This window comes from Chiloscyllium plagiosum, unplaced genomic scaffold (genome assembly GCF_037043375.1).
Source record: "Chiloscyllium plagiosum isolate Xiang-an unplaced genomic scaffold, Cpla_swu_hap1 HiC_scaffold_1, whole genome shotgun sequence".
Taxonomy (NCBI): Eukaryota; Metazoa; Chordata; class Chondrichthyes; order Orectolobiformes; family Hemiscylliidae; genus Chiloscyllium; species Chiloscyllium plagiosum.
In genome coordinates, this window is record NW_028270139.1 from 160,977,933 (window position 1) to 161,122,111 (window position 144,179).

At 43.5% G+C, this 144,179-nt stretch overlaps 1 protein-coding gene across 1 annotated transcript; it reads left to right on the top strand.

Annotated features, from left to right (window-relative positions):
* Positions 1-31,965: 31,965 nt before the first annotated feature.
* m1ap (meiosis 1 associated protein) lies at positions 31,966-117,024 on the top strand. Its single transcript, XM_087983010.1, has 10 exons — positions 31,966-32,087; positions 52,532-52,823; positions 53,631-53,816; positions 69,214-69,403; positions 72,010-72,171; positions 85,402-85,558; positions 86,342-86,483; positions 109,542-109,748; positions 113,759-113,923; positions 116,998-117,024. The coding sequence occupies exons 1-10, from the start codon at positions 31,966-31,968 to the stop codon at positions 117,022-117,024; spliced, it is 1,650 nt and encodes a 549-aa protein (XP_087839136.1).
* The last annotated feature ends 27,155 nt before the right edge of the window (positions 117,025-144,179 follow it).

The following is a 144,179-nucleotide window of genomic DNA, read 5'->3' on the forward strand; positions in this document are numbered from 1 at the left end:
GGCAGAAGGAGTGGGGTGGGATGAAAGGGCAGAAGGAGTGGGGTGGGATGGGGTGGGGGGAAAGGGCAGAAGGAGTGGGGTGGGATGGGGTGGGGGGAAAGGGCAGAAGGAGTGGGGTGGGATGGGGTGGGGGGAAAGGGCAGAAGGAGTGGGGTGGGATGGGGTTGGGGGAAAGGGCAGAAGGAGTGGGGTGGCTTGAGGTGGGGGGGAAGGGCAGAAGGAGTGGGGTGGGATGGGGTGGGGGAAAGGGCCGAAGGAGTGAGGTGGGATGGGGTGGGGGAAAAGGGCTAAAGGAGCGGGGTGGGATGGGGGGAAATGGCAGAAGGAGTGGGGTGGGGTGGGGGGAAAGGGCAGAAGGAGTGGGGTGGGATGGGATGGGGTGGGGTGGGGTGGCGTGGGGGGAAAGGGCAGAAGGAGTGGAGTGGGATGGGGTGGGGTGGGGGGAAATGGCAGAAGGAGTGGGGTGGGGTGGGATGGGGTGGGGGGAAAGGGCAGAAGGAGTGGGGTGGGATGGGGTGGGGGGAAAGGGCAGAAGGAGTGGGGTGGGATGGGGTGGGGGGAAAGGGCAGAAGCAGTGTGGTGGGATGGGGTGGGGGGAAAGGGCTGAAGGAGTGGTGTGGGATGGGGTGCGGGGAAAGGGCTGAAGGAGTGGGGTGGGATGGGGTGGGGGGAAAGGGCTGAAGGAGTGGGGTGGGATGGGGTGGGGGGAAATGGCAGAAGGAGTGGGGTGGGGTGGGATGGGGTGGGGGGAAAGGGCAGAAGGAGTGGGGTGGGATGGGGTGGGGGGAAAGGGCAGAAGGAGTGGGGTGGGATGGGGTGGGGGGAAAGGGCAGAAGCAGTGTGGTGGGATGGGGTGGGGGTAAAGGGCTGAAGGAGTGGTGTGGGATGGGGTGGGGGGAAAGGGCTGAAGGAGTGGGGTGGGATGGGGTGGGGGGAAAGGGCTGAAGGAGTGGGGTGGGATGGGGTGGGGGGAAACGGCAGAAGGTGTGGGGTGGCATGGGGTGGGGGGAAACGGCAGAAGGAGTGGGGTGGGATGGGGTGGGGGGAAACGGCAGAAGGAGTGGGGTGGGATGGGGTGGGGGGAAACGGCAGAAGGAGTGGGGTGGGATGGGGTGGGGGGAAAGGGCAGAAGGAGTGGGGTGGGATGGGGTGGGGGGAAAGGGCAGAAGGAGTGGGGTGGGATGGGGTGGTGGGAAAGGGCAGATGGAGTGGGGTGGGATGGGGTGGGGGAAAGGGCAGAAGGAGTGGGGTGGGGGGAAAGGGGAGAAGGAGTGGGGTGGGATGGGGTGGGGGGAAAGGGCAGAAGGAGTGGGGTGGGATGGGGTGGGGGGAAAGGGCAGAAGGAGTGGGGTGGGGTGGGGTGGGGGGGAAAGGGCTGAAGGAGTGGGGTGGGATGGGGTGGGGGGAAAGGGCAGAAGGAGTGGGGTGGGGTGGGGTGAAAGGGCAGAAGTAGTGGGGTGGGGGGAAAGGGCAGAAGGAGTGGGGTGGGATGGGGTGGGGGAAAGGGCAGAAGGAGTGGCGTGGGATGGGGTGGGGGGAAAGGGGAGGAGTGGGGTGTGGGGAAAGGGCAGAAGTAGTGGGGTGGGATGGGATGGGATGGGGTGGGGTGGGGTGGGGGGAAAGGGCAGAAGGAGTGGGGTGGGGTGGGGGGAAATGGCAGAAGGAGTGGGGTGGGGTGGGATGGGGTGGGGGGAAAGGGCAGAAGGAGTGGGGTGGGATGGGATGGGGTGGGATGGGATGGGATGGGGTGGGGTTGGGTGGGGTGGGGTGGGGGGAAAGGGCAGAAGGAGTGGGGTGGGGTGGGGTGGGGTGGGGGGAAATGGCAGAACGAGTGGGGTGGGGTGGGATGGGGTGGGGGGAAAGGGCCGAAGGCGTGGGGTGGGATGGGATGGGATGGGATGGGGTGGGATGGGGTGCGATGGGATGGGATGGGATGGGGTGGGGTGGCGTGGGGGGAAAGGGCAGAAGGAGTGTAGTGGGGTGGGGTGGGGTGGGGGGAAATGGCAGAAGGAGTGGGGTGGGGTGGGATGGGGTGGGGGGAAAGGGCAGAAGGAGTGGGGTGGGATGGGGTGGGGGGAAAGGGCAGAAGGAGTGGGGTGGGGTGGGGTGGGGGGAAAGGGCTGAAGGAGTGGGGTGGCATGGGGTTGGGGGGAAACGGCAGAAGGAGTGGGGTGGGATGGGGTGGGGGGAAAGGGCAGAAGGAGTGGGGTGGGGTGGGGGGAAAGGGCAGAAGGAGTGGGGTGGGATGTGGTGGGGGAAAGGGCAGAAGGAGTGGGGTGGGATGGGGTGGGGGAAAGGGCAGAAGGAGTGGGGTGGGATGGGGTGGGGGGAAGGGGAGAAGAAGTGGGGTGGGATGGGATGGGATGGGATGGGGTGGGATGGGGTGGGGTGGGGTGGGGGGAAAGGGCAGAAGGAGTGGGGTGGGGTGGGGTGGGGGGAAATGGCAGAAGGAGTGGGGTGGGGTGGGATGGGGTGGGGGGAAAGGGCAGAAGGAGTGGGGTGGGATGGGATGGGGTGGGATGGGATGGGATGGGGTGGGGTTGGGTGGGGGGAAAGGGCAGAAGGAGTGGGGTGGGGTGGGGGGAAATGGCAGAAGGAGTGGGGTGGGGTGGGATGGGGTGGGGGGAAAGGGCAGAAGGAGTGGGGTGGGATGGGATGGGATGGGGTCGGATGGGGTGGGATGGGATGGGATGGGGTGGCGTGGGGGGAAAGGGCAGAAGGAGTGGAGTGGGGTGGGGTGGGGGGAAAGGGCAGAAGGAGTGGGGTGGGATGGGGTGGGGGGAAAGGGCAGAAGGAGTGGGGTGGGATGGGGTGGGGGGAAAGGGCAGAAGCAGTGGGGTGGGATGGGGTGGGGGGAAAGGGCTGAAGGAGTGGGGTGGGATGGGGTGGGGGGAAAGGGCTGAAGGAGTGGGGTGGGGTCGGGTGGGGGGAAAGGGCAGATGGAGTGGGGTGGGGGGAAAGGGCAGAAGGAGTGGGGTGGGATGGGGTGGGGGGAAAGGGCAGAAGGAGTGGGGTGGGATGGGGTGGGGGGAAAGGGCAGAAGGAGTGGGGTGGGATGGGGTGGGGGCAAAGGGCAGAAGGAGTGGGGTGGGCGGAAAGGGCAGAAGGAGTGGGGTGGGATGGGGTGGGAGGAAAAGACAGAAGGAGTGGGGTGGGATGGGGTGGGGGGAAAGGGCAGAAGGAGTGGGGTGGGATGGGGTGGGGGGAAAGGGCAGAAGGAGTGGGGTGGGATGGGGTGGGGGGAAAGGGCAGAAGGAGTGGGGTGGGATGGGGTGGGAGGAAACGGCAGAAGGAGTGGGGTGGGATGGGGTGGGGGGAAAGGGCAGAAGGAGTGGGGTGGGATGGGGTGGGGGGAAAGGGCAGAAGGAGTGGGGTGGGATGGGGTGGGGGGAAAGGGCAGAAGGAGTGGGGTGGGATGGGGTTGGGGGAAAGGGCAGAAGGAGTGGGGTGGCATGGGTTGGGGGGAAAGGGCAGAAGGAGTGGGGTGGGGTGGGGTGGGATGGTGGGAAAGGGCAGAAGGAGTGGGGTGTGATGGGGTTGGGGGAAAGGGCAGAAGGAGTGGGGTGGCTTGGGGTGGGGGGGAAGGGCAGAAGGAGTGGGGTGGGATGGGGTGGGGGAAAGGGCAGAAGGAGTGGGGTGGGGTGGGGTGGGTTGGTGGGAAGGGCAGAAGGAGTGGGGTGGGATGGGGTTGGGGGAAAGGGCAGAAGGAGTGGGGTGGCTTGGGGTGGGGGGGAAGGGCAGAAGGAGTGGGGTGGGGTGGGGTGGGGGAAAGGGCAGACGGAGTGAGGTGGGACGGGGTGGGGGAAAAGGGCTAAAGGAGCGGGGTGGGATGTGGTGGGGGGAATGGGCTGAAGGAGCGGGGTGGGATGGGGTGGGGGGAAAGGGCTGAAGGAGCGGGGTGGGATGGGGTGGGGGGAAAGGGCTGAAGGAGCGGGGTGGGATGGGGTGGGGGGAAAGGGCTGAAGGAGTGGGGTGGGATGGGGTGGGGGGAAGGGCTGAAGGAGTGGGGTGGGATGGGGTGGAGGGAAAGGGCTGAAGGAGTGGGGTGGGATGGGGTGGAGGGAAAGGGCTGAAGGAGTGGGGTGGGATGGGGTGGGGGGAAAGGGCTGAAGGAGTGGGGTGGCATGGGGTGGGGGGAAACGGCAGAAGGAGTGGGGTGGGGTGGGGGGAAACGGCAGAAGGAGTGGGGTGGGGGGAAAGGGCAGAAGGAGTGGGGTGGGATGGGGTGGGGGGAAAGGGCAGAAGGAGTTGGGTGGGATGGGTTTGGGGGAAAGGGCAGAAGGAGTGGGGTGGCTTGGGGTGGGGGGGAAGGGCAGAAGGAGTGGGGTGGAGTGGGGTGGGGGGAAAGGGCAGAAGGAGTGGGGTGGAGTGGGGTGGGGGGAAAGGGCAGAAGGAGTGAGGTGGGATGGGGTGGGGGGAAAGGGCAGAAGGAGTGGGGTGGGAGGAAAGGGCAGAAGGAGTGGGGTGGGATGGGGTGGGGGGAAAGGGCAGAAGGAGTGGGGTGGGGTGGGATGGGGTGGGGGGAAAGGGCAGAAGGAGTGGGGTGGGATGGGGTGGGGGGAAAGGGCAGAAGGAGTGGGGTGGGGGGAAAGGGCAGAAGGAGTGTGGTGGGATGGGGTGGGGGGAAAGGGCAGAAGGAGTGGGGTGGGATGGGGTGGGGGGAAAGGGCAGAAGGAGTGGGGTGGGATGGGGTGGGGGGAAAGGGCAGAAGGAGTGGGGTGGGATGGGGTGGGGGGAAAGGGCAGAAGGAGTGGGGTGGGATGGGGTTGGGGTAAAGGGCAGAAGGAGTGGGGTGGGATGGGGTTGGGGGAAAGGGCAGAAAGAGTGGGGTGGCTTGGGGTGGGGGGGAAGGCCAGAAGGAGTGGGGTGGGATGGGGTGGGGGAAAGGGCAGAAGGAGTGAGGTGGGATGGGGTGGGGGGAAAGGGCTAAAGGAGCGGGGTGGGATGGGGTGGGGGGGGATGGGTTGGGGGAATGGGCTGAAGGAGTGGGGTGGGATGGGGTGGGGGGAAAGGGCTGAAGGAGCGGGGTGGGATGGGGTGGGGGGAAAGGGCTGAAGGAGCGGGGTGGGATGGGGTGGGGGGAAAGGGCAGAAGGAGTGGGGTGGGATGGGGTGGGGGGAAAGGGCAGAAGGAGTGGGGTGGGGTGGGGGGAAAGGGCAGAAGGAGTGGGGTGGGGGGAAAGGGCAGAAGGAGTGGGGTGGGGGGAAAGGGCAGAAGGAGTGGGGTGGGGGGAAAGGGCAGAAGGAGTGGGGTGGGATGGGGTGGGGGGAAAGGGCAGAAGGAGTGGGGTGGGATTGGGTGTGGGGAAAGGGCAGAAGGAGTGGGGTGGGATGGGGTGGTGGGAAAGGGCAGAAGGAGTGGGGTGGGGTGGGGTGGGGTGGGGTGGGGTGGGGGGAAAGGGCAGAAGGAGTGGGGTGGGATGGGGTGGGGGGAAAGGGCAGAAGGAGTGGGGTGGGATGGGGTGGGGGGAAAGGGCAGAAGGAGCGGGGTGGGATGGGGTGGGGGGAAAGGGCTGAAGGAGCGGGGTGGGGTGGGGTGCGGGGAAAGGGCAGAAGGAGTGGGGTGGTATGGGTTGGGGGGAAAGGGCAGAAGAAGTGGGGTGGGATGGGGTGGGGGGAAAGGGCAGAAGGAGTGGGGTGGGGGGAAAGGGCAGAAGGAGTGGGGTGGGGGGAAAGGGCAGAAGGAGTGGGGTGGGATGGGGTGGGGGGAAAGGGCAGAAGGAGTGGGGTGGGATGGGGTGGGGGGAAAGGGCAGAAGGAGTGGGGTGGGGGGAAAGGGCAGAAGGAGTGGGGTGGGGGGAAAGGGCAGAAGGAGTGGGGTGGGATGGGGTGGGGGGAAAGGGCAGAAGGAGTGGGGTGGGATGGGGTGGGGGGAAAGGGCAGAAGGAGTGGGGTGGGGGGAAAGGGCAGAAGGAGTGGGGTGGGATGGTGAGAGGAGGGACGGCAGAACGAGTGGGGTGGGATGGGGACGGGAGGGAAAGAGCCAAAGGGAGGGGTTGGGTGTGTGGGAGGAGAGGGAAAGGGGAGGAAGGAATGGGTTGGGGAGGGAAAAGGCAGGCGTGGTTTGGGGTGGGGGAGGGGAGTTTGGACTTCCTGAATAACGGTCAATGACGGCGCGTGCGCTGCCCTCCAACTGTCGCTGCCCGCGTGGCCCCGGCCGCAGACGTACTCCCGCCAAATCCAAAGAAAGAGGCGGGAAGTAGATTTGTCGTCTGTTGTCGGCTCCGGGGTCAAAAGAAATGAAAATAGACGATTCGTTGTTCTCAGCACAGCTGGGAGGTTAGGGTTCTGAAATCGATATTTGTTTTGATTTTAGAAGCCGATTGTATTAATTTCAGAGATATTCCCTACTGTTCAGGAAAATCCTTTTAAATTATTGCAGTGCTGACCCTGCCTTTATATCCGTATGTTTGTGGTGGACGGTGGAGTCTAAAAGGGTTTTGTTTCTGTCTCCAAAAGTGACATTTCTAAAAAAATAAATTGATAAGGCGCCAAATTGAAAATTCCAAGATATCTTTTCATGTCGTTGGATACGAAGTTATTTATTATTTGGCGTGAGTATTCGTGGTATGCGTGATGTAGCAAAGTTCTTATTCTTTATCGTGTAATTTTATATTTACAAGATACTCTTGCAAAATGAGTTATAATTCATGTGCTGTTTCTTAATATAGAGATTTCATTGTGCAAAACACTTACCTCAGCCTGATGGTAAGTGGTACCGAGCCCTACAAGTCATTAGATACATGCTTTTGGCCCCGTTGCTGGTGAGTTTGTTGGTGTTTAGAACAGCTAATAGTTCTGGAAAGGAGAAAATTCAGATGTTTCATTTTCTAATTGTTGTTTAGTGATCACAAGTACGTGAAAGTCTATAAGTATAAACAGTGTGCATTTGCTGGATGAACCCTTCATTGTTACTCAGGTTGCTGGTACAATGATGTCCTACCATCTGTGTATGCCAAAATTTGCTCATTTGTGCAGTACTGCAAACCTTTTTTTCTTGATTGTAAATCCAATGTTTGCTAATACACAGTTTTGAACAAAAATAAAGAGTGATTGTGTCTTGAACTAAAACTGTGGCTACACATGTATCACACATTCCATGACCAGTCTCTCATGTTTGGCACTTGTGAAAATCACTGCATATTTTCCAGGAACACATCTCCCACGAACAGTGGATGTTCATACTCTCAAATGGGTGACCTCTATGGGATTATTGGCTTTATGAACAGAGGAATAAAGTACACAAGCAAAAATATTTGGCAAAATCTTTTGCAAATTACTGGTTTAGCCTTGAGTGGAGTATTGTGGCCATTCTTGGGCACCATGCTTTAAGAGGAGAGATCCGAAGGGAAAAAAATGATCCAAATGATGGTTAAAATGTGAGAGGGCAGTCAGGGCAGGTGCCAACACAATACTTAAGAAGCAGCTGCATAAGTACTTAAAGGCCAGGACATAGCTTGTTAAATCTGAGATAGTTCCACCAATTTTGACACGAGTCCCCAGTATTAGTAAGGAGGCGTTTGCAGGAATAATAGGGCTGAATGTGCCATTAATTTTTCCAATCCGTTAGTCAACATCAGCTAGCTTCCCAGTTTGATTCCTTCACTGATACTTTTTAGTGGTTGATACAAATTAAGGACTTGTGTGGCACAGTCTGACATATGGATTCACACTCATGGAATGATGTTCCAGATAACACTGTCATACCTGGTTATGTTCTGTCCCACTGGCAAAACATCACCAGCAAAGTGGTATACAGTTGGGAGGGGCCTACCCAAAGGAGTCCTCAATATTGACTCCATTTAACAGGTTTTGAGAAGGTTTGTAGCTCAGATTGAGATTCTGGATGTAAGTTTGCTCACTGAGCTGGAAGGTTCATTTTCAGACGTTTTGTCACCAGACTAGGTAACATCTTCAGTGAGCCTCTGAATGAAGCACTGGTGGTGTAGCCCGCTTTCTATTTATATGTTTGGGATTCCTTGGGTTGGTGATATCATTTACTATGGTAGCATTTCCTGTGGTAATGTCATTTCCTGTTCTTTTTTGGGATGGTAAATGGGATCTAAGACAATGTGTTTATTGATAGAATTTCAGTTGGAATGCCATGCGTCTAGGAATTCTCGTGCATGTCTCTATTTGTGATTGTTCAAATAGAGACACAACACGAGAATTCCTAGAAGCATGGCATTCCAACCAAAGCTTTTTCAACAAACACATTGTCTTGGATCCCATTTACCACCTCCTGAGGAAAAGAACAGGAAATGACATCACCATAGGAAATGATATCACCACAAGAAATGACACCACCAACCTAAGGAAACCAAACATATATAGAAAGCAGGCTACAGCACCAGTGCTTAATTCGGAGGCTCACTGAAGATATTATCTAATATAGCAACAAAATGTCTGGAAATGAACCTCCCAGCTCAGCGAGCAAACCTACATCCATTGACTCCAGTTTCATGGCTTTAGCTGAAAAATAGGAAAGGAAACTTGCTGTTCACCATGCACCATCCCCCTTGGTTGATGAATCATTAATCCTCAATGTGGAATGCTACTGTACGAAGCACTGAAGCTGGCAAGGATGCAGATGTGGGGGCCTACTAATGATTGAGCTGGTTGGGTCTTAAAGAGCACAGCTGTTAAAATGGGTCTGCGACAGTTGGTAAGAGAATGAATAAGAGGGAAAAATTCACAAATCCACATGCCAGAGATGGATCTGTTGGTGACTAATCATTGAGAACAACCACCACTTAGTCCTGTTGGAAATAAAGTCCTGCTTTCACATTGAAAATGTTCGCCTTTGTGTTGTGTGACACTATCACCATGCTAAATTGGATAGACATCAAACAAATCTGGCAGCTCAAGCTTGGGCATTCATCAGGTGCTGTGGGCTAGCAGCAGCTGAATTGTACTCCAACACAATCTTCAAACTCATGGCTGACGTATCACCCATTCTACTATCAAGATCAGCTCTCACTCAATAGGTTATGGACCCTGACAACATTCTGACAATGACACTGAAGACTTGCGCTCCAAATTTTGTGTCCCTGCCTAGCTATTCCAGTATAGCTACAATACTCACATTTTCCTGACTGCAGAAATTTTATCCAGGTATGTCCTATACACAAAAAGCATGCTAAATCCAACCTGGTCAATTACAACCCCCTCAGTCCACTCTCAATCATCAGGCACAATCTCAGAATAAGATCTTCCCTTGGAGAGTAGTGAACCTGTGAAGTTCTTAACCACAGAGGTTTGTTGCAGCGAAGTCATTAATAGGGAATCAAGGGTTATAGGGAAAAGACAGGAAAGTGGAGTTGAGAGTATGGAGGAATTGTTTATGAAGATAGATTGAGTAGATTATCAGGAGAGATTAAGTAGACTGAGCCTGTACACAAAATATAGAAGAATGAGAGATAACTTTGTTGAAACACATACAATTCTTAGAGGACATGATATGGTAGATGTGGAGATGTTATTTTCCCTTTTGTTTGAGAGAAAAGGGTCACGTTTGAGAGAAATGAGGAATTTCTTCTCACAGGGTTGTGAATCTGGAGTTCTTTACCTCTGTGGGTTGTTGAGGCTAAGTTATAGTTTGAGTTGGATAGTTTTAATGAGTAAAGAATCAAGGGTTATGGAAAAAAAGCAGGGATACGGAGTTGAAGATTATCAGATCAGCCATGATCTCATTGAAAGGTGAAGCAGGCTGGATGGGCTGTGTTGTGCTCTTATGAATAAGTGCTGTAGACACATGGGAATTCTATCACCTTAAAGTCCTCCTCCAAATCATTCTGACTTGGAAATATCTTACCATTCCTTAAGTGTCATTGGCTGAAAATCCTGGAACTCCCTCCCTCATGCCAATGTTGGTCTCTGCAATAAATGAACTGCAGCTGCTCAGAAAGCAGATCACCACTAACTTCACAAGCGCAACTAAGAATGAGCAATAAATGCTGGCCTAGCTGACAACACTCACATTCCAAGAATGAATTTTTAAAAGATTTCTTAGGTAGCAGAGCATATGAATTAGCACAAGACAACAACTAGGTTATCAGCCACATTATTTCTGAAAATCGCCGAAACACTCTTACACACATAACAATCCGTCATGTAAATTGAATCGTATATTTCCTCATACAAAATCTTTGTATTCTCTAAAGTCACAGAGAGATCCCAGAGCACTGGAGAATAACCAAAGTGGTTCCTTTGTTTAAGAAGAACAACGGGGACAGTGCAGGAAATTACAGGCTGGTGAGCCTTACATCAGTGTTAGGAAAATTATTGCACAAGATTATTAGGGATAGGATTTCCTCACATTTCAAAAAATATGATCTTATTAGCGATAAGCGCCATGGCTTTGTGAAGAGAAGGTCAGGTCTCAAAAACTTGATTGAGTTTTTGAAGAAATAATGAAGATAATTGACATGGGCAGGGTGGTAGATTTTGTCTTTGTGGACTTTAGCAAGGCCTTTGACAAGATCCTTCTTGGTAAACTGATACAGAAGATGAGGTCACATAAAATCTGTGGTAGCTGGTAAGATGAATACAGAACCAGCTTAGTCAGAACATACTGAGAATGTTTTTTTGAGTAAAGATCTGTGACCAGTGATATTCTGCACAGATCAGTGCTGGGATTGTTTGTAATATATACAAAATAATTTAGAGGAGAATGTAGGTGGTTTAATCAATAAGTTTGTGGACAACACAAAGATTGGGGGAGCTTTGTACAGTGAGGACTGCTAGAGGATACGGCAGGAAATAGGCTGGATCCTTGTCAGAGAAATAGCAGATGGAGTTTTTATTAACTTTGGACAAATGTGAGGGGATGCATTTTGGAAGATCTAATGAAGGAGGGAAGGATATAGTCAATGGCAGAATCCTTGCAGTCAAGATAACGGGGGAGTAGGATGCTCCAACGGGAGCTCTTTTTCGCTTCTTCCATTTCCTTCCCTTTTTTTTTCCTTTTCTTTCTCTCTTTTTTTCCCCCGTTTAGCCTTTAGACGGCTCTCAGCCTGGTTTCCTGGCGACTCATGGTGGGTCCTGGCCTGGTCTATAGGCAGTTCATGGTGGGTCTCAGCTGATATGGACCCCCTCAAAGTTTTTAAGAAGGAAGTATAGACCCTAACTTTTTCTTATTTTAAAGGCAGATGTGAAGTAGGTGTTCCAGGTGTGATGCAAATGGTTAAACCACCTGGCTTTAAGCAAAATAGAACTTATTTAAGAACTGCAGTTGAAATATGAACAAAAGAACGCAGAATTTAGAATAACTAATTAAAAACTTAACTGACCCGATACAGTAACTATTGCTAATTAACTGTTCCAATACAGTACAATCCCATAAATACACCCCTTCGCAAAAAGGTAAATTCAAACACAAATTCGTACAGGCAAGAGGGAATAACATCCAGAGAGAGATTTCAGGGAAAGTCAGAGGAATTCCTGACTGAAGTTTGCAAATCTCCTGGATTCACACATCTTGTGACTGCTCTAGCTAAACCAAATTAGAAAAAAAATCTGAACTGGGAGAACTGGCCACTCTCCTTCCATTGTTAAACTAGACTCTTTGGCATCTCTGCCTTTACAATGTCTCTTCAAGAAATCCAAGGACAAAATAACCTTTTACATGTGACAGCATCATCACACACCTTCCCCCATTAAAAGAACCATTGATATACCAGGATGGCTTCATTTTAAACATGTTAGTCTGACACATTATCTCTAAGCATGCAAACATTCACTATTATATTCTTTTTCAGTCCATTAACTCCTGCCACCGAATCCTTCTGTCTTTCTTCTTCCAAGGCTCGACAATGCGTCAGCAATTGCATTTCTCATTCTGCCATGTGTATAATTTTCAAATTAAATGGCTCCAGGAATAAGCTCTATCTAAACAGTCTGGAATTTTTGTTCTTACATTTCCAAAAAATTTTTTTTTATATAGATATTTTTATTAGAAATTTAACATTTTTACAAGTTTACAAAAATAAACAAAACTCTCAAGTACAAACATTGATATACGATTAAATCTTAAATATACAATAGCCAAAATTTAACAAAAGAAAAAATACCGAGAAAGAAAAAAAACAAAACTCAACTAACTACTAATCTAACCTACAACTAACCAGAGTGTATATTTAAGTCTCTTACATTATTCAAATAAGAGAGAGAGAAAAAAAAACCAACAGATAACATAGAAATTGAGTAGTGAGATACATGCTTGGAATGTGTTAACATCAAATGTAACAAAACCCGTATTCGTGCGGGATTCCTCTCCTAAGGGGCCCCAGACCAACCAGGTTCGTAATCTCAATTAAATAAAAGCCCTTGTTAGGATAGCCGAAATATCTGTATTTATGTAATTCAAGAAGGGCTGCCATATTTTATAAAATAATTCGGTCTTTCGGTGCATCATATTTGTAAGGAAGTCAAGGGGAATACATTCCAATTTGAAAGTCCAGGGAGGCCCTCAGCCACCCAGTTTACCAAAATATTTTTCCTTGCACAGAAAGAGAGAATAGAAAATAGTCTCTTCCCGTACATGTCCAGGGAGGGAAAGTTCGAAAAGCCCAAAAGGAGAGATACAGGGTCCACTTTAATTTCCATTCCTAGTATTTCTGTCAGGGTACTTGCTACTTTAGTCCAATATCTACGGATCTTATGACAGGTCCATAGGCAATGTACAAGAGTGCCCACCTCTATTTTACATTTGGGACACATTGGAGATGCTCCTGCCTTAAATTTTGCCAATCGATCTGGTGCTATATGGGCCCTGTGAAATATCTTCAGCTGGATAGCCTGAGTTCTGTTACAGATGGTAACAGAATGTCATTCCATGTTTCTATAGAGATTTCTAGTCCCAAATCCTGATCCCATGTTTTAAGCAGATTGTCCATATCTCCCGATACTTCATCATTTGTCTAATGACAGAAAGATTAGATTAGATTACTTACAGGGTGGAAACAGGCCCTTCGGCCCAACAAGTCCACACTGACCCGCCGAAGCGCAACCCACCCATACCCCTACCCCTACATTTACCCCTTTAACCTAACACTATGGGCAATTTAGCGTGGCCAATTCACCTGACCCTGCACATCTTTGGACTGTGGGAGGAAACCGGAGCACCTGGAGGAAACCCACGCAGACACGGGGAGAACGTGCAAACTCCACACAGTCAGTCGCCTGAGTCGGGAATTGAACCCGGGTCTCTGGCGCTGTGAGGCAGCAGTGCTAACCACTGTGCCACTGTGCCCACAAATGTAGTAAATGATAAATAGTACTGACGGAAGATACCCCCATTGGTCGTAGCACTCTACATTCTCTATCTGATTTATAAAGACTATCTAATAACGTAGTCTTCTTCTGTATATAGTCTCGAATTTGGAAGTATCGAAAGAGGTCTCCATTAGGTAATCCGAATTTCTGACGCAGCTGTTCAAAAGACATCAAGACCCCATCTTTAAATAGGTCCCCAAGACATGAGATACCCCTGGATCTCCAGAGTTTAAAAGTGGCATCTGTTAACCCCGGTTGGAATCCCCATGCTCCCACTATCGGCGCATAGGGGGATGTTTTATGTGAGTTGCCCTCATTTTGCCGCATTATATTCCAAGCTTTAATTGTGTTTCGTATTTACAGTGATCCGTAATGATTTTCCTCTTGTCTGAAAATAAAAGGTTAATAAGTGGATATTTTACTTGAGAAGCCTCGATGTCCAGCCAGATTGATTGTGGATCAGACAAGACCCAATCAGCTATGTAACTTAATAAGGAACTTAACTGATATTTCCTAAAATCTGGGAAGTCCAATCCTCCCCTTGCCTGTGGAAGCTGTAGCTTCTTCAGCTTAATGAGGGGCCGTCTATGATTCCAGATAAAGGAACCAAACCAGCCATATAATTCACATAGCGCCAGTTTCGGCAGCATCACCGGAAGCATTCTCATAGGGTATAGGAGACGGCGCAGGACATTCATTTTAATTAGTGCTATTCTACCCAGCCAGGAAATTGGAAGGTCTCCCCATCGCTGGAGGTCCTGCCTTACCCTTTCCAGTAAATGCACAAAATTAGCCTTGTACAACTGACCAAATACTGGGGTAATAAAAATGCCTAAATATAAGAAACCCTCCAGGGACCAACGAAACTGAAAAAGGGATCCGTCCACTAAGTGAGGTATCATAGCAAGGCCACCCATTGGCATAGCCTCTGATTTTGAAAAATTAATTTTATAGCCTGAGAATGCGCTAAATGTATTAATAACTTGGATTAAGCAAGGTACGGACATCAGAGGATTACTGAGGAATAGAAGAACATCATCTGCATAAAGGGTAATTTTATGTTTACCTGTACCAATCCTCAGGGCCGTTATATTAGGATCCGCCCGTATAGCTTCTGCTAGTGGTTCAATTATTAGTGTAAATAACAATGGCGAGAGCGGACATCCCTAACGGAAGCCCCTACCCACACTGAAGCTATCTGAACCTAATGCGTTAGTAACCACAACTGCTTTGGGATCACTATACAATGTTGAGACCCATTTAGTAAACACCTTTCCAACGCCAAACCTTTCCAATGTGTAAAACAAATATGACCATTCAACCCTATCAAATGCCTTTTCCGCATCTAATGAAACTACTACTCCTGGTATCTTTCCCTGATGGCAGGCTTGAATCATATTCAAAACCCTTCTAATATTATTGGATGATCTACGGCCCTTAATAAATCCCGTCTGATCCTCCTTTATGATATGTGGCAGTACCCTTTCTAGTCTCAATGCTAACGTTTTAGAAAGGATTTTAAAATCTACATTTAGCAAGGATATTGTACAATGTATGACGTACAATCTTCTGGATCCTTTCTTTTTTTAAGGATAAGAGAGATATTTGCCTCTTTCAGCGAAGGCGGGAGACAACCCTGACTATATGCATAGTTATACATGTCCATAAGTGGACCAGCCAATATTTCTGTAAATTCTTTATAGAATTCAGCTTGAAAACCATCTGGGCCAGGTGCCTTACCGCTCTGAAGTTGCCTGATTGCGTCAAGTATTTCTTGGACTGTTAAGGGAGCATTTAAGATCGATACCTGTTCCGGAGTTAGACCCGGAAAGGTCAAATTTTTAAAAAATGATTGCATCCTCCTAGTCCTGTCTTCACAATCCTGCGATTTATATAAATCAGAATAAAATTTTCTAAAGATTGCATTAATCTTTTTATGATCATGAGTCAAAATACCGTACTTTCCTTGATAGACGTAATAATTTGAGGGGCCTTTTTTTTCTTTGCAAGAAATGCTAAATATCTACCCGGTTTGTCGCCAAATTCATATAACCTTTGTTTTGCAAATAATATTTCCCTCTTAGCCGTTTGGGTAAGCGTAGTGTTTAGAGCTGTCCTTAGGGCCGTAATCCTTTGCGATTTAATAATAGAAGGTCTATCAGCGTATGCTGTTTCAGCTGCTTTTAAGCGAGCTTCAAGCAGACGCTGTTGTTCTCCCTTTAATTTTTTCTGGGTTGTTGAGTAGGAGATGATCAAACCTCGCGCGTAAGCTTTGATGGTCTCCCACATCATTGATGGGTTGCTAGCCGTACCTAAATTAATTTCTAAAAAAGTTTTAAATTCTTGAGAGAAGTACTTTACAAATTTACTATCTTTCAATAGGAAGGGGTCCATACGCCAATGCCGAGGGGATGTCCTGTTGTTCCTTGCCTTGGTTTCCATATATACAGCAGCGTGGTCGGAAATTGCTATACTACCTATTTTACAGGATGATATGGAATTTAAAAAAATCGAGGGGGCAAAAAACATATCAATTCTGGTATGACATTTATGTGAATTGGAGTAAAAAGAAAAATCTCTGCCCTGTGGATGAAGACATCTCCATACATCTACTAATCCTAATTCTTTATTCAGATCCACCAATTGTCTAGATCTGGGAGATACTCCTGCAGTACTCTTGGGAATCCTATCTATTTCCGGATCCATAATACAATTAAAGTCTCCCCCTATAATTGTATGACGGGCACCAAAAGCCATTAATTTTGAAAAGGCTTCCGTTATAAATTTAAAGGGGTGTGCCGGGGGGCAGTACAAATTTAAAATCCCATATTCCTCTCCATTTATAAGGGCTTTAATCAAAATATATCGTCCAGATTCGTCTTTTATCTGATTTAGGATTTTGAAAGGGAAATTCTTCCGAACAAGAATAACAACTCCCCTACTTTTTGATCTAAAAGAAGAAAAAAAGGCCTGATCAAATTCACCCTGTTGTAATTTCAAGTGTTCTTTATCCAACAGGTGTGTCTCCTGTAGGAGAGCTATATCAACTCTTTCCTTCTTAAGATTTTATAATATTTTCTTCCTTTTGACTGGCGAATTACTCCCCATGACATTCCAGGTGCACCACTTAACCGACTGATCAACCATAATCGTCTGGACAAATCCGAGACACCTCAGGAGTGGAAACCCTATCCAGAACATCTCGAGCATAGAGCATACAAAATTCACAAAAATAAAGGCTCTCTAATACACTCACAACAGTATAATAAAAAACTATTTCTAAATAATAAAAAAAATATAAAACGTATTTAAATGAAGATTTTCCCCCTTGTTCCCAGGGGGTGTCACTTCCTTTCCACAGGTCCATTGTATCCTCTCCTAACCAATGCCCCACCCTTGACCCAGGCGCTCTTCAATAGAATGAGGAGAATTCAGATATAATACAAAGCTCGAGTTAACAGTGAGCACCCTACCCCCACCCCCCACCCCCACCCACACCAACACCTGGATATATTTGGTAGTGTTAATACCATGTATAAACATATATAACTATAAAATTACAACCTCAACAAATAATAATTAAATATAATAATACAAAATAACAAGGGAAAACAACCCCGCTACTAGAGACAGAGGTAAAATAGAATAAGGTAACCACCTCCCCCCACCAACATTAACCAAACCCCCGGCTTATATATATATATATATATATATATAAAATAAAAAAAAAACAACCCCAAGGGGGGGAGAAAATCGTTAAATAGAGAACAAATAAATAAATCCCTCTCCCCACCCCCCAAGATAATATTAAACAGTAAGGTAAGAAAAAGGGGGGGATATAAACCGGAGTGGGGGAAAGGCAAACCAACATCCATTATCTCTTACAATTTATCTAAGAGAGTCCAAAAATTCTTTAGCCTTTTCTGGCGATCCGAAGTTATACATAGATCCTTCATGGTTAAAGCGTAGCGTCGCTGGGTAGCGTAAGGAGTACTGAATATTTAAGTCCCTTAAACGCTTCTTTGCCTCATCGAATGCCTTCCTCTTTTGGACCAGAGCCGGGGAAAAGTCCTGGAATAACATGATCTTGGATCCTTTATAGATCATAGCTTGGGAATCTTTTCCAAGATTTCTAGAAGCTTCTGGGAGTATCTGCCTCTCCCTATAGCTCTGCAGCCGAAACAGGACCGTGCGGGGACGCTGGTTCGAGCCGGGCCCGCGTATTGCGACCCGGTAGGCCCATTCTACCCTTACCTGGCCTGATCCAGCTTCCAGATTTAAAAGCTGTGGCAGCCACTGCTCGAGGAACGCTGTAAGCTGGCCTTCCTCTTCCCGTTCGGGAAGGCCCAGCAAACGAATATTTTTTCGACGACCTTGATTATCGAGGTCATCAATGTGATTCTCTAAGGTCCGGACTCGTTGTTCGAGAGTCCAGACCTGATCCACGGCCAATTGCGCTGTAGTTTCGGAGGTCGCGGCCTTTAGCTCCGCCCCTCCGACTCGGCGCTCGATTTCTTTAATGTCTCGGTCGTGCCTTTGCAGCGCGGCCGAGAGTGAGTCCCATCGACTTCGGGATTCTTCGATGAAAGCGTCGATCTTCGCATCGAGTTTAGAGATGATTTCCACGAGGCTCGCCACTGTAGGTAAGTCCCCTGGGGCGGCTGCGGACGCCTCTGCTGCAGCTGGAGAGGGTGGGGGAGGGGTTCCTGCTTGCTGAGAGCTGCGGGCTCCCTTCTCTTTGGTCATTTTTACTAAAGATTAGATTGTTTAAATTTAATACTAAGCAACTAATTAAATTAAACAGCTATTTTGAGTGATTTGATGAGTGTGGTGGGGGTGGGTGACCCACTTTACCCAAGTCTTGGGAGGAGCACTGTAGACTCAGACTTGCTGTGTCGCCGCCATCTTGGATCCCCCTCCAAAAATTTTAGTGGATTATGATCAGTATATGCAATTGTATTAGTCACATCACTGGCAGTATAAATGTTGTAACACCAAAACCAAACTCAAGGTCTCCTTTGCAATGTGGAATATTTCTGTTGATGAATACTCAGTTTCAGGGAGAAATATCCAATAGGTGTTTCTACCTATTCATCATCTTCTTGTAAGAGTACAGCGCTGCCAACCCACTTTGATAGCCACCATGAATGGCTTTGCATAATTAGGTGTGTCTAATACTGGGACAGTGGTTAACACAGCTTACAGGCTGTGAAATGCCTTCTAACATTCCTCCGTCCACTGAAATCTTTTGCACATCTTTAATTTTGCACATCTTCAATAAGTCAGTGGGTGGAGCAACCACACTGGCAAAATTTGGCACAAATTTCTGAAAAAACTCAATCAATTCCAAGAATCGTAGTACAGGTTGTTCTGCTATAATATGCGTTTGGTCAGCTCGAATTTTCTATAACACGATTGATGAATTGTGGACGTTGTTTGGATAAGGTGAACTTTCTACTGAATAGGTATAACGATTCTCTGTTAGCGATCTTCTACAGCGTGATTTTCTATAGCGGTTTTCCATGGCGCAGTTTTCTATAGCGTGAGGTTGCAGAGAAACACAACTGTCACGTGATAGCAGAACGACCTGTACTGCTGTCTTTGTTGATGGTATGGGAAACTCCCCAATAGTCTTTGTGTTCACATTCCGTGGGGCCGATAACATGGCCCGGGAACATGACTTGGTCTTGGTAAATTCACACTTAGCCAGGTTTATCACCTCCTGAAGTCAATCAAATAATTCCAATAAATGCTGCAAGCGTTCCTTCCATGTGAGGCTAAAAATCACCCAGTTGTTGATGTCTCCCACACAATTGGGTAATCTAGAAATGACTTTATTGGTTAGTCTTTGAAATGTGGCTCGCGTATTTTTCATACCAAATGGTATGACTTTATATTGGTATAGTCCATTCGGAGTTATGGAAGGTGAAATTGCTTTGCTGTTTTGCATAAAGATACCTGCCAGTATCCTCTGAATAAATCCAACTTAGAAATATAAGTTGCATGTCCCACCTTCTCAATGCAGTCTTCCAAAGGTGGAATCGGATGTGAATCAGACTCTGTAACTGCATTGACTTTATAGACGTACTCCTCTACAATTGGCACAAGAGCCATTACTACATGAAGCACTGTTTAAACCAACCAAATTCTACATCCAGAGTACAAGACTCTAATACCTACCACTCGCCACCTTTCAGTTTAACAATCCTAAGCTCATATTGGAAAAATAGATTGTCCTGACAAGAGCCCCCTGTCTGTTGTGGACCAGGCCAGACCCCCTCAAAATATTTTAAGAAAGTAGCCCAGATCCTAACATTTTCTTATTTTAAAGGCAGTTGTGAAGTGGGTGTTCTAGGTATGATGTAACTGGTCAAACCACTTGGTTTTAAGCAAAACAATTTATTTAAACACTACAGTTGAAGCATGAATAAAAGAAAGCAGAATTTAGAATAACTTAACTGGTGGAAAACTTAGTGGACCAGATACAGTAACTATTACTAATTAACTGTTCCAATACAGTAACATTCCATAAACACACCCCTTCGCAAAAAGGTACATTCAAACACGGATTTTTACAGGCAGGAAGGAACAACTGAGAGAGATTTCAGAGAAAGTCAGAAGTATTCTTTACTGAAGCTTGTAACTCTCCTGGACTCTCACATCTTGTGACTGCTACAGCTAAAACAAATGAGAGAAAACCTGAACTGGGAGAACTGGCCAACAACCCACCCCCTCCCCAGTGTTAAACTAGACTCTTTATCACCTCAGCTTTTATATCCGTTTTCTGCCTTTATATCATCTTTTCAAAAAACCCAAGGATAAAATAACCTTTAAAAAGTGACAGCATCGTTACACAGCCAGGTCTTGGCGGTTCGTGGTGAGTCTCAGCTAGGTCTCTTGGTGGCTTATGGTGGTATCTTGCCTTGGTGTGCAATTGGATCCTGCCCAGGCATGTTCCTGAGGCCCTGGGGGAGATGAGAGATGCAGCAGTTTCAGCAGCAGTAACAGTATCTGCAGAATCGGTGTCAAGACAGACAGCAGAGCGGGATAGGCGGAGGACTCATTAAAGACTGTTGAACTTTTAACTTATTCCTTTAATTTTCTGGTTTAAACTACGAAAGACTTTAATGTAAACTATTACCTATTTATTTATTTTTCTACTATTCTGTGAAATAATGCTTAACGTTTTAATCCCTGCTTCTTTTACTATCTTGTACCTAAGCCTTTTTTGTACCTAGGTACTTTGGTACTTAGGATGCTGCCATGTGTGGTGACATTACACACTTTTCACTGTACTCCTGTACTCTGTACTTGAGTACACGGGATAATAAAATCTAAAATATAAATCTAATCTTTGTAGTAACAACATACAGAGGGGTGCAGGTGTTTGGGTCAACAGTTCCCTGAAAATGACAACACAAGTGCATAAGGTGGTCAAGAAGGCTCATGATTTGGAGATGCTGATGTTGGACTGGGGTGTACAAAGTTAAAAATCACACAACACCAGGTTATAGTCCAACAGGGTTTGCTTCCAATTAAACTGGTTGGACTATAAACTGGTGTTGTGTGATTTTTAAGAAGGCTGATGGCATACTTGTCTTAATCAGTTGGACATACCGTATAGAATTTGGCAAGTTATGTTGTACCTCTATACAACATTAATTATGCCACATTTGAAATATAGTGTGCAGTTCTGTCACCACATTACAAGAAGGATGTGTAGACTGTGGAGAATATACAAAAATGGTTTACCAGATGTTGCCTAGTTTGGAGGGTATAAGCTATGACGAGAGATTGGACAAGCTTGTTTCGTTTTAACTTGAACAATGAAGGATGTGGGGCAAAGTTTACAAAAGGAGAAAGGTATTAGAAGTTGACAAAATTATGAGAGACATGGTTAAAATGGATAGTCAGAGTCTTTTCCCCAGAGTGGAAATATCAATTAAGGTAAAAGGGGGTAAATTTAAAGGAGATCTGACAGGCAAGATTTTTACACAGAGTTTTTGATAAATACCTGGAATGCGAGGTGGTGGAGTTTGATACAATAGTAATGTTTGAGAGTCATCTTGACGATAAATGAATAGGCAGGGAATAGCAGGATAAAGACCATGTAGCGGCAAAAGATTTTTTAGTTTAGAAACGCATCATGTGTCAGCATTGTCTTGGTGGACCTAAGTTCCTATTCCTCTACTATATTTTCTTTATTCTTTTGTGTTTCTTTAAGCACATCTTTCAAATTGGTGTGATTGCAGCTAATGAGTTTCCATCATATATTCACATAGCTAGAATATTTTAACCAGGCCAATACAATAATTTTTTACTGCAGCCTCAAATCAAAGTCTCACAATTTACTGTTAACCATTGTATCCCTCCATTCCCTGACTGTTCTTGTATCTATCTAAATGTCTCTTAAACTTTGCTATTATATCTGCTCTGACTACTTCTCCTGGCAAGGGGACTGTTTCCATTGTTTTTGTAAGCCTCCTGATTTTTCCCTTTTCCCATATTTGTAATATCATAATAGAATGCAAGAATTTAATATAGACACATAGAACGTTAATTACCACATAGAACGTTAATGTTGCACATTTTGAAGGACTGATGTATCCAGACTAAAACAAAATGAAACTGAAGCCACTGTTTGCTAAACTGTAGCTGGTAATTTTCACTTTTAAAGTGAGTTAGACTGATTTTATTTGGTTTACTATAAATAATTAAAAATGGAATATATGAGACTTGTTTGATCTATACAGTACAGTGATGCAGTGCCAAAATCAGCTTCATCCCAACTTCTCTCAGTTTTCCTCTCCAAAGGCAATGAATCAGAACTGGATATAGGTTGATACCCAATATTTCACTGAAGTTACAAATACCTACTTGCTAGCACAGACCATTAGTGTTGCTGAAAAAGGATACATTTTGCTGAAGTTTTTCATCTTGCCCTTATCAGGATATTTTGCAAGAATATAAATTCAAGGGGAAAACTAAAATTTGTACTTCATGAAAGGAAAGTACTGATCGGTTGGCAAGTGGACTCTGATTGTTGGAAGTCGTCATGATTTGGAGATGCCGGTGTTGGACTGAGGTGTACAAAGTTAAAAATCACACAACATCAGGTTATAGTCCAACAGGTTTAATTGGAAGCACACTAGTTTTCGGAGCACCGCTCCTTCACCTGATGACCTGATGTTGTGTGATTTTTAACTGATTGTTGGAGGCATTGCCATAATGAAAGCACACATTAGAGATTTAAGACTCAAGCTTTGTTTAATTTTAAACCTGGCAGGCTGACTTTGATTGGTCAGGGTATTGCCTGAGAAATGAACCAGCAAATGGCTGTCACATACTTTGCTGTTTGACACAGGCAAAGTGCATGTACATTTTCTTTCTGTCAGCAAAGAGCATGGCCTAGTGTGTTAATATACATATCTTTGCATGCATGTAAGTGGGCCACATTCAAGGTCAGAATTTCAATCTTAAATTGGTTGTCATAGATATGGTGGGCCAAAGTATTTCTATGCTGTATTTTTCGAAGTTAACCAAGCAGATATAAAATGGATTAAGTACTGCTTGAAAGCACTATTGATAACCCTTCCATCACTTTACTGATGATTGACAATAGGTTAATGAGGGAGTAGTTAGTGAGATTAAATTATTAAATTTGTTCTGCTTTTTGTGTACAGGATATACCTGGCCAATTTTCCACATTGTCAGAGGAGGAATTACTAACCTCAGAGGATGATGAAACTATGAAATTCACTGCCTTAGATTGTGTTGGATGCCAGGACACTGAATAACTTTAAGGAAGAGATAGATAGATTTTAAATTAGAAATGGGAAAAAGGTTATGGGGAACAGGCAGGAGCTGAGACCAAGATAATCATCCATGATCGTATTAAATGGTTGACCAAATTCATGGGGTTGAATTGTTTACTCCTGCTGCATGTTCTTATGTTCTTGAAATAGAATGTTAAAGGGATATTGACAGATCCTTTAACACTGAAAATGTGTTGCTGGAAAAGCGCAGCAGGTCAGGCAGCATCCAAGGAACAGGAGAATCGACGTTTCGGGCATAAGCCCTTCTTCAGGAATGAGGAAAGTGTGTCCAGCAGGCTAAGATAAAAGGTAGGGAGGAGGGACTTGGGGGAGGGGCTTTGGAAATGCGATAGGTGGAGGGAGGTCAAGGTGAGGGTGATAGGCCGGAGTGGGGTGGGGGCGGAGAGATCAGGAAGATGATTGCAGGTTAGGAAGGTGGTGCTGAGTTCGAGGGATTTGACTGAGACAAGGTCGGGGGAGGGGAAATGAGGAAACTGGAGAAATCTGAGTTCATCCCTTGTGGTTGGAGGGTTCCCAGGCAGAAGATGAGGCGCTCTTCCTCCAACCGTCGTGTTGCCATGGTCTGGCGATGGAGGAGTCCAAGGACCTGCATGTCCTTGGTGGAGTGGGAGGGGGAGTTAAAGTGTTGGGCTACGGGCTGGTTGGGTTGGTTGGTCCGGGTGTCCCAGAGGTGTTCTCTGAAACGTTCCGCAAGTAGGCGGCCTGTCTCCCCAATATAGAGGAGGCTACATCGGGTGCAGCGGATGCAAAAAGACAACTCCCTCCGTGACTTCCTCGTCAGGTCCACACCCCCCACCAACCCAACCTCCACTCCTGGCACCTTCCCCTGCAACCGCAAGAAATGCAAAACTTGCGCCCACACCTCCCCCCTTACTTCCCTCCAAGGCCCCAAGGGATACTTCCATATCCGCCACAAATTCACCTGCATCTCCACAAACATCATCTATTGCATCCGCTGCACCCGATGTGGCCTCCTCTATATTGGGGAGACAGGCCGCCTACTTGCGGAACGTTTCAGAGAACACCTCTATGACACCCGGACCAACCAACCCAACCACCCCGTAGCCCAACACTTTAACTCCCCCTCCCACTCCACCAAGGACATGCAGGTCCTTGGACTCCTCCATCGCCAGGCCATGGCAACACGACGGTTGGAGGAAGAGCGCCTCATCTTCTGCCTGGGAACCCTCTAACCACAAGGGATGAACTCAGATTTCTCCAGTTTCCTCATTTCCCCTCCCCCCACCTTGTCTCAGTCAAATCCCTCAAACTCAGCACCGCCTTCCTAACCTGCAGTCATCTTCCTGATCTCTCCGCCCCCACCCCACTCCGGCCTATCACCCTCACCTTGACCTCCCTCCACCTATCGCATTTCCAAAGCCCTTCCCCCAAGTCCCTCCTCCCTACCTTTTATCTTAGCCTGCTGGACACACTTTCCTCATTCCTAAAGAAGGGCTTATGCCGGAAACATTGATTCTCCTGTTCCTTGGATGATGCCTGACCTGCTTCGCTTTTCCAGCAACACATTTTCGGCTCTGATCTCCAGCATCTGCAGCCCTCACTTTCTCTCAAAGGTCCTTTAACACTCTAAGCAAATGAGATATGAGTTAGTTAGTTTTGAGAAGACTGGTAGCTCAGGTTGAGGTTCTGGATGTAGGTTTGCTCGCTGAGCTGGAAAGTTCATTTTCAGATGTTTCGTCACCATACTAGATAACACTTTCAGTGAGCCTCCGAACGAAGCACTGCTGATGATTCCTGCTTGTATTTACATGTTTGGGTTTCTTTGGGTTGGTGATGTCATTTCCGGTGGTGATGTCATTTCCTGTTCTTTTTCACAGGAGGTGGGAAATCGGGTCCAAGTCAATGTGTTTGTTGATAGAGTTCAGGTTACCACCGGAATCATCAGCAGTGCTTCATCCAGAGGCTCACTGAAGATGTTATCTAGTATGGTGACGAAATGTCTGAAAGTGAACTTTCCAGCTCAGCGAGCAAACCTACGTCCTGAGATATGAGGATTTGAGTGATGCCATTTGGCTAAAAAAAAAGCCGCAATAAATTTCCAGAGATAAATGAATGAAGTGGTAGCCAGTGTTTCTAACTGTGTGATTTATGTTGATGATGTGCTGATGTAGAGTGGCTTTGGAAACACTACTTGAAACAACAGTAGCTCTCTTTGGAAAATTATAGTAGCTGGTTTGGTGATAAATCTTGGTAATAGTAAGTTTGCAAAAGTATGCATCATTTACCACATAGTAGTGCAAGGACATGTTCTGCCAAGAACAGCAAAGGTACAGCAGTAATTGAGTTCTCTGCCCCTAAAACTAAATGGAAAACCATGAAGCTTTTGAAAATGCATTATAGAGAAGCCAGTGGGATACTCCACGGTGGAAGAAGAAACCCTGGGATTACCCAGTTATGGGTAGTGCTTTTGCCTCTAAAACAGCAAGCTTGTTCTCCTTAGTGTTCTAGCCAGCTTTTATCCCTCAATGAACATCACACTGCTTATAGGACCTTGCTGTGTGCAAATTGACTCCAACTTTTTCCACATTGCAATAATGATCAACATTTCAAACAAATACTAAATTGATTGGACAGCGCTTTAGGATGTGCTGACATCGTGAAAGGTGCCTTTTCACTGCAAGTCCTATTTTTGTAATGGACAGTATATGCATGAAATTGACAACAGTTAAATCATGTATACTGCAAAGGAGAAAAGACAGTTCAATGTTTTATTTGGATGAAGTTTATTTGAATTTTACTGGATCCGATACAGAGTCTGTACTCTACATGTGAATCACCCAGTCTTTTCCCTTTCCAGAAGTACCTGGACTGGCTGTGCATTTTTGCTGTATTTTCTGGCTTTTGATTTCCAGTATAAACAAACTGTGAATAATTCGTAATTTATAATTGGGAAGGAGACCAGAAAAGGGAACAATAGTCCAGTTAGCTTAGCATCTGTTATTTGGAAAATGTTTGTGTATTTATTAAGGATGTAATAGTAGAGCATTTAGAAATGCTAAGTATGATCAAGCACAGTCAGCATGTCTTCACAAAGGGAAAATTACACTTAACAAATTTATTAATATTTTATGAAGAGTTAATAAGCAGGATAGACATAAAGGAAGCAGTAGGCATAATTTATCTGCATTTCCAACAGGTGTTTGTTCAAGTACAATACTTAAGACTATTTAATAAGATAATGTTTGAGGTAGTATATTAATATGGATAGAGGACTTTGGGCTAATTTATAAGAAGGCAGAAGGTTGGAATAATAGGAGCAGTTTTTTGAGGAAGTAACAAAGAGGATTGATGAGGGAAGAGCAGTAGCTGTGATCTATATGGACTTCAGTAAAGCGTTCGACAAGGTTCCCCATGGGAGACTGATTAGCAAGGTTAGATCTCACGGAATACAGGGAGGACTAGCCATTTGGATACAGAACTGGCTCAAAGGTAGAAGACAGAGGGTGGTGGTGGAGGGTTGTTTTTCACACTGGATGCCTGTAGACTGCCACAAGGATCGGTGCTGGGCCCTCTACTTTTTGTTATTTACATAAATGATTTGGATGCGAGCATAAGAGGTATAGTTAGTAAGTTTACAGGTGACACCAAAATTGGAGGTGTAGTGGACAGCGAAGAGGGTTACCTCAGATTACAACAGGATCTTGACCAGATGGGCCAATGGGCTGAGAAGTGGCAGATAAAGTTTAATTCAGATAAATGCGGGATGCTGCATTTTGGTAAAGCAAATCTTAGCACAACTTATACACTTAATGGTAAGGTCCTAGGGAGTGTTGCTGAACAAAGAGACCTTGGAGTACAGGTTCATAACTCCTTGAAAGTGGAGTCGCAGGTAGATAGGATAGTGAAGATGGCGTTTGGTATGCTTTCCTTTATTGGGGTCAGAGTATTGAGTACAGGAGTTGGGAGGTCATGTTGCGGCTGTACAGGACATTGGTTAGGCCACTGTTGGAATATTGCGTGCAATTCTGGTCTCCTTCCTGTCAGAAAGTTGTTGTGAAACTTGAAAGGGTTCAGAAAAGATTTCCAAGGATGTTGCCAGGGTTGGAGGATTTGAGCTACAGGGAGAGGCTGAATAGGCTGGGGCTATTTTCCCTGGAATGTCGGAGGGTGAGAGGTGACCTTATAGAGGTTTACAAAATTATGAGGGGCATGGATAGGGTAATTAGACAAAGTCTTTTCCCTGGGGTCAGGGAGTCCAGAACTAGAGGGCGTAGGTTTAGGGTGAGAGGGGAAAGATATAAAAGAGACCTAAGGGGCAACCTTTTCACACAGAGTATGAAAATGTATGGAATGAGCTGCCAGAGGAGGTGGTGGAGGCTGGTACAACTGCAGCATTTAAGATGCATTTGGATCGATATTTGAATAGGACGGGTTTGGAGGGATATGGGCCGGGTGCTGGCAGGTGGGACTAGATTGTGTTGGGATATCTTTTCGGCGTGGACTGGTTGGACCGAAGGGTCTGTTTCCTTGCTGTACATCTCTATGACTCCATGTAATTAGTGAAGTGCTGCAGGAATCAGAGCTGGGGCTACAATTACTGATAATATGCCTTCATGGTTTAGATGAGGAACGTGATGTACTACTGCCAAGTAGTAGTGAGGATGACACAGATGTCTGCAGGAGAATATAAACAACATAAGCGAATGGACAAATATTTGAATGTTGGAAAATGTGAGGTTATGTACTTTAGCAGGAAGAATAGAGGAGTTGAATATTCTTTAAATGGAGAAAGATTGAAGTAAGCTACAGCACTGGGAGACTTTGGAGTCCTTTTGCATATATCACTGGAATCTAGCATGCATTTCAGTAGGTAATGGAGTAGATAAATGAACATTGAACTTTTACATGGAGTAGAGTATGAAAAATAGGAAAGTCAAAGTACTATTTCAATCATACCTGGAACTCTGAACACATTTGCTTCTCTTTTCCAAGGAAAAAAATATCGGCATTGAATGCAGCCCAGAAAAAGTTTGCTTGCTTGATCCTGGGTATGAAAGGACTGTCTTGTAAGATGTTGGGCCTATCCTCAGTGGAGTTTAAAAGAATGAAAAGAGACCTTATTGAAACATACCAGATTCTTAGGGGACTTTATGGGTTTGTGTTTGAATTTGATTGAGTTTGATTTATTGTTGTCACATATACCAAGATATGGTGTAGAGTATTGTTTTGCAGATTGTACCATACAAAGTGCAACAGGGTAGCAGAACAGTGTGCAGAGTACAGTGTTACAGCTGCAGAGAAGATGCAGAGGAAGAGAGCTCAACATTAATATTGTAGAAGTATGTTCAAAAGTCTCATAACAGCAGGTCAGATGAGGAAAGTTTGCTTCCCCTTGGGGGACAATCTCAGACTAGAAGACAGGTATTCAACAAGGTTCCTCATAGTGGACTGGTTAACAAGGTTAGATCTCGTGAAATACAGGGAGAACTAGCTATTTGGATACAGAACTGGCTCAAAGTTAGAAGACAGAGGCTGGTGGTTGCCTTTCAGACTGGAGGCCTGTGACCAGCGATATGCCACCAAAGATCAATGCTGGGTCAACTGCTTTTTGTCATTTATGTAAATGATTTGGATATGAACATAGGAAGTATAGTTAGTTTGCAGATGACACCAAAACTGAAGGTGCAGTGGACGGTGACAAAGGTTACCTCAGAGTACAACAGGATCTTAATCAGATGGGTCAATAGGCTAAGGAGTAGCAAATGGAGTTTAATTTAGATAAGTGTGAGGTGCTGCATTTTGGAAAGGCAAATCAGAGCAGGACTTATACACTTAATGGTAAGGTCCTAGGGAGTGTTGCTGAACAAAGAGACTTTGTAGTGCAAATTCATAGTTCTTTGAAAGTAGAATCACCGATAGATAGGATAGTGAAGAAAGCTTTTGGTATGCTTTCCTTTATTGGTCAGAGCAATGAGTATAGGATTTGGGAGTTCATGTTGCAGCTGGACAGGTCACATTTTGAGTATTGTGTGCAATTATGGTCTTCCGCTTATAGGAAGAGTTAAAAATCACACAACACCAGTCTATCATCCAACAGGTTTATTTGGAAGTACTAGCTCTCAGAGCGATGCTCCTTCATCAGGTGGCTAGTGGGGCAGGATCATAAGACACAATTTACAGCAGAAGATCGAAGTGTCATGCAACTGATACAATATGTTGAACAAACCTAGTTATGCTGTTAAGTCTTCCATCCTTTAGAATGGGTTGCAGGTTTCAATTCATTCATATGTAAATCCCAGAACTCTTTTAAGTCACATTCCCGAGATAACTTAAGGTTTACAAAGATAGGTGACATCTCAGCTCAGACAATGCATTAAAGGTATGAGGTTAGAGCCTGGATGTACTCCAACCTTGTATCAGACTGGTTCTGTTTCCAAAGTAGGAATTTATAAAATGTCACATGGATTGAATGTCTGCATAGGGGAAATAGACAAGGTCGTTTCCCTGGGGTGGGGGAGTCGAGAGCTAAAGGGCATAGGTTTAGGATGAGATAGGTTTAAGATTAAAAGGGAGCAGAGGGGTAACTTTTTCACACAAAGGGATGTGCGTGTATGGAATGAGCTGCCAGAGAAAGTGATGGAGGCTGAAACAATTACAACATTTACAAGAGTTAAGAGGGATATGGGCCAATTGCTGGCAAATGGGACTAAATTAATTTAGGATAAAGGTCAGCATGGACGAGTTAGACCGAAGGGTCTATGAATTTATGAACCAATCTCCCTTCCATTTGACACTATCTACACTTCCCGCTGCCTCAGGAAAGCAGCCAAAATAATCAAAGACCCCTCCCATCCTGCTTATACTCTCTTCCACCCTCTTCCATAAGGCAGAAGATATAAAAGCTTGCAAACACATATCAACAGACTTTAAAACTGCTTCTTCACTGCTGTTATCAGACTTATGAATCTACCCCTCATATGTTAGAGAGTTGATCTTCTTCTGCAACTGTTACACTATATTCTGCATTCTGTTCTATCACCCTGATGTACTTATGTAAGATATCATTTTTCTGGTTAGCATGCAGTACAATACTGATCGCTGTATCTCGGTACATGTGACAATGATAAATCAAAACCACTCCACTATTGACAATCAATGGCTTACAGCAATTTTCTTATTGATTATTGAGTTTGTTAAGGAGCAGAACGTCTAGAGCTGATAATTTGTTGAATTAGCCAATCCCAAAGCTGTCCTGTAGAATGGAGGGGGAGGGAGTACAATCGTTTTAAAGTGAAGTTTTTGTTCCTTCCTTTCCTGATGTAAGAGAATTCCTGGTCTTCTTCCAAGATGGTAGTAATTCATGTCCATGGATCCTCTTGCTTGTAACTGTCTCTCCCCACTTATCCCTGTTGGTAGATATTATTTTGAGTGCTGGCCATCTATGCTATATCAAATTCTTACCTAAATCTTCTTTGCCAGTGACCATAGGTAGCTACTCATGATGCTAGCATAACCAATGTTCACTTTTCCACCTCCATTTAAAGGTTAGTTTTAAACTTCTTGTTTTTTAATAATCCTTCATTAATAATAGGGGAAGCATGACACCAACATGAGCATCTGAAGGAATATCTCTGGAACATACGCATCAAACAATGCCATCACCCTGCAGCTGACCAATTCAACTCCCCCTCCCATTCTCCCAAGGACATGCAAGTCCTGGACCTCCTCCACCACTAAATCTAAGCCACCCACCAACTGAAGAAACAATGCCTCATCTTCCAACCACACGGCATCAACATTGATTTAGCTAGTTTTCAAATCTCCCCTCCCCCAACCTCATCCCAGATTCAACCCTCCAACTCGGCACTGCCCTCTTGACCTGTCCTATCTGTCCATCTTCCTTCCCACCTATCTGGTCACCAACGTCCTGTACAACTGCAACATAACTTGCCAACTTCTATACTCAGTGTTCTGACTGATACAGGCCAGTGTGCCAAAAGCCTTCTTCACTGCTCTGTTTACCTGTGACCCCACTTTCAGAGGATGTTGCACCTGAACTCCAAGGTCCCTCCGTTCCACTGCACTCCTTAAGGCTCTACCATTCACCATGAAACTTGATTTGACTTTCCAAAACGCAAGACCTCACACTTATCTATATGGAACGCTATTGCCGTTTTTCAGCCCAATTCCCCAGCTGATCAAGGTCCTGCTCCAATTTCTGATAACCTTCCTGTCCATGATGCCACCTATTTTAGTGTCATCTGCAAACTTACTGATCACGCCTTGTATATTCTCATTCCAATCATTGATATAGATAGCAAACAATAATGAGCCCAGCAGTGATCCCTGAGACACTCTATTAATCACAGGTGTCCATTCCGACAAGTATCCTTCCACTATTATCCTGTGTTTTCTATCATTAAGTCAATTGTGTATTCAATACCTACCGCTTCTTTTTTCTTTTCTCATTTTTTTATTTTCCTTTTCCTCTTTTTTCAATTTTTAATGCTTTTTTATTTATCTTTTGGAGAGATTAGATTACTACAGTATGGAAACAGGCCCTTTGACCCAACAAGTCCACACCAACCCTCTGAAGAGCAACCCACTCAGACCCATTCCCCTACCCTATATTTACCCCTGGCTAATGCACTGAACACTATGGGCAATTTAGCATGGCCAGTTCATCTGACCTAGACATCTTTGGATTTTGGGAGGAAACCTGGAGGAAACCCGCACAGACACGGGGAGAACATGCAAATTCCACACAGACAGTCGCCTGAGGCGGAAATTGAACCCAGGTCCCTGGCACTGTGAGGCAGCAGTGCTAACCACTGAGCCACCATGCCGCCCATAGCCGAGAGCAGAGAGAGTTTAGTCAGCAGCAGCAACAAAACATGACTTTGGCTGGGACACAGCACAAGTCCAAAGTGTGGTCAGCGGTGAAGCAGCTAGCGACCAAACCGGCAATTAGCTGCATAGCGACCGGCGAGCCTGAGTGGAACTTCACCCAGCACAGGTGAAAGCGTACCCAGCACTGGGGACAGCACGCCCTCATGGGGAAAGATCAGCATGGAGCATTTGAAGGCCTGTTGCTTTAGAAAAGCCAGTAATGCTTAACTTCTCACTTTATTTTTTTACTTTTCTACTTTATACTAAAAAGAACTGTAGTGATGATGGACTTCTTAACTTCTTTATATTTCAATTTTTGGACCTAAGATTTTGTACCTAAGTATCTTTATGACTAAGATTGAACTTGGAATGGTGACATTGTACATTTCTCGCTCCTGTACTTAAGTCATAGAGCACGGAACAGCATGGAAACAGACTCTTTGGTCCAATCTGTCCATGCTGACTAGATATCCCAACTCAACCTATTCCCATCTGCCAGAACTCAGCACGTATCACTCCAAACCCTTCCTATTCATATACCCATCCAAATGTCTTTTAGATGTTGCAATTGTACTAGCCTCCACCACTTCTTCTGGCAGCTCATTCCATACACGCACCACCCTCTGCGTGGAAAACGTTGCCCCATAGGTCTCTTTTCTATCTTTCCCCTCTCACTCTAAACCTATGCCGTCTAGTACATGTGACAAAATCTAAATCTAAATCCCTTACCATAGAAGTCTTTCTAATCAGTAACTCTACTCCACCCCATCTGCCATTTTCTCTATTCCTCCTCTAAACCTTATAACCTGGCATGTTTAGTTCCCAGTCCTGGCCATCCTGCAGCAGTAATGGCTACAATATCATAGTTTCTAATTTCAATCTGTGCCTGCAACTCATTTCATTTGTTGTTTACCTTTGTTCCTTTATTTAAAGAACCCTAATTTTGGCTTTACAAGCTATTCCATCCATTAGCATCTTTTTAAGATTTCTCCTTCCTGGCTTACTCAATACACTGTTTATAGTCCTGCCTTGTTAGTTAATCTGGCACTGCTTCTTCAACCTTTTAAACACTACCTTCTCCTCACATCTTGACCTGCTGCTCCGGTTCCCACAAGACCCATCATAGTGCTCTTTAGGAGCACTAGCAAACCTCATTCCCAGTTCAGGTGCAGCCCATCCTTTTTTGTACAGGTCCCACTTACTCCGCTAGAAATTCCAATTATCCAAATATTCCTCCTTATTATACTTGCTCATTAGCCACAAATTCAGTTGTACTATCTTCCTTTTCCTGACCTCACTAGCATGTGGCATGGGGAATAATTCTGAGATTACAACCAAGGAGATCCTGCTTTTTAATTTTCTGCCTAACTCCTGAAGTTCCTTTTGCAGGACCTCATCTCCCTTCCTTGTGTCTGTTCAGAGATATCCTTGACCCTGGCACAAGGGAGGTACTATCCTGTAATCTTACTTGTGGCCACAGGAATGCCTATCTTTGCTCTTGACTATAGAGTCTCTTCATTTGCGTGAAATGCACCCAACGCTAACTTCTTGTAAACTGCGTTAGGGAACTGGAGCTGGAGCTGGATGAACTTCGGATCATTCAGGAGGCTGAGGGGGTAATTGAGAGGAGTTACAGGGAGGTAGTCATACCTCAGGTACAGAAAGAAGGTAGATGGGTGACAGTCAGAGACGGAAAGGGAACAGGCAGACAGTACAGGGAATCTCCTGTAGCTGTTTCCCTCAACAACAAGTGTACTGTTTTAGATTCTGTTTGGGGGACGACTTACCAGGGTAAGCCAAAGGGTACAGGTCTCTGGCACAGAGTCTGTCCATGTTGCTCAGAAGGGAAGAGGGAGAGGAGTAGATCATTAGTCACTGGGGACTTCATAGTTGGGGGACAGATAGGAGATTTTGTGGGAACAAGAGAGACTTGCGGTTGGTGTGTTACCTCCAAGGTGTCAGGGTCCATGATGTCTCAGATCTTCTTATTGGAATCCTTAAGGGGGAGGGAGAGCAGCCTCAAAGTCGTGGTCCACATAGGCACCAATGACATAGGTAGGAAAAGGGATGGAGATATAAGGCAGAAATTCAAGGTGCTAGGGTGGAAACTTAGAGCTTGAACAAACAGAGTTGTTATATCTCTGGTTTGTTACCCGTGCCACACACTAGCGAGGCAAGGAATGGTGAGAGAGAGCAGTTGAACATATGGCTACAGGGATGGTGCAGAAGGGAGGGATTCAGATACCTGGACAATTGAGGCTCATTCTGGGACAGGTGGGGCAAACGAGATGGTCTATACCTCTACTAGAGAGGTACCAATATCCAGGGGTTTGGGGGGGGAGGTTGGCTAATGCTCTTCGGGAGAATTTAAACTAATTCAGCAGGGGGATGGGAACCTGAATTGTAGCTCCAGTGTATAAGAGATTGAGTGTAGTGAAGTCATGAATAAGGTTTCAAGGTTGCAGGAGTGTACAGGCAGGCAAGAAAGTGGTTTGAAGTGTGTCTACTTCAACGGAATAAGTTGGATGAACTTGCAGCTTGGGTTGGAACATGGGACTTCAATGTTGTGGCCATTTCAGAGACATGGATAGAATAGGACTGGAATGTTTCAGTCAGGGGTTTAGATGTTTCAGTACGAACAGGGAAGGTGGTTAAAGGGGAGGTATGGCATTGCTAGTAAAGGACAGTGTTACGGTGGCAGAAAGGACATTTGGTGAGGACTCGTCTATTGAGGTAGTATGGGCTGAGGTTAGAAACAGGAAAGGAGAGGTCACCCTGCTGGGAGTTTTCTATAGGCCTCTGAAAAGTTCCAGAGATTAGAAGAAAGGATTGCAAAGATGATTCTAGATAGGAGTGAAAGTAACAGGGTAGTTGTTATGGGGTCTTTAACTTTCCTAATATTGAGTGGAAAGACCCTGAGATGGGTCATATTTGTCCAATGTATGCAGGAGGGTTTCCTGACACGTTATGTAGATACGTCAACAAGAGGCAACGCCACATTGGGTTTGGTACTGCGTAATGAACTGGGCCAGGTGATAGGTTTAGAGGTAGGTGAGCACTTTCGTGATAGTGACCACAATTTGGTTAAGTTTACTTGAGCGGTGGAAAGGGACAGGTATATACCGCAGGGCAAGAGTTTTATCTGGGGGGAAGGCAATTATGATCAGATTAGGCAAGATTTAGGATGCAGAGGATGAAAAAGGAAATTGCAGGGGGTGGGCACAATTGAAATGTGGAGCTTGTTCAAGGAGCAGTTACTTTGTGTCCTTGATAAGTATGTACCTGTCAGGCAGGGAGGAAGTGGTCAAGTGAGGGAACTGTGGTTTACTAAAGAAGTTTAATCTCTTGTCAAGAGGAAGAAAGAGGCTTATGTAAAGATGAGATGTGAAGGCTTAGTTAGAGCGCTTGAGAGTTACAAGTTAGCCAGGAAAGATCTAAAGATAGAGCTAAGAAGAGCCAGGAGGGAACATAATTTTTTGGCAGGTAGGATCAAGGAAAACCCTAAAGTTTTCTCCAGCTATGACAGGAATAAAAGAATGGCTAGAGTAAGATTAGGTCCTGTCAAGGACTCTGCGTGCAGATTGCGAAGAAATAGGAGAGACGCTAAATGAATATTTTTTGTCAGTATTTACACAGGAAAAAGACAATGTTGTCGAGGAGAATACTGAGATACAGGCTATTAGACTAGATGGGATTGAGGCTCATAAGGAGAGGTATTAGCAATTCTGGGAGGTGTGAAAATAGATGCATCCCCTGGGCTAAATGGAATTTACCCTAGGAATCTCTGGGAAGATCAGGAGGAGATTGCAGAGCCTTTGGCTTTGATCTTTATATTATCATTGTCTCCAGGAATAGTGCCAGAAAACTGGAAAATAGCAAATGTCCCTTGTTCAAGAAAGGGAGTAGAGACAACCCTGGTAATTATAGACCAGTGAGCCTTACTTTGGTTGTGGGTCAAGTGTTGGAAAGGATCATAAAAGTAGGGTTTATAATCATCTAGAGAGGAATACTTTGATTAGGGATAGTCAAGGGTAGGTCGTGCCTCAAAACCTTATTGAGGTCCTTGAGAAGGTGACTGAACAGGTGGACGAGGGTAAAGCGGTTGATGTGGTGTATTTGGATTTCAGTAAACCATTTGATAAGGTTCTGCATGGGAGGCTATTCGAGAAAATTCTGAGGCATGGGATTGAGGGAGATTTAGCGGTTTGGGTCAGAAATTGGCCAGCTGAAAGAAGACAGAGGGTGATGGTTGATGGGAAATGTTCATCCTGGAGTTTATGTACTGGTGGTGTACCACAAGGATCTGTTTTGGGGCCACTGCTGTTTGTCATTTTTAAAAATGACCTGGATGAGGGCGTAGAAGGATGAGTTAGTAAATTTGCAGATGACACTAAAGTTGGTGGAGTTGTAGAGAGTGTGGAAGGATGTTGCACGTTACAGAAGAAAAGATAAGCTGCAGAGCTGGGCTGTGAGGTGGCAAATGGAGTTTAATGCGGAAAAACGTGAGGTGATTCACTTTGGAAAGAGTAACAGGAATATAGATTACTGGGCTAATAGTAAGATTCTTGGTAGTGTGGATGAGCAGAGAGACCTTGGTGCCCATGTGCATGGATCCCTGAATGTTGCCACCAAGGTTGATAGGGTTGTTAAGAAAGCATACGGTTTGTTAGCTTTATTTGATAGAGGAATTGAATTTTGGAGCCATGAGGTCATGTTGCAGCTGTACAAAACTCTGGTGCAGCCATATTTGGAGTATTGTGTACAGTTCTGGTCGCCGCATTATCAGAAGGATGTGGAAACATTGGAAAGAGTGCAGAAGACCTTACCAGGATGTTGCCTGATATGGAGAGAAGGCCTTACGCGGAAAGGCTGAGGGACTTGAGGCTGTTTTTATTAGGGAGAAGAAAGTTAAGAGGTGACTTAATAGAGACATACAAGATGATCAGAGGATTAGATAGATTGGACAGTGAGAGCCTTGTTCCTCAGATGGTGATGGTTAGCACGAGGGGACATAGCTTTAAACTGAGGGGTGATAGATATAGGACAGATGTCAGAGGTAGGTTCTTTACTCAGAGTAATAAGGGGTAGAATGCCCTGCCTGCATCGGTAGTAAACTCGCCAACTTTAAGGGCATTTAAATGACCATTGGATAAATATATGGATGATAATGAAATAGTGTAGGTTATATGGGTTTCAGATCAGTTTCACAGGTCATCGCAACATCGAGGGCCGAAGGGTCTGGACTATGCTGTATTGTTCTATGTTCTACTATTGCTCACTTGCACTTTGACCCTCCCCATTGTACAATAGTTCTGGCCATGACTGTCACCGTCCCATGACAGATCACCCCTTGAACCGCATCGAAAAATGGCATACTTGTTTGAGAGGGAAATAGCCACAGGGGTCTCCTGCTCTGCATGGCTGCCCCTCCTCATTGTCACCCATCTATCTGTCTCAACTTTAGGTGTGGTTACGTTCCTGAAACTCCTATCTATGGCACTTCTGCCACCTGCACACTCCTGCAAGACTGCAGCTCCCATGTGCCCTAAACAAGCAATTGTCTGTCTGTTTACTTGTAGTAAATGTTATGGAGATATGGAATCCCATGTCCAGTAGTTTCAGGATCAGCTGAATATGCATAGACCTGCACTCCGATCACTCTAGGCATTGGTACTCAGCAGCATTGGTGACAGTGACAGGCTACCTTGATCTCTCTAGATGGTCAAAGTTCACAAGGAGGTAGGGTGACACAGCTGGAGGAAGAACCATACCAAGGCCCCTCAAAAATCTCCTTTTAGACTCCAGAGGTGGCACAGCTTTGCATCTTCAATTTGCCTGTGACTGTCTCACCTGTGGGAGTTCAAGCAAAGAAGAGTACATTTGCGTCTTGCAAGGTTAGATTTAGCATGTCTGGCTTTTACAGACGCAAAAACCTTAATGGTCACGTGACCAAACCTCCACTGCCAATGGGCACCAACGTGAGGCTCCTTCTTCATGTGGACACACTGGTTACAAAGACCCAACAACGTCTCTTCTTCCTTAGGCAGCTGAGGAAATTTGGGATGATGGCGAATACCCTTACCCACTTGGATAGATGCACCATCGAGAGCATTCTGTCTGGGTGTATCAGTACCTGGTATGGCAACTGTTCCATTCAAGATCGGAGACGGTTACAGAGAGTGGTGAACTCAGCCCAGACAATCACAAAGGCCAGCCTCCCATCCATAGAATCCATCTACCAGCCGCACTGTCTGGTAGACCACCAGCATTCTCAAAGATCCATCCCACTCTGGCAAATGTTTTTCTACAACCTCTACCATCGGGGAAAAGGTACAGAAACCTGAATACACGCACCAGCCAGTTTCGTAACAGTTTCTACCCTACTGTTATTAGATTACTGAATGGACTCACAAACTCTTAACATTCGCCTGTACCTGTGTGTTTGTTTTTGCCGCTGTTTACTATTATTTACTATCTATGCTACTTAACTTTGTGATCTGCCTGTATTTCTCGTAAGATAAAGCTCTTCACTGTGTCTTGGTACACGTGCCAGTAAATTCAATTCAATTCAATTCTAGCTGTAGAACTTGGGACTTCATGCAGAGGGAAAGAGAAAAGAAAACCTTTTAAGGGCATATTGGTGACATCGCATTGTAAGTAAAGTCTGAATCTTTTAAATATGTTCAGAGTGCCACCAAATCTGTTTATTTGTGTCACTGTTCAGCATTATCATAGCTGTCGCAGTGTGAGGTCAGACGTCACTTCACATGCATGATGTTCTATGACACAAAGTCTTCCTTGAGAAGTTGCAACGCTATATGTCAGCAATCTCAATGTTGCATCTCAAGGGTCTACAGCAACTAGGCATTATTTGTCCAGGTGCAGCTGGACTATTTGTTTAGGCATGGCACCACTGGCCTCAGTGCCATAGGTACAAACAGACAAACAAGAAACAAGCCTGCTTTGCCATTCTATAAGTTTGTGACCATTCTGATTTTCACCTCAACTTTACATTTCTGCATACCCCGATACTCTTTCATCTCCTTGATTAGAATTAAAATGAGCTTTTATTGTCACATTATACTCGATGAATATAATGAAAAGTCAGTTACAATTTTGTAGAAAATAGAGAAATAAAATGTCCAGCATTGCAGAAATAAAAGTTCAGAACCACGGTCTTCCCACCCAGACCATGCTGGCACCTAATCTCCAGCTCATACCGGGCTTCACCTTGAGAATCATGAGATTGGGAGATCGCTTCAGGCCACCATGCCTGGCCAGGAGGATGCCACGCTGGGAGGCAGCTACACCAGACCAATAGGTCACCATGTCAGGGTGCCACTGCGTCAGGCTGGATTAAGAATCTAAAAATGTGTTGCGGAAAAGCGCAGCAGGTCAGGCAACATCAAAGGAACAGGAGAATCGACGTTTCGGGCTTATGCCCGAAATGTCAATTCTCCTGTTCCTTTGATGCTGCCTGACCTGCTGCGCTTTTCCAGCAACACATTTTTAAGCTCTGATCTCCAGCATCTGCAGTCCTCACTTTCTCCTGGATTAAGAATCTGTCAATCTCTGCCTTAAAAATGCTTAAAGATTCCGCACCTCCTGCTTTAGAATAAGAGAATTCCAAAGAGAAAATATTTTCCTCTTCTCTGTTTGAAATGGGCAATCTGAAGGGTCAGTTTAACCCTTTATTTCCTCTTGGACCGGACAAGATTCAGATCCTTTGTTTAAGTATTTATTCATGCATTCATGGGATATATACATATCAAAAAATGGTGAACAGCTCAAGTTTTTATCACAAGAACAATTGTTTTATACCAACTTTACAGGTAACAAATTTCTGATCAACTATTTCTCACCATAATAATTTCCAATAAAATGTTTACACCTCACTCATGCATATCTCTGTCCAGCAATGTTTATGTAGAAGATATTCCAAGTTAGCACATATGACCACATTATCCAACGATAACCAAAATTGCGATGGAGTAGCAGTGCAGCATTTGCTCTGTTTGCTTATACATTTTCCTTCTTTCTTTGCATTTTTAATGCTTCCCATTATTATAGTTATTACCAAGCTTATCTTACCATTTAACGGCTTCTGCAGAAAGCATCTCTTCCTGGCCCAGCGATGAGATTGCTTCCAGTGGCCAGGTGTGTCAGTTTCCCAATGTGGTGGTCTTATCCTGGCGTGGAGGTCTTCTTCGGTGTCGGCTTCCATGTTTTCTGGCGCCCCATCAAGTGGTCTCATCCATGAGCGATGGTCTTGGCCTGGCATGGTGGTCTTCTTCGGCAGAAACTTCCCGCTCAGTATTACAGTCTCACCCAGGAACGACAGACTTGTCAACAAATCGTAGTGTTGTTCTGGCTGAGTGCTCTGGGTATTCCTTTTATCCTTAATCGTTTTACCTAAGCCCAAGAGCCATTAACTGAACTGTGATGAACTTTGTCTTAATTTTACTTTTTTATTGTTATGCATGACTTCAGTCATTAGTATCGACATTGTGATAGGGTGACTTATAAACTTTTCACTGTATTTTTCATATAAAAGTACACGTGACAATAAATTTCTGTTCTATTCAGTCCAATCATGTTCAAACTAACACAGTGTTAAAGGTTTAGATGGAGAGGAATTTCTTAAGTATGTACAAGACAATTTTCTGATTCAATATGTGGATGTACCTACTAGAGAAGGTGCAAAACCTGACCTACTCTTGGGAAATAAGGCAGGGCAGGTGACTGAGGTGTCAGTGGGGGAGCACTTTGGGGCCAGCGACCATAATTCTATTCATTTTAAAATAGTGATGGAAAAGGATAGACCAGATCTAAAAGTTGAAGTTCTAAATTGGAGAAAGGCCAATTTTGACGGTATTAGGCAAGAACTTTCGAAAGCTGATTGGAGGCAGATGTTCGCAGGTAAAGGGACGGCTGGAAAATGGGAAGCCTTCAGAAATGAGATAACAAGAATCCAGAGAAAATATATTCCTGTTAGGGTGAAAGGAAAGGCTGGTAGGTATAGGAATGCTGGATGACTAAAGAAATTGAGGGTTTGGTTAAGAAAAAGAAGGAAGCATATGTCAGGTACAGACAGGATAGATCGAGTGAATCCTTAGAAGAGTATAAAGGCAGTAGGAGTATACTTAAGAGGGAAATCAGGAGGGCAAAACGGGGACATGAGATAGCATTGGCAAATAGAGTTAAGGAGAATCCAAAGAGTTTTTTACAAAGACATTAAGGACAAAAGGGTAACTGGGGAGAGAATAGGGCCCCTCAAAGATCAGCAAGGCGGCCTTTGTGTGGAGCCACAGAAAATGCGGGAGATACTAAATGAATATTTTGCATCAGTATTTACTGTGGAAAAGGATATGGAAGATATAGACTGTAGGGAAATAGATGGTGACATCCTCCAAAATGTCCAGATTACAGAGGAGGAAGTGCTGGATGTCTTGAAATGGTTATGGTGGATAAATCCCCAGGACCTGATCAGGTGTACCTGAGAACCCTGTGGGAAGCTAGAGAAGTGATTGCTGGGCCTCTTGCTGAGATATTTGTATCATCAATAGTCACAGGTGAGGTGCCGGAAGACTGGAGGTTGCCAAACGTGGTGCCACTATTTAAGAAGGGTGGTAAAGACAAGCCAGGGAACTATAGACCGGTGAGCCTGACCTCAGTAATGGGCAAATTGTTGGAGGGAATCTTGAGGGACAGGATGTACATGTATTTGGAAAGGCAAGGACTGATTAGAGATAGTCAACATAGCTTTGTGCGTGGGAAATCATGTCTCACAAACTTGATTGAGTTTTTTGAAGAAGTAACAAAGAAGATTGATGAGGGCAGAGCAGTAGATGTGATCTATATGGAGTTCAGTAAGGCATTCGACAAGGTTCCCCATGGGAGACTGATTAGCAAGGTTTGATCTCATGGAATACAGGGAGAACTAGCCATTTGGATACAGAACTGGCTCAAGGGTAGAAGACAGAGGGTGGTGGTGGAGGGTTGTTTTTCAGACTGGAGGCCTGTGACCAGTGGAGTGCCACAAGGATCGGTGCTGGGCCCTCTACTTTTTGTTATTTACATAAATGATTTGGATGCGAGCGTAAGAGATACAGTTAGTAAGTTTGCAGATGACACCAAAATTGGAGGTGTAGTGGACAGCGAAGAGGGTTACCTCAGATTACAACAGGATCTTGACCAGATGGGCCAATGGGCTGAGAAGTGGCAGATGGAGTTTAATTCAGATAAATGCGAGGTGCTGCATTTTGGGAAAGCAAATCTTAACAGGACTTATACACTTAATGGTAAGGTTCTAGGGAGTGTTGCTGAACAAAGAGACCTTGGAGTGCAGGTTCATAGCTCCTTGAAAGTGGAGTCACAGGTAGATAGGATAGTGAAGAAGGCATTTGGTATGCTTTCCTTTATTGGTCAGAGTATTGAGTACAGGAGTTGGGAGGTCATGTTGCGGCTGTACAGGACATTGGTTTGGCAATTGTTGGAATATTGCATGCAGTTCTGGTCTCCTTCCTATCGGAAAGATGTTGTGAAACTTGAAAGGGTTCAGAAAAGATTTACAAGGATGTTGCCAGGGTTAGAGGATTTGAGCTACAGGGAGAGGCTGAACAGGCTGGGGCTGTTTTCCCTGGAATGTCGGAGGCTGAGGGGTGACCTTATAGAGGTTTAAAAAATTATGAGGTGCATGGATAGGATAAATAGACAAAGTCTTTTCCCTGGGGTCAGGAAGTCCAGCACTAGACTGCATAGGTTGAGGGTGAGGGGGAAAGATATAAAAGAGACCTAAGGGGCAACTGTTTCATGCAGAGGGTGGTACGTTTATGGAATGAGCTGCCAGAGGAAGTGGTGGAGGCTGGTACAATTGCAACATTTAAGAGGCATTTGGATGGGTATATGAATAGGAAGGGTTTGGAGGGATATGGGCTGGGTGCTGGCAGGTGGGACTTGATTGCGTTGGGATATCTGGTTGGCATGGACAATCATCAATGTAGCGGTCAGGCTTGTGGGATCTTGGGAAGGTGGTAGAACCGGGCAGTGCTGGGTTCCCGGACTATGAGGTTGGAGGCTGTGGAAGCTCCTGAGGTGATGAGGTTCTGTATGGTCTGGGAGATGATGGTTTGGTGATGGGGGGGTGGGGTCATGGTCGAGGGGGCAGTAGGAAGAGGTGTCCTCGAGTTGGCGTTTGGCTTCAGCAGTGTAGAGGTCAGTGCGCTAGACTACCACTGCGCCCCCTTTATCCGCTGGCTTGATGGTGAGGTTGGGATTGGAGCAGAGGGATTGGAGGGCTGCGTGTTGAGGGTGAGAGGTTGGAGTGGGGGAGGGGGGTAGACAGGTTGAGGCGGTTAATGTCCCTGCGGCAGTTGGAAATGAAGAGGTCGAGGGCAGGTAATAGGCCAGCGCGGGGTGTCCAGGTGGATGCAGTGTGTTGGAGGTGGGCAAAGGGGTCCTCAGAAGATGGGCGGGAATCCTGATTGTGAAAGTAAGCTCGGAGGCGGAGGCGACGGAAGAAGTGTTCGACGTCACGGTGTGTATTAAATTCATTGATGCATGCTGTGGTTCTGTTCGCCGAGCTGGAAGTTTTTGTTGCAAACGTTTCGTCCCCTGTTTAGGTGACATTCTCAGTGCTTGGGAGCCTCCTGTGAAGCACTTCTGTGGTGTTTCCTCCGGCATTTATAGTGGCCTGTCCCTGCCGATTCCGGTTGTCAGTTTCAGCTGTCCGCTGTAGTGGCTGGTATATTGGGTCCAGGTCTATGTGTTTGTTGATGGAGTTTGTGGATGAGTGCCAAGCTTCTAGGAATTCCCTGGCTGTTCTTTGTTTGGCTTGCCCTATAATGGTAGTGTTGTCCCAGTCAAATTCATGTTGCTTGTCGTCTGCGTGTGTGGCTATTAGGGATAGCTGGTCGTGTCGTTTCGTGGCTAGTTGATGTTCGTGGATGCGGATCGTTAGCTGTCTTCCTGTTTGTCCTATATAGTGTTTTGTGCAGTCCTTACATGGGATTTTGTACACTACGTTAGTTTTGCTCATGCTGGGTATCGGGTCCTTCGTTTTGGTGAGTTGTTGTCTGAGAGTGGCTGTTGGTTTGTGTGCGTTATAAGTCCTAGTGGTCGCAGTAGTCTGGCTGTCATGAAATGCTTACAGAGATTTTCAAATATAAATGGCCAGGATTCATAGAAGTGTGGATCTAAATTGTTAGTTCGCACACAGCAATTGAAGCTGATTTCTATGTATGTTCATTCATGAAATGTACATGCTAGCTGTTCACCTGCAAGGACATCACGGTTCGTCCTCAGCTGTTCATTTTTCAGGAAGGACTGAACAATATGAACAGTAAAGGATTCACTTGAATTTTTGGAATCAAAGTAAATAATGGCATTAAAACCCTACTACAACTCAGTTAACATAACTGAGAAGCATTCTATCTGGGTGCATAATGTCTGGAACAGCAACTGCCCTGCCCAGGACTGTAAGAAACTACAGAAAGTTGTGAGCACATCCCAGACTGTCAGGGAAGCCAACCTCCCATCGTGGACTCCATTTATACTTCTCATTGCTGCGGAAAGCTGTCAGCATCATCAAGGACCCCACCCATGTCAGTAGTTCTCTCTTTCAATCTCTTCCATCAGGCAGAGGATATAGAAGCTTGAACACACACACACACCAACTTCTTTCCTGCTGTTATTAGACTGCTGAATGGACTTCTCTGACTTCAAATAATAGTGATTTTGATAATGTTAATCCTGCTTTGTGCATCTCCTGTGCAGCTGTAACCTTATATGCCTCACTCTGTCTAAGCACCCTGTGATCTGTATGTCCTTGTTTGCTATGATCTGCCTGTACTGCACACAAAACAAAACCTTTTCACTGTACTAAGGTATATGTGACTACAATAAATCAAATCAAGTTAACTAAGGAAGACCCAGGTCTTTGGCCTGTATGAGCTCACCACATAGTGCTTTTATCAACTGAGCTATAAAAATAATTTGGTTTGCTTTCCTTTTTTTTGTGTATAAAGTTCTATTCAATTACAAAGACAGCTTGATATGCTGTGAAGAAAAAGAAATCTGTTTCAGTAGCTGGTGTCACATGCTTTTTTTTGATTGCATGTTGACTTTTGATATTTTTAGATCTTCACTGTCTAACTGAGTCATTTTCAACTCTGAGCTATTTATTCCCTGATGCAGAGATGAGTTTGGAAGTACAGTTGCCAGCAATTTCTTGTTCCCAACATTTCCCACCTATTTCTAAGGAGATGGTTTCTTGGAAGAACATAAAAAGTGCATAAGAAATTGCAGAAAATGCTCGCATGTACTTGAAACCAGTTGTAGATCTCAAAAACATGCATAACACAGTAAGAAAAGCAGCATTAAAACAGAAAATCAGAACTTTCAGCAAAATTGCGGAAAATGCTTGAAACCTGTTATAGATCTCCAAAACATGTATGACGCCACAAGAAAAGCAACTTCAAATCAGGTGAATTTGATCCAGAATTAGTGAAGTTATGAAAATTCATAACTCCTTTAAAATGATTCTTGAATCTGTAAATTTAAAAAAATGTTTGAAGAAGACTCTAAGATTTTAAGCATGATTTGGAGATCCTGGTGTTGGACTGGGGTGTACAAAGTTAAAAATCACACAACACCAGGTTATAGTCCAACAGGTTTAATTGGAAGCACACTAGCTTTCGGAGCACCACTCCTTCATTAGATGAATCACCTGATGAAGGAGCGGCGCTCCGAAAGCTAATGTGCTTCCAATTAAACCTGTTGGACTATAACCTGGTGTTGTGTGATTTTTAACTTAAGATTTTACAAAATCATGTGACTTAAGATAATTGACTAGACAAACCATCTGGTGAGATAACTGCTGAAGTGTTTTGTAAGCTCTATGAGGCTACCTCAGAAATTCACCAAGTCTCTTTTGACAGTAGCATCCAAACCCACAGCCATTTCTAGCCAGAAGTATAAGGGCAGTAAATACATAGGAATACCACCATCTGCGAGTTTCCCTCCAAGACACAGCATTCTGACTCGGAAATACATTACCTTTCCTTTGTTGTGTCAAAATCCTGGAACTCACATCTCCTTGGTGACATTACGGTTATACCTATAGCACCGCTACCTTCTGAAGGGCAACCAGAGATAGGAAATAAATGTCAGTGATACTTGAATTCCGTGAATTAATAAGAAAAAGGTTGAGCTTTCTCAAACCACAAAAAGGCAAAGCTGAGACACCAGAAGCAGATTCAGTATAGAAAGAAAGAGCACTTTTTATCTTATTTTACATGGTAGTCTTATATTCTGCCATTAGTAATATGTTTGCAACCTCTTGTAAATGTGTTCAATGACTAACCACCATGTTACCAAATTGCAAAAATAAAACATATGATCTAAAGAGCCGGGATCTGACTTGTCCAGTATTACCATCAGCTGGGGTCATCACACAGAAATAACCAAACTGTTAAGCAGGATGTTATTGATTGGTCAGTTGAAAAGGAACTCTAGAAAATGACACTGTCCGCATCTTCATGACGGAGGGAGGAGAAGGTTCACAGAGGTGTATTTTCTGATGATAATTGTATAAAAGATGAAAGCTTTATTCACACGGGATTCCTGCCCCTCCTGCATTAATAAAGAACAATGTATTATGGAATTGTGTAGCAATGGAGTGCCACTTTTTTTAATCCTTCATAGGATGAGGACAGCATTTAATGCCCTTTGGGCAGTAAGAGTAAACCAGATTGCTGTGGGTCTGGAGTCACATACGTATGATAGACTGGCAGAGATGGCAAGTGAAAGGTGTTGAGACTGCCCTCGTGTGACTGACCTCATCTTTTTTCTTTGTTTTAAATTATATTTTCTTCATTCAACTTTTGAAACAAATTTATCTTTTCTTCTTTCTGCGGCTGCAGTAGTGGAGAGAAGTTGCGGGGAGCTGTTGAGCTGCAGATCTGGTCCATTCCTTATGACCATAGCGGTCCCAGCTTGAGCAATTGGTCCAGTATTGATGAATTGGGGTGCATTCTTTTCCTCTGATGTTTTGGTGCCATATGCAATGGGGGCAGAGTAAATGATCTCTAAAGTGAATAATCTTTCCATCTTCAGGAGGTCAGTCAGTTCTTGGAAGTTGAGGTTGGCGTGTGCCTCGAGAGCTGGGACATTCTCCTGACTATGGTAGCTGCTGGAGTATCAGCAGTAATGAGGTGGCTTTCACAGAGGCAACCTTCTGGTCCGGTCACTTCAGTGTGCTTCCTCTTGGTGTTGCGACCTCAGGGGCATCTCTTAGCCACTTAGGAAATCAAGAAGCTATGGATGGAACAGAAATTGACATTAGTCTCATCTTTATGTGATTTATTTATTTTTATAATTTATGTAATGAAAATGGTGCTGTCTTATGGTGACTTATACACATTTTACTGTATTGTTATAAATACATGGAACAATAAATTATCATTATTACGTATAGGCCAGACCATGTAAGGATAGCAGTCTTCCCTAAAGGACATTAGTGAACCAGACAGGTTTTTCCTGACAATCCAAAATACAGTAGCGCCTTGACGTACGAATGACCCCGTTCACGAACAAATCGGTTTACGAACAGGATTGTACGTAAAATTTTGCTTCAACGTATGTACGAAATTCAAGGTACGAACACAAAAAGCCAGCGTGCGACCACGTGGTTTCATTGTTCTGCTTTGCTCTGCGCTTGTTGAACGCAAAAGCTCTCAGGCCCCGCGTGATCTCATTCAGTTCGTCTTTGGCACATGCACTGTGAACAGCCTTCCAAGCTTTCTTACGCTTTCCGAACAATGGGAAAAATTGATTCAGTTTGCGAGCTTTTCAGTTCGTGAACCGGGTCCCGGAACGGATTAAGTTTATAAATCGAGGCACTACTGTAGATTAATTGTCATTATTAGAAGCTTAATTCCAGATTTTTATTGAATTCAAATGTCACCATCTGCCATAATAGGATTCAAATCCATGTCCCCAGAACATTACCTGGATCTCCAAATTAACAATCCAGCAATAATACCACTAGGCCATCACCTCCTCTTTGCGTGGGAGTGATGTGAATGCTTCATGTTGTTTCTTTTAGGCTTATCTTTGTTGCATCAACTACTGAAAGCGAAATTTACCTTTTTATTTGAACTTTCAACTGGCTGTTAATTTGCAATAGTTCTGTACAATTTGCGTTAGTTCTGAAGTGGAAATTAATTTAAAGTATACAATATGCAAAGAAATATAGCAGAGGAGGAGGCCTTTCGTCATACTAAGCCTCCGCTAATTCCTGTTCCTTATTTAGATCCGCTACAAATTGTGCAGTTTCTATCTCTCTGTTCACATCACGTTCCATGTGTCTGTCAAGATACGCCTTAAATGTTGCTAGTGTGCCTGCTCTGCTTATGCCATTTCCGCTGGCAGTGCCCATCACTTCCTGTGTCCGAAAATTTCCCTACACTTCTCCCCTAAACTTGCCCTTTCTCACAGTGAGCCTATGCCCTTTTGTAGTTTACATTTCCACCCTGGGAAAAAGCCTCTCACGATCCACTCTATCCATGTCTCTCATGTTGATGAAGGTAAGTGTGCTGTATGCCTCCTTGACCACCTTATCCACCTGTGTTGCCACTTTCAGGGATCTGTAGACCTGTACATCCAGATCTCTCTGTTTGTCAGTTTACCAGGATGTTGCTGCAATGGAAGGTTTGAATTATGGGGAGAGGCTGGATAGGCTAGGACTTTTTTCATTGGAACACAGGAGGTTGACCTTACAGATGTTTTTAAAATCATGAGGGGTATAGGTAAGATGAATAGCAAGCGACTTTTTCATGAAGTGGGGGAGTTCAAAACTAGGGGCATATTTTGAATGTAAGTGGAGAAAAATGTTAAAAAGACATGAGGTGCAATTTTTTTAAGTAGAGAGTGGTTCATGTGTGGTATGAACTTCCAGAGGAAGTGATACAGTTAAAACTTTTAAAAGGCATTTGGATAAATACATGAATAAGAAATGTTTGGAGGGATATGGACCAAGTGCAGGTCCATATCCCTCCAAAATATATTAATGGAAATATATTAATAAAAATGGTATGTTATTTAGAATGGTATACCAGCTGTGCCAGCTATGTGTCCTTACTTCGTTTTGTTCTTCCTCTCCGTTTCACTATGTCTAGGTGCAGATCTGGCTTCTGTGGCTGATGTAAAAGGTGAAAACAGCCTGCTCTGTGGTTTGCTCTTTTAACCTGGAAGACTGGGGCATTCATTCCTTGATGCTTTTGGGACCAGAAGGTCCAAGTAAGCTTTGCATGGTCAGAAAGGAGAGATCCCATCCAGAGTAAGACATTGTCCAAGTGAGTATATAGTTAGGGGAATTTGGAGGCAACATGGGAATTCGGTATAGAAGGGAAGTGGTGCTTTTTGCTTGTTTTTATTGGCTTAAACTCTGTAAGTTTATTGAACAGGATAGATTGAAACCCAGGATCAGAGGCCCAGCATAAAAGAATGAGATCACAGGTGAGCCATAAGTTCATTGGTAGTTGCTGCTGGTATGCAGACTCAACACAGCAAAAAAGTCCCAGAAGGCCTCAATTGAGTAAGAGAACTTACAGGCTGATATCCAGGAGAGTGTACACCTTGGAAAGCCTGCCTACATCTAGCTTTGAACAGTTCAGTTGCTTAGTGACATCCAATTCTGAACCAATTAAAATAATTGTCTGGTTAAATGGTCACCCTGTTCTAATGGTCATAGAATATGAGTTCCCTGATTGGGGCTGTTTACCTGGTCCAATATATGGATAGTATCTATAAACAGGAGTGTCAGAGGTTCTGCTCACTCTATGAACTGGCTCTGATGAAGCTGGATCAGTGTCCAGTGCTATGCACATGCAAATAAAGAGTGATTTGGTGACAGAATACTGACCTCTGTGAAGTTATTTTCCTCAGTAATTAAAATAGTGATGCTGGGCCAGGTGATGTGATATAACTGTATTATGGTTCATTGCCCAGTTCTGGTTCATTGTGATTGCATCTGTAGCAAGTGTTGGTTTCTTGAACTCCAGCTCAGAGTTGATGAGTTGGCATCTGAGCTTCAAACACTGCGCGACATCAGGGAAGGGGAGAGTTTCAGGATGCAGTTACAATCCTGTTTAATTCAGTGGTCACAGACAGGAAGATATGCCTGTGAGAAGGCAGATAGAGGGATCCAGAGGGTAGTGCTTATCTAACAGGTTTGAGATTCTTGCTCGCTGTTGGGGTTGTGGGGAGAATGAGCAAACTGATCATGGTGCAGGGAGCCATTCAAGAGAGGGGAGAAAAGAGAAATGTCATTATAATCAGGGATAGTATAGTCAGAGGAATAGACACTGTTCTCTGTGGCCAGAATCAAGAATCACAAATGGCTGTGTTGTCTGCCTATTGTCTGGATTCAGGATATTTCATCTGGGTTAGAAAGGAACTTGGCGTGGAGGGAGAAAAATCTAGTTGTCATGGTTCACGTAGATATCAACAAAATAGGCAGAAAGTGGAAAGAAGTTTTGGTGAGGGAATATGAGCAGCTAGGGGCTAAATTGAAAAGTAGAAGTGAATGTTAACAATATATTTGCCTTCCTAATTGCCAAATAAACCTGCACATTAACCTTAAGAGAATAGGGAAATAGCAGTCCCAAATTCCTTTGTTCTTCATATTTCTGAAGCCTTTCCCCATTTAGAAAATAATCTATGCATCAATTTTTCCTACCAAAGTGCATTAGTTCACACTTTCCCACATTGTCTTCCATCTGCCACTTCTTTGCCAACTCTTCTAGCCTGTCCAAATTCTTCTATAACCTACCTGCTCCCTCAACATTACCTGTCCTTCCACCTACCTTTGTGTCACCTGCAAACTTAGCAACAATGCCCTCAGTTTCTTCATCCAGATTGTTTTCCTGGTTTTCTCCTCACAGCTGGAGGTAGGGCTGAGAATCTCTGGCACTACTCTCATTCTTGCAGAGATCCATGGGTGCCACTAATACCTGCATGAAAGAAGGGAGGGAAGTCATTGTCTAAGCTAAATTGAAGCTTGTGCAGAAGAATGAGTTAGTTTTGTTGGTAACAGGAGAGCAGCACAATGAGGTTTACTGAGGTTGTTACCCATTCATGTCTCCCTGGCGCTATATGTCCAGTCCCCACTCTGCTATTCTGTATTAGATCTGCTCCCTCAACCCAGAACTGACCAATCATGAACAGTTTATCTGCAATAAGGCAAAGCGATGAATTGAATATAATGGAAGTGGATACAAGAGCAATTAGTGAAGCAGTCGGAAGGACATAAGAATAGAAATATTTTCCAGTTCTAAAGGATAAGGTTGGTATGATGCAATACTAAGTAATATAGTCCATCACTGTTGGTGAGATGCATGTGCAGCAGTGGAGTTAGAGTAAGTAATGGCCATCGGACTGTGAAGTAGCAGGAGCGATATGGTGATACTTAACCTTGTGGAAGATCAGAGAAGTTGCTTTTGCACTGCTAGGAGTCACACTTGACAGGATACCATACTGAGCTGTGCTGTAATTTGGGTCAAGGCTGACTGGGTCTCATGGCAGCTGCAGAGGAGTGGACTGACCTCCTCTCTGCCATCATGTCCGCAGCACCCCCAGATCTTTACCTATGAAGCAAGGAGCAAGCTTGTCTTTGTTCTGGACCATCTCTTTGTGATTCGGGTCAAGGCCACTGTTGTTTGTAGGTTGTTACTGGCCTACAGCTAGGTTTTAAATATGGCACCAGAAGCATGAAAGTCAAAAGCCCTGTTAGTGGTGAGAATTTCCATTTCACTTGTCATTGGATTCCCTAGGATAGAAGTCCAGTATGCCAGTTGCATAACTGAGTGAAAAGTGGATGATTGCATGAGAAAATTGGCACCTGGCTATGAAAGAGTTGATGCAATGTGTAGTGATTGGAACATTGGCCTGGTGGATCTCATTGACTGTTGATCGGAGGTGTTAATCTGGGCCAATCAGGGAGCCCTGACTGACAGGTATAAACAGGAGATTCAGAGAGTCTCCTCATTTATAGGAACTGGCTCTGAGCTGGCTGGTCAGAGCCCATGTACTGTGTACATGTAAATAAAGGGTGACCTTGGTGACAGGATAACAGCCTCTGTGCAGTTATTTCCCCATGAAACTCATTCCATGCCATTTGTAAACTGGAAATGGGAAGATTCCAGCCACTTATGTTATTTGTCTTGAGTTCTTCCATCCATCTTTATTTTTGTTTTTGGTCCTAACATCTCCCTGTGTGGCTAAAGTTAAATTTTCCTTAATGACAATCCATTGAAAAACTTTGGTATATTTTAGAGCAGCAATAGCATTGTACAGTAAAGTAGTTGTTGTTGCAGTTTCTTTCCCTGATTTATTTTTTAAGTTGATTTTATTCTTCTTTTAATGTCATTAAGAAATTTTGGTAATGGAAGAGGATGAATACCCACAGATTATGTTGCATCAGTAGGAACAGTTTTGGTGAACCAAATTTTAACACCACCAAAATTCAGAATCTAATGTAAAGGTTTTTTTTACATTCTCGTGGTTTTTCAGCTGTCGGAGTGTTGGAAATATATATACCATTATAATGAATTCAGAAAGGTCAATATCGGAGAACAGAAGCAGCTTTACTGACAAAACCAACTCTGCTATCACTGCAAGGCAACCACCCCGAATCCTTGTGGTGGATGTGACACTTCCATTTTGGTCAGAAGTTTGTACTAATCTCTGCGAAGCCCTGGAAAATTTTTTTGCTTTAGCCTGCAGTTTGGGAGGGCCACCTCGTCTTCCTCTCTTCAGTCTATATGTGGCTCATAACCAACAGGAATGTCTTCTGCCTTTTGTGGTATGTAGGACTATCAAACCCAGGCAATGCAGCTGGCTCTCATTCAGCTACTTGCCATATAATTATCTGAAATTGTAATTCTGTTTGAATTGAAAGTTCACAAGCTGACTCATTAATTGTAATGATGCATTTTGTGTCAAGTTATTAGCCAGATGATAACATATTTCATTGCATAAAACTATTATTTCCAGTTGGTCAGAGGCCAGAGCAATTCATGCAAACCACAAAATCTGGCTGTACCCTTCAGTTGGAAACATAAACAAACATTGAGGTTTCAAGGACTGTTTGAAGTGGAACTTACTGAATGTTTATCAAGAATATTTCCTCTAAATTTTAGTTTGTTGCCTTTGAAAATATTTTTTTTCATGAAGATGGATGAGAAACGTTATTAAGTGTAAATACATGAGCGTAGCAGATCAGCAGGATATAAAACATCTTAAAAAAAAGATTGTAATGAAGTAACAATTTACAGTTTTTGAATTAGCAAATGTGGCATAGTATTCAATTAAGGTTTTGAAAATTTAACTTGCCAAGCATTCTAAGACGGAAATATTTTCCATTTCTTTTGTCAGAAAGGTGGGCAGTACATTTTAAGTAATTTTAAACTGGTAATTTTAAGCCCTATTGACTATCTTAGAGTGGCTTTACTAGTAGCTTCCTTGATCTCTGGAGGGGAAACACCTAAAAAATTAAGAGGAACTCTAACTAATGGATAGGAATAACATGGAGAATTTTACTCTAGACAGTCAGATGATATCGTTGGTCTTTAACAGTGTATTTCTTCAATACTTTTTTTTTGTGCTGCAGCAAATTAAAGGAAATTTTTCCAGGCTCCATTCTTGTGTTGCTGAACTGAGGTCAATGCCAAAACAGGGTAGTATACGTGAAAATACAGGCTCTTTAAAGCATGCTGTGGAGGATGGCCTTTTACAGTTTAAACAGTACATGAGGCATGTGACAGTGGGAGGATCACTTAATAGCTGTTCAGTGGAGGTAATGTATGCTTACATTTGCTATTAATGATATTTATTACCCTACAGCTGGTTGCTATCCCATTTCAATTACATGCTTTGTTTAGAGGCAAAGCTGACATTATAAAAATTTTCTAACTTACATTATCAGTAAACCTTCCTAAGAGATTAGTCAGGGTGAGTCAAATGATTTGTGTTTTATAACAATTAGTGTGCTCATGCCATTTAGGGAATAAAATCAGAATGACTGGCCTACAGCAACTTAATATCAATAAATCATAGTGGCTCATTGGTTAGTGCTGCTGCCTCACAGCACCAGGGATCTAGACTCGATTCCTGCAGGTGACTGTCTGTGGAGTTTGCATATTCTCCCTATTTCTGTATGGATTTCCTACCACAGCCTTGAGATATGTAGATTAGGTGGATTGGCTAAATTAGAACTTTGGTAGAACTGGGAAGGGGGAGTGGGAAGATAATCTTATGTTTTTGAAATAGCTTCTAAGGTGGAGTGATTTGGGGGCTGGAAAAGCAGCACAGCCCATGATCTCAAACAATGTAGCCTCTGATTTTCTTTACTTCTGAGCTGACCTCTAAGCATGACAGCAACTGTGGTGCTTTGCCACCATTGCTTATCTGTGACAGTGGTAATTGCTACCAACCCTCTTTTCTATGTTCAATGTAAAGGCCTCGTTTCGTAACAATGGCAGATGATAGACCATGAGTCTCAACAGATTTTGCATACCAAGGTAATTATTGTATGTTAGCAATAGGTATAGGTTACGTTAATTCATTAGGCATTTTAAATTTATTCATTCAAGGAATGTTGATGTGACTAGCCAGGTTAACATTTATTAGGTAAAAACAACATTTATTGCTCATCCCTAACTGCCTTTGAGAAGCTGGTGATGAGCTGCATTCTTGAACCACTGCAATCCATTTTTTAGATTAGATTACATTACAGTGTGGAAACAGGCCCTTCGGCCCAACAAGTCCACACCGACCCGCCGAAGCGAAACCCACCCATACCCCTACATTTACCCCTTATCTAACACTACGGGCAATTTAGTATGGCCAATTCACCATCTTTGGACTGTGGGAGGAAACCCACGCAGACACGGGGAGAATGTGCAAACTCCACACAGTCAGTCGCCTGAGGAGGGAATTGAATCCGGGTCTCTGGCGCTGTGAGGCAGCAGTGCTAACCACTGTGCCACCATGCCGCCCCATTTGGTGTAGGCATGCCTGCAGTGCTGTTATCGGGAGGGTATTCCAGATTTCATCCCAATAACAGTGAAGGAAAGGACATTGGAACACAAGAACTGTTGAGCCTTCCTCACCATTAAGTAGGATCATGGCTCATCAACCACTTCAATGTTCTTTTACCCACCACAATTCCATAAATCTGTACACCACTAGTAACCAGAAACTATCAATTTTCAACTTAAACATACTCAAATACTAAGCTTCCACAGCCCTCTGTTAGAGAATTTCAAAGGTTCACAACCTTCCAAGTAAAATTCGATCATCTCTCGTTTCCAATCTGCTACTTCCCCTCTGTTATCTGACCTATGAGCAGACCCCTCATATTTGAATGGTTCTTTCTCTGCACCTTGTCTGTAGCTGGAACACTATATTCTGCATTCTGTTCTTATTACCCTGATGTACTTAGGTAAAGTATGATTTATCTGGTTAATGTGCAAAATAATACTTTTCACTGTATCTCAGTGCATGTGACAATAATAAATCAAATCAAATCTCTTCATAGGACAGTCTCACCATCTCACAAATAAGTTCCATTTTCACTGTGGCAATAATAACTTTCCTAAGACACAAAGAAACCGAAACTGAACACGCAACTCCAGGTGTGGTCTAACCAAGTTCTTGTACAATTGAAGTAAGACTTTAGTACTCCTGTATTGTACTCAAATCCTTTTGCAATAATCCATTTCCCTAGCCTCCTTCAAATACCTTGCTGTACCTGAATGTTAACCTTCAGTGACTTATTGACAAAGGACACCTAGGGTCCCTTTGTAAATTTACACTTACCATTTAGGAAATATTCTGTATATCTATTTCTCCCAATAAAGTGAAAAACCTTGCATTTTTCCAAATTATATTGCATCTGCCATGTTTTTGCCCATTCACCTAAGCCTATACAAATCTTCCTGAAGTAATCTTATACCTTACTGTCAACAACATTCTGACTTAATTTTGTATCGTCCACAAATTTGGTCCCCAACTCCAAATCATTAATATATTGTGAACAGATTGGGCTCAAGTACTGATCTTTACCATCTCCAACTAGTGACAGCCTTCCAACATAAGAATGACCTATTTGTTTTACTGTCTTTTTATCCATTAGGCATTTATTAATCCAGTTTTGCTGGATATGGACATGGAGTGTATTAGTATCCGAGGAGTTATGGATAGTGCTGAACACTATTTAATCAACAGCTCCCATCTCTGATCTTATGATGGAAAATTGTTCATTGATGAAGCAGCTAAGCATGTGTGGGTGTAGGATACCTTCTGATAGTCTATGACTAAGCTTCAACAATAATCGTCTACCTTTGTATTAGGTGTGAGTCAAACCAGCAGAGTGTTTTCTGATTCCTATTGACAGTTTTGCGAGGGCTCCTTGATGGCACTACCCATCAAACGTTGCCTTGACATCAAAACCAGTTACCCTCATGTCCTCCCTTGAATTAAGAGCGCAGTGGACCTGACAGATCCCAAACTGAGCGTCAGTGAACAAGTTATTGCCAAATAACTGCAGCTTGATAGCATTTTATGTACTGGGCATACCTGCGTAAATTTCTAATTGTTGGGTAGATTTTATTGTTGTAACTGTGCTGGAAAATTTGACTAGGGACATGCTAAGTTCTGTAGCACAATTCTACAGTATCAGTGCTGCAATGCTGTCAGGACCCATAGTCTTTTCAGTATCCAGAGCCTCCAGCTGTTTGTTTACCTCACTTGATGTGAATCAGATTGTCTGAAGGGTAGAAACAAGCATAGAGAGTGCTAGAGAAATCCTACAGGACAGGCAGCATCTTTGGAGAAAAAAATGTTTTAAGCCCAGTATGAGTGAGTTCCTGAACCCCAGCAATTCACAATATAAGATAATGATTTAGAACATACAACAGTACAGCACAGTACAGGCACTTCAGCCCATGATGTTGTGCCGAGCATTTATCTTATTCTAACCAACACACCTAACCAACACACCTAACCAACACACCCCTTAATTTACTGCTGTCCATGTGCTTGTCCAACTGTCGCTTAAATGTCCCTAATGACTCTACTACCACTGCTGGCAGTGCATTCCATGCACCCATCAATCTCTGCGTAAAACCTACCTCTGACATCTCCCCTATACCTTCCTCCAATCACCTTAAAACTATGACCCTTATGTCAGCCATTTCTGTCCTGGGGAAAAGTCTCTGTCTATCTACTCCATCTATGTGTCTCATTACCTTGTACACTTCTACGAAGTCACCTCGCTTCCTTCTTCTCTCCAGTGTGAAAAGCCCTAGCCCTCCAATCGAGGCAGCATCCTGGTAAATCTCCTCTGCGCCCTCTCGAAAGCATCTACATCCTTCTTATAATGAGACAACCACAACTGGACACAATATTCCAACTGTGGTTTATATAACCAGGGTTTTATAGAGCTGCAGCAAAACCTCGCAGCTCTTAAACTAAATCCCCCAGTAATGAAAGCCAAAACACCAAATGCTTTCTTAACAACCCTATCAACTTGGGTGGCAGCTTTGAGGGATCTATATACATGGACCCCAAGATCCCACACTGCCAAGAATCCTGTCTTTGACCCTTTATTCAGCATTCATATTCAACCTTCCAAAATGAATCACTTCATTTATCCAGGTTGAACTCCATCTGCCACTTCTCAGCCTAGCTCTGCATCCTGTCAATGTCTTGTTGTTGCCTGCAGCAACCCTCGACACTACCTACTACACCACCAACCTTTGTGTCATCAGCAAACTTACTAAGCCACCCGTCCACTTTTTCATCCAAGTAATTTATAAAAACTACAAAGAGCAGAGGCCCAAGAACAGATCCCTGTGGGACACCACTGGTCACCAACCTCCATTTGGAAAACTCTCCATCCACTACCAATCGCTGTCTTCTTTTGGCCAGCCAGTTCTGTATCCAGACAGCCAAATTTCTCTGAATCCCATATCTCCTAACTTTCTGAATGAGCCTACCATGGGAAACCTGATTAAATGCCTTCCTGAAATCCAAATACACCACATCCACTGCTCGACCTTTGTCAACTTGTCTTGTCACATCCTCAAAAAACTCAGTAAGTCTTGTGAGGCATGACCTGCCCCTCACAAAGCCATGCTGACTATCTTTAATTAAACTAAGGATTTATGAGTATTTGGAAAAACAATCTCTCAGAATCCTTTCCAGTGCCTTGCTTACCACAGACATAAGACTGACTGGTCTGTAATTCCCAGGGATTTCCCTATTCCCTTTCTTGAACAGAGGAATAACATTCGCCTCCCTCCAATTAGCCACTACTACTCCGTTGAGAGTGAGGATGCAAAGATTATCGCCTGAAGTGCAGCAATCTCATTCCTCACTTCCTGTGGTAACCTTGGTTATCTGGTCCGGCCCTGGGGACTTATCTATCTTGATGCTTCCCAGAATTCCCAACACATCCACTTACTCAATATCAATCTGTTCAAGCCTGTCAACTTGGTCCATGGTGTTCTCACTATCAACAAGGCTCCTCTCTCGAGCAAATACTGAAGGAAAAAACTCAGTTAGGGCCTCCCTTACCTCCTTAGACTCCAGGCACAAGTTCCCTCCACTATCACTGATCAACCCTACCCTATCTCTGATCATTCTCTTGTTTAGATGAGAGAACTAAATCTCCAAGTTTGCAGGCAACACAAAGATGGTAGTTTGACCTTTGAGGAGGATGCAGAGATGCTTCATTGTTACTTGTACAAGTAAGTGGGCAAATGCATGGCAGATGAAATATAGTGTGGATAAATATGAGCTAATGTGGTAGCAAAAACATAGAGACAGATTATTAACTGAATGGCAATAGCTTGGAAACCAGTGAAGTGCCATGAAACTTGGGTGTCCTTGTATACCAGTCACAGAAAGTAAGCATGCAGATACACCAGGAGGTGAAGAAAGCTAATGGTATGTTGGCTTATAGAGCTGGAGGATTTGAGGACAGGAGCGGGATTGTTTTACTGCAATTGTACGGGCCTTGGTGAGTTCACACCTGGTTTATTGTATGCAATTTTGGTCTCCTTACCTAAGGAAGGAAGTATAATAAAGTTATAACAGATTGATTCCTTTGATGGCAGGACAGATGTCAAATTCTAACAGAACTAGACAGTGTAAAGACAAGAACAATATTCTTGATGACTGGGGAGTCCAGAACCCCAGTAGTCACAGTTTAAGGATATGGGGGTCATCATCAGTGCTATCAAGCAGCACTTGCTCAGCAAAAACCTGCTCTGTGTCACCCAGTTTGGGTTCCATCATGGCCACTCAGCTCCTGACTTCATTACAACCTTGGTTCAAACATGAACAAAAGAGCTGAATGCTAGTGGGAAGGTTAGGTGAGAGTGACAGCTCTTGACAGCAAGGCTGCATTCAACCAAGTGTGGTATCAGGAGCTTTAGCAAAACTGGAATCATTGGGTATCGGGGGCAAACTTTCCAATGGTTGCAATATTACCTGATAGGAGACCTCTGCAGGAGTTCCTCAGGGTATTGCCAAGGCCCAACTATCTTCACTTGCTTCATCAATGACCTCCCCTCCATCATAAGGTCATAAGAGGGGGGATGTTCATGGATGATTACACAATGTTCAGTACCATTCACGACTCCTCAGACACTGAAGCAGTTCATGTCCAAATGCAGCAAGATCTGGACAATATTCTGGGCTTGGGCTAACAAGTGGCAAATAACATTCACCCCACAAAAATGCTAGGCTATGAGCATGACCAATAAGAGACAATCTGACCACTGCCCCTTGACATTCAATGGTGTTACCATCACTGAATCCCCCATTATCAATATCCTGAGAGTTACCATTTATAGAAACTCAACTGGACTTAGCATATAAATGGCAACAAGAGCAGGTTAGAGGCGAGGAATACTGCAGTGAGTAACTCACCTCCTGACTCCCCAAAACACAAGGCACAAGTCAGGAATGTGATGGAATACTCCCTACCTGCTTGGATGAGTGCAGCCTCAACATCACTCAAGAAGCTTGACACCATCCAGGACAGAGCAGCCTGCTTGATTGGCACTACATTGACAATTTGTTTATTTTGTCCAAGAAAATTTTCTGATTCAGTACTAGAGAAGGTGCAAAACTTGACCTACACTTGGCAAATAAAGCAGGGCAGGTGACTGAGCTGTCAATGGGGAGGCACTTTGGGGGCAGCAACCATAATTCTATTAGTTTTAAAATAGTGATGGAAAATGATAAACCAGATCTAAAAGTTGAAGTTCTAAATTGGAGGAAGACCAATTTTAATGGTATACAGCAAGAACCTTCAAAAGCTGATTGGGGGCAGATGTGGCAGGCAAAGGAAAGCTTTCAGAAATGTCATAACAAGAGTCCAGAGACAGTGTATTCCTGTTAGAGTGAAAGGAAAGGCTGGTAAGTATAGGGAATGCTGGATGACTGGAGAAATTGAGTGTTTGGTTCAGATAAAGAAGGAAGCATATGTCAGGTATAGACATGAGAGATCGAGAGAATCCTTAAAAGTAGTAGGAGTAGAAAGGCAGTAGGAGTATACTTAAGAGGGAAATCAGGAGGGCAAAAAGGAGACATGAAATAACTTTGGCAAATAGGGCGAAGGAGAATCCAAAGGGTTTTTAAAAGTACATTAAGGACAAAAGGATAACTGGGGAGAGAATAGGCCCCTCAAAGATCAGCAAGACAGCATATGTATGGAGCCGCAGGAGATCCTAAACGAGTATTTTGCAACAATGCTTACTGTGGAGAAGGACAATGCTTACTGTGGAGAAGGACATGGAAGATATAGAATATGCGGAAATAGATGGTGACATCTTGAAAAATGTCCATATTGCAGAGGAGGAAGTACTGGATGTCTTGAAATGTACAAAAGTGGATAGAAGGAGATTGTACTACAGGCCACTCAATGAATATCGAGGGCAAACTTTCCAATGGTTGCAATATTACCTGATAGGACACCTCTGCAGGAGTTCCTCGGTATTGCCAAGGCCCAAATGAGAAAGAGGTACAAATACATAGAGAGATCATACAAAGATGTAGGAGCAACAGGGTGGTGATGATAGGAGATTTTAATTTTCCCAACATTGACCGGGATTCACTTAGTGTTAGAGGTCTGGATGGAGCAGAATTTGTAAACAGCATCCAGGAGGGTTTTCGAGAGCGTTATGTAAATAGTCCAACTTGAGAAGGATCCATACTGGACCTGGTGTTGGGAAATAAGCCCGCTAGGTGGTTGAAGTTTCAGTAGGGGATTACTTTGGGAATAATGATCCCAATTCCATAAGTTTTAGAATACTCATGGACAAAGGTGAGAGTAGTCCTAAAGGAAGAGTGCTAAATTAGGGGAAGATCTTTGAGGAGAAAGTGAGGTCTGCAGATGCTGGAGATCAGAGCTGAAAATGTGTTGCTGGAAAAGCGCAGCAGGTCAGGCAGCATCCAGGGAACAGGAGAATCGACGTTTCGGGCAGAAGCCCTTCTTCCTGAAGAAGGGCTTATGCCCGAAACGTCGATTCTCCTGTTCCCTGGATGCTGCCTGACCTGCTGCGCTTTTCCAGCAACACATTTTCAGCTCTAAATTAGGGGAAGGCCAACTATACCAAATTTCAGCAGGAGCTGGAGAATGTAGATTGGGAGCAGCTGTTTTAATGGAAATCCCCATTCGATATGTGAGAGGCTTTTAAAGAGAGGTTGATTAGAGGTCAAGAGAGATAGATTCCTGTCAGAATGAGGGATAGAAATGGCAAGATTAGGGAACCATGGATGATAGGTGATATTGTGAGACTAGCTAATAGGATAAAGGATGCGACATAAGGTCTAAGGACAGTTGAAGCTTTGGAAGAATATTGGGAATGTAAAACCAATCTGAAACGAATTAAGAGGGCTAAAAGGGGTCATGAGATATCCTTAGCAAGCAGGGTTAAGGGAAACCCCAAAGCCTTTTATTCAGATATAAGGAGCAAGAGTGCAATGAGGTAAGGGTTGGGCCACTCAAGGAAAAAGGAGCAAAAATATGCTTGGAACCAGAAAAAATGGGTGAGATTATTAATGAATACTTTACATTGATATTCACCAAGGAGAGGGACATGGCAGATGTTGAAGTTAGGGATAGATCCTTACTTAAGGTCAAGTCAGCATAAGGAGGGAGGAAGTGTTGGGTATTCTAAAAGGCGTTAAGGTGGACAAGTCCCAGGTCTGGATGGGATCTGTCACAGGTTACTGAGGGAAGCGAGAGAGGAAATAGCTAGATATCTTTGCAGCATCCTTGAACATGGGGGAGGTCCCAGAGTACTAGAGAATTATTAATGTTGTCCCCTTGTCGAAGGAGGGTAGCAGGAATAATCCAGATATTTACAGACCTGTGAGCCTGACATCAGCGATAGCAAAGCTACTGGAGAAGATAAAAAGGGATAGGATATATACCCATTTGGAAGAAAATGGGCTTATCAGTAATAGGCAACATGGTTTTGTGCAGGGAAGGTCATGTCTTACAAACCTAATAAAATTCTTTGAAGAGGTGACAAAGTTGATTGATGAGGGAAGGGACGTAAATGTCACAGACATGGATTTTATTAAGGTGTTTGATAAGGTTTCCCATGATAGGCTGATGAAAAAGGTGGTGTCGCATAGGGTCCAGGGTGTTCCAGCCAGATGGATAGAGAACTGGTTGGACAACAGGAGACAAAGAGTAGTAGTGGAAGGGACCTTCTCAAAATGGAGACCTGTGACCAGTGTTGTTTGTGATATACATAAATGATTTGGAGGAAAGTGTAGGTTGCCTCATTAGCAAGTTTGCAGATGACACTAAGATTAGTAGAGTAGTAGATCGTGCAGGGGGCTGTCAAGAGAATACAGCACAATATAGATAGATTGGAGAGTTGGGCAGAGAAGTGGCAGATTGGGTTCAATTCAGACAAATGTGAGATGATGCATTTTAGAAGATGCATTTCAAGAGCGAACTATGCAGTAAATGGAAAAGTCTTGGGGAAAATTGATGTACAGAGAGATTTGGGTGTTCCCTAAAGGTCGCAATACAGATTAGTCGAGTGGTCAAAAAGGCATGCCTTCCTTCATTGGATGGGGTATTGAGTATAAGAGTTGGCAGGTTATGTTACAGTTGAAGAAGATTTTGCTTAGGCCATATTTGGAATACTGCATACAGTTCTGGTCACCACATTACCTAAAGGATGTGGATACTTTGGAGAGGGTGCAGAAGAGGTTCACTAGGATATTGCCTGGTATGGAGCGTGCTACCTGTGAGGAGAGGTTGAGTAGATTAGGATTATTTTCATTGGAAAGAAGGAGGTTGAAAGGGGACCTGATCGAAGCCTACAAAATCATGAGAGGTGCAGACAGAGTGGATAGCAAGAAACTTTTTCTCAGAGTGGAGAAATCAGTTACGAGTTCAAAGTGAGAGGGGAAAAATTTAGAGGAGATATATGTGGAAAGTTCTTTATGCAGAGGGTGGTGGGTGCCTGGAATGCGTTGCCAGCGCAGAACGATAGCATCATTGAAGATCTATCTAGACAGATATATGAATGGGCAGTGAGCAAAGGGATACAGATCCTTAGAAAATAGGTGGCAGATTTAGATAGAGGATCTGGATCAGCGCAGGTCTGGAGGGCCAAAGGGCCGGTTCCTGTGCTGTAAGGTACTTTATTCTTTGTTCTTGTTCTAAATCCCCAGGACCTGATCAGGTGTACCCGAGAACTCTGTGGGAAGCTAGGGAAGTGATTGCTGGGCCCCTTGCTGAGATATTTGTATCATTGATAGTCACAGGTGAGGTGCCGGAAGCCTGGAGGTTGGCTAACATTGTACCCCTATTTAAGAAAAATGGTAAGGAAATGGTGGGCAAGTTGTTGGAGGAAATCCTGAAGAAAATGGTTTACATGTATTTGGAAAGGTAAGGACTGATTAGGGATAGTCCGCTTGGTTTTGAAACAGGCCATTCAGCTCAACAAGTCCACACTAATCCTCCAAAGAGTAATCCACCCAGACCTCTTCCCCTCCATTTATCCCTGACTAATGCACCTAATGCTATGGGGACTTTAGCATGGCCAATTCACCTAACCTACACATCTTTGGATCGTGGGTGGAAACCGGACACCCGGAGGAAACCATGCAGACACTGGGCGAATGAGCAAACTCCACACAGTCGCCCGAGGCTGGAATCGAACCCGGGTCCCTGGCGCTGTGAGGCAGCAGTGCTAACTACTGAGCCACCATGCCACCCTGTTTGTGCGTGGGAAATCATGTCTGACAAACTTGATTGAGTTTTTTGAAGAAGTAACAAAGAGGATTGATGAGGGGGAATGGTGGACATGATCTATATGGACCTTAGTAAGGCGTTTGACAAGATTACCCCTGGGAGACTGGATAGCAAGGTTGGATCTCATGGAATACAAGGAGAACTAGCCATTTGGATACAGAACTCACTCAAAGGTAGAAGACAGAGGGTGGTGGTGGAGAGTTACTTTTCAAACTGGAGGTCTGTGACCAGTGGAGTGCCACAAGGATTGGTGCTGGGTCGACTACATTTTGTCATTTATATAAATAATTTTGATGTGAACACAGGAGGTATAGTTAGTAAGTTTGCAGATGACACCAAAATTGGAAATGTGGTGGACAGCAAAGAAGATTACCTCAGAGTACAATGGGTACTTGATCAGATGGGCCAATGGGCTGAGGAGTGGAAGGTGGAGTTTAATTTAGATAAATGGGAGGTGCTGCATTTTGGAAAAGCAAATCTTAGCAGGACTTATACACTTAAGGTAAGGTCTAGGGAGTGTGGCTGAACAAAGAGACTTTATAGTGCAGGTTCATAATTCCTTGAAAGTGGAGTCACAGGTAGATAGGATAGTGAAGAATGCGTTTGGTATGCTTTCCTTTATTGGTCAGAGTATTGAGTATAGGAGTTGGGAGATCATGCTGCATCTGTACAGGACATTGGTCGGCCACTTTTGGAATATTGCGTCATTCTGATCTCCTTTTTATCGGAAGGATGTTGTGAAACTTGAAAGAGTTTGGAAAAGATTTACAAGGATGAGCTACAGGGAGAGGTTGAATAGGCTGGGGCTGTTTTCCCTGGAGCTTAGGAGGCTGAGGAGTGACCTTATAGAAGTTTATAAAGTCATGAGGGGCATGGATAGGATAAATAGACAAAGTCTTTTCTCTAGGGTGAGGGAGTCCAGAACTAGAGGGTAGAGGTTTAGGGTGAGAGGGGAAAGATATAAAAGGGTCCAAGAGGCAACTTTTTCACACAGATGGTAGAATGAGCTGTCAAAGGAAGTGGTGGAGAGTGGTATACAATTGCAGCATTTATAGGCATCTGGATGGGTATATGAATAGGAAGGGTTTGGAGGTATATGGGCCAACTACTGACAAATGCCATAAGTTTAGGTTAGGATATCTGGTTGGCATGGACGAGTTGGGCCAAAGGATCTGTTTCCATGCTGTACATCTCTATGATTGTATGATTAAGTATCCACTCCCTCTACCACCAACACCCAGTAGTAGCAGTGTGTACTATCTAGTGCAGAGATTCACTTAAGATCCTCAGATAGCAACTTGCAAACCCACAACCACTTCTATCTGGTAGCACAAGGGTAATAGATATAGGAGAAAACATCTATCTTATAGTTCCCTCCAAGCCACTCACCATACTTGGAAATATATCATTTTTTTTATTGGAAAGTTAAAATCCCCTAACAAAACTACCCTATTATTGTTACAGATAGCTGAGATCTCCTTACAAGTTTGTTTCTCAATTTCCCTCTGACTATTAGGTGGTCTATAGTACAATCCCAATAAGGTGATCATCCCTTTCTTATTTCTCAGTTCTACCCAAATAACTTCCCTGGATGTATTTCCAGGAATATCCTCCCTTAGCACAGCTGTAATGCCATCCCATATCAAAAATGCCACTCCCCCTCCTCTCTTGCCTCCCTTTCTATCCTTCCTGTAGCATTTGTATCCTGGAACATTCAGCTGCCAGTCCTGCCCATCTTTGAGCCATGTTTCTGTAATTGCTATGATATCCCAGTCCCATACCCCTAACCATGCCCTGAGTTCATCTGCCTTCCCAGTTAGGCCCCTTGCATTGAAATGAATGCAGTTTAATTTATTAGTCCTACCTTGTCCCTGCCTGCCCTGAGTGTTTCACTCACTTCTGTTCTCAACTGTACCAGTCTCAGATTGATCTCTTTCCTCACAATCTCCCTGGGTCCCACCACACCCCCCACCTTACTAGTTTAAATCCTCCCGAGCAGTTCTAGCAAATTCCCCTGCCAGTATATTAGTACCCTTCCAATTTAGGTGCAATCCGTCTTCTTGTACAGGTCACTTCTACCCCAAAAGAGATTCAATGATCCAAAAATGTGAATCCTTCTCCCATACACCAGCTCCTCAGCCATGCATTCATCTGCTCTATCCTTCTATTCCTGCCCTCACTAGCTCGTACTACTGGGAGTAATCCAGATATTACTCCCCTTGAGGATCTCCTTTTTAAATTTCTGCCTAACTCTCTGTAATCTCCCTTCAGAATCTCACCATTCTCCCTTCCAATATCGTTGGTTCCAATGTGGACAATGACCTCTTGCTGGTCCCTCTCCTCTGTGAGAACATTCTCCTCTGGGACTATGGCAACTTTGCTTTTATCGCAATGTGTCCACCTTCTTGAATGATGACTGCTAACCAGCATGACAAGCTGCCTAGCTCTGTGCCCATACGAAGAAGCAAGGAAGTTCGACAGTTCTATGAGCTTTTCAGCTCTGGCTAAGAGGACAAAGTTAAAAATTAGGTATGAAATGAGCATCCAAGCAGGCACTAGGAGAGCGAATGAGCAACCCTGAGATGCACCAGTTTCACCAGTTTTCTCATTTCCCCATCCCCTGTCTTATCCAAATCCAACCTTCCAACTTGGCACCGCCCTCATGACTTGTTCTACCTGTCCATCTTCCTCCCCACCTATCCACTCCGCCCTTCTCTCTGACCTATCACCATTGCCCTTCCTCCATCCTATCTCACTCTCAGCTACCTTCCCCCCCCCGCCCCACCCCACTCCCATTTATCTCACCACCACCTTGGCTCACAGCCTCATTCCTGATGAAGGGCTTCTGCCCAAAATATTGACTCTCCTGTTCCTCGGATGCTGTCTGACCTGCTGTACTTATCCAGCACCACGCTCTTGACTCTAATCTCCAACATCTGTAGTCGTCACCTTCACCAACCCTGAGATGCAGCCTTTTCCAATCCACAAGTGGGATGCCAGTCCCTGTACACATAAAATCCTTACAGCAGAATTGCAATGAAAGGTGCCTACTAACTGCAATATGTGGGGTTACAGTGCAGAACCACATGAGAGATGTGCCATGATGATGTGGTGAGACTGACACATGTTGGATGCCAAAGCTAGTGGATGTATTGAATGCAATCTCTGCCCTTGGAACACACCCTGAGACATTGATGCAGGGTAACAAGGTGACAATGCAGAAGAGCAGGAGGCTGGAAGAACACAGCAAGCAAGGCAGCATCAAGAGGTGCACAAGTCGAAGTTTCAGATATAACCCATTTTCAGGACTTGGGGTGGGTGTGGGGGGAGCTGCAGATCAATGGGGGAGGCAGGGGCAGGGTGGTGATGTGGGGATAGTTGAAGACAGGTAGAGGGTACGACCTGGTTGGTCAATGGGAGCCGTAGCAGGGAAGGGGAATGGCTGGGAAGGGAATTGGGGGATGGGGACAGAAATTATTTGGAATTGGAGAACTCAATATTGAGTCCTCCGGGTTGTAGGGTGCAAAAGATAAGTTATTCCCCCAATAGGCATTGTGTTTTGCTTTGTCAATGGAGGAGGCCAAGGATGATCATGTTGGAGAGGGAGTGGTTGGGAGAATTGAAATGGGCAGTGACTGGGAGTGTGATGCTCAGTGAGCCGTTCCCTAAGTTTACGTTTGGTCTCCTCTATCCCCATTTCACCACCCTGCCCCGGCATCTCCCTTTATCTGCAGCTGTCCCCACATCCACCTGCAGTCCTGAATAAGGGTTGCAACAGAAACGTTGACTTCTGCACCTCCTGATGTTGGCTTGCTGTGTTTTTTCAGCCTCCTGCCTGTCTACTTTGGATTCCAGCAACTGCAGTTTTTTTATCTCCAATCTAAAGGAGCAAGCAGTTAGCTGGAATTGTCAGATATCCACTGACTTTCATGCTAGGATTTTCTGCTGTCTACTTTCTATAGGTAACATAGGAACCTGCATCTTAATGAAGTGGGATTCAGTGTAAATAAGGGTGAAAATGAGCAATTGTCGCCATTAATAGGAATCTTGTAATTCCCTAATGAGAATCTCATCATGACATGCAGAGTTTTGTTGGAAAATGGGACATTTTGCTCCTGATGTCAAAAGTGGTGTTGTTTGACATCTCATGTAATTCTGTGAGATTTCTCACCAGAGCCTACGATGTTCAGGGCCCAATAAGTTTCCACCCAGAATTAATTCCCACTGTGGACTTTCAACTTTCCACCCCCATCCCACACAACCTAAAAGACTGTAAAACCAACATTCCACATAATCCTGTAGGTTCCACCCAATGAGTGAAAATTAGCCCCATTAAATCTAGTAGTTTAAGTCATCCCAGCAGTCTAATATATTAAAATCACCTCCCAGGACATACAGATCTATGAGTAAGAGCAAAAACAGAAAAACACTGCATCTGTAGAGAAAAATAGATCTTTGATCTGTGCTGGAGGTTACCCATAACAGCGAAGGCAACAGTTGGGCACTACAACAGTTCATGTGGCTTTAACCAAGTAAAGCTGAGGAAATCAGCTAGATGTAGCAATATTTGCATGAATGAATAATAAGGTTGGTTCACCCGTGATGCTGGAATAATTTATTGAAGTTCTTCAGCCTCATGTATGAAAAATAATCATGAGTTCCAGAGCATGCCCAGCACCCGTGGAACTGCATCTCAGCATAATTAATTCTTTAGGAGGTTATGAGAAAAATTTGAGGAGGAAAATCATGGAACCAAAATATTTAAAAATAGTGAATCCAGAAAACCATATGAAACAGCAAAGGTTGTTAGCACTCATTCAGCTGAAAAATGTGATTCTAAATGTGGATGAATTAAACATTGACCTTTAATAACCCTCATTTATTTCTACCCTTTCAGATTACTGTACTCACCAGCCAGCCTGGAAGGCATGTGGTGAAGCAGCTAGAGTCAGGTCTCAGTGAAACAGATTTAGTCAGCCTTAGGCGATTACAAGTACTGCATATTTCCAGATGTAACCCAGTGGAATTGATGGACATGGCGTGGAACACAGAGTCAGCCCTATCTAGCAAAGAAAATAACCTTGATGGTCTGTACTTACAAGTAATTGGAGCCTGTTTTATTAAGTGATTGGATTTTTGTTTACAGTTGTTATTTGTCCTTACCAAATTGTTAAAATAGGTAATTCAGTAAACATTAAATTTGAGATCTTGTTGGTCTGTTTAGCTGAGCAGCACATTATGATGTATTTACATATTCAGCTAGCAGGGAAGCTTGATATCCTGATTCCATTATTTTTACCACCTACTCATGACATAACAGGCTAGGATTTTACTTGGCGTAATAATACAAAAAGAGTGAGAGCAAATTGTCAGCACATTTTGCATCTCTCTCCATTTTTATTTTCACTACTGTAATTCATTTAAAACATTACCATCAGATGGTCCAGGCAGATTCATAACCATGGTCATGTTTTAACCTTCTCTAAACAATTTGTATTACTTTATATGCTTAATTTTGTTTGCTCCTTCGGGTTTCTGGGATAAAGAGATAAATGCTCCTTCATTTTTGTTTGAAGATGGGATTTTAGACTTATTTTTCTTTCCATTTGCTTCCCTCATCTGGAAATATCAGCCTAAAACTTTGGTGCATAGTATCTAAAAGCTTGCTGAAACCTCATTGAAATGATTCAGATGTCTGATCTGTGTCTGTTTGGGCAGTTGGGGTTAGATATGGTTTGTCTCTGAAAGATAGCCAGCATCTCCGAAAGAGATGGTACACCCCTAGGTGAAATATGGCTCAGAACGATTCAGACATGGCTCCAGGTTCTTAAATTATATATTAGGGCTGCTCAGGCAAGTGGGACACATGAGAAGAAAGATCTTGTTTCGTCTCAGGATCAGAAAGTCCTCCAGGTAATACCATTGCTGTTAGTGGGAGGAAATCAAGAGGAGGAAGGAGGCCCAACTTTCAGGATATGTTTGCCATGCTGCAAAATATTCTGTGGTTTCATTATAGCTACTCTCTTCTCACCTCTCCACATGGCCTCAACACTCACAACAGCTCACCTGCTCTGCTTCATCAGTGGTTATTACACCACACTTAACTTCACATCTGACTCACCGCATGTTCAACTGTCACCATTGTTGAATATCTCACTCTTCATCACACATTTTTCACACTGCAAGCCAACTATTTAACCATGACAGGCACAGCGTGTCACAAGACTGCCAATATGACACTTTCTAACACTTTCTTCCTTATATTGCATAATTCCAGATGTAACCCAATGGAATTTAAGAACTTGGCATGAAAAACAATGTATGTAAGGTCACCTGTAATCTTCACTAGGATAAAAGTTGTTTTTCAGTGGCCAATCTGTAACGTGATTGGTTGGTTCCAACAAAGGCAACTACATAATGAAACAAAGATGTATTAAATAGCTAAGGTTTTCCTTCAGAGGTTGATTTCTGTAATCTATTCATCTAGGAAGATGTCAGTATCCCATTGTTACTGTCCATTTGTTTCTGAATGAAATGCAGTTTTCACCTCCATTCTTTGACTTAAAACTATTCTATTTGATCAGTACTTTACACCCTCGAGATGTTTCTCACATTGGGTTTGACTTATTGCCCCTCTACTGCCCCCTGTTAACATGTTAGAAGGCTTGTACAAGGCAGCTAGTGACTTTCTCACTGATTCCATTCTGCCCCCATTCTGAATCCCATTTTACTGTGGTTAGTGGAGGCATGAGGCAAACTGCTCACTTTTGAGGCCATTGTGGTTTTGAAGTGAGGTTTCTCATTCCACTTCTGCTGATATTTTGCCCACGGCAGATTGCCTGAGCTGGCATCATGCAAGGCCAGGGGATCTTGCTCTGGAGGTCATCTATGGATATTCCTCATGTACCATACAGAGATCATTACTCTCACCCTGGCCTCTGAGACACAGCCTCTAAATCCCCTTGCTGGAGTATGCCATACTCTGGATTTACCTTGAAGTCTAACCCCATAGCCTTCCCTTCTTCAGGGACTGTCTGTGGTCCCACCAATGGCCACTGCTCCAACCTGGCACTGCTGGGATTACAGAGCTGACAAATAATCAGATTCTATAAGGCAGTACCTCCTTCCCCAATGGGTGCAAAAATTCTCAACTATTGCTGTTTCCAGTGTAAAGTGGCTGCTGGGAAGCTAACTTGTTCTTAACAGTTCCCTAACAAGTTTTTAATTAGGATAGGTTGGGGACAGGGAATACAGTCCATCATAAAATCTGTCCATTGGTTTTGCTGTTAAAGATTAGCATTCATCCAAGATGCTATGAATGACTCTTATCTCATTTTCTTTGATAAGATTACAACAGTACTGTCCACTTCTTTTACAGTCTCAGTGATTATGATTGCAGTGTTTTTGCACAATCCACCATTCACATAAGACCATGAGCTGATTAAGCAATTTCCAGACTTGATGGTGCACTTCAAGGCCACTTGATGAAAAGTGAAATTTATTTTATGTATTATGACTGTATTTGACCCAGATTGAGTTGGCTGGACCATCTAATTTTACCACAGAAATATTCATTTGCCAGTTGTTGGTAAACGGTTTTATGCTGGTAAATATCATTGTAGATAACTTAAAAGTGATTACCACTGGTATTGCTCCAGTTAATTATTTAATGGATGCCATTTTTACTGAATAGAATGCTCCATACTGGGGACAGACATCGATCTGCAGACAGTTGAGAATGACGCAATCAGCCTGGATAGTTTCTTCAAGAGTTGGTTACACAATCATGGAACGGACAAGGAGCATCTTCACTTGCTGTTTCCAGCAGTACATCTTCCCAGCTCTACAGGAAGAAGTAATCAGTGCTATGAGTGATGACTTGCAAAAAAGATTGATTAAAGCTGCATCTAAGAGTTGTTTCGATCATGTGGAGGATTTCAGAATTCAATATACCATAGTATACAAATATACCCTTAGTAAAGATAGTATCAAGCAGACTATAGAACTAGTAACAGGCTACTAGGGTCAAGATTGAGGGTGCCAAGAGAATCTTATCATTTGACTTCATTTGAATTTTAAGATTAGAAGATATATCAGGTTTAGAGTAGCTGTGCAATCAAGCATAAAAATACTTACCTCAGGCTAACTTCAGTAGGTGCAATAGGAATTTAACATAGGTAGATTGGAATCAAAAATGGATAGACCAAAGAATATTGTAACAATGAGAATCTTCAAAAAAGAGAGTGCTCAGATACAGAATAGACACATTCCATGAGTGGGGGGAGGGATGTGGATGTGTATAAAGGAAAGGCACCCAGAATAAAAGTTTGGTGTGTTATTCAAGTTATAGAGGTTAAATGAGACTGAGAAAGATGTTTATGAACATTGTAAGGTTCATAAAACAGTAGAGAACCACTATAGAATCTACAGATGAGATCTAGTGAAGGGCAAATAGAAATAATAAGAATAGCTTAGAACTAAACATAAAAGGGACATAAGAATATAGAGAGCTGGGCATGCATATATAAAATCCTTTGCTTAATTAATAAAGAAAAATAAACTGAAGCAGAGGTTTTGCTAAACCTTTCTCATTAATTAAGACTGAATTGGCATTATTTTTACCATCTTTAAGATTTTCCTGAGGTAAGGACCTAAAGCAGATTTAAATCCCACTTTTAGTGCCTTGGTAGGTAACCTTACTAGTGTTATTCTGTCAGTAGCCCCAGTAGGAAAGAAGCGCATTTCTACTGCTGGTAGTAGAATAACATGGTACGTCTAGGTGGAAGATGTGTGAAATTCATAAAAAATTTTTGTTGCCACTCCTGCCAAACCATTATTGTGAAAGCGAGAATCAGTGAACCTGTGGCAACATCAGCTCCAGGGCAAAGTGTAGAAAAAGTTTCACTGAAAGTCACCTGTAAAGACCTGCCAGGCTACATGTGCAGATTGAAGTTCATTAGGTACTGATAAGATTCTCTTGGCCCCCTCAATCTTGACCCTAGTAGCCTGTTACTAGCCATTAAGTTACCTGGAGGGTGAACCTGATTCATTATTCTGTATAACACCCCACATTCAAAGCTACCTCTGCTTCAGGAAGGAATTTCAAGGCTAAGGAGAAGCTACAGAACAGATTTGTTAAAATGGGGATGGGGGATCTTATGTGGAGAGGCTGGAAAAAGAGAGTTTCTTTCCTTAGCGAAGAAGTATTTATGAGGAGATTATCTAGAGGTTTGGAAAAGCATGCAAGTTTCATATAAGCAAATAAAGGAAGATGTTTCCAGTGATAAGACGATCCGCAGCCAGAAGAAGTAAAGAATGACATACAAAGACAGACATGATAAAAACAGATTCAAAAGAGAATTCAATAAATACTTCAAGTAAAATAATTTACAGGACTATAGAAAAGAGCAGGGTGAGTGAAATTAATCGAGTAGCTCCATTAAAGAATGGCTTCTTCCGTACTGAACCACTAGTGATTCTAAGGACAGTGCTAGAATTGACCTCACCAGATCAGGGCAAGAGAGTAGAAAAAAATTAACCAGGAAAACCATTTATAAACAATGGCCAGAATGGCCATGGTTGGCACGGTGGCACAGTGGTTAGCACTGCTGCCTCAGCGCGAGAGACCTGGGTTCAATTCCCGCCTCAGGCGACTAACTGTGTGGAGTTTGCACATTCTCCCCATGTCTGCGTGGGTTTCCTCTGGGTGCTCTGGTTTCCTCCCACAGTCCAAAAATGTGCAGGTTAGGTGAATTGGCCATGCTAAATTGCCTGTGGTGTTAGATGTCGGGGAATGGGTCTGGGTGGGTTGTGCTTAGGCGGGTCAGTGTGGACTTGTTGGGCTGAAGGGCCTGCTTCCACACTGTAAGTAATCTAAAAAAAATTGCAGCTCTGTAGTTTCCAGCTGAAGACAAGTTTTATTGCTAGTCTGTGATGCATGCTCAAGGTCAATATTAATTTTCTGGGTCTGACACAAATAATGTTCACTCTAGCCCATGGAACCATCTATCCTAACATAAGTCAACTTCTACAAAATGGGGAGATGAAAAAGATCAAAAAATGAATATTACTTTTGAAGTGGTGATTATGATATTTGAGTTTGTAGTGACCTTATTTATCTTAAATTAATCATGTTTTCTTCAGTTGTCAGATTTAGATATATCTCTCTGTTCTTTATTAAACTAGGAGGAGAAGTTCTGTTTTTGGCATGAAGCTCCCTAATGGTAAACATAAATCGAAGAACCAGGGCCAATTATAACTATTTACTATTCACTGTTTGTGCCCAGGGACTCTAAACTTGCAGTAGAACTCTGCAGAATGATGTCCCTGGAGAAGTGCTTAACCTTGAAAACATGCAACTGTTATGCTTAGAGACTGATAATTAGCTATTAATAAGTGTCACTAGATTTATTGTAAATGTAAGCAAATATTATGTGTGTAAAACATCTGATTACATAATTTCACAGCAAACAGTTACAATCTATGACTATTATGTCTTATAAAAAAGATTGGTAATCATTTCTAAACAATTCAGAGTTTTGCAGCATATTGACTGTAAGTTAATTAATTATTGTAAATAGAATTTTTAACTCATGCTGGCTACCTGAGATCTTTAATATCCCTTTTGGAAGTATTATATTTAATAGTATAACTGCCACCATCTGATAAAACACATGATAGTAATCCTGTTATTTGCTGTCATAGCAAAATGGTGAATCCTTGTCGATAATTGTGAAAGTTGAATAGCAAATATAATTGATTTTAATTAGGTTTTATCTTGTTCTTTCTACTTGGCTCTATTCAGACCTTTTACATTATAAGAAATAAAAGCAGTTTCAGATCATTCAGCCCCTCAAGTTTAATCTGCCATTTGATAGTCCAACAGGTTTAGATTAAGTTCCTTACAGTGCGGAAACAGGCCCTTCGGCCCAACAAGTCCACACCGACCCTCCAAAGAGCAACCCACCCAGACCCATTCCCCTACATTTACCCCTGACTGATGCACCTAACACTACAGGCAATTTAACATGGCCAATTCACCTAACCTGCACATCATGGCCATGATACAATCATGGCTGATCTTTTACTTTCTTTTCTACCTGCTCTCAATATCCATTTTTTTTTCCTGAATCATCAGCCTTGAATGTACACATCAATGGAGTATCCATAACGCTTCAGAATTGGGAGTTCTAAGAATTCAGGCTTCGGAATGAATATACTTCTCCTCATTTCAGACTCTTCTATCATAAGAATATACCCTCCATTTTCAGAACTCTGCATCCAAGGGAATAACCTTGTCAATGTCCACCTTTTTGAGCCTTTTTGTAATAGCAACAAGAGAATTAGCAAGGAAGACCCAGCCCTGGCTCAATACCACAGATAAAATACAAAATGATCTGAGGCATAGATGGGATAGATTGTGAGAATTTTTTCCCAGTGGCAGATGTCTTAAGATCAGAGGGCATAAGCTTAAGCTGAGGAGTAAGAAGCTTCGAGGAGATCTGTGGGGGGAAAACATTCACTCAGAGGAAATATGCAACATGCTGCCTGAGAGGTAGTGGAGGCAGGTACTCTCTCAACATCTAAGAAGCATCTGGATGAGCACTTAAAATGCTAGGGCAAAGTAGGCTATGGACGAAGTGCAGGTAAATCAGATTAGTATAGTTTGGTGTTTGTTGGTCGACATAGATTTTATGGGTCAAAGGACCCGTTTCTATACTGTATGGCTCTGAGTTAACTCTAAGTCAGAGATATATAATGGCTGCTCTGCAAGCCGAGTACGTAGAGTTGTTACAGTCTTTCTCTTTAGTGGCAGAATATGATTCTTGTCCTTTGAGGCCCTGCTTGGGGCAATGGTATTAATCATGCATCCACTGACTGTATGATACCATCCATCTGGAAGCAAATTGCAGTTCATTGTCATCTCATTCTTTTTGCAAGAATGAACATTAAAATTATTGCCTCAAGCAATTGTCTCCATTTTTGTGTCAGACAATCAAATCCATACAGACACAATCTTAAAAGTGTCACCTATTTTTATCACTTCTGCATCACTTCACATAAATGATACTGGAAGAAAATGCATCACAGCTGCAAATTTGCAAAGCTAACTATACGAATGCAAAGATATGGTCTGTGATTTCAAGGGTGATATTTTTGGGACAGATCGCATCATGGTGTCTGAGATTCACTGCCCCAATGTTTTGGACTAGCAGTTTGGATTTGCAACGTTCATTTGGATAATTACGTACTTCTTATGGAGGCATGGCATTGGCTTCCTTGTGAAGCCTGTAGAACACATTGTGTTAGGAAATAACATGTTGCTTCAATGTGATTGACCTAAGCTTAGGAGTAGCATTACTGATATACTGTTCTATTTCTGACATTCTCCACATTCACATGGATGTGAATATAGGAGGTATAGTTAGTAAGTTTGCAGATAACACCAAAATTCATGCTGTAACGGACAGTGAAAAAGATGATCTCAGAGTACAACGTGACCTTGATCAGATGGGCCAATGGACTAGAGTGGCAGATGGAGTTTAATTTAGATAAATGTGAGGTGTTATATTTTGATAAGGCAAATCAGGGCAGGACGTATACAGTTCAAAAAGGTTCAAAAAAGATTCACAAGTGTTGCCAGTATTGAAAGGTTTGAACTATAAGGAGAGGCTGAATAGGCTAGGGCTATTTTCTGTGGGGCGTCAGAGGCTGAGAGATGACCTAGGAGGTTTATAAAATCATGAGGGGCAAGTATACAGTGAATAACCAAGATCTTTTTCTCAGGCTAGAGAGTCCAAGACGAGAGGATATAGGTTCGATATGAGAGGGAAAAGATTTAAAAAGGACCTGAGAGGTAACTTATTCCCGCAGAGGGTGGTACGTGCATGAAATGAGCTGCCAGAGGAAGTGATGGAGGCAGATTCAATTACAACATTTCAGAGGCATCTGGATGTGTACAATGACAGGAAGGGTTTAGAGGGATATAGGCCAAATGCTGGCAAATTGAACTAAATCAGTTTAGAATATCTGGTCAGCATAGACGAGTTGGACCAAAGGTTCTATTTCTGTGCTATAAAGCTCTATGACTATGAGATGGAGCCTTCCTCCGTGATGAGAGCTGAGCAGTTCAAGCAGTAGGATCCTCCACCATCACGACAGGGCTGTATAGTAGTGTGCTTTTTCACAAACTTTCCAGAGTTTGTCAACTTAAAAGCTTCCACTTCATCATGTGAACATCAATGTCAAATGTTGGAGGTGATACCAAATATCCTGGAAGTTACCATGACTCTTCAATACAAATCTCAGTCTGAGTGAGTCCTTCCAAGGTCCTCAGGATGTAAAAATGGTTGCTGCAGGATAAGGGATATCCTGCTCGAAACATTGGTTGAATTGAGAGGCTTGTCCAAGGAATGTAAAGATGTATCCTGTACTGCACACCATTTGGCCTAAAGTGAAGGTGAAACTGGAAAGGCTAGTGAACCTGAGAGTGTTAGAACTGGTCCATCAGTGAATGGACCACTCCGATCATCCCACTCTTAAAAATAGATGGCATAGCGAGGGTTTGTGGTGACTTTAAGGACATGGTCAACTCAGCCCTCTGTGTGGATAAATACCCACTTCCATTAAGGACCTGTTCAATGTACTGGCTAGGGGAAAGGAATTGTCAAAAATGGATCTGTCACGTGCCTACTTGCAGAGGGGGATTGTGAAGAAGTCCTAGCCGTCGCTGATAATAGTGACACACAAGGGACTGTTCTGCTACAAGCAACTTTCCTTTGGCATCATGTCAGTGCCGGCTCCATTACAGAGGACTAAACTTTGAGTGGATGATATTTTGATTACTGGACCATCCAAAGAGGAGTTTTTGAGAAACCCTAAACAAGTTGGAGGAACACGGCCTGCAAGTAAAAAGGGAGAAATATGAGTTTTTTTAATGTCTCCATAGAGCACCTGGACTATGTAATTGCACAAGGCACCCAAGCAGATGAAAGCGCCCAAGGCCAGAGAATTTGTCTCAACTTAGATTGTTCTTTAAACTTGTAAAACCCTGGATTGATTGCTGGAAAAGGGACCCAGGAATGTGAGGAGGCTTACTGGGAGAAGAGGCAAGTCTGAAACGGATTGAAAGTGTTGGCTCATTTCGATCCCAAACTGTAGGTAGTGTGCAATACCTTGATTTCTGGGGTTGGTACTGTACTGTCATACATCTTGCTGAATGGAGAAGAAAGGTCCATTGTGTTTGCATCGAGGGCACTAAAGAAGATGGAGAATGTGCCCAAGTGGAAAAGGAATGATTAGACAACATGTTTGTTAATAAGTTCACCTGCTTCCTTTATAGCAGTCAATTCCTGCTGCTGACAGACCACAGGCTGCTCACCTCCATTTTTGACACATATACAGGCAAACCATCAATGGCTGCAGCATGCCTGCAGAGATGGGCATTGGCTCTGTCAGTCTACTCATATGAAATTAGATACTGACAGTCAGAGAAATACAGCAATGCAATTGTTTTATCAAGGTTACTACTGCTGGGAAATAATGATGTTCCTGACAGGAAGCTGAAAATTATGTATTTTTCCCAGGAAGGCAAAGTTTCAGTGTCAGTGGGTCATGTGCGGAACACTACCTGGAATGACCCGGCCTTGAGCCTAGTGGTGGACTTAGTCCTGAGAGGAAGGACATGTCATAGGAAGCGTTCAGAATTACGCTCTTATCCATCCAGGACATGGGAATTGCCCATGTCAGATTATTGTTTGTTGTGTGAATGAGAGCTGTTATCTCGGTCCCACCCAGAGGAAAGTTGCTGGACCAAGGACACCTAGGTAGACAAGCAGGAGGCTGGAAGAACACAGCAAGCCAGACAGCATCAGGAGGTGGAGAAGTCAACGGTTTGGGTGTAACACTTCTTCAGGACTGGGGATGGGTATAAGGGGAGCTGCAGATAAAGGGGTTGGAGGGTCAGGGTGGTAAGGTCGGGATAAGTAAACACAGGTCGAGGGTACGACCTGGTTGGTTGAAGGGAGGAATGAATCCAGTTGGCTGGAAGGAAGGGTCGGTGAGAGGAATGGAAGGGGAGGGGCTGGGAGAACTTGTTGAGTTCTCCAATTTCAAATAACCTCCCTTCCCATCACTCAACTCCCTTCCCAGCTCCTCCCCTTCCTTTCCATTCCTCTCATCGACCCTTGCAGCCACCAACCAGATTCATTCTTCCCATCAACCAACCAGGTCATACCCCCTGTGTTCACCTACTCCACCTCACCACCTTGACCCTCCCACCCCCTTTATCTGCGGCTCCCCTTACACCCACCCCCAATCCTGAAGAAGGGTTACATCCAAAACGTTGACTTCTGCACCTCCTGATGCTGTCTGGCTTGCTGTGTTCTTCCAGCCTCCTGCTTGTCTCTCTTGGATTCCAGCATCTGCAGTTTTTTTTTAGATTAGACTAGACTACATTACAGTGTGGAAACAGGCCCTTCGGCCCAACAAGTTCACACCGACCCGCCGAAGCCCAACCCACCCATACCCCTACCCCTACATTTACCCCTTACCTAACACTACGGGCAATTTAGCATGGCCAATTCACCTTACCTGCACATCTTTGGACTGTGGGAGGAAACCGGAGCACCCAGAGGAAACCCACACAGACACGGGGAGAACATGCAAACTCCACACAGTCAGTCGCCTGAGGCGGGAATTGAACCCGGGTCTCTGGCGCTGTGAGGCAGCAGTGCTAACCACTGTGCCACCGTGCCGCCCGCAGAACAAGGACACCTGGCATAGTGCGAATGAAAAAGTAGCCTGGAGACGTTTTTGGAAGCTGAATGTGGACTCCCAGATTGAGGAGAAAGCTGGATCATGTAAATCCTGAGCATTAATAAGGATGGCGCCACTGTTGTCACCCCTTCACCCATGGGACTGGCCTCAGCTGCCATGGCAGCGGATTCACATTGATTTTGCAGGATCAGTAGAAGGACAGATATTACTAGTGATCACAGATGCCCACTCCAAGTGGCAGTCATGAAGTCAGCATCAGCAGAATATTTGCCACGTTCAGAAACCCTGAACAAGCAGTAAATGACAGTGGTTCACAGTTTGTGTGCAAGCATTCAAGGAGCACCTGGAAGATCAGAGTCAGACATCAGTTGAGAACCGTATTTGACTTACTGCAGCCGGAAGAGAACCAAAGAAGAGGCAGAACAGAAACAGGAATGACAGATTGTCAGAAGGACAGGAACCTCATTGTTGAGAGTAATCCAAAGAGAAGAGACTGTGTTGGCTCAGAGTTATACATCTCTGGAAAAGTGGATTTTAGCAATGGTGGTGACTCAAACAGGACCGATATTAAATACAGTACAGGCTAGGGAATGAACCGATTTGGAGGAGACACACAGACCAGCTAGTCGCCACACCTCACCAACTGGGGGAAGTCCCTCAGAATATTGAGCTGGTCCAGATAGGTCCAGTGGTGTCAACAGTGTCATCTGTCTTCGAGCCAGGATTTGCTGTTCCCAGGAAGAAGTCAACAGCAATGACATAGGGCAACAACAGTCAATTTGAGAGGGCCATATCTGCAGAACAACAGGAGCTTCCAGACGAGCAGGAGGAGACTACGCTAGAAAAGGTTCCTGAGACATGGAGAAGGTCTTTGAGGATTGGTATCTCCATGAGAGACTGATCATGTCAATGTAAATTGTGGAAGGGTCATTTTCCCTTTCCTATCTTTTGTAAATGCTCCTGATGATGTGTACATATTAACTATAATTGTTGAGTTGTCTATATAAATATATGTATATATGTATCTATATATCTAAAGGAGTATGGAAATAAAGGGGGGGAGGTCGTGGGAGTGTTGTGCAGCTGTGTGATGTTGCCCCATTGAGAAAGTGGGTCAAATTACCTGACACAGGAACTAGGGGAGGCAGTCTAAGACCAACTATGGAGCTAAGAGGACACATAATAAAGTATTCCCTATTCTAATTTACCCTCTGTCTATCTCATAGTATATTTTTTGGTTCTAGTGAACCACAAACACAATTTAGGCCATTTGGCCTTTCGAGCCTGCTCCACCATTCAACATGATCATGGCTGATCATCCAACATGGTACCCTGTTTCCAGCTTCTGCTTATGTCCTTTGATCCCTTTAGCCCCCCAGAACTATATCTAACTCATTGTGACCATTCAATATTTTGCCCTCAACTGGTTTCTGTGGCAGAGAATTCCACAGGCTCACTACTCTCTGGCTGAAGAAATTTCTCCTCAGTCCTAAATAGCTTTAAACTGTGACTTCTGGTTTTAGACTCCCCAGACATCAGGAACATCTTCCCTGTATTTACCCTAAGTTGAGACCATCACTACTTTTCTTTTATTTTTCTCATTTTTTGTTTGCAACCAAATCAAACTTTGAGCAGCAATTTGTTTTGAAATATAAGAGAACAAAGAAAGACGTTTTCTGTTGGCATCTGGCCTGGAAAATAAAGCAATTTAATTACTCATCTAAGGAAATTGTAGATGAATTGGCACTGAGATGTGTCCCTACTCATGGTTAGTAACTGATTGGATGTTGAATTGATCAATCAGGGAGGACTAGTGCTAACAACAAAGAATGTTGGTTGAAAAGAGAAAACAAAGAACCAGTTCTGATTGGGTTTTTGCAAGAGGCGGGGTAATCTTTTAAAACTTCCGGACACTGAGATGCTTTGTTTTACTCTCCCTCTCTAGTTTCTCCTCAGTTATTTAATTGTTGAATGTTCTGAGAAAAGAATCCCAGTTTGTATAAAATAAGTAGAGTAAGATAAATGCTTGGCACAACATTGTGGGCCGAAGGGCCTGTACTGTGCTATACTGTTCTATGTTCTAAGTAACTATTTCTAGAAGTCTACTAAAATTGTTTGCATTACTGGTGAATTTAAAATTCTGGCTGGTAAAAACAATGACTGTAGATGCTGGAAACCAGAGTCTAGGTTAGAGTGGTGCTGGAAAAGCACAGCAGTTCAGGCAGCATCCAAGGAGCAGTAAAATTGACGTTTCGGGCAAAAGCCCTTCCCTTAAAATTCTGTTTGCCTGTGGAAAACCAATTTACCTAGTATTTCTGAAGGCATGGTATCCATCATGAAACTGTTTATCTGTGTTTTGCTAAAGTTACATTATCAGTAATAAATGGTTAATTTTTGTTTAAGTTATAAACTTGGAGTGCAAGATTTGTTATTCTAAAGTCTGGTTCAGACAACTGAGCAATTTTGTGAGTCATTGAATGTGTTACTTTCACTGTATTGTGACACCAGTGATAGTCTGGCTTGTGTTTAGATTGCTATCCCTGTGACATAACACCAGCCTAGTCCTTTTAGAGTTATGTAGATTTATATGAGATCTGTTCTCGTTCTTCTAAATTCCAGTGAATGTATTCCTGACTTTTCCAGTCTATTTTCATAAGTTAGTCCTGCCATCCTAGGAATCAGTCTAGTAAACCTTTATTGCACGCCCTCCATAGCTAGAACATCATTCTTCAGATAAGGAGACCAAAACTGCACACAATACTGCATGTGTGGTCTCATCAAGCCCCTGAACAATTGTAGAATGGTATCTCGGCTCCTATACTTGAATCTTCCCACTATGAAGGCTGACATACCACCTGCCATACCGTTACATATCCTTACATCTGTAATGTCAAAACTGAGATAAGTAATGATTCTCACATGCACACACTCACTCTGTCTCACTCTCCTGCACATGCACACACTATAGGTTTATGGGGTGAATTTATATTTACAGAATTATACTTGCATATACATTCTATTTTGCGCAGAAAATGCGTAACATACAGGCAGTCAAACCATGTAATATTTTGTAAATTCCAGTTTAGAAATAGAACCAGTTTGACTCAAGATTGGGACACAGATTGGGGTGGAACGGTGGCTCAGTGGATAGCACTGCAGCCTCACAGTGCCAGGGACCTGGATTCGATTCCAGCCTTGGGCGTCTGTCCTTGTGGAGTTTGCACGTTCTCCTCGTGCCTGCTTGGGTTTCCTCCAGGTGCTCTGGTTTCCTCCCACAATCCAAAAGATGTGCAGGTCAGGTGAATTGGCCATCCTAAATTGCCCGTAGTGTTAGATGCTGTTATATTTAGTGTTGTCATAATAGTGTTATATTTAGGGATAAATATAGGGTGGGGGAATGAGTCTGGGTAGGTTACTCTTCAGAGGATCAGTATGGACTTGTTGGGCTGAAGGACCTGTTTCCATACTGTAGGGAATCTAATCTAATCTAGTCAGACAGACTTTAACCTTACACCTTTAATGCATTGTCTGAGCTGAGATGGCACCTTTTGTTATAAAACCTGAAGTTACCTTGAGAATGTGACTTAAAAGAAGTTCTGGGATTTACATATTAAAGAACCAAAACTATCAAACCCAGTCAAAAAGATGAAAGACTTAATCTAGGTTAGTTCAATATATCATTTCAGCTTCATGACACTGAAATTGTTTGCTATAAATTCCGTCCTAATGAACCTTCCATTTGTGAGGCCTACTTCAATGTTTGCTTCACAACCACCTGATGAAGAAGCAGTGCTTCAAAAGCTAGTGCCTCCAAATAAATCTGTTGGACTATAACATGGTGTTGTGATTTTTAACCTAGTGATAAGTAAGGTATTGTTGGCCTCTGTAACCAATGTCAGTGCCTTATTAACCTAAGAAACTGTGTGTATCAGTGATGCCTGATTCTCAAAGAATCCAGAACTGAGGGCATAGTTTCAAAATAAGTGTGTCACGTTTAAGATGAAGATGAGAAAGACTTTTAAATTCATTCATGAGTGTCACCATTGTTAACAGCTAACCCGAGAATGCAACTTTAAAAAAAAGGTTTTGTGATTTACACATGAAAGAAGTGAAACTATTGCTGTATTCTAAGAGATGAAAGGATTAACAGACAATCAATTTTTCAAAGTATAATTTCAGTTATATCACACTGCAAATGTTTGCTATAAATTCTGTGTTACGATCGAACCCTCCACTATCACCTGGTGAAGGAGTGTCGCTCCGAAAGCTATTGTGCTTCCAATTAAACCTGTTGGACTATAACCTGGTGTTGTGTGATTTTTAACACCACCGGCATCTCCAAATCATGACTAGCTAAGCCAGCTTTTATTGCCCATACTTAATTGTCCTTGAGAAGGTAGCGATGAACTGCCTACTTGAACTGCTGCAGTCCATGTGTGGTAGGTACATTTGAGTGCTTCTAGGAAAGGACTCCCACACTGAAGGAACAATGGTACAGTTCCAAGTCAGGATAGTATCTGGTGGTGATCTCATGCAAGCCTTGTCTTTTAGGCAGTAGAGTCAGGGGAAGGAATAATGGTGAATTGTAGAACGTGCATACTGCCGCCATTGTGAATCAGTAATGGAATGAATGTTGAAGATAGTGGATGAAGTGCCAATCAAACAGACTGCTTTCATCTGGTTGCTATTAAGATTCTTAAATAGTTTTGAAGTTGAACTTGTCCAGGTCAGTGTGATCATTCCATTACACTCCTGACTTGTACCTAGTAATTGGTACACAGGTTTTGAGGAGTCATGAGGTGAGTCATTCACAGCAACATTCCCAGCCTGACCTGCTGTTTTAGTACATATAGCTGGTTCAGTTCAGTTTCTGTTCACTGGTAATCCCATAATGTTGAAAGTGATGGATTCAATGTTGGATTCTCTCTTGTTGGAGATGGTCATTGCCTGGCACTTGTGTGACACAAATGTTCTCTCAGAGGATCATTAGTATTTAGAATTCTGTCCCCAGCAAGCAGCAGAGTCTGGGTTGTTTGATGTATTCAAGGCTAGACAAATTTTTGATTGACAAGGGAGTCAAGGGCTAAAGGGGAAGACAAGAAAGTGGAGTAAAGGCCATAATCTGATAAACCACAATCTTATTGACTGGAGGAACAGGTTTTGAGGAATCAATAGACTACTTATACTCCTATTATATTCTTATTCATTTATTTTCACACTGTTACTCCACTAGATATCAGCGTGGGTAAGGTATAGTGAACTATGTGTAAAAATAATGTGGTTTATATTATCTATTTATTTCTTATAGCCTGTCTAAAGTGTGATGTTCAGGAGAGACTCATTAGTCCTGCCCTCCTTCCTGGACCAACTAGCTTAACTGAGAAAACCGAGAGTCTCAGGGACTTCCTGAACACAAACAAAGCCACAAACCTAGGACCCCTGCAGCACAAACTTCAAGTTATAAAGTAAGTAGGCTTCTTCTCCTTGGACTATAAAGTACTGCATGCAGTTGTGGTTAAGGTATTAATGGAAGGAATTGGTGTCCCTAAAGGAGACCTATGTGAATATTGCCAGGAATTGTAGCTGAAAACAACTATTGTTGTTTTCTTTGTAACTGAGGGGAGGCTTAATTGAGGTATAAAAATATGAGTGACCTAGATGTTGGACAGGAGGGGACTATTTCCAAAAGGGAGAGGCCAATAACCCGCAGACATAGATTTAAAGTAATGGGCAAAAGGAGACTTCAGGAATGACGGCATCTGAAATATTAAAAGTACTTGTGGTACTATAACATCAGCTCTATGAGCCAAAAGCTGGAGATTGGAATAATTACAACTTGTTGATTAAACTGGATAACTATTATTCTGACCTGAGGTGGATGCGATGAATAACTTCATCCTATCCCATATATTTCTATATTTTTTATTTTTATCAATATAGGACAGTTTAATATTGAAGTTTCTACTTTAGACCATGAAAATACCCCCTGCATACTTCTGTAATATTCTGTAACATCCACCATTGCTGGCCATGCTCTCTTTTCTCTGTTTCTTAAACAATTCCTTACAACTTAGCTTTTTAAATGAAGAATTTAACCACCTGTCCTAATATCTTTTCTCTGACTTGATGTCAAAGTCTAATAACCTAAGTCTAAGTCAAAGTCTAATTATTGAATGCACATTTCTCAACTCAGAATCAAATAGTCAAATTTCCAGGTCGAGATGCTTATTAAAATGTTTACCTTATAGGGCTGTGAAATCTGATGGTGTTTGTGAATCTGTATTCTATGGGCTCCCACTTATCATCAGACCCACAAACTGTTGGAGACTGGACTGGGATGAACTGGAGATAAACCACCAAAACTTTCACGCGCTCTGTCACAGTTTGAAGGTAGGAAAGAAAAGCACAAATCCGTCACAAAGTATAAGTTACACAAGTAGAATAAAGGTAGGAAAATAATATTTTGCAGCTGCAATTGGAAAAGTCTGAAGTTAATTTCATTATTGCATTTTTTGCTTACCTTTTGACTATGTCTAATAGAAAGCATGAGTCATTGAGTCGTGGGGTCATAGAGCTGTACAGCATGGAAACAGACCCTTCGGTTGATTGCGTCCATAGAACAGTACAGCACAGGAATGGACCCTTTGGCCCACGTTGTTGTGCCGAACATGATACCAAGTGAAACTAATACCTTCTGCTTGCCCTTGGTCCATATCGTTCATTCCTTGCATATTCATGTGCTTATCTAAAAGTCCCTTAGATGCCTCCACCACCACCCCTGGCAGTGCGTTCCAGGCTCCTACCACTCTCTGGGTAAAAACTTGCCCCTCACGTCTCCTTTGAACTTTCCCCCTCTCACCTGAAATGTATGCCCCCTAATATTAGACGTTTCAACTTTGGGAAAAAGATTTGAACCTAACTCTGCATCTCTTAATTTTATAGACTTCTATCAAATCTTCCCTCAGCCTTTGCTGCTCCAGAGAAAACAATCCAAGTTTTTCTAGCTGCTCCTTATAGCTCATATCTTCTAATTTAGGCAGCATCCTAGTAAATCTCTTCCGCACCTTCTCCACATCCTTCCTATAATGTGGCAACCAGAATTGAACACAGTATTCTAAGTGTGACCTAACCAAAACGGTAACATGACACCCGCAATCTTGTACTCAATTCGCAATCAATAAAGGCAAACATGTTACACACCTTCACTGATGAAGGGCTTTTGCCCGAAACATCGATATTCCTGCTCTTCAGATGTTGCCTGACCTGCTGTGCTTTTCCAGCACCACACTCTTGACTCTAATCTCTAGCATCTGCAGTACTCACTTTCACCCTATCTTACTTACCACCCTATCTATTTGCATGGCTACTTTCAGGGGGCTATGAACTTGAACCCCAAGATCCTTCTCTACATCAATGCTGTTCAGAGTCCTGCTATTAACTGCATACTTTTCCTTAACATTTGACCTCCCAAATGCAGTACCTCACACTTACACAGATATAACACCATCTGTCATTTCTCTGCCCATAACTACAACTCTGCCCATAACTATATCTTGCTTTGACAACCTTCTATAACTTTACCAATCTTTGTATCATCTGCAAACTTACTAACTCACCCATCTATAGTTTGATCTAAGTCGGCAGCACGGTGGCACAGTGGTTAGCACTGCTGCCTCACAGCGCCAGAGACCCGGGTTCAATTCCCGACTCAGGCGACTGACTGTGTGGAGTTTGCACATTCTCCCCATGTCTGCGTGGGTTTCCTCCGGGTGCTCCGGTTTCCTCCCACAGTCCAAAGATGTGCGGGTCAGGTGAATTGGCCATGCTAAATTGCCCGTAGTGTTAGGTTAAAAGGGGTAAATGTAGGGGTATGGGTGGGTTGCGCTTCGGCGGGTCGGTGTGGACTTGTTGGGCCGAAGGGCCTGTTTCCACACTGTAAGTAATCTAATCTAATCTAATCTAATTTATAAGTCACTGACCTCCAGTCAGAAAAAACACCTTTCCACCACTACCCTCGGTCTTCTATGAGCAAGCCAATTCAGAATCCACATGGCCAAGTCATCGTGGATCCCATGCATCTTAATCTTTTAGATAGGTCTAACATGAGGAACGTTGTCTAAAGCCTTACAAAATCCACGTAAACAAAATCCACTGCTGTACCCTCATCGATCACCTTTGTCACCTCCTCGAAACTTAAAACTTAAAGAGTTGTGATCACTGTTTCCAAAATGCTCTCCCATCGACAGGTCAGTCACCTGCCCAGGTTCATTAGCCAAAACAAGGTCCAGTGTGGCCCTGCCTCTAGTTGGACTATCCACATATTGTTTCAAGAAACTCTCTTGGATGCAACTAACAATGACCTGCCCTGCACAAAGCCATGCTGACCGTCCCTAATTAAGCCATATTTTTCTATATGTGCACAAATTTATCCTAAGAATTCTCCCGAATTGCCTCCCAACCACCAATGTGAGACTCACCAGTATATAGTTTCTTGGATTATCACTATTTCCCTTCTTAGACAAAGGAAGAACATTAACTACTTGCCAGCCCTCTGGGATCTCTCCAAAGCGAGGATACAAAGATCTTGGTCAAGGCCCCAGCAATCTCCTCTCTTGCCTCTCTCAATAACCTGGGGTCTTATCCATCTTAATTCTCCCCAAGAGAGTTAACATCACTTCTCTCTTGATTTCAAATGCCCCAGCATATTAGTATGCTCCACTCAAATCTCACTGTCCTCCATATCCTTCTCCTGGGTGGATACTGATGCAAAGTACTCATTTAGGATGTCACACACATCCTGTGTCTCCAAGCACAAGATCCCTCCTTTATTCTTGAGTGGTCCTATCTTCTCCCAAGTTATCCCCTTGTTTTTAATTTATCTATAGAATTCCCTGGGATTCTTTTTAACTATACCTGCCAAGGTCATTTCATGGCCCCTTCTTGCTCTCCTAATTCCCTGCTTGAGTACTTTCCTGGTTTCCCTATATTCCTCATTGGCCCTGTCCTCCTTCATCCTTACTTTTTTCCTTTTTGATTAAATTCACAACCTCCCTTTTTCCAAGTGTCCCTTACTTTGCCATCCTTGTTCTTCTTAAACTGCAGAATTGGGCTGAGAGATGGCAAATGGAGTTCAATGCAGCTAAATGTGAGGTGATGCACTTTGGGAAGAATAACAGGAAGGCAGAATACTGGGTCAATGGAAAGATTCTTGGTAGTGTGGATGTGCAGAGGGATCTTGGAGTCCATGCGCATAGATCTCTGAAAGTTGCCACCCAGATGGATAGTGCTGTTAAGAAGGCATACGGTGCGGTGTGTTAGGTTTCATTGGTGGAGGGATTGAGTTCCGGAACCGCAATATCATGCTGCAACTATACAAAACGCTGGTGCGGCCACACTTGGAATAATGTGTACAGTTCTGGTCGCCCCATTACAGGAAGGATATGGAAGCATTGGAAAAGGTACAAAGGACATTTACCAGGATGTTGCCTGGTCTGGAGGGAAGGTCTTATGAGGAAAGGCTGAGAGACTTGGGTCTGTTCTCATTGGAAAGAAGGCTAAGGGGGATTTGATAGAGACATACAAGTTGATCAGAGAATGAGATAATGATCAAATCATCCTCTGATCAACTTGTACAGGTCATCCCTGCCCCAGAAGAGGTCCCAATGATCCAAGAACCTGAAACCCTGCCCCCTGCACCAGCTTCTCAGCCATGTGTTCATCTGTCCTATCTTTCTATTCCATGCCTCACTAGCACGTGGCACTGGCAGTAACACAGAGATTTTTAACCTCGAGTCCTGTTATTCAGGCTCTTTCCAAACTCCCTTCACTCACTTCACAGGATCTCATTCCTCTTTCTACCTATGTCATTGATATCAATGTGCACCACTACACCTGGCTGCTCACCCTCCCCCTTAAGAATTTCATGCAACTGCTCAGAGACGTCCTTGATGCTGGCACCAGCCATGCAACACACCAAATCCTGGAGTCTCGAACGCAGCTACAGAAACATTTGTCTGTGCCTTCTACTAGCAAGTCGCCAACCACTATCACTTGCTTGAACCTTGTCCAACCCTGTTCTACAGCAGAACCAGTTGTGGTGCCACAGGCCTGGCTGCTGCTGTTATACTCAACTGAAAGTCTATACCCCCAACAGTATCCAAAATGGTATTCCTGTTAGAGAAGGAATTAGCCACAGGAGGCTCCTGCATTACCTGCCTGTCTCTCCTGGCATCACTCATCTACCTGATTGAACCTATAGTGTGATCACCTCCCTGTAACTAGTGTCTATCACTCTCTCTGCCCCTATATCCTCATCCTCACTGTGTCCAACTGCCACTCCAACCGAACAGTGCAGTCTGTGAGGAACTGCAGCTGGTCACACTTCCTGCAGACGTAGTTGTCAGGGACACTAGACTGCTCCCTGATCTCCTGCAACAGTGGTTAGGGTACCACTGGCCTAACTACCATATCTTCCCCTTTACACTCAGAAAGAGAAAAGAATCCATGCTGACCAGATATCCTAAATTAATCTAGTTCCATTTGCCAGCATTTGGCCCATAACCCTCTAAATCCTCTTTATTCATGTACCCATTCTATATATACCCTTTTTAATGTTACTGCCTCCACCACTTCCTCTGGCAGCTCGTTCAATACTTTATTGCACCTAAAGGAAAATACATGCTGTGTTGTACTGTATAGTAACTATTTGAAGCACTCTAATTACAAATATTATAAGTAAGATTTCAAATCTGTTATCCTCAAAGAGAACCTTAACGACACTCAAAACGCAGTGTCGGGTCACCCGTCTCTATTTTAAAGCTGAAATTACAAATAAAGTGCTGGAGAAACTCAGCAGGTCTGGCAGCATCTGGGGAGAGAGAAAAACCATGTTCACATTTTAAGTCCAGTATTGTTCATCTTTAAAAGTTAAGGAGGCTGGGAAATGGTTGTTTTTATGCTGTTCACAAAGTGGGAGGAGGAGCAAGTGGAGCCCAGAACAAAAGACAAAGGGAGTGTTTATTGTAATAAAAACGATATAGATACAGAAAAGGAGTTAATGATTGGTGTGAATAGTGGAAAATAGGTCAGCTCCGCTGGGAGGGGTAAGAGGTGTAATAAAAATGAAAGACACTGTCCAAGCTTTGAAGTTTTAAACTCAATGTTGCCCTGAAAGCTATAAACTGCCTCAGGGGAAAATGCAGTGCGGTTCCTCCAGCTTGCATAGGGATTCTAAGATAGTAATGTTAGCAGGAGAGCAAGATGTTAATTTGAAGTGAGAAACTTGAAAACTCCTTTGTTAAGTGGCATATCTATAAATGGTTTATTATCAGTTTCTTTCATTAATATCCTTCTTGAGACCATTAAAAAAGCTGCTGCAGCTCAAGGATTATTTAATGTGTATTCCTTAAACTCATCTCATTAACATTGTTATTTTTCTGGAGCTTTTCTCTCATTGACTTATAAGTCACTTTGGACAGATGGTTTTTGGAGGCTGATCAACTAACAGCCATTACAGACTTTTTCTCTGTCACTGAAACTTGCACTTTGCCTGACTGCATCTAGATGGTTCTGTCTTTCCATAGTACTGGACTTATGGTGCTAGGCAACAGCAGTTTATTTTTCGTTGTTTCCTAATGCACTAAACTGTTTACTTCAAGGTTTCAACTGACTCATTAAAATTCATAGAAACTCCTGATGTCCTGGCACCAATCACAAACAAATCTAAAATTAAACTAAAACCATGGGTGGAATTTTCTCAGCCTCTGAACAACAACGACAATGGTGAGAATGAATAATATGAGATTCGCAATATCGAGAGAAAATAAAGTCTGATTTTTCACTTAAGATTTTAAGGGTTGATGAGAATCATATTAATGATCCTTAAGGTGCTTATTTACATGCATTAACATCTCATTACCTAAACTTGCCTCATACACAGTGATGGCCTGCATACTCCATCCATGTAGGTTGACATTGACAAAGTGATACCCTTACCACATTATCATAGCATATCTCGGACTAAATTTCAATACAATTAAGAATGTCAATACTGCACTTTGGAACTCACTGACAATGCTGCTACAAGGACTGGCTGCTTGGACAGACACTCAATTCATGGATCAGAATACGATGCATCTCAAGAGCTGTCTTTCTTAGTGCTCAATCACTTTGTGCTTGCTTGGATATTCACAGCATCACTACCATGCTTTGCCTTTTAGCACAGACAGAAAACCAGGCATCATATCATGTTTGCCAGCAATGAACAGTCATAGGAGTGGATATATTGCTGTTTGCCACTGTGCTACATCAACATCACACCAAAGCATGTACCAATTGGCAATTACGCTGAATGTGCTATGACCATGTTATCATGTGACCATGGCTTAAAGTCTGAGAGGAATAGCCCTTAGTCCAGTCAGTGGTCAGCATGGTCAGTTGGAGATCTCAGCACTGTCACTCGACAGCGTAGTCCAGTTACAGTCCAGAGAGGTTTGCCATGGTTAGACAGTTGCTTTCTGTGATTGGGGCCTGGGGATCAGTGTTGTGGTAATGTTGGTGTGACCACACCTAGAGTATTATGTACAGTTTTTCACTCCTTACTTAAGGAAGGATGTGATGCCACTGGAGGCAGCTTAAGAGGATTTTCACTGGATTAATTCAGGCCAGGATAAGATCAGCCATGATCATGTTAAATGGCAGAGTAGGCTTGAAGGGCTGAAATGCCTACTCATGCTCCTAATTCCTATGTTCTTATGTGCCATATTCCAAAGAGATTTCAGAATCTGTGTACATAGGTCACAAAATTGTCCTGTTCATGAACCCCTAAATGTCTTTGGAACTGTATCTACTGGGAAAGTATGCATAACAACAGCTTGGGGGAGAGCTTTTGTGATGCAGTGATGGTGTTCCTACCCCTAAGCCAGAAGTCATTCATTCAACTACTACCTGCTCCAGACATGTGTAATAATGCTTCTGAACAGGCTGGTTAAGAAAAATTCTAAAATACCTCAATGTAAGGAAAATATGCTTTATAAATGCATCAGCAGCGATTATAGCAATGTGACAAATTGACTAAACAAATTGCATTGCTAGGTATTGTTGAGCTCATTCCATTGCAATTACTTTCCTTTGTGGCTCTCTTAGTGTCAGGAAATGTATGTTTTGCACCTTGTGGGTGGTTTTCCTGATCTCAGACACAACATTAACACTCCTCCCTAATATGAAGCCAGACTTTAGCTGTTTGTAATCTGGCAGTCTGAATTGCTTGCTGTTCATATGTCATATTGCATCACAGTCCTTGTCTCACATATTTCTCTACTTTGCCTGTTTCAGCCTACACAGCTGCCTTTCTCACAATTATTGGACCTTTATGCCACCTGTTCTGATTAATTCATTTTATTTGCTAGCTTATGTGGCACATGGATTAATTATGACATAACAGGGATACATAACCATGTTTTATCTATGATGCTTCTAACAATTCAGTTAAAGAGAGACAAAATATTGCAGCATGGGGAAATCTGGAACGAAAACAGAAACCACTGGAAACATTCAGCCATCATCTGTGGAGAGAAACAGAGTTAATAGCCTGGATTTTCATTGAGTCAGGATAATTCGGAAGCCCTTTAAAATGGCTGGCAAGCCTTGCTTCCGTTATTCCTTACCCTATTCCCCGGTGTGGCAAATTTGGACCATGAGCTGATAGCCAGTGATCCAACTTGCCCAGCTCCATTGTGATGTTAGGCCACTCTGCTCAATTTTCATGAAGTCATTATTAGTTCAACTTTTCAAAGGATCCTGGTTCACAGCATAGAGGTACCTATTTCTGTGCTGTGTATACTATATATTTATTGCATTCATATAGCTTATGAATCAAATTGAAATGCAACAATGACCTTTTCTGTTCGAGGACGTTTATACTGTATGAAAGCTTACTGAGGACCTCGTGTGGCAGGATATATTTATTACAGCAATATGGTAAAAGTAGAGGTGCAAGTACACAATTGCTGTTACAATAGTTATATTGATGAACAAATTATGAGCAAGAGTAAGCTATTTGGCCCCTTGTGACTACTGCACCATTTAATAAGGTTATGGTTGATCTGACTGTGACCTCAACTCCATATTCCCACCTATATCAGATAATCTTTGGCCCTATTGTTCGTCAAGAATCTATTCACCCTAGCTTAAAAGTATTCAATGACCTTGCCTCCATTTTAAAAAATTCATTCACAGGACATAGGCATTGCTGACTGGCCCAATATTTATTGCCGATCCTAAGTGTTACAGTTAAGAGTCAACCACACTGTTGTGGGTCTGGAGTCACATTGAGGCCAGGCCAGATAAGGATGGCAGTTTCCTTCTCTAAAGAACATCAGTGAACCAGTTCCTAAAGGACATCTGACAGTCAACAATAGTTTCATGGTCATCATTAGACTGTTAATTCCAGATTTTTATCAAATTCAAATTCCACCATCTGCATGATAGGATTTGAATCCTTGTCCCCAGAACATTATGTAGGTCTAGATTAACAGTCCAGCAATAATACCACAATGCCATCACCTCCTCTTCCACAATTTAATCGCATCATTATTCTGCTGTATATCCTCAAATTTATTTTTCTCAAGTAAACATCTGATTTCCTTTTGAAATTATATTTTCTTATGCCATCTTCATGTGTAACAAGTCCCAGGTCATTGCCATTCACTGTTTCTTTCTCATATCCTTGTGTATCTCTTGCCCAAAACTTTAAATCCATGCCCCTGTTTCTTGTATGATTAGCTAATATGAACAGCTTTTATTTCTTAACCTGGGAGAACAACCCTAACTTCTCCAAGCAAACTTTGTGGTTAAAATCCCTCATCCAAGGAACCGTCCTTGTAAATCTCCACTGCGCCCTCACATTTTCTTTAAGGGTGACAAGAAACCAATCACTGACTTGATGGACCTGCTGCGTCACTCCTTGAATCTTCTTCTGGTGATTTGTCCTAACAGTGTTGTCTCTGACTCCCTTTTGCCAGTTGGCACTGTTTCCCTTATGCTTGCCATTCTGTTTTTTGCTGATTGCCCATCATTGCTTTTTAATTTAAGTTTCTGGCAGTGTTTTCCTTTGGGATCATTCCATCCCTTTCGTTCTCTTTCTTTCTGTCTCTCTCATTCTCTCTCCTGCTGACACCTCGGTTTTTGGCATTACTTTCTCTCAAGCTCACTGTCCTCTGAGTCTCAGACCAGCTTTCTCTGACCGATCTAATTGATCCTTCTTCTTCACATTGTTTTTCTATTTACCTATCCAATTCAATAACTCTTTCCTAACTTGGTCTGATATTACCGAAGAAAGGATATACTTGCCATAGAGGGACTGCTGCAGAGATTCACTAGGCTGATATTGGGGTTGAAAGTGAGGTCTGCAGATGCTGGAGATCAAAGTTGAAACTTTATTGCTGGAACAGCACAGCAGGTCAGGCAGCATCCAGGGAACAGGAGATTCGACGTTTCGGGCACAGGCCCTTCTTCAGGAGGGCCTGTGCCCGAAACGTCAAATCTCCTGTTCCCTGGATGCTGCCTGACCTGATATTGGGGTTGACAGGATTGTCCTATGATGAGGAACTGGTTTGACAGGGTCCGTATTGATTAAGGTTTAGAAGGATGAAAGAGGATCTGATTGAAAAGTTCTAACAGGGCTGGACAGACTGGCAGGGAGGATGATTTCCCTGGTTGGGAAGTCTAGAACAAGGGACACAGTCTCAGCTGGTAGATCATTTCAGATTGAGATAGTCATAAAATCAAACAGCATGGAATCAGACCCTTGGTTCCAACTTGGTCCAAGTTTACCAAACTAAAGTAGTCCCATTTCCCTGCATTTGACCTATATCATTCTAAACCTTTCCTATTCATGTTCCTGTTCAAATGTCTTTTAAATATTGTAACTGTACCTGCATCTACCATTTCCTCTGGCAGTTCATTTCCATATTCGAACCACTGTCCATATGAAAAAGTCACCCCCTTCATGTCCCTTTTAAACCTTTCTCCTCTCATCTTAAAATTATGCCCTCAAGCTTTGAACTCCCAACCCTAGAGAAAAGACCTTGCTATTCACCTTATCTATGCCCCTCATGATTTTATAAACATCGATAAGGTTACTCCTCAATCTCCAATGCTCCAGCGAAAAATGCCCCAGTTTATGGGATGAGGAAAAATGTCAACACTCAAAGGGTAATGAATCTGTTAATAATCTTCTGTTAAGTGGGATTTGTCAAGGTTCAGGCAATCAATTATTATAAGGGACGGCACAGTGGCTCAGTGGTTAGCACTGCTGCCTCACAGCGCCAGGGACTTGGGTTTGATTCCTGCCTCAGGCAACTGTCTGTGTGGAGTTTGCACATTCTCCCAGTGTCTGCATAGGTTTCCTCCCATAGTCCAAAGATGTGCAGGTCAGGTGAATTGGCCAATGCTAAATTGCCCATAGTGTTAGTTACATTAGTTATGGGTAAATATAAAGTAGTGATATGGGTGTGGGTGCGTTACTCTTTGGATGGTTGGTGTGGGCTTGTTGGGCTGAAGGGTCTGTTTCCATACTGTAGGGAATCTAATCTAATCTAAAGGGACTCTCTAGTCAGGAGTACAAACAGGGGATTCTGCAGCCGTGAGCAAGACTTCAGAATGGGGTTTTGCCTTCCTGGTTGCAGGACATCCAGGAGAGGTTGCAGCAAGTTGTTAAAGGGGAAACTTAGCAGCTGGAGGTCATTGTACACATTGGTACAAACAACAGGGAAAGGGGGAAAGGGATGAGGTTTTTTCAGAGACAATGTAGGAACTTAGGTAGGAAGTTGAAAAGAATGAACTCTAAGGTAGTAATCTCATTTGCTGGTGAGAGTTGGAATAGGAAGATGGGGCAGATAAATGAGGGGCTCAAGATATGGAGTAGGGAAAAGGAATTAGATTTTTGGATCATTGGGTTTTCTTCTGGGGCAGAAGGGACCTGTTCAAAAGGGACAGATTTCATATGAACTGGAGGAGACCAATATCCTGGTGGGAGTATTTGCTGGTGCTACTTGGGAGCCTTTAAACCAGTATGGAGAGTGAGTAGGGGTGATCCTAAGTGGTAGTGAGAATAGTGAAAGTGCTGAGGATGATTCGGAAGTTAGAGAGAGAAAGTTAATTAGATAAGGCATGTCAGAAATGAAGTAGCTCAAAGAATGCAAGAGATCTGACAGGTAAGGTGGATGAACTCAGCGCATTTATAGGAACATGATACTGGGATATCGCAGTTATCATAGAGACATCGGTGAGGGGGGTAGGACTGGCAGATCAACGTTCCATGGTTTAGATGTTATAGGAAGGAATGAAAGGGAGGCGGGTGGGTGGGGTGTGATATTTTTGATAAGGGAAAACATAACTGCTGTACTTAGCGAGGAACTTCCTCGGGGATTGTCCAGTGAAGCTATATGGGTGGAACTTACAAATAAGAAGGGAACGATCACCTTGGCAGGATTGTACGAGAGGACTCCTAATAATCAGCGGGAAACTGAGGAGCAAATATGTAGAGAGAACTCAGATATTGGTAAGAATAATAGGGTTGTAATAGTTGGGGAGTTCAACTTGCCAAACATAGACTGGGACTGCTAGAGTGTTAAAGACTTGAATGGAAAGGTATTGATTAAATATCTTCTAAAAGTTCAAAATTAGAGTAAGGCCAATTTTGAATGTATGAGACAGAAACTTTCAAAAGTTGATTGGGGTAGACTGTTCACAGGCAAAGGACAGCTGGCAAGTGGCAGGCTTTCAAAAATGAGATAAAAGGAGTTCAGAAGCAGTGCGTTCCTCTTAGAGTGAAGAGTAACTCTGATAATAGTAGGGAACAATGGACGAATAGAGATGTTAAAGCTCTGGTCATGAATAATAGAGACATAGGTCAGGTATAAATAACTGGGATCAAGTGAATCTCTTGAAGAGTACAAGGGAAGTACAGGCATTCTTAAGAGAGAAATCAGGATAGGCAAGAAAAGGATATGAGATAACCTTGGCAGATAAGGTTAAGGATAATCCAAAAGAGACTCTGCTAGTACATTAAGAGCAAAAGATCAATGAGAGAGAGAGAGAATAAGGCCCCTTAAAGATCAACAAAGTTGTCTATGTGTAGAACTATAGGAGATAGGAGAGATACTAAATGAATAATTCGCGTCAGTAATTCCAGTGCAGAAACACATGGGGGGGCTAGGAAACTCCAGGAAGTAAATATTGATGTCTTGAATGCAGACCACAGTATAGAAGAGGAAATGGTGGAGGTCTTAAAAAGCATAAAGCTACACAAATCTCCGGGACTTGATCAAGGGTATCCTAGGACTTTGTAGGAAGCGGGGCCGCTAGCAGAAATATTTGTATCTTTTATTGCCACAGATGAGGTGTTGGAAAACTGGAGGGTGGATAATGATGTGCCTTTATTTCAGAGAGGCGGCAAACAGAAGCCTGGGAACTGTAGACCAATGAGGAGAAAGTGAGCACTGCAGATGCTGGAGATCAGAGTTGAAGAGTGTAGTGCTGGAAAAGCACAGCTGGTCAGACAGCATCTGAGAAGCAGGAGAATTGACATTTCGAGCATAACCCCTAATGAAGGGCTTATGCCCAAAACGTCGATCCTCCTGCTCCTCGGATGCTACCTGACCAGCTATGTTTTTCCAGCACTATACTCTTCAACTGTAGATCAGTGAGCCTGATATCATTGGTGGATAAGTTGTTGGAGGGAATTCTGAGAGACAGGATTTACATGTATTTGGAGAGGCAATTAATGATTAGGGATAGTCAGCATGGCTTTGCATGTAGGAAATCATGTCTCACAAACTTGATTGAGCTTTTTAAGGATGTGTCCAAGAAAATAGATGAGGTCAGAACAATAGAGTCATAGAGATGTACATTACGGAAACAGACTCTTCAGTCCGACTCGTCCATGCGGACCAGATATCTTAAATTAATCTAGTCCTATTTGCCAACACTTCGCCCATACCCCTCTAAACCCTTCCTTTTAATATACTCATCCAAATACCTTTTGAGTGTTGTAATTGTTTTAGCTTCCACCATTTCCTCTAGCAGTTCATTCCATACATGCACCACCTTCTGCATGAAAAATTTGCTCCTTAGGTCCTTTTAAATTTCTTCCCTCTCACTCTAAACCTATGCCCTCTAGTTCTGGACTCCCCCACTCCAGGGAACAGACATTGTCTATGTACCCTATCCATGCCCCTCATGATTTTATAAATCTGTATAACGTCACCTCTCATCCTCCGATGTTCCAGGGAAAACAGCCTCAGCCTATTAAATCTCTCCTTATCGGTCAAACCCTCCAACCCTGGCAACATTCTTGTAAATCTTTTCTGAACCCTTTCAAGCTTCACAACACCCTTCTAATAGGAAGGAGACCAGAATTGCACACAATATTCCAAAAGTGGCCTAACCAATGTCCTGTACAGCCGCAACATGACCTCTCACCTCCTTTCCTGAATGCTCTGACCAATAAAGGAAAGCATACCCAATGCCTTCTTTACTATTCTATCTTAATGGGCTGAATAGGCTGGGGCTGTTTCCCCTGGACAGTTGGAGGCTAAGTGGTGACCTTACAAAAAGTTTATAAAATCATGACGGGCATGGATAGGGTAAATAGACAACATCTTTTCCCTGAACTAGAGAGCATAGGCTTAGGGTGAGAGGGGAAAGATTTAAAAGGGACCTAAGGGCCAACCTTTTTACACAGAGGGTGGTGTGTATATGGAATGAGCTGCCAGAGGAAGTGGTGGAGACAGTTGCAATTATTACATTTAAAATGCATCTGGATGGGTATATTAAAAGGAAGGGATTAGAGTGATATGGACCCAGTGCTGGCAAATGGGACAAGATTAAGTTGAGATATCTGGTCCACATGGAAAAGTTGGACCAAAGGGCCTGTTTCCATGCTGTACATTTTTATGACTCTATGACTCTAATTGGGCCAAGGAGTGGCAAATGGAGTTTAGTTTAGACAAATGCAAGGTGTTGCATTTTGGTAAAATGAATAAATCCAGTTATTACACAGTAAATGGTTGGGCCCTGGGGAGTAAATATCCCTAACACAACATGCAAAGACATAAACACATGGACTCTCTTAGACAAAATGTAGTGATTGTAATATGATCAGCCAGGTGGACTTCATACAATATGAGTTCCCTGATTGGGGCTAATAATCTGGTCCAATCAGGGAGCCCAGGCTGACAGATATAAACACAAGTATACAAGGGTCTGTTCACTGAGGGAGTTGGATCAGTGCCAAGTACTCTCCAGATGAAAATAAAAGGTGACTTGGTGACTGGATATCAGTCTCTGTTGAATTATTTTAGTGGCAACAAGGGAAAAGCATGCTCTCGAAGAAATTCACTGCAACTGTCATGTTTAAGTTGGATTAAGCATTTCTAGCATCATGCCATTATTTGTGAAGGTTGACTCATTGTATTCTGTCGTCGAAGACTGAGTAGAGTATGTGGAAAGAATGCTTTATGTTTTCTGGGCAAATGACATTGGGGCAGATGAAACACAATGAGTAATTTTCCTGACAATTTGTGGACCAGCAGCTTTTTCAGCTATTAGGAGCCTAACTTTCCCTGAGGCACCAGATACCAAAAGCTTTCAATGGTTGAAGCATTTAGTCAAGGAATATTATGACCTCAAGCCTTCTCTAATTCTAAGATGCGATCATTTTACTTGGTAATTTGAATCCAGATCAAGATTTTGATTTAACCCTTAATGAGATGCTGAGAGACCATTGATATGTGGGATTAATGATGTAACCAAACAAAAGTGCCTACTAGCTGAAGCCCAACTTGACTTCAAACAGGCAGTTCAACTGGCTGCCGAACTTCATTGGAAAATGCGAAAAGTGGAGCATACGAGTTGCAGGGCATTTTAATGAAAGTGGACAACCTCGCCAGTCTGACTGAGCTTGGAGAACACCACTTGAGTGAAAGCAATTGCATCGCCTCACATGGAACATATCCTGAACAGAGGGATTCTAGGTCAGCCCACAGCAAAATCCCAAAGCAAAGCCTTGGTCAAACAGTTAAAAGTTTCTTCAGGATCTGGGCTGGCAAGCCATTGAAGTTGTTGCTGTTATGCAGACTTGAGACAGCAAAAGAGTTCCACTAGACCTAAATTGAGTAAAATAACTCATAGGCTGGCATTTAGGAGAGTGCACACTCTGGTTTGGAACAGTTAAATTGCTTAGCAACATCAAAATAAACGACTGGTTAAATGGTCACCTAGTTCGAATGGAAGTTGATACTGGTGTGGCTGTTTGAGTGATTGCAGAAACAATCTTTAACAAAATTTGCTCAGGACTCCAACCCTTAAGATAGACAGAACCTATACCAGGGAATCTTTACAGATTAAGATTACAACTTTGGTTCCAGTCTCTTATGAGAAGCAGAGTCATAGAGATGTACTGCACGGAAACAGACCCTTCTGTCCAACTTGTCGATGCCAACCAGATAACGATTTGCCAGCACTTGGCCCATATCCCTCTAAACCCTTCCTATACATGTACCCATCCAGATGCCTTTTAAATGTTGCAATTGTACCAGCCTCCATCACTTCCTCTGGCAGCTCATTCCATACACGCATCACCCTCTGCGTGAAAAAGTTGTTCCTTAGGTCACTTTTAAATCTCAGCCTAAACTTATGCCCTCTAGTTCTGGACTTCCCCAACCCAGAAAAAAAGCCTTGTCTATTTACCCTATCCATGTCCCTCATGATTTTATAAACCTCAATAAGGTCACGCCTCAGCTCCAAGGAAATCAGCCCAGCCTCTCCCTATAGATCAAACCCTCAAACCCTGGCAACATCCTAGTAAATCTTTTCCGAACCCTGTCAAGTTTCACAACATCCTTCCCATTTTGCAAGAAAAGGCTTGGGTCTAAGCTTGATGGAGTGAAATTGGTTCAGAAAGATTATCCTAGATTGGTACAACGTTTTTCAATTAGAAAATGGCTGCCTGAGTGAAGTCCCAGAACTAGTTCTGGGTGTTAAATACCCAGAAAGCCTTTCAGGAAGGTTTAGGAACTATCAAAGGAGTGAAGGCCACCTTGCACGTTGATCACAAAGTAATTCCAGGATTCTGCAAGGCCTGCCCATTGCTATTTGCCTTACAGGAAAAAGTAGAGACAGAAATTGGAAAGCTGGAAAATGAAAGAATCAAGTCATCAAACCAGTCCAATTTGCGAAACAGGCAGCAACAGCTGTACCAATTGTGAAGCCTGATGTGTCGGTTTACTTCTGTGGGAATTTTAAACAAATGGTCAACAGCTTTTCACAGCCAGATAAATATCCAATCCTTGCACAGAGGATTTATACACAAAGCTGGCAAGGGGGCTGACCTCATGAAGATGGACATGAGCCATGCTTACTTGCAATTGCAGTTGGATGAGAATTTCCAGAAGTATGTTACAATTAATACTCATCAAGGTTTGTACCAATATACAAGACTGCCGTTCTGGGTATTGTCAACCTATGCAATTTTTCAGTGGACGTTGGAGAACATTTTACAAGGTCTACCCCAGATCACCAGTTATCTAGATGATGTGCGAATAACAGAGAAAACCAAACAGGAGCACTTAGAGAACTTGGACATAGTACTTAGACATTTCTCCTAGATGGGGAAATGTCATAAAAGGGAAAAATGTGTGTGTTCAGGCACCCCAAGTGACCAGCAGGGTTTAGATAGTTGACAAGACCAGATTACACCCATTGGAAGATAAAATGAGGGTGATTAAAGGTGCTCCAGCTTCCACATTAGTACTGCAGCTTAGGTCCTTCCTAGGGGTAGTAAACTATTCTGGAAAGTTCATACATTCCTGGCCTCCATCCTTTGCATAAAATCTTAAAAAAGGGTCAGCCATGGAAATGGTCGCGTAGCCAAGTCGTAGCCTTCAGAGAAGTAAAGAAACAGCTGTCACCCTGTAAGGTGTTGGCACACTGATCCCAAGCGAGATCTGGTATTGACATGCAATACCAGGATAATTGGATAGTATTAGCTCACAGGTGCCAATGGAGAGGAACGCCCAACAGGGTATTCATCCAGGACTTTGGCTAATGCAAAGCATAAATATGCCTAGATAGAAAAAGAAGATTTGCAGTCATATTTGGAGTCAGAAAGTTCCACCAATGCTTTTGTGGATGTAAATTTGCAATAATAACCCCTGCCAGGTCTACTTAAAGAGGACAAGATGTGGAGGTGCTGGTGTTAGACTGGGGTGGACAAAGTTAAAAATCACACAGCACCAGGTTATAGTCCAACAGGTTTATTTTGAAGTACTAGCTTTCAGAGCACTGCTCCTTCATCAAGTAGCTACCGCTCGGATTTTTAAAGAGAACAAACCAGTACCACCCATAGCTTCAGGCCAAATTCAGTGATGGAATCTAATACTAAGTGTGTATAATTCCTTAGAATACTGTCCGGGAGGCCAAGTAGCAAATGTGGATGCATTGAGCCACCTTCTGCTTGCAGATACACCACCGATACTACAGCTACTGGAAGAGTCCATAATGGTTTTAAATTTTCTGGACACACATCCGGTCATAGCTGGATGTGTGTCCAGACTTTGGATGCAGAAAGATCCAGTCTTGGCAAAATTGAAACAGCTGGTGGTGATGGGAGAAACCAAAGAGCCGTCACAACCAGAATTGAAACCGTTTTGGACCCAGAGAGACCAGATCACAATATAGGATGGCATATTATTATTGGGAGCAAGACTGATTGACCCGAATAAAGGTCGTCTCCAGATATTGGCTAAACTCCACCAGGGTTACCCAGGAGTTTCCAAAATGAAGATGTTGGTGAAATATTTTGTATGGTGGTCAGGATTGGATGTAGACATTGCTGCATTGGTTGGGCTGTGCCCAGAGTGCCAACAAGGACAAAACTTATCGCCAGCAGTTCCTTCACATTTATGGGAATAAGTGAGGGCTGCAGATGCTGGAGATCAGAGCTGAAAATGTGTTGCTGGAAAAGCGCAGCAGGTCAGGCAGCATCCAAGGAACAGGAGAATCGACGTTTCGGGCATAAGCCTGAAGAAGGGGTTATGCCCGAAACGTCGATTCTCCTGTTCCTTGGATGCTGCCTGACCTGCTGCGCTTTTCCAGCAACACATTTTCAGCATTTATGGGAATAGCCAGGTAAACCCGAGACTCAGTTACACATTGACTATGCAGGTCCTTTCATTGTCTCAATGCTCTTAGTCATTATCTATGCCCACTCAAAATGGCTGAACTTGCTTGGAGTTCATTTGTCAAACACAAGAATGATGGTAGAAAAACTGCATGCATCTTTTGCAATATAGAGACTCACAGAAGTGTCGATTACATATAATAGGCCATTGTTTACCAGCAGGGAATTTGAGTATTTTCGAAGTCGAATGGTATTCTTCATATTAGGACATTGCTATACTATCCATCAACCAATGGTGTGGCAGAAAGAGCAGTCCAAACTAACCATGAGAATGTCCCTGCATGGGTAAGAGGCATGTTGAAAATGAAGTTAGGTCCAGAGACATATAAAGTTTGGGTAGGTGCGATGGTCCTGAATATGCATGTGGACCATATGAAATTGACAAACTCACAAACAGTGCAGGAACAAAACTTGCCCAACTCCTTGACTACCTTTCCGTCTGTTCTGGGATCTGTGGGTTCTCCCTCTCCATCTAGCATTGAAGATACCTCAGAATCTGAGATGGACTTGATGAATATCGCTGCCTTGATGCCTTTGCTGCTTGAAAAGGAGAATAAATTTTTCCAAGACCCTCCTGGCACAAGAGGCAAGCTACTGTATGTTATATGGCACTGGTATTAGAGGCAGAGTTGGAGAAACTTGACCCAGTGCTAAATCCCCCAGAAGAAGCTACACAAAAAAAGATTGGCCTAAGTCCTCAGACTCAGGGGGTAGGGTTATAGTGATTGTTATCCAGGTGGACCTCATATAATATGTATTCCCTGATTGGACCAGATTAGCAGCCAAATTCAGGGAGCCCTGGCTGACAGATATAAACAGGAGTGTCAGAAGTTCTTTTCACTCTGAGAGCTGGCTCTGAGGGAGCTGGATCAGTGTCAAGGACTCTCCACATGTAAATAAAAGGTGACTTGGTGGATGGGATACTGGCTTCAGTGGAATCATCTCAAGGTGATGAGAGAAAAGCACGCTCCTAAAGAAATTCACTTGCAAGAGTTGTCTTTGAGTTGGGCTAAGCATTTCTGGCATCATGCCATTATTTGGGAGGCTTGATTCAGACACAAATTTTAAAAATAAATAGGAGTGTCAGAAGTTCTTTTCACTCTGAGAGCTGGCTCTGAGGGAGCTGGAACTGTGTTAAGGAGTCTCCACATGTAATTAAAGGGTGATGTGGTTTTGGGATACTGGCCTCTGTGGAGTTATTTCAGAAAGATTTGAAAACCTGCTGCGGGGTGGTGACAACAAGAATGGCCCAGCAGCTGAGAATCCCTCTCCCCCGGATCACTACCACAATCCCTGAACTCCTGGGCCCTCCTTTTTTGCCCCATATCTCTCTATCTCCCTGCCTCTCCCTCTTACCGGGTTGTCTGAACCTCTCCCCACCTTCCACTCCTGCTCCCCCTCCTCCAACTAATCCTGATCTTCCCTCCCCTTTCACCAGAATTTCCTATCTCTCCTCCATGCCTGTCTGCCCCCACACCAGGCTTATTTTCTCTGCCTGCACCTCCTCAAAATCTGCACACTCGTGATTCAAAGTGGTACATGTTACGCATGCATCAGTGTCATCAAATACAGCCCAGCAATGTGATTGAATCTAAACTGCCCTCTAGGCAATTAGGGGTGAGCCACAAATGCTGACTTAGCCAGTGACACCCAAAACCTGTGAATGATATAAAAATAATTAATCAATCAGCTGGTTCTTAGCAGTCTTTTCTCCAAATTAACCAGAAAAAATAAACACCTGTCCAAGCCAGTCTTTATTCAAATCAGCCCTAACAGGATCTATAGCAAAGTAACGTTATCACTAGTTATCAGATTTCTAGGAAGCCTTGTTTAAACAAAGTTCAGTGTTCACGGTGAACTTATAATGACCTCTTGTAAACAAACCATTCCAGGTATGTCCACAGAACTTGAACGAAATAAACTTTCCACAATCTTTAAAAGTTTAAGTCCTCCAAGCAATATTAAATATAAAGCATCTTACGAAATGGGGGAGATACTAAATGAATATTTTGCATCAGTATTTACTGTGGAAAAGGATATGGAAGATATAGATTGTAGGGAAATAGATGGTGACATCTTGCAAAATGTCCAGATTACATGGGAGAAACTGCTGGATGTCTTGAAACGCTTAAAGGTGGATAAATCCCCAGGACTTGATCAGGTATACCCGAGAACTCTGTGGGAAGCTAGAGAAGTGATTGCTGGGCCTCTTGCTGAGATATTTGTATCATTGATAGTCACAGGTGCGGTGCCGGAAGGCTGGAGGTTGGCTAACGTAGTGGTGCCACTGTTTAAGAAAGGCGGTAAAGACAAGCCAGGGAACTATAGACCAGTGAGCCTGACCTCAGTGGTGGGCAAGTTGTTGGAGGGAATCCTGAGGGACAGGATGTACATGTATCTGGAAAGGCAAGGACTGATTCAGGATAGTCAACATGGCTTTGTGCGTGGGAAATCATGTCTCACAAACTTGATTGAGTTTTTTGAAGAGGTAACAAAGAAGATTGATGAGGGCAGAGCGGTAGATGTGATCTATATGGACTTCAGTAAGGCGTTCGACAAGGTTCCCCATGGTAGACTGATTAGCAAGGTTAGATCTCATGGAATACAGGGAGAACTAGCCATTTGGATACAGTTTGCTGGCTCAAAGGTAGAAGATAGAGCATGGTGGTGGAGGGTTGTTTTTCAGACTGGAGGCCTGTGACCAATGGAGTGCCACAAGGATCGGTGCTGGGTCCTGTACTTTTTGTCATTTACATAAATGATTTGGATGCGAGCATAAGAGGTACAGTTAGTAAGTTTGCAGATGACACCAAAATTGGAGATGTAGTGGACAGCGAAGTGGGTTACCTCAGATTACAACAGGATCTGGACCAGATGGGCCAATGGGCTGAGAAGTGGCAGATGGAGTTTAATTCAGATAAATGCGAGGTGCTGCATTTTGGGAAAGCAAATCTTAACAGGACTTATACACTTAATGGTAAGGTTCTAGGGAGTGTTGCTGAACAAAGAGACTTGGAGTGCAGGTTCATAGCTCCTTGAAAGTGGAGTCGCAGGTAGATAGGATGGTGAAGAAGGCATTTGGTATGCTTTCCTTTATTGGTCAGAGTATTGAGTACAGGAGGTGGGAGATCATGTTGCGGCTGTACAGGACATTGGTTAGGCCACTGTTGGAATATTGCATGCAATTCTGGTCTCCTTCCTATCAGAAAGATGTCGTGAAACTTGAAAGGGTTCAGAAAAGATTTACAAGGATGTTGCCAGGGTTGGAGGATTTGAGCTACAGGGAGAGGCTGAACAGGCTCGGGCTGTTTTCCCTGGAGTGTCGGAGGCTGAGGGGTGACCTTATAGAGGTTTACAAAATTATGAGGGGCATAGATAGGATAAATAGACAAAGTCTTTTCCCTCGGGCTGGGGATTCCAAAACTAGAGGGCAGAGGTTGAGGGTGAGAGGGGAAAGATATAAAAGAGACCTAAGGAGCAACTTTTTCACGCAGAGGGTGGAACGTGTATGGAATGAGCTGCCAGAGGAAGTGGTGGAGGCTGGTACAATTGCAACATTTGGATGGGTATATGAATAGGAAGGGTTTGGAGGGATAGGGGCCGGGTGCTGACAGGTGGGACTAGATTGGGTTGGGATATCTGGTTGGCATGGACAGGTTGGACCAAAGGGTCTGTTTCCATGTGGTACATTTCTATGATTCTATGACTCTATAACATTGATACATACATGTCAGAATTGCAAGCCTTGGTAAAAGAAAATATCTGTAGTTTCACATTGAATGATGGTGTACATTGTTAGGTAATCACATATATAAGTTGCTATCAATGAAAATGAATATCTGTGGCTGAGACAGTGTTAGATTTGATTACTTACAGTGTGGAAACAGGCCCTTCGGCCCAACAAGTCCACACCAATCCTCCGAAGAGCAACCCACCCAAACCCATTCCCCTACACCTAACACTATGGGCAATTTAGCATGGCCAATTCACCTAGCCTACATATTTTTTTGGACTGTGGAAAGAAACCAGAGCACCTGGAGGAAACCCACACAATCACAGGGAGAATGTGCAAACTCCACACAGACAGTTGCGTGAGGTGGGAATTGAACCCAGGTCTCTGGCAGTGTGAGGCAGCAGCACTAACCATTGTGCCACCATTTAGCTTCCTGGTAACTTGTGAACAAATCCTATGATACTGCATTGAACTGGTAGGAAATAATATTGTTAATAACTTGAATTCTTCAATTTTTCAGCTGTGCCTCAGCCCTCTCTCCTCTGAAGTCAGGAATCTAGTTATAGGTTCAGGCCCCAGTCTAGGGATTTGAACAAATAATCTGCACTATACCCTCGAAGTGCTATTTTTTAAACAAAATGATAAACACCAGCATCATATTTTGCAATGTTTGTAAGTGTTATGGACCAGATCAGAACAACTCAAATATATTAAGAATGTAGCCTATACCCTAACTTTTTCTTATTTGAAAGGTAGATGTCAGGAGTTATGTTCTGGAAGCAATTTGATTGGTCAAACTACTGGACATTAAGCAAAACATAATTTATTCAAACTATAGTTAAAATACAACAAAGAAAAGAACTTGGAATAACAACTCTATTGGCAAACTTAACAGAGTAATATACAGTAACTATAACTAATTAACTATTTCGATGTACTAACATCCCATAAACACACCCTTGGAATAAGGCAAATTCAGAAATCAGATTTTGTCACACATGCAATTCAGTAGCCTAGGAGGAGAACCCCAGCTTTTCTCTGTAATCGAAAGTGGGAGAAATAGCTTCCACTTCTTCAAGATCTCAACACCAACTGCTGAAAACTAACTAAAAATCCTTGATCTGTGACAGTTTGACTACATCCACTCGGGTTGCTTCTATTGTTCCAACTTTAAAAAAAAATCCCCAAGGCCTCAGAAATCTTCTCATAGACTGCCCGCCGCCGTCCCCAAATCTGTTTCTAAAAGAAACCAAGACAAAACACACCCTTTAAAGCCACAACATTGCCACAGTATGCAATCCCATAATATTTCAAAGAAGAGTTGGAGAGTTAGCCCTGAACAGCCATGATGAAAACAAATTACTTGTCATCAATGCCTTGCTGTATTGGACTACATTTCAAGAAGTGTTTAATTGATTGCCAAGTTGTTTGGAGAGTTGCGTGTACTGCTGCATTTTTTCTTTTAATTTCATAGAAAAAAGACTTGATGCTTCTCGCTCGTTCAGAACCTCAGGTTGTGGGACCCACTTGGTCTGTTCATGTTAACTCCTATTACATCATATTGCCTTCCACCTCACTGACACTCCTGGTGAAGCCTGTAGCAGTGCAAGAACTCCTTCTACCTTGTGATCTTCCTTACAGATCTGATGAACCACCAGAAACAGCTCTAAGTAATATAGAGGTGAGTGCCTGTGTAGGTTATTCATATAGATTTGAAAGGAGGGTACTGACACTTCCATACAAATAGAATTTACTTTTAAAAGTCTGGCTATCACATAAATAAACATAGAACATTACAGCACAGTAGAGGCCCTTCGGCCCTTGATGTTGTGCCGATCTTTTATCCTACTCTCAGATCAAACTAACCTACATACCCTACATTTTACTATCATCCATGTGCCTATCCAAGAGTCACTTAAATGGCCCTACTGTATCTGACTCTACTACCACCGCTGGCAGTGCATTCCATGCACCCACCACTCTCTGTGTAAAGAACCTAGCTCTGATATCTCGCCTAAACCTTCCTCCAATCACCTTAAAGTTATACCCCCTCATGAAAGCCATTTTCACCCTGGGAAAAAGTCTCTGGCTATCCACTCTATTCTCTGCCTCTCATCACCTTGTACACATCTATCAAGTCACTTCTCATCCTTCTTCGCTCCAATGAGAAAAGCCCTAGAATTAGAGGTAGGTGAGCACTTTGGGGACAGTGACCACAATTCGGTGACCTTTACTCTAGTGATGGAGAGGGATAAGTGTGCACTACAGGGCAAGAGTTATAGATGGGGGCAGGGAAATTATGATGCTGTGAGGCATGACTTAGGATGTGTGGCCTGGAAAAGTAAGCTTCAAGGCAAGGGTGTAATTGATATGTGGAGCTTGTTCAAGGAGCAACTATTGAGTGTCCTTGATAAGTATGTGCCCGTCAGGCAGGGAGGAAAGGGTCGTGTGAGGGAGCCGTGGTTTAATAAGGAATTGGAATCCCTTGTTAAATGGAAGAGGGCGGCCTATGTAAAGATGAGGCGTGAAGGTTCAATTGGGGCGATTGAGAGTTATAAGGTAGCCAGGAAGGACCTGAAGAGAGAGCTAAGAGCAGCAAGGAGGGGACATGAAAGGTCCTTAGTTGGTAGGATTAGGGAAAACCCTAAGGCTTTCTATAGGTATGTCATGAATAAAAGAATGACTAGGGTAGGAATAGGTCCAGTCAAGGATAGTAGTGGGAAGTTGCGTGTGGAGGCTGAAGAGATTGGGGAGACACTGAATGAATACTTTTCGTCAGTATTCAATCAGGAACAGGACATTGTTGTCAATGTGAGTACTGAGTCACAATTAAGTAGAATGGATGGCTTTGAGGTATGTAGAGAAGAGGTGTTGGAAATTCTGGAAAGGGTGAAAATAGATAAGTCCCCTGGGCCTGATGGCATTTATCCTAGGATTCTCTGGGAAGCAAGGGAGGAGATTGCAGAGCCATTGGCCTTGATTTTTATGTCCTCGTTGTCTACAGGAGTAGTGCCAGAAGATTGGAGGCTAGCAAATGTGGTTCCCTTGTTCAAGAAGGGGAGTAGGGATAACCCTAGTAACTATAGGCCGGTGAGTCTCACTTCTGTTGTGGGCAAAATCTTAGAGAGAATTGTAAGGGATAGGATTTATGAACATCTGGATAGGAATAATGTGATCAAGGATAGTCAGCATGGTTTTGTGAAGGGCAGGTCGTGCCTCACAAACCTTATTGAATTCTTTGAGAAGGTGACTAAGGAGGTGGACGAGGGGAAAGCAGTAGATGTGGTGTATATGGATTTTAGTAAGGCGTTTGATAAGGTTCCCCATGGTAGACGACTGCAAAAAATACGGAGGTATGGCATTGAGGGTGAGTTGGAGGTTTGGATTAGGAGTTGGCTGGCTGGAAGAAGACAGAGGGTAGTAGTTGATGGCAAAGGTTCATCTTGGAGTGCCGTCACTAGCGGTGTTCCGCAAGGATCTGTTTTGGGACCATTGCTGTTTGTCATTTTTATAAATGACCTGGAGGAGGGGTTAGAAGGTTGGGTGAGCAAGTTTGCGGATGATACGAAAGTCGGAGGAGTTGTAGACAGTGAGGAAGGATGTGGCAGGTTACAGCGGGATATAGATAAGCTGCAGAACTGGGCAGAAAGGTGGCAAATGGAGTTCAATGTAGCTAAGTGTGAGGTGATTCACTTTGGTAAGAGTAATAAAAAGATGGGGTACTGGGCTAACGGTCGGATACTTGGTAGTGTGGATGAGCAGAGGGATCTTGGTGTCCATGTACACAAATCTTTGAAAGTTGCCACCCAGGTAAATAGTGCGGTGAAGAAGGCATATGGCGTACTGGCTTTTATTGGTAGAGGAATTGAGTTCCGGAGTACTGAGGTCATGTTGCAGTTGTATAAGACTCTGGTGCGGCCACATCTGGAGTATTGTGTGCAGTTTTGGTCGCCATACTATAGGAAGGATGTGGAGGCACTGGAACGGGTGCAGAGGAGGTTTACCAGGATGTTGCCTGGTATGGTAGAAAGATCGTATGAGGAAAGGCTGAGGCACTTGGGGTTGTTTTCATTGGAGAAAAGAAGGTTTAGGGGTGACTTGATAGAGGTGTATAAGATGATTAGGGGTTTAGATAGGGTCGACAGTGAGAATCTTTTTCCACGTATGGAGTCAGCTATTACAAGGGGGCATAGCTTTAAATTAAGGGGGGGTAGGTGTAGGACAGATGTTAGGGGTAGGTTCTTTACTCAGCGAGTCGTGAGTTCATGGAATGCCCTGCCAGTAGCAGTGGTGGACTCTCCCTCATTATGGGCATTTAAGCGGGCATTGGATAGGCATATGGAGGATAGTGGGCTAGTGTAGGTTAGGTGGGCTTGGATCGGCGCAACATCGAGGGCCGAAGGGCCTGTACTGCGCTGTATTCTTCTATGTTCTAACCCTCAACTTTCCTTCATAAGATGTGCCCTCTAGTATAGGCAGCATCCTGGTAAATCCCTGCACCCTCTCAAAAGCTTCTACGTCGTTCCTATAATGAGGTGACTAGAACTGAACACAATACTCCAAGTGTTGTCCAACCATGGCTCTATGGAGCTGCAGCATAATCTTGTGGCTCTTAAACTCAATCCCACTGCTAATGAAAGCCAACACACCATATGTCTTCTTAACAACCCTACCAACTTGAGTGACAACTTTGAAGGCTCTATGGATGCAGACCCCAAGATTCCTCAGTTCCTCCACATTGCCAAGAATCCTGCTTTTAACCCTGCAATCGGCATTCAAATTTGACCTTCCAAAATGAATCACTTCACACTTTTCCAGATTGAACTCCATCTGCCACTTCTCAGACCAGCTCTGTATTCTGTCATGTCCCATTGCAAGCTACAACACCCCTCCACACTATCCACAACTCCATCAACCTTCATGTCATCAGCAAACTTATTAACCAACCCTTTCACTTCTTCATCCATTTATAAAAGTCACAAAGAGCAGAGTTCCCAGAACTGATCCTTACGGAACACCATTGGTCACCGAGCTCCAGGCTGAATACTTTCCACCTACTACCACTCTCTGTCTTCTACCGTCCTGCCAATTCTGTATCCAGACAGACAAATTTCCCTTTATCCCTTGCCTCCTTACTTTCTGAATGAGCCTACCATAGGGAATCTTACCAAATCCCCTGCTAAAATCCATGTACACCACATCCACTGCTCCACCTTCTTCAATGTGTTTTGTCACATCCTCAGAGAATTCAGTACGGCTTGTGACGCATACAGTCCCCATCACAAAGCCATGCTGACTACCTCTAATTAAACTATGCTTTTCCAAATAATTATAAACTTTGTCTCAGAATCCTTTCCAATAATTTGCCCACCACTGTCTGGTCTGTAACTCCCAGGGTTATACAATTCCCTTTCTTGAAAAAGGGAATAACATTTGCCACTCTCCAATCATCTGGCACTATTCCAGTGGACAGTGAGTACTAAGGCATATGAATTTCAGTGCTGGTATGATGCTTAGATATGTAAGAAATATGTTAATGCACAGGTTCAAGAAAGAGAAAAAAAAGAGTAGCTAACTTCTTGGGAACATTCATTTCATCACAGTCCCAGCAGGAATATGTTCCCCACTGACTCTTCAGGTGTTCTGCGATCCATAACCTCACAAAACAATGTTTATTTGGTATTCTTACAGGGCATATTGGAAGGGCTCGATGTGGAATCAACTTTGAACCCACAGTGTCTCAAAAGTAATCTGTATAAACATCTCAGAGGAACTTTGGTCAGAACTCCTTACCGTCAGCAACCAAAGCAAGTACAACGTAAGGAACAAAATCATCCTGAACAGCCATACAGACAGGTATTTATATTTACTTTATTCATGCTTCCCACACTGTGTTCCTAATTTGTCTAGGTGTGCACCTTTGAACCTGCCTAGAAGGTAACAAGCAGACCCTGTTCCATAATAATTTTTGTACTGGCTTGTGTAAGCTTAAAGGAATAAATATTTAAAATGTTTGTCCACTGTTCTGATGCTGAGAGCAGGCTCATGCACAGAAAAATAAATAAACTTACAACAAACTAAAATATAGACTAATCTATGGCAGACAAAGTTGAATGGGCAAAATTGAGGACTGCAGATGCTGGAAATCAGAGTCTAGATTAGAGTGGTGCTGGAAAAGCACAGCAGGTCAGGCAGCATCCGAGGAGCAGAATGTGGACCATTACGCCTTGCTGATCGAGGTGTCCAGAGAGAGGAGAAGCAGCTAAAATGAACAGTTGTGGAATATTCTGTAATTAGTGATACAGGTACACCCTTTGTAAGAATGATGCAGAGTCAAGATGTTATTCTGTCTTTTGACTTACACAGTTTGAAAATAAGAACACAGAAATAGGAACAGGGCTAGACCATTTGGCACCTTGAACCTGCTTCACCATTCAGTAGGAACATGGCTGATCGCCAACATTCCTCTTTCATCCACTTTCCTGCTTTTTCCTATAACCCTTGATTCCAATCTATCTATCTCAGCCTTAAATATGTATAAGGACTCTTCCCCACAGCTCTCTGTTACAAAGAGTTCCAAAGATTCACAACTCTCTGAGAGAAGACATTCCTCCTCATCGCAGAATTAATTTGGCACCCTTTTCTGAGCATTTACCTTATTAAGCCCCCTAAGAATCCCACATGTTTCAGGAAAATCATCTCAAATTATTCTAAATTCCAGTGAGTAGAGATCCAACCTGTTTAGTTTTTGCTCCTAAGGCAGTCCCTTCATACTAGGGATCATCCCAGTGGACCTTCTGTGAAAAGTCTTTAATGAAACCATATCTTTCCTAAATAAGCAGACCAAAACTGCTCACAGTATTCCAGATGAGACTTCTCCTAATCTCATACTCCAATCCCTTTGAAATAGGCTTCCTATTTACCTGCTGCACCTCTGTGCTAGCTTTCTTATGGTCTTCCATCATAAAGACTGATGGTAAATATATATTTAACTCCTCTGCCATTTCCTTGTTCCTCAAAACCATTCCCCAGGTTCATTGTCTGAGAGTTTAATCACAGTTGTTTCCAATCCAAGTTTCCCACTCTCAAACTGAAAATAAAATGCTTTACGAAACATTTTAATGAATATTGCAGAATTTGCAATAAAGTTTAACTTGACCATACAGTATGATTGTAATAGTCATAATATTTTCAAAATACATTCCATAGGGACAGGCAATAAATGCTGACCCAGCCCTCATCTCATGAGTGAATAACAAAACAAAAAAAAGTCAGCCATACAGCCTGACGGGAAACCAGTACAAATTGGAAATTCCAATATGAGATCCCTCACTATTGTTAGTCTTCACAATATACATTGTTGGTAAGGCACACAGTCCAGGTGGGTTCTACACATTCGAGTTCCTCAGCATATCATGGCTTAAATGAAGTTAGACAGTGACTTTTCCCACTGAATCCTTGTGGTGACTACACAAAGCTTTAGTGCACCCCTGAGTACATAGTCCTCCACTTTGAATGTTCCAGTCTGCAACTCAGTCATTGGAAGACCAGTAAGTATCAGGCAGACCACAGAGCAGCTTTCACGTAATTGATGGACCTCCAGCTGCAGTTGATGTTAATCTTGTTATGCATTTAGGAACAGTTTGTGACCTATGGAGAACAGAGTCCTACATCACAGAATTGCTCAGGATGAACCTTAAGAAAAAAAAACACTAGGATATTATGTGCTGATTATTGCCTAATAGACTTGCGGCCAAAGTTTCTTTTCTGCATAATTCCCGATGCTATCTTTCTGATGCTAATATGACAGTCTGAAAACTCAAAGAGATAATGAAGATGGAATAGGTGGATCCAGCCATTGTGATCCATATGAGATTAGATTCCCTACAATGTGGAAACAGGCCCCTAGGCCCAACAAGTCCACACCGACTCTCCGAAGAGTAACCCACCCAGACCCATTGCCCTCTGACTAATGCACCTAACACTATAGGCGATTTAGAATGGCCAATTCACCTGACCTGCACATCTTTGGACCGTGGGAGGAAACCGGAGCACCTGGAGGAAACCCACACAGATACGGGGAGAATGTGCAAACTCCATACAGACCGTCGCCCGAGGCTGGAATTGAACCTGGGTCCCTGGTGTTGTGAGGCAACAGTGCTAACCACTGAGCCACTGCCGCCCCAAGAAAGCAGTTGGAGTGGGAACAATGAGCACTCCATCCCTGGGTGGTTTCGAACCTCCAACCTTTCAGTTAACAGCCAAACGTGCTGACTAATTGCACCACAGAGATTGGCAAGATATTGGGACCAAAAACATAGTGAAGTGTAGGCAAGAGGTATTGTATGAAAGTACTAGGAAGTAAATTAAAGAATAAGACTTCAAAACTTATAGTCTCTAGATTATGTCCCACGCCATATCCAAATTGACATATGGTATGGTGATGAGTGAAGTGAACACATGGCTGAAGAAGGTGTCATTGGATGGAAGGGTACTTTTTCATGGAACACTGGCACCAGTACTGGTCCAGGAAGGAACAATACTGCTGGGATGTGATCCAGCTGAACTGACTGAGACCAGAATCTTAGTGGTAAGAATAGCTTTCTTTTTTACATGCTTCATTCCAGCCTTTCCACTTCCATCACTTTCACTTCCATTTCCCTTTTCTTATCTTATCTTCTCTCTGAAATTCAGATTTTTTTTATAAGGGTCTAGTTCCGTTTTCTTAATCAAACTGCTTAAATTGTAACTCAATATGAACTAATTCTGATGCCTCACTACTTAGAGAGTCCAGTTTCTCCTTTATTTCTATTAAACCCAAATGTTGTGCAAGTTCTTCAGGTATGTCTGCCTTCTTAGCTGTGGCAAACAACTCCATTTCTAATTTATCCTACAATTCAGTTAACCTTTCTTTTATGATCTCTTTTAAGGTGGTCAGTGACAGCTCTTCCACTTGAAGGAATGCTATAATAGTTTCCAGTATTGTCTGTGGTATTTCTGTGGTCCAAACCTGGAGTTTATCCATTTAACCTAATCACTTATTCCAACTTCATGTCCACTTTTACATTGTCTTTGTTTCAAAGTCCTACTGAAAAGCCTGCAAACTTTATTATGAAAACTGGTGTAATGAAATGGAAATCAAGTAATTTGATTCCAAGAGGCATCACAGATGTGAAAAGATTTAATCAAACTGTCCAAATTCCTCAATTTACCTGACTGACAAACTCAGTGTAAAAGAAACAAATACTAACATAATCCTCTTTAACTTCTAAAAAATACCTATAGGCCGACATTAAGAAACAAGAGGTAAAAACAATGACTGCAGATGCTGGAAACCAGATTCTGGATCAGTGGTGCTGGAAGAGTGGTGGTGGGCGGCATGGTGGCACAGTGGTTAGCACTGCTGCCTCACAGCGCCAGAGACCCGGGTTCAATTCCCGCCTCAGGCGACTGACTGTGTGGAGTTTGCACGTTCTCCCCGTGTCTGCGTGGGTTTCCTCTGGGTGCTCCGGTTTCCTCCCACAGTCCAAAAATGTGCAGGTCAGGTGAATTGGCCGTGCTAAATTGCCCGTAGTGTGAGGTAAAGGGTAAATGTAAGGGAAGAGGTCTGGGTGGGTGCGCTTCGGCGGGTCGGTGTGGACTTGTTGGGCCGAAGGGCCTGTTTCCACAATGTAAGTAATCTAATCTAATCTAATCTAAAAAAAAAGCACAGCAATTCAGGCAGCTTCCGACGAGCAGCAAAATCGATGTTTCGGGCAAAAGCCCTTCATCAGGAATAAAGGCAGAGACCCTGAAGCGTGCTTATCTTTCCATGCTTCAGGCTCTCTGCCTTTATTCCTGATGAAGGGCTTTTGCCCGAAACGTCGATTTTGCTGCTCGTCGGATGCTGCCTGAATTGCTGTGCTCTTCCAGCACCACTGATCCAGAATTAAGAAACAAGAGACAAGTATTAGACAGGTAGGGAAAGAAGAGAAAAAAAATCAGTGAAATACAATTCTGGCACTAGTCCAGATCATAGATGTTTATGGAGTGTTCTTCTTTTCCCTTCCGATCCCTTTCGGAACCTGGGATTGTGAACAGAGAAACTAGTTTAGTGTCTCTGAAAAGTTTTTTTTAATACTTTTTCCTTTCAACAAAAAGAGTAGCTAATTTCTTGGAATGCTCATTTCCTCACAAAAGGGAAAGAGGGAGAGTGACGTGTTTTTTATCACAGGTTGGATGTTTCTCCTGTATTGTTCAAACACAAATGTGTGACTATTCACCTTGGAAACAACCAAGAAGTCGTTACCATGTCGAGAACCCACACAACTGGTCCTTGTTGAAAAACCAAGCAAACATTTGTCATTGGGCAAAGCTGTCCTGAAGACACACCTGCAGAGATGAGGAATGTGGCTGCCTACAGTCTGCTTGAATAAGACCACAAAACACACACTTTTTCAAAAATCTTTTAACATGGTGGAAAGTATTGAATAATTTTAAAAGCTCTTTCTGGCATCCTATTTTTATTGGAGATTTGATTGCTTCTGCACAATATAGTGAGTAAAAGGGCATGGAAATGCCATAACTTGTCATTGGGGGCATTAGAGCATGGAGAAATAGGTAGGAGTATATAGCTTGGCAAGATGGGAGTGAGTGGAGAGGTATAGCTTCCATGGGGACTTATGATCCCAGCTGATGCTATTCCTGATTTGCCATATAAAAACATAAACTTTCTCAGTGTCTAATAACCTCTTCATTATTTAACCAAGCATTGCTACTCTGGAACTTTTACTAAACTCTTAAACTATTTAAAAAAAATTTTAAACTATCAAATCCCTTTTTGGGAAGCAATTGCTTTATATATCTAGTCTTGCAGAAAATAATTAATCCCTGACCTTCCAAATTGAAGCCTAACTCTCAATTGTTTACCTTCTTCACTCATAAAATTCAAAATAAATCATCATGGCTATAAAAATAGTTACAAGTTAATCATTAAACCATTTCAAAATCCATACAGAACCCATATGCCATCAGTTCAAATTGAAAATTCCAAAGTCAAAAAAAAAAGTATATTTAAATCACACCCCTTATACATTCATAGAACATAGAACATTACAGTGCAGTACAGGCCCTTCAGCCCTCGATGTTGAAAGTAATCTGATGCCCATCTAACCTACACAGTTCCATTATTATCCATATGTATGTCCAATGCCCATTTAAATGCCCTTAATGTCGGCAAGTCTACTACTTTTGTAGGCAGGCCATTTCACGCCCCTACTATTCTCTGAGTGAAGACACTACCCCCAAATATCTGTCCTAAATCTATCATCCCTCAATTTAAAGCTATGTCCCCTCATGTTAGTCTTCACCATCCATGGAAAAAGGATCTCTCTGTCCACCCTATTTAACCCTCTAATTATTTTATAAGTCTCAATTAAGTCACTCCTCAACCTCTTTCTCTCCAACGAAAACAGCCTCAGTTCCCTCAGCCTTTCCTCTTAAGACCTTCCTTACATACCAAGCAACATATTAGTAAATCTGCTCAGAACCCTTTCTAAAACTTCTAAATCCTTCCTATAATGCGGTGACCAGAACTGTATGCAATACTCCAGGTGCGGCCTTATGAATGAAACCAGACAGATCCAACACACCATGTTTCTACGGATTACCCAAAAATTCACAAATCAGGAACCCCCCTGAGACCCATAGTCTCGCTAGCTGGAACACTAACTTACAGATTGGCCAAGAAGCTACACCAAAGACTAAAACATTTAGTAGAAGACTCACGCCACTCCATTCACTCCACCCAAGAATTCCTGAAGACCAAAGACACCAAGATAGAAGAGGATGAAATAATGATCCTTTGATGTAACAGCCCTGTTCACATCCATCACCATCAACCTGGCCAAGGAAAAACTGACTACATTATTAGAAGAACCAAAGGCATATACACACCAAACACCATCAACTTCATCAGCAAGAACAATATTGTCAAGCTAGCGGATGTATGCCTTACCACCACTTCACTTTCAACAACAAAATCTACAGATGAGCCAACAGAACACCCATGGGATCTCCAATATCACGGTTCTTAGCAAAGGCAGTAATGCAGAGACTCGAACAAAAGCTCTGCCAACCATCCAATCCAAACTTTGGGTCTGCTACGTGGATGACATTTTCGTCATCACCAAATGAAACAAATTAGAGGAAACCTTCAAGACCATCAATAATACCCTTACTGGCATAAAATTAACTAAAGATGAGGAAAACAACAACTAATTGCCATTCTTAGATGTTGCAATAGAGCAAACAGCCAATGGGGAACTTCAGACCAGCGTCTACAGGAAAACAACACATACTGACCAAATATTGAACTACAGAAGCAATTATCCCAACACCCATAAATGAAGCTGCATTAAAACATTGTTTCAATGAGCCACACACACTGCAGCACAGAGGAACTATGCAGAGCAGAGGAAAATCATTGATACAGTGTATTCAAAAAGAACGCATACCCAATGAACACAGTCTGCCGATTTCTCAGCAACAAACCCCAAAAAGCAGATAAAACACGTCCAGAAACCCTCGCCACTCTCCCCTACATCAAAGACATCTCAGAAATGACTGCCAGACTACTCAGACCTCTTGGCTTCATGGTAGCCACAAACCCAACAATACACTAAAACAGCAGCTAATGAACTTGAAAGACCCTATACAGACAATAAACAAAACAAATAACATTTACAAAATACCTTGCAACCATAATTTTTTCTTAGCTTTAAAAACATTTACTGAGAATGTCTCAACCATTTCACTCAGCAGGGAATTCCTTAGATTCACAACCCTCTGGGTGAAGTTCATTCTCAATTCAGTCCTAAATCTGCTCCCTCTAATTTTGAGATGTGCCTTCCTGTCTTAGTTTCACCCATCAGTGGAAATATGCTCTCTACGCCTACCTTATCTATTCCCTTCATAATTTTATATTTTTCTGTAAGATCCCCCCCCCTCATTTTTCTAAATTTCAATGAATATAATCCCAGTCTACTCAGTCTCTCCTTATATACCAACTCCCTCAACTTTGGAATCAACCTAGTAAACCTCCTCTGCAACCCTTCTCGTGCCAGTACATCCTTTCTTAATTAAGGAGACCAAAACTGCATGCAGTACTCCGGTTCTGGCCTCCCCAACATCCTATACAGCTGCAACATAACCTCTCTGCTTTTAAACTCAATCCCTTTAGCAATGATGGACAAAATTCTGTTTGCCTTCTTAATTATCTGTTGTATCTGCAGATCAACCTTCTGTGATTCATGCACAAGGACTCCGAAGTCTCTTTGCACAGCAGTGTGCTGCAATTTCTCACCATTCAAGTAATAGTCCTTTTTACTGTTATTCCTATGAAAATGGATGACTTCACATTTATTAACATTGTATTTTCTGCCAGACCTTTGCCCACTCACTTAAACTATGTCCCTTTGCAAAGTTTCACAGTCCTCTACACCCTTTCCTCTACCACTCATCTTATATCATCCACAAACTTTGACACACTACATGTGGTCCCCAATGCCAAATCAGCTATGCAAATTGTGAATAATTGCGGTCCCAACACTGATCCCTGAAGCACACCACTAATCACTGATTGCCAACCAGAATAACACTCGTTTATTCCTGGCCTTTGCTTCCTGTTGGTTAAACAAGTCTCTATTCATGCCAATACGTTGCCCATAACACCTTGCATCTTTATTTTATGCAGTAGCCTTTTGTGCAACACCTTGTCAGATGCCTTTTGGAAATGTAGATACGCCACATCTACTTGGTCCCCATTGTCCACCGGATTCGCAATGTCTTAATAGAATTCCAAAAGGTTAGTTAAGTATGACCTGCTCTCATGAAGCCACAATGTATCTACCCAATGGGACAATTTCTATCTGGATGTCTTGCTATTTCTTCCTTGATAAAAATCTCAAGCGTTTTCCCCACTACAGAAGTTAAGCTAACTGGTCTATGATTCCCACATCACATTTGCTGTTTTCCAATCTGCTGAAACTGCCCCAGAGTTCAGTGAATTTTGGAAAGTTACCACAAGTGCATTTGCTATTTCTCCCACCAACTCTTTTAGCATTCCACTGGGGCCAGGAGATTGTCTACCCTTAGCTCCATTAGCTTGCCCAATACTAACTCTTTTCTGATAATGATTGTTTCCAGGTCTTCACCTATCTTCATCTCTTTGTCTATTACTGGTGTATTATCCATTGCCTCCACTGTGAAGACTGACACAAAATACCTATTCAATGCCTCGGCCATTTCTTTATATCTTATTGCTAAATCCCCCTTCTCATCATCTAAAGGGCCAATGTTTACTTTAGCCACTCTTTTTTTTGTTTTACATATATTTAGAGAAACTTTTGTCTTTATATTCTAAGCTAATTTTTTCTCATGGTGTCTCAGTGGTTAGCATTGCTGCCTCACAGCACCAGGGACCTGTGATTCCAGCATCGGGCGACTGTGTAGAGTTTGCACATTCTCCCAGTGTCTGCGTGGGTTTCCTCTGGATGCTCTGGTTGCCTCCCACAGTCTAAACATGTGCAGCTTAGGTGAATTGGCCACACTAAGATTGCCCATAGTGTTCAGGGATGTGTAGGTTAGGTGCATTAGTCACAGGAAATATAGAGTAATAGGGGAGGGGAATAAGTCTGGGTGAATTACTTTTCAGAGGGTGGACTTGTTGGGCCAAATGGACTGTTTCTACACCAAAGGGATTTGTTACTTTCCTTTATTGCTCTTTTTGTGGCTTTCTGTTGACCTCTAAAACTTTCCTAATCTTCTAGTTTCCTGCTGATCTTGGCGACTTTGTATGTCTTCTCTTTCAATTTGATAGCCTCCCTTATTTCCTTATACATCAATTTCCTTACACCCCTTTTCCTACAGTCCTTCCTTTTCAGTCATATATATTTTTGCTCAGTACTTTGAAAAATTGCTTTGAAAGTCCTCCTCTGTTCGTCAACTATCCCACCATAAAATCTTTGCTTCCAGTCTACTTTCGCCAACTTCTCCCTCATCCTATTAGAGTCTCCCTGGTTTCAGCACAGAACCCTGGTATTGGATTTTATCTTCACACTCTCCATCTGTATTCTAAATTCAACCATACTGTGATTGCTCCTTCCAAGAAGATCCCTATTTATGACATCATTAATTATTCCTGTCTCATTACACAGGACCAGATCTAGGATAGCTTGCTCCCTCATAGATTCCATTCCATACTATTCAAGGAAACTATTGCTGATACATTCAATGAACTCCTCCTTAAGGCTGCCCTGATTGACCTGGTTCAACCAATCAACATGTAAATTAAAATCCCCCATGATAATTGCCGTACCATTTTTACAGGCATTAGTTATTTCTTTGCTTATTTCCCAACCCAATGTGATATTATTTGGTGGCCGATAGCCTACACCTATCAGTGACTTTTTCTTATTAGAATTTCTAATTTCCACTCAAATGGATCACCTCAATAAGATGAAAATTCAAACCTATGAAAACAGAATCAGTTTAAGGACCAAATTCACCGCAGTGAGTAGTTAATTGAAGGGTTTAAGATATTTGAAGTAGTTATCAAGATGTAAGGAATCTCTCTCCTCTGGAAGAGTGGTCAAGAACAAGAAAGTGAAATAAGGAAATAACTTTTCTGAGAGAGTCTGGAAATCTTGGCCCAAAATACATTGAAATTGGGAGAGGGGATATCAGGTAAAAATATTAGAACTGATAGTTGGTAAATTTTTATTAGGCAACCGCTTAAAGGATTACAAAACCAAGCTGCGTAGATAGATTTAAGGAACAAATCACCCAAGATCTATTGAGTGGTAGAGCTGAAAATGTGTTGCTGGAAAAGCGCAGCAGGAGCAGGAGAATCGACGTTTCGGGCATGAGCCCTTCTTCAGGAGAAACTTTTGTCTTTATATTCTAAGCTAGTTTTTTCTCATGGCGTCTCAGTGGTTAGCATTGCTACCTCACAGCACCAGGGTTTGATTTCAGCATCGGGCAACTGTATGGAGTTTGCACATTCTCCCAGTGTCTGAAACAGCCCTAGAACACAAAACACTTTTTTTTCATTTTTCTTTCATGAGAACACACTTATATTAGTGGGTGGGTGGGTGGAGGTCGTGCCAAATTGAAGGAATGTCTCATAAACTGGTCAAACTAGTCATACTCACAGAATTTATAAAAAATGTCCCAGACAGCACAATCAATATCCATGGGTATGTCCTGGACAGGCCCAGCATCGGTGGCATCATACAGTTGGGAGGGAGATGCCCTGAGAATTCTCAATGTTTATCTCTGACGCCTATGAAGTCTCATAGCATCAGGTCAAACATGGACAAAAAAAAATCCTGCTGGTTACCACCTTCTATGTTCCCTCCACTGATGACTCTGCACTCTTCCATATTGAGCAACACTTGGAGGAAACAATCAGGGTAGCAAGGGAGCAGAATGTACTCTGGGTGGGGAATTTGAATGTCCACCACAAAGAGTAGCTCAGCAGCACCACTACTGATCAACAGCAACAGAGTCCTAATCCATCACATCTGCCCTTACTGAAGGGCTCATACCCGAAACGTCGATTCTCCTGCTCCTTGGATGCTGCCTGACCTGCTGCGCTTTTCCAGCAACAAATTTTCAGCTCTGATCTCCAGCATCTGCAGTCCTCACTTTCTCCTAATGAGTGGTAGAACAGGCTTGAGGGGCTGAATGTCCTACACTTTTCCAATATTCCTAGAGTGCACATTTCATTATCCTGACACCTTCAAAGATTGGTTTAGACACACCCTCAGGTTTATTTGTTATTGCATCATCTAAACATATTAATCAGGAGCAGGAATAGACATCTTCTTTAAAATTATACCATTTAGTTTATATTTCATAGCCTCATCTGTCATTACCAGTTCAAGTTTCCATATGTAAAATGTGCTACTCATTTTAACACTCTTGACCTAGTCTGTCTATATTTCCAACATTCGTATAGTCTGCCATTGTTTAAATTATGCCCTGTGTGTTCAAATTCTCATTATAATTGTATATTTAAAAGAGCAGCGATCCAAATATTGACACCTGGGGAAATCAACTATATAATCGCCTTTCAGTCTTGGTCCGTATTTCCTTAGGACTGAGATGCAGAGAGATTTCTTCACCCTTGTGGAATTCTCTGCCACAGAAAACAATTGAGGCTAAAATATGGAATGTTTTCAAGGAACATTTATGTATAATTCTTAGGGCTAAAGGGGTCAAATGGTTTGGGGTGAAAGCAGGATCAAGATACTGAGTTGGATGATCAGCCATGATCACATTGAATGGCAGAGCAGGTTCAAAAGACTGAATGGCCTACTACTTACTGCTCCTATTTCTTTACACGCATGTGTTCGGATGTTAATACTGTCAGATATTAATGATTGGTGAAAATGAATTGGCCCTGGTTTTCAATTGGGAGTGCAGAGACTGGATATTTCCCTGCCTCATAAATCTAAACCAGGCCTAACTGGCCTGGAAATTTGGATTTTCATTTTTGAGTGAGATTCCCTTGGAAGCAGGATGGGTGACCCCAGTGCAGAGCAGAGACTTTTGGCCACGGATGTGGACTGAGTGCAAGATCTGCCACTGTACAGCAGTTTGATTGTAAAAAAAAATGGAATCCAAAAAACATGCCTCCCATCTAATAGACTCTCCATGCTCCATCTATGCCAACCAATGCTTCCTCATACCCTCCATGCCTCTCTAACCATCCCTTTTGCCCTCTATAGTCCCTCTGTCAATTCATAGCCAACTCACACAAAATAATACCCATTACCCTTCCAGCTGCCTGCCAATTCACTTCGTATCCATCATATGCAAACCTCAGCAGACATGCAAATATAAAATAAACTGATAACTAACCTCCCTCCACCTGGCTCATTCCCACCAATATTGCCTGATTCTCTCCTCTCCTCCAAAGGCACATAACCATCCACACACAAGGTGTACTGGGACTATGTCAATTGGGATACCTCACCTTTCCAAAGGAGTACTTTGTATACTCAAAATAAATTCACTGAAATAGACCTCCTCTGACCTGCACACTCTAGGTTTCAGACAGCAGGGCAGCAAAATCTGATTTAAGTGGAGGTAACACATTTTTAAGTGGTCAGCTTCCTCTGGGAACCGTACATGTGTAAAGCTTAGAACTTAGACATAACTGCTTTGTGAAAATAAGAAATGACAGAGGCTGTCACTCGCTGCAAAGATCTAAACCACTGTCTTAAAATTACACAGATAATTTATTCATCTAACTAGCTAAAGGTTAAAAATACAGCAAAAAGATGCAGTTATACTTGATGCAGAGTGTACAAGGCTGATAGGGATTAGTGAGAATTGTGAAAATTGTAAAACTATGAATTTCTCAATGCCTGATTGAAAATCTTAAGCAAAATATTTCCATGTTAAATGTTTGCCTGACTGAAAAGAAATACAATTGTTTGCTTGCTTTTGCTATTACATATACCACTGGAGACTTCATGATGACACAATATGCAAATCATGTCAATTAACTGGCCATGCAAAAAGGGACTGTTGGATAAGGTTTCCTTTGAAGCAGCCCCAGAACACAAAATACTTTTATTTTCATTTTTCTTTCATGAGAACACACTTATATTAGTGGGTGGGTGGGTGGGTGGGTGCAGGTCATGCCAAATTGAGGGAATGTCTCATAAACTTGGCAAATAATAGTCATACTCACGGAATTTACAAAAAATGTCCCAGACAGCACAATCAATATCCATGGATATGTCCTGGACAGGCCCAGCATCGGTGGCATCATAGTTATATACAGTTGGGAGGGAGATGCCCTGAGAATTCTCAATGTTTATCTCTGACGCCTATGAAGTCTCATGGCATCAGGTGTGGGCGGCACGGTGGCACAGTGGTTAGCACTGTTGCCTCACAGCGCCAGAGACCCGGGTTCATTTCCCGACTCAGGCGACTGACTGTGTGGAGTTTGCACGTTCTCCCCGTGTCTGCGTGGGTTTCCTCCGGGTGCTCCGGTTTCCTCCCACAGTCCAAAGATGTGCAGGGTCAGGTGAATTGGCTATGCTAAAATTGCCCGTAGTGTTAGGTAAGGGGTAAATGTAGGGGTATGGATGGGTTTCGCTTCGGCGGGTCGGTGTGGACTTGTTGGGCTGAAGGGCCTGTTTCCACATTGTAATGTAATCTAATCTAAAAATCTAAATAGGTCAAACATGGACAAAAAAAAAATCCTGCTGGTTACCACCTTCTATGTTCCCTCCACTGATGACTCTGCACTCTTCCATATTGAGCAACACTTGGAGGAAACAATCAGGGTAGCAAGGGAGCAGAATGTACTCTGGGTGGGGAATTTGAATGTCCATCACAAAGAGTGGCTCAGCAGCACCACTACTGATCAACAGCAACAGAGTCCTAATCCATCACATTTAGACAGCATCTTCCAAACCCACAACCTTTTCCATCTAGAAGGACAAGGGCAGCAGATACTGGAGAGCAGCACTAGCTGCAATTCTCCTCCAAGCCACTTTAAATTCTTCGGTGTCGCTGGGTCAAAGTCCTGGAACCTCTTCCTAATGGCATTGTGGGTACTCCTACAGAACATAGACTGCAGCAGGCAGCTTACCACCACTTTCTCGAGGGCAACTAGTGTTAGGCAATAGATGTTAGGTGATAGCAATCAAACCCTCTCCCTCAACAAACTGATTTGAAACTCTCTGAAACCCAAGTTGTTACATGATTCCCTTCCAAACCATTCAGCATTCTGACTTGGAAATATATCACCATTCTTTCACTGTCACTGGGTCACATTCATGGAATTCCCTCCCTAGTGGTATTGTGAACTGTAATTGTTGAAGGTTGGTAGCTCACCACCACTTTCTCAAGGGTAACTAGGGGCAGGCAATTTATGTTGCTAGCCATATCTCATAAGTCAGTTAAAGAAAACTGCATGGCCAGCATTTGTTACTTATGTTTAATTCACCTTTGCATTAAGTAGCTTGCATTGCATTTCAGAGGGCTGTTTAGAGTCACCCAAGTTGCTATTGGTCTGGAGTCAGACCAAACCAAGTAAGAATGGCAGATTTCATTCCATAACGGACATTCGTGATCCAGATAGATTTTGAGACATTGGTCACCATGACTGGGACTAGCCTTTTATTCAAAACTTATTTAGTGAATTTAAATTTTAACCAACTGCCATGGTGAGGTTTGAACCCATGTTTCCAGAAGCTGGTGGATTGTTGGTCTAGTGACATTATCGCTACAACACCATTTCACCTTTGTATGAAATCTAAATTACAAATTAAAATATTGCAATATATTGGACTTGAAGTATTCATTCTGTGCCTCTGTCCATCAATTTTGCCAGACCTGCTGAATTTCTTCTGCACTGTTTTTATTTCAAATCTCAAACATCTGCACTATTTTGCTTTTGTTCAAATATTGTGGTATTTGATTGTAGTGATGGAAGATAAAATAAATATAATTGCCTATGGAAGATTAGGGTGTGGAGGAATGTAGTAATTAAAATGTCAGCAACGTGGATCTCATTGAGTATGAGATCCCTGATTGGGGTTTTTAATCTGGGCTATTCAAGGAGCCCTGGCTGACAAATACTAACAGGAATCTCCAAGACCCTCCTCACTCTAGGGACTGGCTCTGATCTAGCTGGCCAGAGACCATATACTGTGCAGGTGTAAATAAAGGGTGACTTGGTGACGGGATACCGACCTCTGTGAAGTTATTTCAGGCTGAGAAAGCACCGGTCCCGATTATTTCTGCAACACCCAGTGGAAAATTTCTGCACTTCCACCCTCAACAAAAATAATTTAAAACAATTTTACAGGGTCTCTATGATGTGTCAGCACTCCAACCAGTTATATCCCAAAATACTAATTAACATCCAACATATTTCATAGTTTCCCAAAACCTGGTGATCAATATTTGAAATGGTTAGGTACTATAGCTACTCAGCTGTTGCTCTTCTAAAAGTGATTCATTGGCATTGAGGTATTACCACTTCCTTAGTACCCATTCAGATCAGTTAAAATCATTCCTGATGAGTTAAGTCTAATGCTGATCATTAGCACAGCTAGGAAGCAACAAAGTACTGACAAATCTGTTTCATTGAGTCTGTAAACAGCAATAGCTTGAATTTTTATAATGTCTTAAACATAGCAATTTAAGTTTGCAGCTAAGAAAACATGTCAGCAGCTCAGGGTCCAAAATAAATACAAATGCAGCAGTACAAATTAGAAGAGGAACTACTGGAAATTTTAGATTAGATTACTTAGTGTGGGAACAGGCCCTTCGGCCCAACAAGTCCACACCGACCCTCCGAAGAGCAACCCACCCAGACCCATTCCCCTACATTTACCCCTTCACCTAATACTACGGGCAATTTAACATGGTCAATTAACCTAACCTGCACATCTTTGGACTGTGGGAGGAAACCAGAGCACCTGGAGGAAACCCACACAGACAGAGGGAGAATGTGCAAACTCCACACAGACAGTTGCCCAAGGCGGGAATTGAACCCGGGTCTTTGGCACTGTGAGGCAGCAGTGCTAACCACTGTGCTGCCACAAATATTTTGTGACATTCATTCTGCAAACGTGCAGGAATGACCAATCTTCAAGGTAGAATACTATTTCACATGATCATAAAAATTGCATGCAAATAAGCTTAAGTGCCATTGTAATTTATAAATACCTGTATCACATTTCAAGGTTCTTTGTTCTATTTTCAGTACTTTACTAACCTTGTGAGCATTAAAGCTAATTATTAGTTTTGAAATTTGAAATTGGCCTATTGTTTGGAGCTTCAGATTGTTATATCATGACTGTTCTTAGATAGCTACTAAATCAAAATGAAAACAAAGACAGAATTTTCTGAATTGCAGTTATAGCATTTGGTCAACTGAGATTCATGGCACCCAGCCTGTCATGGCTCACAATTCTTCACTTTGTTAATTATGCTCACGTTTTTGGGGCCATTCTCATGGAATTGCGCAGAAGGAGAGGCAAAGGTGCCATGATATTCTGGTGCCATATTGAAAATCAGACATTGCAAGTAACGAATTATTTCTGATTCTAGTATTCCATCATTATTACCAAATATATGATGCAGAAATGAGACCTCTCACCCGGTTTCATACGCAGGGACCTGAGGAGCCGGTGGGCGAGGTGGCAGACAGGAGAGCAGCATTTTGTCTAAGCTTCATAGCTACAAAGCTGCTCAGTAGTTCTGCACAATTGGCACAATGATATATTGATTTTTGCTGCCAGAAGTCACTGTGCATGGACCTCAGAAGGCCACACAGCTCAAAAAATATTATGAGAAATGTTGGAAGAGGGCAGCCCTTTATCTAACTGATCGCCACAACAGGCTATAGTTCTCAAGACAGTAATATCAGATTAAAAATGTTGGGCTGAATCTTATTGTTTTTGGCAAAGTCCAAGTTGCATCAGGTTTATTGGAGGGTATCTCACCATGAGGCCTAGCGGGTTCTCTTGCTGTATTTAACCAAACCCACCCGTGGTGCTTCTCACTTCCAAATGCTGCCCCATCTTACCATACACCATTCCTAGAATAACTCACCATTCAGCAGATATTTCGGAGTTTCCCAGCATCCCTTGTATTTTATCACCTTTCGAAGCTCATTGTACGCCAGGATGATTGTCAGTCCAAAGCTGCACTGTACGATTGCTGACTTTTTCAACAGACTGGCAGATAGGGTAGAATTGGCATGCTTTGTGGTAGAGTACCAGTGGGTACCTGATTGAATGGTGCAACATCAGCACTCACTCTTCTCCCAGAACCAGCAATAGGTTAACCACTTCTGAACACAAGTCCTCCTCTGACAGATGGGTATAGCTTGGTAATGATGGCTGGGGTAATCCTTAATCAATAACTGAATATCATTCAGAGAGTTGAAGAAAATTACGGAGAAAGCCATTCTTCTGTGGTCTCACTATTATCTGCCTCTTTGGTAGATACTCGTGTGCTATTTCTGTTTCTGGAGGCTGTAGTTCTTGCTGGTGAAGCTGTAATCGCTGTCTTTTTTTGAAAGAGACCACACATTTTCTTTTTTTCGGAAATGTAAACTAAAATAGAATTTGGATTGCTACAACTGAAAAGACCAGGAGAGCTTTGCAACTTGAAAATCAAATGCCGCTTATTTTATGAGCTGTCTACTACAATGTCTTTTTTTTTTGAGCGTTGAGAGGGAGAATCTGAGACTGAGGAGTGTGGCATGGAAGTTTCCTAAGCATGCCAATTTCATGCGTGCATAGGATGCTCTAAGGCAGGGCAATGGCCTAGTGATATTATTGTTTCGCTTTTAACCCAGAGAGCCACGTAATGCTCTGGGGACCTAGATTAAAATCCCATCATGGAAGATGCTGAAATTTGAATTTGATAAAAGTCTGGAATTAAGAGTCTAAGATGACATTCTCAATTGTTGAATAAAACCTATCTGGTTCCTTTAGGGAAGGAAACTGCCATCCCTACCTCGTTTGGACTACATGCGAGTCCAGGTCCACAGCAATGTGGTGGACTCTTAACTGCACCCTGGGCAATTAGAGATGGGCAATAAATGGTGACCTAGCCAACGATGCCCTCATCTTGTGAATGAATTTAATAAAATCCTTTTCCAGATCTATAACCAAAGATTTGTGCTATGTTGGTCGGGTACAATTTTGCCAGTAAGCCAAGCTCGCTTGAATATCACAGGCCATATCCTTGCATGTTCAGTGGGCAAATGTGGCAGCTTCAAAGCCTTGTCTTCCAGTGCTAGTGATGGAATGTGTTTTTGAAATGGAGAACTCAGATGATGCCTTTAAGGACCTGCGTCAAAATACATTTGCTTAACTGACATGAGAAGTAAGGTAATGATCCTGACCTCGTTAGAGTCTTGGTTCAAACATGGACAAAGGAGCTGAATTCCATAAGTGAGGGGAGTGTGACAGACTTTGACATCAAGGTTGGATTTGACCAAGTGTAACATAAGGGAGCCCCAACAAAACTCAAATCAATGGGAATCCGAGGACAATCCCTCTGCTGGTTGGAATCATACCCAGCACATAGGAAGATGTTTGTGGTTATTGTAGGTAAGTCAACTCCACAACATGTCTGTAGGAATTCTTCACGGTAGTGCCCTAGGCCCAACCATCTTCAGCTGCTTCATCAATGACCTTTCCTCCCTCAAAGTCAGAAGTGGGAATATGCACTTACAGTTGTTCAACGTTTAGCACCATTCCCAACTCCTTAGATACTGAAGCAGTCCATTTGCAAATGCAACAAGACCTGCACAATATCAAGGCATCAACTGACAAGTGGCAAATAACATTCATGCCACAAAAATATCAGACAATGACCATCTCCAATAAGAAGCAATCTACCCATCGCATGGTAACACCCATTGGTATTCAGTTGTGTTACCATCACTGAATCCCCCACTATCGACATCCTTGGGGTTACCATTGACCAGAAACTCAACTGGATTCACCGTATAAATACAATGGCTACAAGGGCAGGTTAGAGGCAAGGAATACTGCAGCAAGTAACTCACTTCCTGTCATTAAACAGATGGTTTGCTGATGCCTAATTTGCATGGACAAAGGGTCATAGAGGATGGTGTTCATGGAGTATACAGGGACATTGTGTTAAGATAATTGGATAATGATAAGGAAAAGCAATTGGTAATCTGTAGCCATCTCTGATTTTCATATCTGGAATCTGTGATATCTAGTTTCTCAGGAGGAAGAAGAGAATTGGAAGTAGTGTATAAATAAGATGAGTTTGCCTATTCATGAAATGCAAATGCATGGAAATAAGATAGTCACTGCTCAATTGTGAGATTCAGAAGTTCACATTTAAAGCTTAGAGGAAAATCACAAACCTTCTCACAATATCAAGATTCTGTTTTATTTATTTCAACAATATTTTATTAAATTTCTTGCCATAGTTCACACAGGAGGAGAAAATGCAACACAAACATGTTTTTTGTCAGTTTTTACAAGTCTTTCATGTGTCACTGGGAAGGCTGTGGTGTAGCGGTAAAGTCACTAGGCTAGTATTCTAGAACTGTTCTGAAGGGTCACTGGGTCAGAAACACTAACTCTGATTTCTCTCCAGAGATGCTTCCAGACCTGCTGAGTTTTTCTCATAATTTATGTTTTTTTTGTTTCTGATTTCAATATCTGTGGTTCTTTAGGTATTTTGTTTAGTACTCCTGAAGCCCAGACTAATGTTCTGAGCTCTTGGGTTTAATTCCCACCTTGCCAGATGGTGAACTTTGAAGTCAATAAAAAGACTGGAATAAAAGAAAGCTAGGCTAATGATGAACATATAACAAAATAATCAATTGTTATAAAACTCATCTAGTTCAGGAAAGGAAATCTGCCATCCTCACCTAGTCTGGCCAACATGCGAGTGCAGACCCAAGGCAATGTGTTTGATTATTAATTGTTCTCTGTTAATTGAGCATGTTGACAGCCACATTGCTGCCAAAGCCCATGCACCCGCCCCCTACCCCACCCCAGCTCATGTGATCCAGATCTTTGAGATTCTTACCTTGGCGCAGTACTGGCACCAGTCACTATTGTACCAGTGACACGACTGAGCAGTGAAGAGCTACCGCTGTCTGATGGCAAACAGGTCTTGCAGCCTGGAACTTCTACTCCTTGAGTTCTTGATCTTACCATCACCATACAGTTAAGTGCCTGATTAGCTCTTATTATGGCAGGTCTTCCCAAAACAAAAGTCAGTTTAACCTTGGTAATGGAAAAAAGCTTCCAGAAACAATTATTTTGGATTAATAATTAAATTAATAATCACATGGTAAAATATGGAAAAACCAGCATGGAATTATTATGGGAAAATCACATCTAACTAACTTGCTGGACTTTTTCAAGAGATGTCAGCCAGTGCCACACAATAAGCTTGTTAGAAAAGTTATAGCTATGGGATTAAAGAGCCTGTAGCAATATAGATACAACAGGCAGTAGTGGCTCATGGTTATTTTTCAGAGGAAGATTTGCAATGGAATTCCCCAGGGGTTGATAGTGGGATCCTTGTCTTCCCAATATTTATTAGTGATCTCGGTTTTGTTGTACAGGGAACAATTTCAGTGTTTGCAGATGATACAAAACGTGGGGGCATTGTAAACTGAGAAGGATTTTGATGAGTTTTGAAGAGGGCAAACAGATGTCAAAGACGTTGAATGCCGAGGTGCAAGTTGATACATTTTGGTACAAAGAACATGGAGGGCTGTTATAAAATAGATGGTATTATTCTAATTTGTAAGCAAGAGCAAAAGCAAAGAGACAAGGGTGTACATGTGCATAAGTCATTAAAAATCTATCCGTCCTGCCACTTTTAATGAAGCATATAGTATTCAAGACTCCATTAAAAGGGGCATAGACTATAGCAGAGAGATAATGTTGAACTTCTATCAGATAATATTGAACTTCTCGCCCACCCTCTGACGACCCCTTCTCCCGCCTCCAAAAAAACGCCCCCAGGCCGATCTCCATCCCCGCCCCCACGCCCAACCCCGCCCCCACTCCCAGCTCCAGCCCCACACCAGGTCCTAGCTCCCAGCCCTGCCGTGTTTTCACTATCCCTCCAGAACTACCCCTCTCTGAGGATGAAAGATCATTCCTCAGCAGAGGCCTCACCTTCATTCCCCTACGCTCTCGGATTAACGAGTTCAACATGCGGCGTGACATCGAACAATTCTTCCGCTGCCTTCGCCTCCGCGCCTACTTCTTCAACCAAGACTCTCGCCCACCCTCTGACGACCCCTTCTCCCGCCTCCGAAAACCTCATCCACCTGGACACCCTGTGCTGGCCTCTTACCCACCCTCGATCTCTTCATAGACAACTGCCGCCGCGACATTAACCGCCTCAACTTCTCCACCCCTCTCACCCACTCCAACCTCTCACCCTCGGAACGTGCAGCCCTCCACTCCCTCCGTTCCAACCCTAACCTCACTATCAAACCAGCAGAGAAGGGAGGCGCGGTAGTGGTTTGGCGCACCAACCTTTACACCGCTGAGGCTAAACGCCAGCTCGCGGACACCTCCTCCTACTGCCCCCTTGACCATGACCCCACCACCAAACCATCATCTCCCAGACCATCCAGAACCTCATCACCTCAGGGGATCTCCCATCCACCGCCTCCAACCTCATAATCCTACAACCCCGCACCGCCCGTTTCTACCTCCTGCCCAAAATCCACAAACCTGACTGCCCCGGCCGACCCATTGTCTCAGCCTGCTCCTGCCCCACCAAACTCATCTCTGCATACCTCGACACGGTCCTGTCCCCCTTAGTCCAAGAACTCCCCACCTACGTTCGGGACACCACCCACACCCTCCACCTCCTTCATGATTTTCGCTTCCCCGGTCCCCAATGCCTTATCTTCACCATTGACATCCAGTCCTTGTACACCTCCATCCCCCATCACAAAGGACTTAAAGCCCTCCGCTTCTTCCTTTCCCGCCATACAAACCAGTACCCTTCTACTGACACCCTCCTTCGACTGACTGAACTGGTCCTCACCCTGAACAACTTCTCTTTCCAATCCTCCCACTTCCTCCAAACCAAAGGAGTAGCCATGGGCACCCGCATGGGCCCCAGCTATGCCTGCCTCTTCGTAGGATACGTAGAACAGTCCATTTTCAGCAGCTACACTGGTACCACCCCCCAGCTTTTCCTCCGTTACATCGATGACTGTATCGGTGCTGCCTCGTGCTCCCACGAGGAGGTTGAACAGTTCATCCACTTTACCAACACCTTCCACCCCGACCTCAAATTCACCTGGACCGTCTCAGACTCCTCCCTCCCCTTCCTAGACCTTTCCATTTCTATCTTGGGTGACCGAATCGACACGGACATTTACTATAAACCGACCGACTCCCACAGCTACTTAGACTACACCTCCTCCCACCATATTCCCAATTCCTACGTCTCCGCCCCATCTGCTCCCAGGATCACCAGTTCCAAAACCGTACAACCCAGATGGCCTCCTTCTTCAAGGACCGCAATTTCCCGCCAGACGTAGTCGACGATGCCCTCCACCGCATCTCTTCCACTTCCCGCTCCTCCGCCCTTGAGCCCCGCCCCTCCAACCACCACCAGGACAGAACCCCACTGGTCCTCACCTACCACCCCACCAACCTCCATGTACAACGTATCATCCGCCGTCATTTCCGCCACCTCCAAACGGACCCCACCACCAGTGATGTATTTCCCTCCCCTCCCCTATCAGGGTTCCGAAAAGACCACTCCCTCAGTGACTCCCTCGTCAGGTCCACACCCCCCACCAACACAACCTCCACTCCCGGCACCTACCCCTGCAACCGCAAGAAATGCAAAACTTGCGCCCACACCTCCCCCCTTACTTCGCTCGAAGGCCCCAAGGGACACTTCCATATCCGCCACAAATTCACCTGCACCTCCACACACATCATCTATTGCATCCGCTGCACCCGATGTGGCCTCCTCTATATTGGGGAGACAGGCCGCCTACTTGCGCAACGTTTCAGAGAACACCTCTGGGACACCCAGGCCAACCAACCCAACCACCCCGTAGCCCAACACTTTAACTCGCCCTCCCACTCCACCAAGGACATGCAGGTCCTTGGACTCCTCCATCGCAGGCCATGGCAACACGACGGTTGGAGGAAGAGCGCCTCATCTTCTGCCTGAGAATCCTCCAACCACAAGGGATGAACTCAGATTTCTCCAGTTTCTTCATTTCCCCTCCCCCCACCTTGTCTCAGTCAAATCCCTCGAACTCAGCACCGCCTTCCTAACCTGCAATCATCTTCCTGACCTCTCCGCCCCCACCCCACTCCGGCCTATCACCCTCACCTTGACCTCCCTCCACCTATCACATTTCCAAAGCCCCTCCCCCAAGTCCCTCATCCCTACCTTTTATCTTAGCCTGCTGGACACACTTTCCTCATTCCTGAAGAAGAGCTTATGCCGAAACGTCGATTCTCCTGTTCCTTGGATGCTGCCTGACATGCTGCGCTTTTCCAGCAACACATTTTCAGCTCTGATCTCCAGCATCTGCAGTCCTCACTTTCTCCTCAAACTTCTATCAGACCCTGGGTAGACCTCAGCTGGATTTTTGTGTACACTTCCGGCCACCACACTTTTGAAAAGATGTCAATTGGAGAAGTGCAGATAAAGTTTATGAGAATGGTTCCAGTAATGAGAAATTTCATTTGTAACAATAGATTACAGATATTGAGAATTGTTTTCCTTGGAGAGACGTTTAAGAGAAGAACTGATAGAAGTTCTCAAAATCATGAGATGGCTGGACAGAGTGGACTTGGAGAAACTGTTCCCACTCGTAAGCGAATGAAAAACCAGAAGGGAATCCAGATGAGGAATGATCCCAGATACAAAGGGTTTGTCATATGTGAAGTAGTTGAGGACACAGTCTGTACTTGATGGAGTTTAGAAGATAGAGTCATAGAGATGTACAGCATGGAAACAGACCATTCAGTCCAACCCGTCCATGCTGACCAGATATCCCAACCCAATCTAGTCCCACCTGCCAGCACCTGGCCCATATCCCTCCAAACCCTTCCTATTCATATACCCATCCAAATGCTTCTTAAATGTTGCAATTGTACCAGCCTCCACCACATCCTCTGGCAGCTCATTCTATACACGTACCACCCTCTGCATGAAAAAGTTGCTCCTTAGGTCTCTTTTATATCTTTCCCCTCTCACCCTAAACCAATGCCATCTCTAGTTCTGGACTCCCCAACCCCAGGGAAAAGACTTTGCCTATTTATCTTATCCATGCCCCTCATAATTTTGTAAACCACTATAAGATCACCCCTCAGTTTCCAACGCTCCAGGGAAAACAGCCCCAGCCTGTTCAGCCTCTCTCTGTAGCTCAGATCCTCCAACCCTGGCAACATCCTTGCAAATCTTTTTTGAACCCTTTCAAGTTTCACAACATCTTTCCGATAGGAAGGAGACCAGAATTGCACGCAATATTCCAACAGTGGCCTAACCAATGTCCTGTAGAGCTGCAACATGACCTCCCAACTCCTGTACTCAATACTCTGACCAATAAAGGAAAGCATACCAAACACCTTCTTCACTATCCTATCTACCTGCGACTCCACTTTCAAGGAGCTATGAACCTGCACTCCAAAGTCTCTTTGTTCAGCAACACTCCCTAGGACCTTACCATTAAGTGTATAAGTCCTGCTAAGATTTGCTTTCCCAAAATGCAGCACCTCGCATTTATCTGAACATAGAACATAGAACAATACAGCACAGAACAGGCCCTTCGGCCCACGATGTTGTGCCCAACATTTGTCCTAGCTTAAGCACCTATCCATGTACCTATCCAATTGTCGTTTAAAGGTCACCAATGATTCTGACTCTGCCACTCCCACAGGCAGCTCATTCCATGCCCCCACCACTCTCTGGGTAAAGAACCTAACCCTGACATCCCCCCATACCTTCCACCCTTCACCTTAAATTTATGTCCCCTTGTAACACTCTGTTTTACCCGGGGAAAAAGTCTCTGACTGTCTACTCTATCTATTCCCCTGGTCATCTTATAAACCTCTATCAAGTCTCCCCTCATCCTTCGCCGTTCCAATGAGAAAAGGCCCAACACTCTCAACCTATCCTCGTTCGAACTATCCTCCATTCCAGGCAACATCCTGGTAAATCTCCTCTGCACCCTCTCCCAAGCTTCCACATCTTTCCTAAAATGAGGCGACCAGAACTGCACACAGTACTCCAAATGTGGCCTAACCAAAGTCCTGTACAGCTGCAACATCACCTCACGACTCTTGAATTCAATCCCTCTGCTAATGAATGCTAATACACCATAGGCCTTCTTATAAGCTCTATCCACCTGAGTGGCAACTTCAAAGAGCTATGAACATAGACCCCAAGATCCCTCTGCTCCTCCACCTTACTAGGAACCCTACCGTTAACCCTGTATTCCGCATTCTTATTTGTCCTTCCAAAATGGACAACCTCACACTTGACAGGGTTGAACTCTATCTGCCACTCCTCAGCCCAGCTCTGCATCATATCCAAGTCCCTTTGCAGCCAACAACAGCCCTCCTCACTATCCACAACTCCACCAATCTTCGTATCATCTGCGAATTTACTGACCCACCCTTCGACTCCCTCATCCAAGTCATTAATAAAAATTACAAACAGCAGAGGACCCAGAACTGATCCCTGCGGAACTCCACTTGTAACTGGGCTCCAGGCTGAATATTTATCATCTACCATCACTCTCTGACTTCAACCGGTTAGCCAGTTCTCTATCCAACTGGCCAAATTTCCCATTATCCCATGCCTCCTGACTTTCCGCATAAGCCTACCATGGGGAACTTTATCAAATGCCTTACTAAAATCCATGTACACTACATCCACTGCTCTACCCTCATCCACATGCTTGGTCACCTCCTCAAAGAATTCAATAAGACTTGTAAGGCAAGACCTACCCCTCACAAATCCGTGCTGGCTGTCCCTAATCAAGCAGTGTCTTTCCAGATACTCATAAATCCTATCCCTCAGTACCCTTACCATTACTTTGCCTACCACCGAAGTAAGACTAACTAGCCTGTAATTCCCAGGGTTATCCCTATTCCCTTTTTTGAACAGGGGCACAACATTCGCCACTCTCCAGTCCCCTGGTACCACCCCCGTTGACAGTGAAGACAAAAAGATCATTGCCAATGGCTCTGCAATTTCCTGTCTCGCTTCCCACATAATCCTAGGATATATCCCGTCAGGCCCGGGGGACTTGTCTATCCTCAAGTTTTTCAAATTGCCCAACACTTCTTCCTTCCTAACAAGTATCTCCTCTAGCTTACCAGTCCGTTTCACACTCTCCTCTTCAACAATACGGTCCCTCTCTTTTGTAAATACTGAAGAAAAGTACTCATTCAAGACCTCTCCTATCTCGTCCAACTCAATACACAGTCTCCCACTACTGTCCTTGATCGGACCGACCCTCGTTCTCGTCATTCTCATGTTTCTCACATACGCATAAAAGGCCTTGGGGTTATCCTTGATCCTATTCGCCAAAGATTTTTCATGCCCTCTCTTAGCTCTCCTAATCCCTTTTTTCAGATCCTTCCTGGCTATCCTGTATCCCTCCAACGCTCTGTCTGAACCTTGTTTCCTCAACCTTATGTAAGCCTCCTTCTTCCTCTTTACTAGATATCTAGTTCCCTCACACGACCATCTCTTTCCTGCCGAACAGGTACATACATATCAAGGACATGTCGTATCTGTTCCTTGAAAAAGTTCCACATTTCAATGGCATCCTTCCCTGACAGCCTATGCTCCCAACTTATGCTCCTCAGATCCTGTCTTGCAGCATCGTATTTACCCTTCCCCCAATTGTAAAACCTACCCTGTTGCATGCACCTATCTCTCTCCATAACCAAGGTGAAAGTCACAGAATTGTGGTCACCATCACCAAAATGATCACCCACTAATAAGCCCATCAGTTGTCCTGGTTCGTTACCGAGTACCAAATCCAATATGGCCTCCCCTCTGGTCGGACAATCTACATACTGAGTTAGAAAAGCTTCCTGGACACACTGCACAAACATCGCCCCGTCCAATCTACTTGATCTAAAGAGCTTCCAATCAATATTTGGGAAGTTGAAATTGCCCATGACTACTATCCTGTGGCTTCTGCACCTTTCCAAAATCTGTTTCCCAATCTGTTTCTCCACATCTCTGCTGCTATTGGGGGGCCTATAGTAAACACCCAACAAGGTGACTGCTCCTTTCCTATTTCTGACTTTAGCCCATACTACCTCCATTTGCAGATCCCCCTCGAACTGCCTTTCTGCAGCCATTAATACCATTTCTAATTAGCAACGCCACACCCCCTCCTTTTTTACCACCCTCCCTAATCTTACTGAAACATCCATAACCAGGAACCTCCAACAACCATTCCTGTCCCTCTTCTATCCACGTTTCCGTGATGGCCACAACATCGTAGTCCCAAGTACCAATGCCTGCCTTAAGTTCACCCACCTTATTTCTGATACTCCTTGCGTTGAAGTATACACACTTGAACCCATCTCTGTGTCTGCAAGTACTCCCTGTCAGTGCTACCTTCTCCACAGCCTCCCTACATTGTTGGACATACTGAAAAACAGCTAACCTACTTGCTGGACTACAAGTCCGGATCCCATTCCCCTGCCAAATTAGTTTAAACCTCCCCGAAGAGTACTCGCAAACCTATCTCCCAGGATATTGGTGCCCTTCTGGTTCAGGTGCAACCCATCCTGCTTGTACAGGTCCCACCTTCCCCAGAATGCAGTCCAATTGTCCAAATACCTGAAGCCCTCCCTCCTACACCATCCTTGCAGCCACATGTTCAACTGCACTCTCTCCCTATTCCTTGCCTCACTGTCACGTGGCACCGGTAACAACCCAGAGATGACGACTCTGTCCGTCCTAGCTTTTAGCTTCCAGCCTAACTCCCTGAGCTCCTGAATGACCTCCCCACCCCTCTTCCTACCTATGTCGTTGGTGCCAATGTGCACCATGACTTCTGGCTACACACCCTCCCCCTTAAGGATTCTGAAGACACGGTCCGAGACGTCTCGGACCCTGGCACCCGGGAGGCAACAAACCAACCGAGAGTCTCGCCCATGTCCACAGAACCGCCTGCCTGTCCCTCTAACTATAGAGTCTCCTATAACTAGCGCTCTCCTCGTCTCCCCCTTTTCCTTCTGAACCTCAGAGTCGGACCTCGTGCCAGAGACCCGGTCACTGCAGCTTACCCCTGCTAGGCCGTCCCCCCCAACAGTATCCAAAGCGGTATACTTATTGTTGAGGGGAACGACCACAGGGGATCCCTGCACTGCCTGCTTCCTCCCCTTCCCACCTCTAACTGTTACCCAGCTACCTCAGTTCTCTGGCGTAACTATGTTCCTGTAGCTTCCATCTATCACCCTCTCAGCCTCTCGAATAATTCTCAGTTCATCCAACTCCAGCTCCAGTTCCCTAATGTGGTCTGTGAGGAGCTGGAACTGGCTGCACTTCCTGCAGATGAAGTCAGCAGGAGCATCGGTGGTCACCCCTACCTCAAACATCCTACAGGAGGAACATTCCACTGCCTGCACTGCCATAACTCTACACTTAGTCTCCAAAACAAGAACACCAAGTAGCTTACCTTTTTTTTAGGTTAGAGGAGGGAGGGAGGGTGGGAGATACTACACATGTAGTGTCTCGGGTTCCTTCTCCACTCAAATAACAATTACTTACCTTCCCGACCAGCTTTGCGCTCCGACTTTACTTCCGCCCAGCTCCCACCGCTCTCTGCTACAAAAAGATGCTGGGGATTTATCCACCTTTAACCCTTTCAAGACATCCAGCACTTCCTCCTCTGTAATCTGGACATTTTGCAAGATGTCACCATCTATTTCCCTACAGTCTATATCTTCCATATCCTTTTCCACAGTAAATACTGATGCAAAATATTCATTTAGTATCTCCCCCATTTTCTGTGGCTCCACACAAAGGCCGCCTTGCTGATCTTTGAGGAGCCCTATTCTCTCCCTAGTTACTCTTTTGTCCTTAATATATTTGTAAAAACCCTTTGGATTCTCCTTAATTCTATTTGCCAAAGCTATCTCATGTCCCCGTTTTGCCCTCCTGATTTCCCTCTTAAGTATACTCCTACTTTCTTTATACTCTAAGGATTCACTCGATTTATCCTGTCTGTACCTGACATATGCTTCCTTCTTTTTCTTAACCAAACCCTCAATTTCTTCAGTCATCCAGCATTCCCTATACCAGCCTTTCCTTTCACCCTGACAGGAATATACTTTCTCTGGATTCTTGCTGTCTCATTTCTGAAGGCTTCCCATTTTCCAGCCGTCCCTTTACCTGCGAACATCTGCCTCCAATCAGCTTTCAAAAGTTCTTGCCTAATACCGTTAAAATTGGCCTTTCTCCAATTTAGAACTTCAACTTTTAGCTCTGGTCTATCCTTTTCCATCACTATTTTAAAATGAATAGAATTATGGTCGCTGGCCCCAAAGAGCTCCCCCACTGACACCTCAGTCACCTGCCCTGCCTTATTTCCCAAGAGTAGGTCAAGTTTTGCACCTTCTCTAATAGGTACATCCACATACTGAATCAGAAAATTGTCTTGTACACACTTAACAAATTCCTCTCCAACTAAACCTTTAACACTATGGCAGTCCCAGTTGATGTTTGGAAAGTTAAAATCCCCTACCATAACTACCATATTATTCTTACAGAAAGCTGAGATTTCCTTACAAGTTTGTTTCTCAATTTTCCTCTGACTGTTAGGGGGTCTATAATACAATCCCAATAAGGTGATCATCCCTTTCTTATTTCTCAGTTCCACCCAAATAACTTCCCTTGATGTATTTCCAGGAATATCCTCCCTTGGCACAGCTGTTATGCTATCCTTTATCAAAAATGCCACTCCCCCTCCTCTTTTGCCTCCCTTTCTATCCTTCCTGTAGCATTTGTATCCTGGAACATTCAGCTGCCAGTCCTGCCCATCCCTGAGCCATGTTTCTGTAATTGCTATGATATCCCAGTCTCATGTTCCTAACCATGCCCTGAGTTCATCTGCCTTCCCTGTTAGGCCCCTTGCATTGAAATAAATGCAGTTTAGTTTATTAGTCCTACCTTGTCCCTGCCTGCCTTGACTGTTTGACTCACGTTTGTTCTCAGCTGTATCAGTCTCAGATCGATCTCTTTCCTCACTATCTCCCTGGGTCCCAACCCCCAACCTTACTAGTTTCAATCCTTCCAAGCAGTTCTAGCAAATTTCCCTGCCAGTATATTCGTCCTTCTTGTACATGTCACTTCTACCCCAAAAGAGATTCAATGATCCAAAAATGTGAATCCTTCTCCCATACACCAGCTCCTCAGCCATGCATTCATCTGCTCTATCCTCCTATTCCTGCCCTCACTAGCTCGTAGCACTAGGAGTAATCCAGATATTACTACCCTTGAGGACCTCCTTTTTAAATTTCTACCTAACTCTCTGTAATCTCCCTTCAGAGTCTCA

Bases quoted from the DNA above. Each gene is read 5' to 3' on its own strand.
- m1ap (XM_087983010.1), top strand. From the start codon at position 31,966: ATGACTTTGGCTGGGACACAGCACAAGTCCAAAGTGTGGTCAGCGGTG. The intron at 32,088-52,531 runs GTGAAAGCGTAC...GTGGTTTTTCAG, and splicing joins TGGAACTTCACCCAGCACAG to CTGTCGGAGTGTTGGAAATA. The intron at 85,559-86,341 runs GTAAGTAGGCTT...TTTACCTTATAG, and splicing joins CACAAACTTCAAGTTATAAA to GGCTGTGAAATCTGATGGTG.